Source organism: Ranitomeya imitator, chromosome 3, assembly GCF_032444005.1.
Source record: "Ranitomeya imitator isolate aRanImi1 chromosome 3, aRanImi1.pri, whole genome shotgun sequence".
In the NCBI taxonomy this organism is placed as follows: Eukaryota; Metazoa; Chordata; class Amphibia; order Anura; family Dendrobatidae; genus Ranitomeya; species Ranitomeya imitator.
This window is the reverse complement of record NC_091284.1, coordinates 364,533,432-364,677,610: the sequence shown is the minus strand read 5'-3', so window position 1 is coordinate 364,677,610 and position 144,179 is coordinate 364,533,432.

The following is a 144,179-nucleotide window of genomic DNA, read 5'->3' as shown; positions in this document are numbered from 1 at the left end:
CTTGTGTGCCAGTCCTAAGCGTGCCATCTCTCTCTCTCAGATAGTGGGCCATAGAAAGCCTATTTATTATTTTTTTTATTGGGTTTATAAATTTTCCCTGAAAAAAAAAAAAAAGTGGGAGATTAATATTGGCCTCTGGGCTTGTGTGCCAGTCCTGAGCGTGCCATCTCTCTCACAAATAGTGGGCCATAGAAAGCCTATTTATGTTTTTGGTTGATTTGGGTTCTAAATTCTACCTGAAAAAATCAATAAATCAATCAGTGGGAGATAAATATTGGCCTCTGGGCTTGTGTGCCACTCCTGACTCCTGTGTGCGTCATCTCTCACTCAGTGGGCCAGAGAAAGCCTATTTTTTGTTTTATTTGTTTTATAAATTCTCCCTGAAAAAATCATTTTTATTTTATTTGGTTTCTAAATTCTTCCTCAAAAAAATCTTTTTTTTTTTTATTATTTTTTTTTCCTAAAGTCTCCCTGAAAAAAAAAACAAAAACAAATCAGTGGGAGATAAATATTGCCCTTTCTGCTTGTGTGCCAGTCTTGACTCCTGGGTGTGCCATCTCTCTCTCTCTCTCCAATTGTGGGCCATAGAAAGCCTATTATTTTTTTTGCTTGATTTGGGTTCCAAAATCTACCTGAAAAAATCACTACATCAATCAGTGGGAGATAAATATTGGCCTCTGGGCTTGTGTGCCACTCCTGACTCCTGTGTGCGTCATCTCTCACTCAGTGGGCCATAGAAAGCCTTTTTTTGTTTTATTTGTTTTCTAAATTCTCCCTGAAAAAATCATTTTATTTTATTTGGTTTCTAAATTCTTCCTGAAAAAATCAGTTTATTCTATTATTTTTTTTTCCTAAAGTCTCCCTGAAAAAAAAAAAAAAATCAAATCAGTGGGAGATTAATATTTACATTTGTGCTTCAGTGACAGTCCTGCGTGTGTGGCATCTCTCTCATTTGTTGCCACCAACAACAGAGTGTGTAACATTGTGCCTGATTTTTGTTGTGGTCTCACTCACCTGTAAAGGGGTAGCTAAATCATACTGAAGTTATAGCTCACCGTGTAAGTTGTGTGACAGCAACAAATACCGTTAGTTTGTTTACGTTTTTAAAACATTGAGGAAGTCTGGTGGAAGAGGTCGTGGCCGGGGGCGTTCATTGTCAGCTGGTAATGAGGGTAGTGGTAGTGGTGGAGCATCAGCTGGTCGTGGGAAAAAAAATATTGCACCTAAGTCTGGAGCTGTGGAGCCAGGTTCGTCGTCTGGCTACACAAGGCCTCGAACGCTCCCTTTTCTGGGAGTAGGAAAACCGCTTTTAAAGCCGGAGCAGCAAGAGCAAATTTTGCCTTATCTTGCTGACTCAGCCTCTAGCTCTTTTGCCTCCTCTCGTGAAACTGGTAAATGTCAAAGCAGCGCGTCGTTAGTGGATGTTCACGGTCAGGGACAAGTCGCTTCCTTGTCCTCTTCAGCAAAAACAACAACAGAGAAGAATGCAGCAGGCGACACAACGGGTTACTCCATGGAGCTCTTTACACATACCGTCCCTGGCTTACAAAGTGAAGCAGTTAACAGTCCATGCCCATTACAAGTTGAATCTGACATGGAGTGCACTGATGCACAGCCACAGCCAGACTACTATGCTGGTCCTTTGACTCAGACCAAAACATTGCCCTCGCAGGGTAATGATCAAGAATCAGACCCTGATGAGACTATGTTGCCCCATCACGAACGCTATACCACCGACCGACACGGTGACACAGACGAAGTTGCACACGAGCTACAAGAAGAGGTAATAGATGACCCAGTTCTTGACCCCGATTGGCAGCCATTGGGGGAACAGGATGCAGGCGGCAGCAGTTCTGAAGCGGAGGAGGAGGGGCCGCAGCAGGCATCAACATCGCAACAGGTTCCATCTGCCGGGCCCGTATCTTGCCCAAAACGCGTGGCAAAGCCAAAACCTGTTGGAGGACAGCGTGGCCATCCGGTTAAAGCTCAGTCTGCAATGCCTGAAAAGGTATCCGATGCTAGAAAGAGTGCAGTCTGGCATTTTTTTAAACAACATCCAATTGATCAGCGCAAAGTCATCTGTCAAAAATGTTCAACTACCTTAAGCAGAGGACAGAATCTGAAAAGTCTCAATACAAGTTGCATGCATAGACATTTAACCACCATGCATTTGCAAGCCTGGACTAACTACCAAACGTCCCTTAAGGTTGTAGCACCCTCGGCCAATGAAGCTAGTCAGCAACGCAACATCCCTTCCGGCAGTGTAGGGCCACCATTTTCCGCACCACCTGCAGTATCTGTGCAGGTTTCTTTGCCAGGCCAAAGCTGTCAGGGTCAGGGAATCACCAGTTTCGTAGTAGGAAACACTGCATCTAGGGCACCGGCGGCAACAATACCATCTCCCACCGTCTCTCAGTCTGCCATGTCCACCGGCACCCCCGCTAGTTCCACGATCTCCAGCTCTCCAGTCCAGCTCACCCTACATGAGACTATGGTTAGAAAAAGGAAGTACTTAGCCTCGCATCCGCGTACACAGGGTTTGAACGCCCACATAGCTAGACTAATCTCGTTAGAGATGATGCCCTACCGGTTAGTTGAAAGCGAAGCTTTCAAAGCCCTGATGGACTACGCTGTACCACGCTACGAGCTACCCAGTCGACACTTTTTTTCCAGAAAAGCATACCAGCCCTCCACCAGCATGTTAAAGAGCGCATCGTCCATGCACTCAGGCAATCTGTGAGCACAAAGGTGCACCTGACAACAGATGCATGGACCAGTAGGCATGGCCAGGGACGTTAGGTGTCCATCACGGCACACTGGGTGAATGTTGTGGATGCAGGGTCCACAGGGGACAGCAAGTTTGGGACAGTTCTGCCTAGCCCACGGTCTAGGAAACAGTTGGCTGTAGCCGTTCGCACCCCCTCCTCCTCCTCTTTGTCCTCCTGCAGAAGCGAGAGCTCGTCCACAGACCGCAGTCGCACAACCACTCCATCCGCAGCTGCCACTGTTGCACACCAGGTCTCCCATTATGGGGCAGCTACTGGCAAACGTCAGCAGGCTGTATTGGCTATGAAGTGTTTGGGCGACAACAGACACACCGCGGAAGTTCTGTCCGAGTTCTTGCAGAAAGAAACGCAGTCGTGGCTGGGCACTGTAGATCTTGAGGCAGGCAAGGTAGTGAGTGATAACGGAAGGAATTTCATGGCTGCCATCTCCCTTTCCCAACTGAAACACATTCCTTGCCTGGCTCACACCTTAAACCTGGTGGTGCAGTGCTTCCTGAAAAGTTATCCGGGGTTATCCGACCTGCTCCTCAAAGTGCGTGGACTTTGCTCACATATCCGCCGTTCGCCCGTACACTCCAGCCGTATGCAGACCTATCAGCGTTCTTTGAACCTTCCCCAGCATCGCCTAATCATAGACGTTGCAACAAGGTGGAACTCAACACTGCACATGCTTCAGAGACTGTGCGAACAGAGGCGGGCTGTTATGTTTTTGTGGGAGGATACACATACACGGGCAGGCAGTAGGATGGCAGACATGGAGTTGTCAGGTGTGCAGTTGTCGAAGATTCAAGACATGTGTCAAGTCCTTCAGTGTTTTGAGGAATGCACACGGCTGGTTAGTGCAGACAACGCCATAATAAGCATGAGCATCCCCCTAATGCGTCTGCTGATGCAAAGTTTGACGCACATAAAGGATCAGGCGTCTGCAGCTGAGGAAGAGGAAAGCCTTGATGACAGTCAGCCATTGTCTGGCCAGGGCAGTGTACAGGACGAGTTAGCGGGCGAAGAGGAGGAGGAGGACGAGGAGGATGATGGGGATGATTATATTTTTAATGAGGAAGCTTTTCCGGGGCCACTGGAAATTGGTGGCGCGGCAAGGCCGGGTTCTGGTTTTTTGAGGGACACAAGTGACGTGGATTTGCCTGAAACTGCCCCTCAACCAAGCACAACCGCAGATTTGAGAACTGGAACTTTGGCCCACATGGCGGATTATGCCTTACGTATCCTCAAAAGGGACACACGCATAACTAAAATGATGAACGATGACGATTACTGGTTGGCCTGCCTCCTTGATCCTCGCTATAAAGGCAAATTGCAAAATATAATGCCACATGAGAACTTGGAACTAATATTAGCAGCCAAACAATCAACTCTTGTTGACTGTTTGCTTCTGGCATTCCCTGCACACAGCGCCCGTGATCGTTCTCACACGAGCTGCAGGGGCCAGCAGACCAGAGGAGTTAGAGGGGCAGAAATCAGAAGTGGCGTTGGCCAGAGGGGTTTTCTGACCAGGTTGTGGAGTGATTTTGCTATGACCGCAGACAGGACAGGTACTGCAGCATCAATTCAAAGTGACAGGAGACAACATTTGTCCAGTATGGTTACAAACTATTTTTCATCCCTTATCGATGTTCTCCCTCAACCGTCATTCCCATTTGATTACTGGGCATCAAAATTAGACACCTGGCCAGAATTGGCAGAATATGCATTGCAGGAGCTTGCTTGTCCGGCAGCTAGTGTCCTATCAGAAAGAGTATTCAGTGCTGCAGGTTCAATACTAACAGAAAAAAGGACTCGTCTGGCTACCCAAAATGTAGATGATCTAACCTTCATTAAAATGAACCACAACTGGATTTCGAAATCTTTTGCCCCACCTTGCCCGGCTGACACCTAGCTTTCCTATGAAAAGGTCTTGCCTGTGGACTATTCTGAATGCCTTTTCCAATCTCGTAATTTTCTGCACCTGATTGTCCAGCATACGACATGTTTACACCTCACTAAATGGCCAAACTCCCCACACGGGGCCGTGGTATCGACACTTGGCGACAGCACCCGTGAGAGTGCTGTTTGTCTGAAGAGGTGGGTGTGCCCGCTTTTGGTCGACGGCATTGTCACTGGGTCCCTCCTAGTACAATAAAGTGTCTCTGGCGGTGGTGGTGCGCACCCAACGTCAGACACACCGTTGTAATATGAGGGGCCCTGGGCCTGTACCGCCGGCCACAAGACAGTTCCCCCCCCCCAGCTCAAAAAGTGCTCTACCACTTGCAAAATTATCTCACAGCTCCACCAATGTTTAGTTTATGCGCTGACATCCTTCAATGCCTGCCACTGACAATACCATTGTATTGACATTTTTGTTATGTTAGGCCTTCGAAGCCTGTCTGCGGTCACTCCTTCCACTATGCCTCCACTGACCACACCACTGCTGCCCGTGTACCCCTGGAACCAATTTAAAATTGCCTACAGCCATGTGTTATTATTTTAGGCCTTCGATGCCTGTCTGCGGTCACTCCTTCCACTAGGACTCCACTGACCACACCACTGCTGCCCGTGTACCCCTGGAACCAATTTAAAATTGCCTACAGCCAGCCCAATTTTTTTATTTTAGGCCTTCGATGCCTGTCTGCGGTCAATCCTTCCACTAGGCCTCCACTGACCACACCACTGCTGCCCGTGTACCCCTGGAACCAATTTAAAATTGCCTACAGCCATGTGTTATTATTTTAGGCCTTCGATGCCTGTCTGCGGTCACTCCTTCCACTAGGCCTCCACTGACCACACCACTGCTGCCCGTGTACCCCTGGAACCAATTTAAAATTGCCTACAGCCATGTGTTATTATTTTAGGCCTTCGATGCCTGTCTGCAGTCACTCCTTCCACTAGGCCTCCACTGACCACACCACTGCTGCCCGTGTACCCCTGGAACCTATTTATAATTGCATAGAGCATCCTTTTTTTAATAGTAGGCGTACAAAGTCTGTCTGCGGTTCACTATTGAAATTGTCCTCTACTGCCCAGAGCACTGCAGCTTGTGTACCCCTGTAACTTTTTTCTGCTGCAGTGAGCCACATTTTTGGTTTGAGTCCTACTACCTGTGTCTGTCTGCGCCACTCAATTCAGCTGTGTTCCTTTGAAAAAAGCTGAGCGTCAATAGTCTTGTTTTCAGCCTCTAGGAATTTTAAAACTGCATTGGGTGTACAACTTTGGTAGGGCCTACTAACGGTGTCTGCCTCCCCAAGGTGTTCCCCAGGTTTCCTCTCCATTGCTTCAATCTTCATGCTCTCGTTTAGTAGTTGTTGGAAACTACGCTGCATTAGGCCTACAAATTGGGTATGGGGTGTAGAGAGATGGTGTGTTCCACTCCAAGGTGTTCTCCAGGTTGCCTTTCCTGAGCTTCAATCTTCATGCTCTCGTTTAGTAGTTGTTGGAAACTACGCTGCATTAGGCCTACAAATTGGGTATGGGGTGTAGAGAGATGGTGTGTTCCACTCCAAGGTGTTCCCCAGGTTTCATCGCCATTGCTTCGATCTTCATGCTCTCGTTTAGTAGTTGTTGGAAACTACGCTGCATTAGGCCTACAAATTGGGTATGGGGTGTAGAGAGATGGTGTGTTCCACTCCAAGGTGTTCCCCAGGTTTCATCGCCATTGCTTCGATCTTCATGCTCTCGTTTAGTAGTTGTTGGAAACTACGCTGCATTGGGCCTACAAATTGGGTATGGGGTGTAGAGAGATGGTGTGTTCCACTCCAAGGTGTTCCCCAGGTTTCCTCTCCATTGCTTCGATCTTCATGCTCTCGTTTAGTAGTTGTTGGAAACTACGCTGCATTAGGCCTACAAATTGGGTATGGGGTGTAGAGAGATGGTGTGTTCCACTCCAAGGTGTTCTCCAGGTTGCCTTTCCTGAGCTTCGATCTTCATGCTCTCGTTTAGTAGTTGTTGGAAACTACGCTGCATTAGGCCTACAAATTGGGTATGGGGTGTAGAGAGATGGTGTGTTCCACTCCAAGGTGTTCTCCAGGTTGCCTTTCCTGAGCTTCGATCTTCATGCTCTCGTTTAGTAGTTGTTGGAAACTACGCTGCATTAGGCCTACAAATTGGGTATGGGGTGTAGAGAGATGGTGTGTTCCACTCCAAGGTGTTCCCCAGGTTTCCTCGCCATTGCTTCGATCTTCATGCTCTCGTTTAGTAGTTGTTGGAAACTACGCTGCATTAGGCCTACAAATTGGGTATGGGGTGTAGAGAGATGGTGTGTTCCACTCCAAGGTGTTCTCCAGGTTGCCTTTCCTGAGCTTCAATCTTCATGCTCTCGTTTAGTAGTTGTTGGAAACTACGCTGCATTAGGCCTACAAATTGGGTATGGGGTGTAGAGAGATGGTGTGTTCCACTCCAAGGTGTTCCCCAGGTTTCGTCCACATTGCTTCGATCTTCCGACTCTCGTTTAGTAGTTGTAGAAAACTACACTGCATTAGGCCTACAGATTGGGAATGGGGTGTAGAGAGACAGTGTGTTACACTCCAAGGTGTTCCCCAGGTTTCGTCCACATTGCTTCGATCTTCCGACTCTCGTTTAGTAGTTGTTGAAAACTACACTGCATTAGGCCTACAAATTGGGTATGGGGTGTAGAGAGATGGTGTGTTCCACTCCAAGGTGTTCTCCAGGTTGCCTTTCCTGAGCTTCAATCTTCATGCTCTCGTTTAGTAGTTGTTGGAAACTACGCTGCATTAGGCCTACAAATTGGGTATGGGGTGTAGAGAGATGGTGTGTTCCACTCCAAGGTGTTCCCCAGGTTTCCTCGCCATTGCTTCGATCTTCATGCTCTCGTTTAGTAGTTGTTGGAAACTACGCTGCATTAGGCCTACAAATTGGGTATGGGGTGTAGAGAGATGGTGTGTTCCACTCCAAGGTGTTCCCCAGGTTTCCTCTCCATTGCTTCGATCTTCATGCTCTCGTTTAGTAGTTGTTGGAAACTACGCTGCATTAGGCCTACAAATTGGGTATGGGGTGTAGAGAGATGGTGTGTTCCACTCCAAGGTGTTCTCCAGGTTGCCTTTCCTGAGCTTCGATCTTCATGCTCTCGTTTAGTAGTTGTTGGAAACTACGCTGCATTGGGCCTACAAATTGGGTATGGGGTGTAGAGAGATGGTGTGTTCCACTCCAAGGTGTTCCCCAGGTTTCCTCGCCATTGCTTCGATCTTCATGCTCTCGTTTAGTAGTTGTTGGAAACTACGCTGCATTAGGCCTACAAATTGGGTATGGGGTGTAGAGAGATGGTGTGTTCCACTCCAAGGTGTTCTCCAGGTTGCCTTTCCTGAGCTTCGATCTTCATGCTCTCGTTTAGTAGTTGTTGGAAACTACGCTGCATTAGGCCTACAATTTGGGTATGGGGTGTAGAGAGATGGTGTGTTCCACTCCAAGGTGTTCCCCAGGTTTCCTCGCCATTGCTTCGATCTTCATGCTCTCGTTTAGTAGTTGTTGGAAACTACGCTGCATTAGGCCTACAAATTGGGTATGGGGTGTAGAGAGATGGTGTGTTCCACTCCAAGGTGTTCTCCAGGTTGCCTTTCCTGAGCTTCGATCTTCATGCTCTCGTTTAGTAGTTGTTGGAAACTACGCTGCATTAGGCCTACAAATTGGGTATGGGGTGTAGAGAGATGGTGTGTTCCACTCCAAGGTGTTCCCCAGGTTTCCTCGCCATTGCTTCGATCTTCATGCTCTCGTTTAGTAGTTGTTGGAAACTATGCTGCATTAGGCCTACAAATTGGGTATGGGGTGTAGAGAGATGGTGTGTTCCACTCCAAGGTGTTCTCCAGGTTGCCTTTCCTGAGCTTCGATCTTCATGCTCTCGTTTAGTAGTTGTTGGAAACTACGCTGCATTAGGCCTACAAATTGGGTATGGGGTGTAGAGAGATGGTGTGTTCCACTCCAAGGTGTTCCCCAGGTTTCCTCGCCATTGCTTCGATCTTCATGCTCTCGTTTAGTAGTTGTTGGAAACTACGCTGCATTAGGCCTACAAATTGGGTATGGGGTGTAGAGAGATGGTGTGTTCCACTCCAAGGTGTTCCCCAGGTTTCCTCGCCATTGCTTCGATCTTCATGCTCTCGTTTAGTAGTTGTTGGAAACTATGCTGCATTAGGCCTACAAATTGGGTATGGGGTGTAGAGAGATGGTGTGTTCCACTCCAAGGTGTTCTCCAGGTTGCCTTTCCTGAGCTTCGATCTTCATGCTCTCGTTTAGTAGTTGTTGGAAACTACGCTGCATTAGGCCTACAAATTGGGTATGGGGTGTAGAGAGATGGTGTGTTCCACTCCAAGGTGTTCCCCAGGTTTCCTCTCCATTGCTTCGATCTTCATGCTCTCGTTTAGTAGTTGTAGAAAACTACACTGCATTAGGCCTACAAATTGGGTATGGGGTGTAGAGAGATGGTGTGTTCCACTCCAAGGTGTTCCCCAGGTTTCGTCCACATTGCTTCGGTCTTCCGACTCTCGTTTAGTAGTTGTAGAAAACTACACTGCATTAGGCCTACAAATTGGGTATGGGGTGTAGAGAGACGGTGTGTTACACTCCAAGGTGTTCCCCAGGTTTCGTCCGCATTGCTTCGATCTTCCGACTCTGGTTTAGTAGTTGTTGAAAACTACACTGCATTAGGCCTACAAATTGGGTATGGGGTGTAGAGAGATGGTGTGTTACACTCCAAGGTGTTCTCCAGGTTGCCTTTCCTGAACTTCTATCTTCAGGCTCTCATTAAATTGTAGTTAAATGGAACAACTGCATTTGGCGTACTAGTTGGTTTGGGGCCTACTATCGGTGTCTGCCACTTCTTGCTGTTCTCCTGGTTTCCTGTCCTGAAATTCCATTTTCAGGCTCTTGTTAAGTAGTTGTTAATGTTAGACTGCATTTGGCCTACTAGTTGGGTTGGGGCCTACTATCGGTGTCTGCCACTCCTTGCTGTTCTCCTCAACTGAACAAAGCTGGGCCGCCTGTTTACTACGGTTGCCAATTTTGAACTGCATGTCGACTACTTACTGATTTGGGCCTACTCTCTGTGTCAGCCTCTCATTCCAATTGTCCTCCACTGCAATGCCCCCTGGTTAGTCCTGTGTTACCAATTTTGAACTGCATTTAGCCCACTTTATTCTTTGGGCCTATATCTGTGTTTCCTCCTCATCCTGCCCATTGCCCAGCCAGTGATAGATGAGTCTGCTGGTACATTGACCCATAACGCAAAATTCCCCGTGCACGCTACACAGCAAGATTGTGACCCTGCTGAAAGTCAGGTTCCTCTTCACGCATACCATACCACCTTACACGGGGACAAAGAGGAAGGTGCAGATGAAAGTGCAGGTTCCTTCATCAGGTGGGGGGAGGAATACTAGTTGGCGACGTCACTGGCACAGGGCCTCTCATAGTACGCAAAAGTGTTGCTGCCGGTGGGAGGCGCCCCCGCCGTGCAAACACACCGCTGTACTTTGAGGGGCCCTGTGCCAGTGCCAATGCCAACGAGTGGGCCCCCCCCTGCTTGCTCAGGATCACAGCACTTGCAAAGTTGAAATACTTACCTCTCCCTGCTCCACTGCCGTGACGTGGTCCAGATTTACTGGGCCCACTAATTACTTGAACCAGCCCTACCCCCCACAACTTTAGCCAAATGACCCCCAATTTCAAATGCCTTCCAATTATTATAAGGTAAATTACGATTGACAAGCTTCTTTAACAAGAATGGATGTTTTTGCCATTAAAATGGGCAGTGTAGGTGTTTTCCTGGCCTCCACTCACTGCCGACTATGCTCCCCCATTGACTTGCATTGGGTTTCGTGTTTCGGGCGATACCCGACTTTTCGCGATAATCGGCCGATTCCACTTGACTCGACTTCTAAGATAGTCGGGTTTCGCGAAACACGGCTCGACTCTAAAAAGGTCAAGGTCGCTCAACCCTAGTTATTACCATTCTCAAATCGCCAGTACCTAATACTCATACACTTTTGACAACAGTGGATTTTTATGTAAATTCGGTAACAATTTGATGAGAAATTTAAGATAAGGATATTTAAAACAAGGTTTTTCTAACCTGATTTGGTTGTATATACCTAACATTCCAAAAACATGTCAATCCAGCTGCTGCTGGTCCAATGGGTCATCAGACCGAGAAGATACAGATAAGGAGCATTTATGGATAATCTGCACTACAGGTACACTCCGCTAATACCTCCTGTCTGGACTTGGATCTGTTATAAGGGTATACCAGCAGCACAGATTATCCATGAATCCTCCTTATCTGGACTGCAAATGTTGGAATATTCTAAAATATACCTTTCCGATCCCAATATCATGGGCAAAGTGGCATGATAGTAGAGCAGAGGCATGTATTGCTGTAGTTTTTCCAGATGAAGACTGTCAGTGACAGGTTGTTATAGATACCTTTTGGACTCTGAATAATTAACTATTAATTGTATTATTTTAGACATGTACCACAGCATAACTTTCTATGGCTTATATGACCTCTCAGCTTTCTCACATGAATATTGTTTTAAATATGTAATCAGCTCCATGGAATTGTAGGTCACTTAGTTCTGATTTTACATGGGGGGAAAACATTTGCCAAACTTATACTGCCTTGTGCATTTCTGGGTCATGACAGAAGTTTCTATTGTTTTAAAAAAAAATTCAATATTTATGTGACACACAAGAGGCAGGACACATTTAATGCATTATTACTCTACTTTCTCTATGAAAAGCAAATAAATGCTTTCCTGGGACCTGGTTATTTGACTTCAGGTTCTTTGGAGTACAAAATAAAAATTCAGCATGAAATTAAAAGATTCCGAGTTGCAGTTGAAAGCAAAGTGAATTACATGCTTTGTTCTTACAACTGAACACAATTCATTATATGGCAATGTAGAATACCTTTATAAACATAAACTAGCCTACTGCGTGTTCTAAATTGATAAGAAAAGTAATATACATTGTATAACTTACTGAAATGTAAACATGTATTGTGTTCTACTCAATATTGATACACATTGAATTGCTTATGAGTAGAACCAGTTGAGTGCTATCTTGTAACAAAAATGTCCCAGGTATAACCAATTACATACATACATACATGGTTTACTGCATGGTCTGTTAGGCTACTTTCACACTAGCGTCGTACGACGCATGTCGCAATGCGTCGTTTTGCAGAAAAAACGCATCCTGCAAAGTTGTCTGCAGGATGCGTTTTTTCTCCATAGGCTTGTATTAGCAACACATTGCGATGCATTGCCACACGTCGCAACCGTCGTGCGACGGTTGTGTCGTGTTGCGTCCTACCATCGGCACAAAAACATTGCTTGTAACGTTTTTTGGTACAATGTGTCCGCCATTTCCGACCACGCATATGCGGCCGGAACTCCGCCCCCTCCTCCCCGCAACTCAATATGGGACAGCGGATGCGTTGTAATAATGCATCTGCTGCCTCCATTGTGCTGCGTTGTGACAGGATGCGTTGGAACGTCGGCCCGACGCACTGCGACGGGCCGACGCCGATGCTAGTGTGAAAGTAGCCTAACAAAAAGAGTGAGACAACAAAAGCAAAAGTTGCTTGTTAGGTATACATACAGTATGTTTAATTTATTATATTACTTCAAGTTATGTTAAAGTACTGCATCTCAGATCATTTTACATATTGCTGTTATGGTATTAAAATGATATTATATATTCTGGCCTGACCATGGTCTGAGATAGATCTAGTTACTTGAACTACACTCTCTTTCCTACAAGCAGGGCCGTATTTGCCACTAGGCACTTGAGGGCACGTGCCTAGGGCGGGGACAATGCAGGGGGCGGCACCTGAGCAAGTTTTTTTTTGTTTGTTTTAAGTCCGGGGGTTGCCCCGCCCACCCACCTCAGTCCCAGCTGCTGCGGGAGAAGGGGGTCTCGGGTGCAAGGCTGCCATCAGGGCATTGCTGCCCTGACTTCTGTATGGGGCAGAAATGGGTGCTGTACCTTTAAGCAGCAGCAGCCCAAGTTCATCATGGTCCTGCCTGACGCCGGTCATGTGACACGCTGCGTGCTCTTCTTAATGTAAGAGCACTGGAGCAGACTGCAGAGAAGCAGGTAATGTTTGTGGGAGAAGATACTGAAGTCGGCGGTGAGCAGGGAGAGGAGGCAGGCAGTGTGTGAGGACTCTGCAGAGAGGAGTGAGGTGAGAGAGGAGATGGGAGTCTGCTGATGTGAGTGAGTGAGGAGAGGGGAGGCTGCTAAGGGGAGGAGATGAGAGGCTGGTAAGGAGAGGAGAGGCTGGAAAGGAGAGGAGAGGCTGGAAAGGAGATGAGAGGCAGGAGAGGAGAGGCTGGAAAGGAGAGGAGAGGTTGGAAAGGAGATGAGAGGCAGGAGAGTAGAGGAGAGGCTGGAAAGGAGATGAGAGGCTGGAAAGGAGAGGAGATGAGAGGCTGGAAAGGAGAGGAGAGGCTGGAAAGGAGAGGAGAGGCAGGAGAGGAGAGGCTGGAAAGGAGAGGAGAGGTTGGAAAGGAGATGAGAGGCAGGAGAGTAGAGGAGAGGCTGGAAAGGAGATGAGAGGCTGGAAAGGAGAGGAGATGAGAGGCTGGAAAGGAGAGGAGAGGCTGCAAAGGAGAGGAGATGAGAGGCTGGTAAGGAGTGGAGATGAGAGGCTGGAAAGGAGAGGAGAAGCTGGAAAGGAGAGGAGATGAGAGGCTGGAAAGGAGAGGAGAGGCTGGAGAGGAGAGGCTGGAAAGGAGAGGAGATGAGAGGCTGGTAAGGAGAGGAGATGAGAGGCTGGAAAGGAGATGAGAGGCTGGAAAGGAGAGGAGATGAGAGGCTGGAGAGGAGAGGAGAGGCTGGAAAGGAGAGGAGAGGCTCGAGATGAGAGGCTGGAAAGGAGAGGAGATGAGAGGCTGGTAAGGAGAGGAGATGAGAGGCTGGTAAGGAGAGATGAGAGGCTGGAAAGGAGAGGAGAGGCTGGAGATGAGAGGCTGGAAAGGAGAGGAGATGATAGGCTGGAAAGGAGAGGAGAGGCTGGAACGTAGAGGAGATGAGAGGCTGGAAAGGAGAGGATATGAGAGTCTGGAAAGGAGAGGAGATGAGAGGCTGGAAAGGAGATGAGAGGCTGGAAAGGAGAGGCTGGAAAGGAGAGGAGAGGCTGGAAAGGAGAGGAGAGGCTGGAAAGGAGAGGAGAGGCTGGAAAGGAGAGGAGATGAGAGGCTGGAAAGGAGAGGAGATGAGAGGCTGGAAAGGAGAGGAGATGAGAGGCTGGAAAGGAGGGGAGATGAGAGGCTGGAAAGGAGAGGAAATGAGAGGCTGGTGAGGGGAGGCTGCTGAGGAGAGGAGAGGGGAGGCTGGTGAGGAGAGGGGAGGCTGATGAGGAGAGGAGATGAGAGGCTGGTCTCATGCTGTATATGGGGAGGCTGTGTGGGGCTCATGCTGTATATAAGGGGCTGTGGGGGGTTTAAAGATATATAGGGGGTGTCAGCATACTTAATTCTGCTCAATATTAAGTGATACAATTAATATTATTATTGAGTAGAATTATTTTCATGCTATTGGTTCGGCCTCCACAACAGTTATGGTCTTTCATCTGGCCCCTCGGGAAAATAAATTGCCCACCCCTGATCTAGAGACATGGAGTGAGAAGCCCACAGACGATAGCAACAGATTAGTCCGTTCTCTCACTAAATTACCCATCCAGCTCTTCAAACTATTCTCTCTGAAACGTCCCAGCATTGCAGAGATAAACTTCCCTGTTTGCAGTCTGAGTGATGCTGCCCGTGGTTTTGGTAGTATGAATCGACTAAGAGGTTCCCCTTAAAAACTTGTCAGCCAAACCTTGCAACCGTGGCAGAATCAACTGACCATGTACTGTGTATGAGATCCACCAGATTCTCACATAACAACTAATGGAAAGGTTTGCTAAGGCTACTTTCACATCAGCGATTTTCTCCATTCGCGGCAGATACTGCAGTTTTTCTGCATCTGTCGCGTTAGATATCACTTACAGGCCGGCAACTCTGCGTTCCGCCTCATTCATTCCCTATGGGACTTGTGGACATGTGCGGCACTTGAGGTGAGACAAAAAAAACACTGCTAGCAGCATTTTTTTTCCTGTTGCTGCAAGTACCGCATTTGCCGGATCGCAGCAAAACCGCAAGTCCCATACGGAATGAATGAGGCCGAACACAGTGTTGCCATAAGTGATCCGTTACGGATGCGGAAAAACTGCCGGATCTGCCGCAAAGGTCAAAAATCGCTGATGTGAAAGTAGCCTAAATCACTGCCGATAGTGTCTGCATTAGTCATACTCACCAGTGGGGGAGGCAGCACGAAAAGTGCCTAGGGAAGCATAAACTCTAAATACGGCCCTGCCTACCAGCAACATGCAAAGCCTACCTGACATGATCCTAACAAAATCCTACAGCACAGTGTCAAAATGCTTTGCAAACTTCTGTACTTCTTCCTGCAGCAGGCAATAAGGAGAAGCCTCACCTAGTATCTGGAATTAATCTCTAAGCTGCTCTTTTAATGATGAAAAAAGTCCCTCTTTACTTTAGGACTCTAAATGAGAAGGATCTCCCTTTCACTGACATTACATTAGATGTTCCTAAGCCTGTAACTAAGTATAAAAGATCATCTCCTCCGAACTCGGAGCAGAAACCACCAATTATTTCAGTACATCATTAAGCAGGATGATAGGCAGTACTGGTGCAGCTTCCCTATAGTCAAACCCAGAGTGGCAAAGGTCTAAGATTTATTAGGACACTGTCATTCAGTCATTAGTCAGTTATCTTTTGACAACAGGGGACTAGAGCTGAGTGAATCGATTCAATGCAAAACAATTTTGTACAAGTTGGTTGAACCCAGTGAATTTCAATTTGCAATAATGTCTGACACCTTTTTACTAGGAATGAATGAACATGCTTGGTGATAATCGGATATCACTCAAATATCTGGGTGCTCTGATATGCTCTGCACTCGCCAAGCATTGGCCCTTGCTTGAATTGAATGCTTGTATTCCCACCCCGCATATGTGGTGCCTGATACACAGCCAATAAAATTGCCTGCAAGACACTGTAATGACATAGCTATCTTTTTTAGTGGCATTACTGTGATTGGCTAGCTTCATTACCTCAACAGAAGATTCTAAGGACCGCCGCTGCCACGCTCAGCAAATTGAAGCCATTGCACAACTCAGGGAAAGTTCTGACTGGAGGGAGGGCCTGTGTGCACAATCTTTCTGGAATCAGAGTCCTCTAGTTTTGATACTGTTGCTGAACCACCATACAAAAAGTCCTTCCAAAGACTTCTGCTTTACTTTTTCTAGGTAATACATTCTGCATTTAGCCTAAAGACAGCTGCTGGAGCAGGGAGATTGGTTGAACACAGCCTCTAGGCACGTCTTAGGGCTTTGGAGTCCATTGCTAAATATGTTGCTGCTGTAAGTGACCACATTTTATCTAAATTGGCTGTATTGTCATCCATACAGTCTAACCTGCGTTGTGTTAAATTTCAGTAGTTTTAAACTAAAAAAAGTCTTCTAAAAAATGCACTGTATTGAATTTGTCATCCATACACTTCACTGTGCATTGTGTTAAGCTATGGCGGTATTAAGCTAAAAAATAAAAACCTTAAAAAAAAGTACTGTGTTGTCATCCAAACAAATTAACCTGCATTGTGTTAAATAAATTTTAAATAAATCTAGGAAACTTGGTTTCCAGAGCCCTAGCAATTAGATAATTTGTAAAGTGTGCAGAAGTGCTGATTATGGTGCACAAACCCACCCATCAATGACACCTGGTTTTCTGTCCCACTTTGCAGGGAGGTATGGGACACCACTTCTGAAGCCATATCAGTGCGTACAGGTGGTCGATTGATAGCAGATATTGCTTCCATCATGCTTGCCAGCACCACCCAGTTTTCCACACGGTCCAGTCTCACCAGCCAAGGGATAGGATTACTTAATCCTTGTTCTCATCCTCCTTACTCCCATCATGTTGATTCCATTGAGACCAGTGATCCCACACTAGGACACTTTGAAGAGCTCTTTACATCATATTTTTTTTATTGTGGCCTCTCACCCTACACGCTCTAAGGCTGCCGTCACACTAGCAGCATTTGGTCAGTATTTTACATCAGTATTTGTAGCCAAAACCAGGAGTGGGTGATAAATGCAGAAGTGATGTATATGTTTCTATTATACTTTTCCTCTAATTGTTCCACTCCTGGTTTTGGCTTACAAATACTGATGTAAAATACTGACCAAATACTGCTAGTGTGACGGCAGCCTAAGAGGGAGAAAAAGACATGCTATTTAGGGATGCACAAAATTTAAAGCAGCAATAGTCACAAGAAGATGACAATGGGAAATGGCAAATTTTGTCTAAGGAGGAAGATGATGATGAGACACAGTTGCCAATAATTAGAAAATAGCCGACAGCACATCTGATATAGGGATACCCGTCCTAGTTCCACTGCACACAAATGGGAAAGTACATACCACAGCAAATTGAAGAATAGCATCCAAACCAGGTGAAGTATAAAAAGTCCTTTATTGTGCCAAATGCAATGTTTGAACCGCATAGGTCTTTTTCAAGCGTACAATACAGACAAAATGGTGGTCTTATATAAGAAGTAGATTCACAACCTCCAATAAGCATCTCATGACCACCCACATAATTAACATACTAACAAACATGAAATATACCCACAAGTTTTAATTTGATAAACAAAAGTCTTCTTGAGTTGCAGTCACTTCTGGAAGGATGCAGTCAGATGCAAGTCAATCACTGAACCACACATTTTTCCAGTCGGTACACCCCTCCAACCTTCCAAATTCCCAATACTACTCCCGGTTTCATGTCCACCCATTCTATTTCTTTCTCCACCCCTAACCTGTTTTACCTACTGATCCTTCACCACCACCATCACATTCCTCTCTCCACACTCTCACTGTCGAAGTGTCCCAATCTAACAGCCCCTCCAGCAATATCACCACCCCAAACTATTTAAACTCTTGTAACTCTCTATTAATCGGCCTCCCTCTTACCAAACTCTCCCCGCTCCAATCTGTCCTGAATGCTGCAGCCAGGATCATATTCTTCACCAACCGTTACACTGATACCTCTACCTTATACCAGTCATTACACTGACTACCCATCCACTCCAGAATCCAGTACAAAACTACTACCCTCATCCAAAAAGCACTCCATGGCTCAGCACCACCCTACATCTCCTCTCTGGTCTCAGTCTACCACCTTAGCCGTGCCCTCCGCTCCACTAATGACCTCAGGTTAGCATCCTCAATAATCAGAACCTCCCACTCCCGTCTCCAAGACTTTACGGGTATGTGCACACGTTGCGGATTCTCTGCGGATCCGCAGAGTTTTTTGAGGTGCAGAAACGCTGCAGATCCACAATTGATTTACAGTACAATGTAAATCAATGAGAAAAAAAAATGCTGTGCACACTCTGCGAAAAATCCGCTGCAGAAATGCTGCGGTTTAAAAGAAGTAGCACGTCACTTCTTTTTTGTGAATCTGCAGCGTTTTTGTACCCATTCCATTATAAAAAACCGCAGGGGTAAAAAATGCAGCACATCCGCAAGAAAATTGCAGCAAAAACGCACAAAAAATGCTGCGGAACCGCACAAAAACCGCAACAAATCCGCAGGTGCGTTTTCTGCCAGGAGAGGCAGAATCCGCACCAGAAATTCCTAAGCCTAATCCGCAACGTGTGCACATAGTCTACACGTGCTGCACCGATTCTTTGGAATGCACTACCCAGGTTTATATGATTAACCCCCAATCCCCACAGTTTTAAGCATGCCCTAAAAACTCATTTGTTCAGATTGGCCTACCACCTCAACGCATTAACCTAACTATCCCTGTGTGGCCCATTCAAAAAAAAAAAAAAACTTAAACCATAATCAGGTTCCTCGCATCATGTTCTCATACACTTTATACAGTTAATAGACCTCTGTGTCTGTAGTGCTACATACTTAGGCAGTTAACTGGTTCATGCAGCTTAAGGCTACTTTCACACTAGCGTCGTACGATGCACCGACGCATGCTGTGAATGCGCAGCACAACGGGGGCAGCGGATGCAGTTTTACAATGCATCCGCTGCCCCATTGTGAGCTCCGGGGAGGAGGGGGTGGAGTTCCGGCCGCGCATGCGCGGTCAGAAATGGCGGACACAACGCATCAAAAAACATTACATGCAACATTTTTGGTGCCGACGGTCCGCCACAACACAACGCAACCGTTGCACTACGGTTGCGACGTGTGGCAATGCGTTGCAATGAGTCGCTAATACAAGCCTATGGAGAAAAAACGCATCCTGCAGACAACTTTGCAGGATGCGTTTTTTCTGAAAAACGACGCATTGCGACGTGCGTCGCACGACGCTAGTGTGAAAGTAGCCTAATGAACACCCGAGCCTTACACTATGGCTGGTCCGAATAACTAAAGCAATTGTTACCATCCACCTCTCGTGTCTCCCCCTTGTCCTCATAGTTTGTAAGCTTGCGATCAGGGCCCTCATTCCTCATGGTATCTATTTTGAACTGTGATTTCTGTTATGCTGTAATGTCTATTGTCTGTACAAGTCCCCTCTATAATTTGTAAAGCGCTGCGGAATATGTTGGCGCTATATAAATAAAATTATTATTATCATTATTATTATTATTATTAAAAATAATATCCAATATAAAATATACACATTACAATTACATTTAATAGCAACCCATAACACTTTTAATTTGTATAAGGAAAAACAAAAAATAAACCTCATTATCCCATATGTATAGATATAGCCACTCCAAGAGTAGAGCAAATATTGGTTCCCATGGTATTCGTTCACCAATCGGTGCATCTGTTTCTTGTACATGCACATCAGTAATCAATAAAACATCGTGTTCCACCCAGTTTACCCACATGACTAAAACCCACCAATACACCATCTGTCCATCACGACCAATCACCAACTCCCAGATATGTCATCAAATGCAATGGCCAATCACCCCACAGTTCTCATAGGGTGTTTAGTAAATACTCTTATCAGGCCCATAGATAAATTGCTGAATCTATGCGCCAAAATACCACATGTCTCACCACTAATAGCTGTATGACTAAGTAAAGGACTATCAGCAGATCTCATATATTGATCATCCGAACGTTCACATACATATTGGCGCAACTCCAAAAGGTAAACAAAACCACGTGGTCAGCCATGCCGGCAGCACTGCCTCCTCAGTGTGTAAGACCGTGCACGCATACTTCTACTTCCCCGATCGACGTTCGCAGGCGCGCCGAACTCACCTACCATAATAGTAAACAACACCACGGAATGGATAACCATGTGGTGACGTCACCAGAGCAGGGAGACCGCACACGCCCAACGCCACGCCCCCGACACCCGCATGCAGGCATGCTATCTTCCAGTCTTCACATAGGAGATGGGTTCATCTGTAAAAAGCGCCATATCAGTATACAGAGGATTCCCACTAACAAGCCCATCGTTTTAACCCTAACGATTAAAGATATCTAGCCATATCCATGGCAACTCCTGTCTGATAGTCATTGATCTATATTCAAAATAAATGGAGGGACATAGCTAGCGCTATATGGTCGCATATAACATCAGCACTCATGACGTCAGCATATCAACAAGAATATAACAACCAGTTATATTATCTATTTAACGGCATTTATAAGAAAAGGGAGAAAGCAAAATAACATAATACAGTGCATTATATTACAAAACCATATCAACAAATCCAATATGGGCACACAGGGGCAGGAGGGGCCAGGCCAACTCAAAAATAATTCAGGATACACAGTCCCCTTGTCCCTTGGTTGTCCATACATTAAAACCTACAATTAAAAAAGTTAATTAAAAACATGTTAAAAGCAATCCAACATGGTATATGATCCACACAGAAAAGCCCAATGAACATCAAGAAGCATATATCTGCAGATTATAATCCACTTGGGTTGAGCGAATTTTAGTTTTTCAGGGTCGAGTCGGGTTTCACGAAATGAAACGCCTCTCCATTATTAATATGGCTTAATGTCACCTTACAATAGCAAGGTGGCATTAACCCTTCATTACCCCATATCCCACCGCTACACGGGAATGGGAAGAGAGTGGCCAAGTGCCAGAATAGGCGCATCTTCCAGATGTGCCTCTTCTGGGGTGGCTGGGGGTAGATGTTTTTAGCCAGGGGGGCCAAAAACTGTGGACCCTCTCTAGGCTATTAATATCTGCCCTCAGTCACTGGCTTTACTACTCTGGTGGAGAAAATTGCGTGGGAGCCCACGCCAATGTTTTCAGCGATTTAACCCTTACTGAAGGTTATTAAATTTAAGGGTTAAAGGCAATTTAAGGGTTAAATCGCTGAAAAAATTGGCATGGGCTCCTGCGCAATTTTCTCCACCAGAGTAGTAAAGCCAGTGACGGAGGGCAGATATTAATAGCCTAGAGAGGGTCCACGGTTTTTGGCCCCCCCCTGGCTAATAACATCTGCCCCCAGCCATCCCAGAAAAGGCACATCTGGAAGATGCGCCTATTCTGGCACTTGGCCACTCTCTTCCCATTCCCGTGTAGTGGTGGGATATGGGGTAATGAAGGGTTAATGTCACCTTGCTATTGTAAGGTGACATTAAGCCAGATTAATAATGGAGAGGCGTCAATTCTGACACCTATCCATTATTAATCCATTTGCATTAAATGATTAAAAAAACACACACATTATTAAAAAATATTTTAATGAAATAAAAACACAGGTTGTTTTAATATTTTATTGTATGCTCAATCCACTCGCTGAAGACCCTCGCTCTGAAACAAATAAAAAATAATAAACCAACAATATCCATACCTTCCGTAGATCTGTAACGTCCCACGTTGTAAATCCATCTGAAGGGGTTAAAATATTTTACAGCCACAAGCTCTGCTAATGCAGCTGTGCTTGTGGCTGTAAACCCCAGCGAATGAAGGTAATGTAGGTCAATGAACTATAGTTACCTTCATTCGCGGTGATGCGCCCCATGCTGGATGTCCTCATATGACCTCGAGCCTGGGAACTTTTCCCATGCTCCAGGGACATCCAGCAGGGGGCGCATCACCGCGAATGAAGGTAACTACAGGTCATTGACCTACATTACCTTCATTCGCTGGGGTTTACAGCCACAAGCACAGCTGCATTAGCAGAGTAATCATCCATTATTATTCTTCGGACCCTCAGCATAAGGGAAAATAAGTCAATAAGTCATGTTGTTGAGTCACCAAGACAAGAGGACCAGGGTGCCGTGGTGGAAGACAAGGTGGTGGATGACAAGGTCAATGACCCAAACTGAGAAGCTGCCATGCAGAGTGAGGACAGTAGCACTGAGGGGGAGGGGTTAGAGAGACATAAACCAGATGCAGCAGAGGCAGGTGGACACTGCCAAAGTCCTTGGCCAATTTCATAACACCCTCTCAGTGACCAGGCCATGATAACTTGGTTTATTTGGACAAGCAGGGAAAAGTTTTTAAATATGGTCAAGCAATACCCAGCCGACATACCAGTATACCCTTTAATTCCTCTGTGACCTCTAACTATTGGATCTGAAAGCTGGACATCTGGAATGAGCTGTCCCTCTATGTCTTGGAGGTTTTGTGGTGCTCTGCCGTTAGTGTCTTGTCTGAGCGGGTTTTTAGTGCCTCCGGAGGGGTCATGACAGACAAGCGCTTTTGCCTGTCATTAGAAAATGCTGACAGGCTCTATCTGATAAAAATAAACAAAGCGTGGATTAGACTCAACTTTCCACACAACCAGATGACAGCAGCACATAAAGTGTTTCCTACAAGCAACATGCAAAGCCTATTTATCATGATCCTAACAAGATCATCCAGCACAGTGCCAAAGTTCATTGCAAACCTCTGTACTTCCTGCAGCAGGCAACATGGAGATGCCTCACCCAGTACTTGGAATTCATCTGTAAGGGTACCGTCACACAGTGGCACTTTGATCGCTAGGACGGCACGATCCGTGTCGTTCCAGTGATATCGTTACGATCTCGCTGTGTCTGACACGCTACTGCGATCAGGGACCCCGCTGAGAATCGTACGTCATAGCAGATCGTCTGAAACTTTATTTCGTCGCTGGATCTCCTGCTGACATCGCTGAATCGGCGTGTGTGACGCCAATTCAGCGATGTCTTCACTGGTAACCAGGGTAAACATCGGGTTACTAAGCACAGGGCAGCGCTTAGTAACCCGATGTTTACCCTGGTTACCAGCGTAAACGTAAAAAAAACAAACACTACATACTTACCTTCAGCTGTCTGTCCCCGGCGCTCTGCTTCTCTGCACTCCTCCTGCATCCTGTGTCAGCGCCTGCCAGCCAGAAAGCACAGCGGTGACGTCACCGCTCTGCTTTCCGGCTGACCGGCGCTGACAGTGCAGAGGAAAGCACAGCGCCGGAGGACAGACACGGAATGTAAGTATGTAGTGTTTGTTTTGTTTACGTTTACGCTGGTAACCAGGGTAAACATCGGGTTATTAAGCGCGGCCCTGGGGACTTCGGGATCGTTGGTCGCTGGAGAGCTGTCTGTGTGACAGCTCTCCAGCGACCAAACAGCGACGCTGCAGCGATCGATATCATTGTCGTATCGCTGCAGCGTCGTTTCAGTGTGACGGTACCCTAAGCTGCGCTTTTAATTATGAGAGAAGTCTCTCGTTACTTTAGGACTCTAAATGAGAAATATCTCTTCATTTCACTGCCATTAAATTAGATCTTCCTGAGCCTATAAACAAGTATAAAAGGTCTTCTCCTCTGAACTTGGCACAGAAACCACCAATTGTTCTGTTGACAGATATGCAACAGATACAGACTTATTTGTGTGCAGGAGGAGTTTACATTTTTCTGGCAGTAGATGGTGATGTTGTTACTGTTATATGCCTAGTAGTGATGAGCAAATATACTCGGTACTCGAGATTTCTCGAGCACGTTCGGGTGTCCTCTGAGTATTTGTAAGTACTGTACTCGGAGATTTCGTTTTCAGCACCGCAGCTGAATGATTTATATCTGTTAGCCAGCATAAGTACATGTGGGGGTTGCCTGGTTGCTACGGAGTCCCCACATGTAATCAAGTTGGCTAACAGATGTAAATCATTCAGCTGTTGCACTGAAAACTAAATCTCCGAGCACTTACAAATACACGAAGGACACCCGAACGTGCTCGGGAAATCTCGAGTACCGAGTATTTTCGCTCATCACTTAAGCTTAGTTGAATGTAATGCATATACTTACACTGTAACATAGTCATAGTTATCAAGGTTGAAGTAAGACTTTAAGTCCATTTAGTTCAACCCATAGCCTAACCTAACATGCCCTAACATGTTGATCCAGAGGAAGGCAAAAAAAAACCCATGTGGCAAAGAGTAAGCTCCACATTGGGGAAAAAAATTCCTTCCCGACTCCACTTACGGCAATCAGACTAGTTCACTAGATCAACGCCCTATCAAGGAATCTAATATATATAACCTGTAATATTATACTTTTCAAGAAAGGTATCCAGTCCCCTCTTAAATTTAAGTAATGAATCATTCACTACAACATCATACGGCAGAGAGTTCCATAGTCTCACTGCTCTTACAGTAAAGAATCCGCGTCTGTTACTATGCTTAAACCTTCTTTCCTCCAGACATAGTGGATGCCCCCTTGTCCCTGCCTCAGGTCTATGATTAAAAAGATCATCAGAAAGGTCTTTGTACTGTCCCCTCATATATTTATACATTAAAATAAGATAACCCCTTAGCCTTCGTTTTTCCAAACTAAATAGCCTCAAGTGTAATAACCTATCTTGGTATTGCAGACCCCCAATCCTCTAATAACCTTGGTCGCTCTTCTTTGCACCCGCTCTAGTTCAGCTTTGTCTTTCTTATACACCGGAGACCAGAACTGTACACAGTTATCTAAGTGTGGTCGAACTAGTGACTTGTATAGAGGTAAAATTATGTTCTCCTCATGTGCATCTATGCCTCTTTTAATGCATCCCATTATTTTATTTCCATTTGTAGCAGCTGCCTGACACTGGCCACTAAATGTGAGTTTGTCACCCACCTATACACCCAGGTCTTTTTCTTTGACGGTTTTGCCCAGAGTTTTAGAATTAAGCACATAGTTATACATCTTATTACTTCTACCCAAGTGCATGACCTTACATTTATCCCCATTAAAGCTCATTTGCCATTTATCAGCCTATACTTTGGTTTCACTTTCTCTGGTAAAAGGTCCTTCAGACTTCTTGTTATGCTGTATTAAGAAGCTGATGCATGTACCTCATGTTCTGTGAAGATAAAAGTTTAATTACCCCATATAATCTACTGTCACAAGTTTCTTCTGCGACCAACTTTGCAACAGGTTATAGGCCCAGCATAGAAGACAGAAAGGACTTGGTGAATGCAATAGAATACTTCAGAGCTATTCTCTCCAGGCAAGTAAGACAAATAAGTTAAAGATGAGCACCAGTTCAGAGCTGATACAGTTGTTAAGCTGAACAATGAGAACTATCAGTTATGGAAGATCAAAGTGGAGATGTTATTGTCTAAAGATGATTTATGGGAGGTAATCACTACAAATAGACCCAATGATAGTAATCAGACTTGGGTCTCTCCAGACTTCAGTGAATGTGTGTGGATTTGGCTGTGGCACATACAGATTCCACAGCCTCCGGTTTGCAAGCTGCATCCTACAGTCTCTCCACTAGTCTAGGGCCGGTCCCTCACTGCGACCAGGTCCCTCCACCCAACTACGGTCGGTGTGGATTCAGGCACTATGGGTGGATTCCTCACTTCCCTGGCCCCTAGGACCTCTTTTTCTCTCAGGAGCTCCTTTTTTCACGTCTGCTCCGACCAGCTCCTCCCAACAACTACTACTTTCCCTCAAACTGTCACACCACTTCCAGCAAGAGCTGGGGCCCCTGGACCGGGGCAGTGTTGTGTTGGATGCACATGTGCAAGTCCTTGGTAGAGCCCCCTCTTTACCGGAGAGCAGAGTATCACACCTCTGGCTGAGGTGCAGTACCTTTGTGGCAACTGGACACTCAAGGGAGCCACAGGAGAGTAAGCCACAAAAGGTCATTGCTAAAGAAGCTGGCTGTTCACAGAGTGTGGTATCCAAACATATTAATGGAAAGTTGAGTGGAAGGTAAAACTGTGGTAGAAAAAGGTACACAAGCAACTGGGATAACTGCAGCCTCGAAAGGATTGTTAAGAAAAGGCAATTAAAAAATTGGGAGGAGATTCACAAGGAGTGGAATTATTGCTTCAAGAGCTACCACACACAAATGTACTTAGGACATGGGATTCAAGTGTTGCATTCCTTGTGTTAAGCCACTCATGAAACAATAGGCACGCCTGAAGTGTCTGACCTGGCCCAAGCAGAAAAATAACTGAACTGTTGCTCAGTGGTCCAAGGTGTTCTTTGTAAATGAAAGTAAACTTTGCATTTCATTTGCAATTCAAGATGCCAGAGTCTGGAGGAAGAGTTGAGAGGCACACTATTCAAGATGCTTGATGTCTAGCATGAAGTTTCCACAATCAGTGATGCTTTGGGAGCCATGTCATCTGCTGGTGTAGGTCCACTGTGCTTTATTAAGACCAATGTCAGTGCAGCCATCTACCAGAACATTTTAGAGCATTTGATGCTTCCCTCTTCCGAGAAGCTTTTTGGAGATGGAAATTTACTTCTCCAGCAGGACTTGGCACCTGTCTACACTGCCAAAAGTACCAGTGCCTAGTTTAAAAGCAACAGCATCACTGTGCTTGATTGGCCAGCAAACTCACCTGACCTTATCCCCATGTAGAATCTATGGGGTATTGTCAAGAGGAAGATGAAAGACACCAGACCCACAATTCAGACGAGCTGAAATCTGAACTTCCAAAACACCTAAGCAGTGCCACTGGCTGATTGCCTCCATGCGAGGCCACATTGATGCTGTAATTTATGGAAAAGGAGTCCAGATCGTCAATCTCAAATTCGGCATGAACACTGCACATTCGGATTCATGTTTGCAATCCCGAGCATTTTCTTCATAATCTGCAAAATGTTGCCAAAGTTTGGTAAATGATCGAGTTTCCACTAATGCTTTTATGCTTCGGCCAGGATAGTAGTTCGGCTTGATGAGTGGGGGGGAGTGTTTGATGAGGATGGGGGTGGGGCGGGGTCAGAGGCAAACTGTTATTAATTTTTTTTATTAACTTAATGTGTGGAAATTCTGGCAGCCAATCAGGGCACAAAAACTATCCACAACATCCAGACACAAGGGGTTGTGATTTGATTTTGACTGCCAAAGTCACATGTCCCTCTGCATATAAAAAATAGACATATTATTTTTGCATCATTTTGTGACTGTAACAGCACAGAGAGGCCGCTCCTGCTGCTATTGTAAGTAGTCAGATAGTTAGCTAGGCGGTTTATTCTCAGCTAGTTCAGATAGATAGGATACTTTGTCAAATCAATCTTCCAGCATCTAAATCCTTTGGGCTAATTATGTGCTCCAGTCAACAGTCCACATTTCAGCATATAAATCTCTTCTGCTAATTCTGTGGTCTCACCAGCAGTCCACATTTCAGAATATACATTAACTCCTCTGTGCTAATTGTGTGCTCCAGCCCCCAGTCCACATTTCAGCATATAAATCTCTTCTGCTAATTATGTGGTCCCACCAGCAGTCCACTTTTCAGCATATAAATCTCTTCTGCTAATTGTGTGCTCCAGCGACCAGTCCAATTTTCAGCATATAAAACTTTTGTGCTAGTTCTTAGGTCCCGCCACCAGTCCACATTTCAGCATACAAATCCTTTGTGCTAAATGTGTGGTGCAGCCAACTGTCCACATTTCAACATTAATTCTGTAGTCCCACCAGTAGTCCACATTTCAGCATATACATCTTTTGTGCTAATTGTGTGATGTAACCACGAGACCATATTTCAGCATCTAAATCCTTTGTACTGACTGTGTGGTCCAGCCACCAGTCCATATTTCAGCATTTATAAATCTTTTGTGCTAATTCTATAGTCCTGCTGCCAGTCCACATTTTAGCATATAAATCTTTTGTTCTGATTGTGTGGTGCAGCCACCAGTCCACATTTCAGCATTTAAATTCTTTGTGCTAATTGTGCGGTCTAGCCACCAGTCCACATTTCAGCATATAAATCTTTTGTGCCAGTTCTGTGGGTCCCGCCATCAGTCCACATTTTGTCATCTAAATCCTTTGTAATATTTATGCGATCCAGCTACCAGTCCACATTTCAGCATATAAATCTTTTGTGCCAGTTCTGTGGTCCTGCCACCAGTCCACATTTCAGCATCTAAATCCTTTGTGCTATTTGTGTGGTCCAGCCACCAGTCCCCATTTCAGCATCTATATTTGTTGTACTAATTGTGTGGTCCCACCACCAGTCCACATTTCAGCATCTAAATCCTTTGTGCTAACATGACACCTCAGGAATCCGGTTGTCACAGTGGTATTGCCTGCCTCCCGAAAGGGTGATGCCATTTCTGGAAGCGAGAAGGAGTCCCCTTAGCAGGTAACAGTAGCATACAACACTGTCCTGACTTCAGGCCAGAAGGGAGAGCTCTAGACGCAGTTTCAAGGTCGCTTCCGTATAATTTCTGGTCTGGAGGAGAAGTTAGTGAGTCAGAGCTAATCTGAGGAAGAGGAAGCATGTGAGGAGAGGAGAACTGGGAGTGGAGCTGTGATTGAGCTCTCTCCCGGGATTGAGTGCAAGAAACCGGACACCATTGTCCGAGGTTGTGTGGGAACTGTATGCCCCACAACAGAAACCAGAAGGCAGAAGATTGCAGGTCTCCTGGTCACCACTGACACCCGAAGGCACAGCAGTAAATTAGAAATCGGAGTCAGCACGAGAGAGTTACACCTGTAAAAATGCTCGAGCTGCCTACCATGTGGGTAGTGTCCATCTAAAAGGACATATTGAGAGAGGACCTTGTGTGAAACTTCAGGCAGCAAGGGACAGAGAATTCAGCACAGAAAGGAATGCTTCCAACCCCACCTGGCTAGGGGGATTCCGAAACGCTTCCAGGCTGCCCGGATTCCAAAGACCACCTGTAATCTATGTACCTGAACTTCACCAGTAAAAGGTAAAGAGACTGCAACCCTGTGTCTTCCAATTCTTTCCTGCACCTCAATATCTACAACCCCTCTTAGACTGTCCCTGGGGCCTCCGATCTACCTGTGGGGAGCCAAACCAACTAAGCTGTAGTACCATCGGCCCCAGCGGATCCCTTTAAGCAGCGTCGGCCATCCCTGGCCGAGTATTACAGGTGGGGTCATGAACAATTCCACATAAACTTTATTCCCCTTTAATTTTCACCTATTATTTGGATGCCTAGGGCCACGGAGCAGGTCACTGCTGCCATGACATATCCCTTTAAGAATCGGCCCGGTACCAAATATCCCACGGCCCTTGGGGGCGCTCCACTAATTGTGCAGTCGAGTCGCCAGTCCACATTTAAGCATGTAAATCTTTTGTGCCAGTTCTGTGATCCCGCCGCCAGTCCACATTTCTGCATCTAAATCGTTTGTGCTATTTGTGTGGTCCAGCCACCGGTCCACATATCAGCACCTAAAATTTTTTGTGCCAGTTGTGTGGTCACACCACCATTCCACATTTCAGCATCTAAATCATTTGTGCTAATTGTGTAGTCCGGCCATACTATCTCAGCAAATAAATACTGATTGTTAACTAAGTGACAGATGACTGACATGTCTGGGGCTAGGGTTGTGAAACAGCTGGTTACAAGATGGAAGGTTACATCATGGTCATGATGGAAGGGAGAATAGGCTTGGTGTGCATGGGGTAGGTGGTATTGCTGCTAAAAGCTCTACTGAACAAACATCAGCTCATCTTTTTCAAAGACAAATGAAACCTTCTGTTACTGGAGCGGCTACTTGACTCCCTTTCTTTAGCAACTGCACAGTGGTACACCTTGTAGATAATTTTTTAAAATGTGGAGACTCCAATTTGGGTCTCCATCTGGTGGGTTGCCTGTAGTGGAAGGGGTATTAGAGCCCCAGGCCCACATCAGTCACTCATCCACCTCTTACTGATCAATTTGTCAGCTAGAAATGTTGGGCCAAACTGTTGTGAATTCTGTGGCAGAGTTCACTCCTGTGGTCACAAGTGGTACTTCGGCTGATTCTCTCTGGGATCTTCCGTTTGTGGAGGAAAGTGGTACTGCAGCTTCTGAGTTTTCTCCCTCAGGTGATCTGGTGAGCTCGTTAGCTTCTTCTCTACTTAACTCCACCTGATGCTTTGATCCATGCTTCCTGTTAATGTTCCAGTGTTGGACTGGTTTTTTCCCTGGTTCATTCCTGTGGCCTGCTGCTCTGCAAAGCTAAGTTTTGCTCTTGTTATTTTGTTGCTATTTTTCAGTCCAGCTTGCTTTATTGGTTTTTTCTCGCCTGCTGGAAGCTCTGAGACGCAGAGGGACGACCTCCGTACCGTTAGTCGGTGCGGAGGGTCTTTTTGTCCCCTCTGCGTGGTTATTTATAGGTTTTTGTGCTGACCGCAAAGTTATCTTCCCTATCCTCGTTCTATTCAGCTAGTCGGGCCTCACTTTGCTAAATCTGTTTCATCTCTATATTTGTGTTTTCATCTTACTGACAGTCATTATATGTGGGGGGCTGCCTTTTCCTTTGGGGAATTTCTCTGAGGCAAGGTAGGCTTATTTTTCTATCTTCAGGAATAGCTAGTTTCTCAGGCTGTGACGAGGCGCCTAGGTTCTGGTCAGGAGCGCTCCACGGCTACCTTTAGTGTGGTTCGATAGGATCAGGGATTGCGGTCTGCAGAGTTCCCACGTCTCAGAAGCTCGTTCTTTAATTTTGGGTGTTTGTCAGATCACTGTATGTGTTCTGACCGCTATGTCCATTGTGTTACTGAATTGGTTAACATAACAGTACAGGAAGCCATAAGTGCTAATGATTCTCAATAGAGGGAAAAAAGAAGTTCTGAGACCATTTTTTTTTCTTTGCACTGTGTTTTGTCTTTTTTTTTCCCCTAGACATTTGGGTGGTTCAGGACACAGGTGTGGACATGGAGATTCAGGGTCTGTGCTCTTCAATGGATAATCTCGTTATAAATGTGCAAAAGATTCAAGATTTGGTGGTTCAGAAGCCTATGTTAGAACCAAGAATTCCTATTCCTGATTTGTTTTATGGTGATAGAGTCAAGTTTGTGAATTTCAAAAGTAATTGCAAACTGTTTTTGGCCTTTAAACCTCACTCCTCTGGTGACCCAGCTCAACAAGTGAGAATTATTATTTCTTTTTTGCGTGGCGACCCTCAGGATTGGGCATTTTCTCTTGCGCCGGGAGATCCTGCATTAAGTAATATTGATGCGTTTTTCCTGGCGCTCGGATTGCTGTACGATGAGCCTAATTCAGTGGATCAGGCAGAGAAAAATTTGCTGGCTTTGTGTCAGGGTCAGGATGAGATAGAGGTATACTGTCAAAAATTTAGAAAGTGGTCTGTACTCACTCAATGGAATGAAGCTGCGCTCGCAGCGATTTTCAGAAAGGGTCTCTCTGAAGCCCTTAAAGATGTCATGGTGGGATTTCCTATGCCTGATGGTCTGAATGAATCTATGTCTTTGGCCATTCAGATCGGTCGACGCTTGCGTGAGCGTAAATCTGTGCACCATTTGGCGGTATTACCTGAGCTTAAACCTGAGCCTATAGCAATAGAGGACACGGCACTCAGGGCTTCTTGGTGGTGCACAAGTTAGGTATCCAACCCGTCAAATATAAGCAATAAATTACTTGGCACTCAGGAGATAGTTATGCAATTTGAGAAGTTCATTTATTCAGTGCATCCAGTTCAAAATTAAACGTTTTCGGTCTAATCACAAGACCTTCATCAGAAACAGTTTTGAATACTGGAAGCCACAAGAAATATAAATGTGTCAGCCCTCAAGGTGCTAACTGCAGATGGAGTCCGGGAGAAAAAGGCGCCTTTAGGAGTCTGGAGGTATAGGGGATTAGCGCTGCAGAGAGGCGAGATGCTCGCTAGGGTAGTGGCGCTGTAACCTCAGGGAGTGCTGGCGCGGTGCTGCAGAGATCGCGTGGCTCCCGGGACTGCTGAGCCTATGCAGTGCGATAGGACTTTGTCCAGAGTTGAACGGCATGAACACAGACGTCTGAATGGTCTGTGTTTCTACTGTGGTGATTCCACTCATGCCATCTCTGATTGTCCTAAGCGCTCTAAGCGGTTCGCTAGGTCTGCCACCATTGGTACGGTACAGTCAAAATTTCTTCTGTCCGTTACCTTGATCTGCTCTTTGTCATCGTATTCTGTCATGGCATTTGTGGATTCAGGCGCTGCCCTGAATTTGATGGACTTAGAGTATGCTAAGCGTTGTGGGTTTTTCTTGGAGCCCTTGCAGTGTCCTCTTCCATTGAGAGGAATTGATGCTACACCTTTGGCCAAGAATAAGCCTCAGTACTGGACCCAGCTGACCATGTGCATGGCTCCTGCACATCAGGAGGATATTCGCTTTCTGGTGTTGCATAATGTGCATGATGTGGTCGTTTTGGGGTTGCCATGGCTACAAGTCCATAATCCAGTATTAGATTGGAAATCCATGTCGGTTTCCAGCTGGGGTTGTCAGGGGGTACATGGTGATGTTCCATTTCTGTCAATTTCGTCATCCACCCCTTCTGAGGTCCCAGAGTTCTTGTCTGATTACCGGGATGTATTTGATGAGCCCAAGTACGATACCCTACCTCCGCATAGGGATTGTGATTGTGCTATCAATTTGATTCCTGGTAGTAAATTCCCAAAAGGTCGATTGTTTAATTTGTCCGTGCCTGAGCACACCGCTATGCGCAGTTATGTGAAGGAATCCCTGGAGAAGGGGCATATTCGCCCGTCATCGTCGCCATTAGGAGCAGGGTTCTTTTTTGTAGCCAAGAAGGATGGTTCGCTGAGACCTTGTATAGATTACCGCCTTCTAAATAAGATCACGGTTAAATTTCAGTACCCCTTGCCATTGTTATCTGATCTGTTTGCTCGGATTAAGGGGGCTAGTTGGTTCACAAAGATAGATCTTCGTGGTGCGTATAATCTGGTGCGAATTAAGCAGGGCGATGAATGGAAAACTGCATTTAATACGCCCGAGGGTCATGTTGAGTATCTCGTGATGCCGTTCGGACTTGCCAATGCTCCATCAGTGTTTCAGTCCTTTATGCATGACATCTTCCGAGAGTACCTGGATAAATTCCTGATTGTGTACTTGGATGACATTTTGATCTTCTCGGATGATTGGGAGTCTCATGTGAAGCAGGTCAGAACGGTTTTTCAGGTCCTGCGTGCTAATTCTTTGCTTGTGAAGGGATCAAAGAGTCTCTTTGGTGTGCAGAAGGTTTCATTTTTGGGGTTCATCTTTTCCCCTTCTACTATCGAGATGGATCCTGTTAAGGTCCAAGCCATCCATGATTGGACTCAGCCGACATCTCTGAAAAGTCTGCAAAAGTTCCTGGGCTTTGCTAATTTTTATCGTCGCTTCATCTGCAATTTTTCTAATATTGCTAAACCATTGACCGATTTGACCAAGAAGGGTGCTGATGTGGTCAATTGGTCTTCTGCTGCTGTGGAGGCTTTTCAAGAGTTGAAGCGTCGTTTTTCTTCTGCCCCTGTGTTGTGTCAACCAGATGTTTCTCTTCCGTTCCAGGTCGAGGTTGATGCTTCTGAGATTGGAGCAGGGGCTGTTTTGTCACAGAGAGGTTCAGGTTGCTCAGTGATGAAACCATGCGCTTTCTTTTCCAGGAAGTTTTCGCCTGCTGAGCGAAATTATGATGTGGGCAACCGAGAGTTGCTGGCCATGAAGTGGGCATTCGAGGAGTGGCGTCATTGGCTTGAAGGAGCTAAGCATCGCGTGGTGGTATTGACTGATCATAAGAACTTGACTTATCTCGAGTCTGCCAAGCGCTTGAATCCTAGACAAGCTCGTTGGTCGTTGTTTTTTGCCCGTTTTGACTTTGTGATTTCGTACCTTCCGGGCTCTAAAAATGTGAAGGCGGATGCTCTGTCTAGGAGTTTTGTACCCGACTCTTCGGGCTTATCTGAGCCGGCGGGTATCCTCAAGGAAGGAGTAATTGTGTCTGCCATCTCCCCTGATTTGCGGCGGGTGCTGCAAAAATTTCAGGCTAATAAACCTGATCGTTGACCAGCGGAGAGACTGTTTGTCCCTGATAGGTGGACGAATAGAGTTATCTCTGAACTTCATTGTTCGGTGTTGGCTGGTCATCCTGGAATCTTTGGTACCAGAGAGTTAGTGGCTAGATCCTTTTGGTGGCCCTCTCTGTCGCGGGATGTGCGTACTTTTGTGCAGTCCTGTGGGATTTGTGCTCGGGCTAAGCCCTGCTGTTCTCGTGCCAGTGGGTTGCTTTTGCCCTTGCCGGTCCCGAAGAGACCTTGGAAACATATCTGAGGTGCTTTGTTTCTGCTGATCAGGATGACTGGGTGTCCTTTTTTCCTTTGGCTGAGTTCGCCCTTAATAATCGGGCCAGCTCGGCTACCTTGGTTTCACCGTTTTTCTGCAATTCTGGGTTCCATCCTCGTTTCTCTTCTGGATAGGTTGAGTCTTCGGACTGTCCTGGTGTGGATACTGTGGTGGACAGGTTGCAGCAGATTTGGACTCAGGTAGTGGACAATTTGACCTTGTCCCAGGAGAAGGCTCAACGTTTCGCTAATCGCAGACGCCGTGTGGGTCCCCGACTTCGTGTTGGGGATCTGGATTGGTTATCTTCTCGTCATATTCCTATGAAGGTTTCCTCTCCTAAGTTTAAACCTCGTTTTATTGGTCCGTATAGGATTTCTGAGGTTCTTAATCCTGTGTCTTTTCGTCTGACCCTTCCAGATTCTTTTTCCATACATAACGTATTCCATAGGTCATTGTTGCGGAGATACGTGGCACCTATGGTTCCATCTGTTGAGCCTCCTGCCACGGTTTTGGTGGAGGGGGAATTGGAGTATATTGTGGAGAAGATTTTGGATTCTCGTGTTTCAAGACGGAAACTCCAGTATCTGGTTAAATGGAAGGGTTATGCTCAGGAAGATAATTCCTGGGTTTTTGCCTCTGATGTCCATGCTCCCGATCTTGTTCGTGCATTTCATGTGGCTCATCCTGGTCGGCCTGGGGGCTCTGGTGAGGGTTTGGTGACTCCTCCTCAAGGGGGGGGTACTGTTGTGAATTCTGTGGCAGAGTTCACTCCTGTGGTCACAAGTGGTACTTCGGCTGATTCTCTCTGGGATCTTCCGTTTGTGGAGGAAAGTGGTACTGCAGCTTCTGAGTTTTCTCCCTCAGGTGATCTGGTGAGCTCGTTAGCTTCTTCTCTACTTAACTCCACCTGATGCTATGATCCATGCTTCCTGTCAATGTTCCAGTGTTGGACTGTTTTTTTCCCTGGTTCATTCCTGTGGCCTGCTGCTCTGCAAAGCTAAGTTTTGCTCTTGTTATTTTGTTGCTATTTTTCAGTCCAGCTTGCTTTATTGGTTTTTTCTCGCCTGCTGGAAGCTCTGAGACGCAGAGGGACGACCTCCGTACCGTTAGTCGGTGCGGAGGGTCTTTTTGTCCCCTCTGCGTGGTTATTTATAGGTTTTTGTGCTGACCGCAAAGTTATCTTCCCTATCCTTGTTCTATTCAGCTAGTCGGGCCTCACTTTGCTAAATCTGTTTCATCTCTATGTTTGTGTTTTCATCTTACTCACAGTCATTATATGTGGGGGGCTGCCTTTTCCTTTGGGGAATTTCTCTGAGGCAAGGTAGGCTTATTTTTCTATCTTCAGGAATAGCTAGTTTCTCAGGCTGTGACGAGGCGCCTAGGTTCTGGTCAGGAGCGCTCCACGGCTACCTTTAGTGTGGTTTGATAGGATCAGGGATTGCGGTCTGCAGAGTTCCCACGTCTCAGAGCTCGTTCTTTAATTTTGGGTGTTTGTCAGATCACTGTATGTGTTCTGACCGCTATGTCCATTGTGTTACTGAATTGGTTAACATAACACCAAACCCTGTCCCATATATCCATGCTGTGCCATTATAAAATTTCTACTGTGGGTCAATGTATGTCACTTTTCCTGGTGTCTGACCCTAACTTAGAAATGTTTAGACTTCAAGTTTGGTCTCCTTCATGTTTATTGCCTGTAGCAGTAGGGCTCCAAGACCAGCAGGCCTGTACTTTCTTTCAGTCATCTACCTGTGTTACTTTCCTTAAATGTTTCTAACAATAGTAGTCTACGAAGCTGGTATTTGTGCCGCCTCAGTGGGACTGAGCAGAAAAGCAGTTTGAACTATTCCATGAGGTATCAGGGCTCCCAGCACAGTAGGCCTACACTGGTCCCTCACCTATCTCTTAATTTTAACTTATATTCAAAGCTGTAAATGCTGGCCCAGACCCTGTCTCATGCATGGCCCATGCCTGACTGCGTACCATTATAAAATTTCTACTGTGGGTAAATTGATGCCACTTTTCCTTGTGTCTGAACCTAACTTTTTGGAAATGTTTGGACCCCAAGTTGAGTTTGGGCCTCCTTGAGGGTGTTATCTATGCGTTTGGTTTTACCTCCCTTTAAATTCAATGTGATTCGAATACGTTCGGCAAACTGTTTGACAAACATCGGGAAGTTTGTCGATCCTGACGCGAACCCTAAAAGTTTTGCTCATCTCTACTTAACATAACAGTAATATTATCTTACTAGCAGACAGCCTAAGGAGAAGAACACTCAGACTGCCCACCATTGAGCATCCCATTGAGTAATCAAGAATTAAAGGTGTATTTCCATCTCCAAGATTCTATCCCATTATGTAGTAAGTGTTGTAATAATAATATTAGCAAAAAACCTGATTTAGAAATGTAGTATAGTTCTTCTGATTCGCTATTTCACTTACCTCATGTGCTTGGTATGGCAGTAGTTTAGGTATCCATGGTTATGACCACTCATAGAGTGATAGGTAGTTAGTCAGTTAGTTGTTATGGGCAGTAACCATGGATATGTAAGCTACGGCAATGCTCTGCACATGGGGTTAGTGACATAGCATATCTGAACTATACCACATTTTTAATTATTGGTATTTGATATTATTATTATTATTATTACACCTATTGTACTACATATTAGGATAAAATCTTGGATATGGGACTACTCCTTTAAGTAGCAGTCAGCAGTTGGCCGCTACAGAACACAAGCACTGCCCAGGCCACCCTATCCCTCCTTAACCCCTTCCCGACCCATGACGCCACGTAGGCGTCATGAAAGTTGGTGCCATTCCGACCCATGACGCCTATGCGGCGTCATGGAAAGATCGCGTCCCTGCAGATCGGGTGAAAGGGTTAACTCCCATTTCACCCGATCTGCAGGGACAGGGGGAGTGGTAGTTTAGCCCAGGGGGGGTGGCTTCACCCCGTCGTGGCTACGATCGCTCTGATTGGCTGTTGAAAGTGAAACTGCCAATCAGAGCGATTTGTAATATTTCACCCATTATAACGGGTGAAATATTACAATCCAGCCATGGCCGATGCTGAAATATCATCGGCCATGGCTGGAAATACTAATGTGCCCCCACCCCACCCCACGGATCGCCCCCCCAGCCCTCCGATCTGGCCGGTACACTGCTCCGGCTCCCCTCCGTCCAGTGCTCCGCTCCCCCCCGTGCTCTTGTCCGCTCCCCCCGTGCTCCAATCACCCCCCCGTGCTCCAATCACCCCCCCTGCACTCCGATCCACCCCCCCGGTGCTCCGTTCCACCCCCCCGTGCTCCATTCCAGCCCCCCCGTGCTCCGTTCCACGCCCCCCGTGCTCCGTTCCACGCCTGCCGCGCTCCGATTCCCCCCCCCGTGCTCCGATCCCCCCCCCGTGGTCCCCCCCACCCCATCATACTTACCGATCCAGCCGGGGTCCCGTCCGTCTTCTCCCTGGGCGCCGCCATCTTCCAAAATGGCGGGCGCATGCGTAGTGCGCCCGCCGAATCTGCCGGCCGGCAGATTCGTTCCAAAGTGCATTTTGATCACTGAGATAGATTATATCTCAGTGATCAAAATAAAAAAAATAATAAATGACCCCCCCTTTGTCACCCCCATAGGTAGGGACAATAAAAAAATAAAGAAATTTTTTTTTTCCACTAATGTTAGAATAGGGTTAGGGTTAGGGGTAGGGTTAGGGGTAGGGTTAGGGTTAGGGGTAGGGGTAGGGTTAGGGGTAGGGTTAGGGCTAGGGGTAGGGTTAGGGTTAGGGCTAGGGTTAGGGTTTCGGTATGTGCACACGTATTCTGGTCCTCTGCGGATTTTTCCGCTGCGGATTTGATAAATCCGCAGTGCTAAACCGCTGTGGATTTATGGCGGATTTACCGCGGTTTTTCTGCGCATTTCACTGCGGTTTTACAACTGCGATTTTCTATTTGAGCAGTTGTAAAACCACTGCGGAATCCGCACAAAGAAGTGACATGCTGCGGAATGTAAACCGCTGCGTTTCCGTGCAGTTTTTCCGCAGCATGTGTACAGCGATTTTTGTTTTCCATAGGTTTACATTGAACTGAAAACTCATGGGAAAATGCTGCGGATCCGCAGCGTTTTCCGCAGCGTGTGCACATACCTTTAGAATTAGGCTATGTGCACACAGTGCGGATTTGGCTGCAGATCCGCAGCAGAGTTCCATCAGGATTACAGTACCAAGTATACCTATGGAAAACCAAATCCGCTGTGCCCATGGTGAGGAAAATACCGTGCGGGAACGCTGCGTTGTATTTTCCGCAGCATGTCAATTCTTTGTGCGGATTCCGCAGCGTTTTACACCTGTTCCTCAATAGGAATCCGCAGGTGAAATCTGCACAAAATACACTGGAAATCCGCGGAAAATCCGCAGGTAAAACGCAGTGCCTTTTACCCGCGGATTTTTCAAAAATGGTGCGAAAATATCTCACACGAATCCGCAACGTGGGCACATAGCCTTAGGGTTAGGGTTGGAATTAGGGTTGTGGTTAGGGTTAGGGGTGTGTTGGGGTTAGGGTTGTGGTTAGGGGTGTGTTGCGGTTAGGGTTGTGTTTAGGGTTATGGCTACAGTTGGGATTAGGGTTAGGGGTGTGTTGGGGTTAGTGTTGGAGGTAGAATTGAGGGGTTACCACTGTTTAGGCACATCAGGGGTCTCCAAACGCAACATGGCGCCACCATTGATTCCAGCCAATCTCGTATTCAAAAAGTCAAATGGTGCTCCCTCACTTCCGAGCCCTGACGTGTGCCCAAACAGTGGTTTACCCCCACATATGGAGTACCAGCATACTCAGGACAAACTGCGCAACAATTACTGGGGTCCAATTTCTCCTGTTACCCTTGTGAATCAAAAAAAATGCTTGCTAAAACATAATTTTTGAGGAAAGAAAAATGATTTTTTATTTTCACGGCTCTGCGTTGTAAACGTCTGTGAAGCACTTGGGGGTTCAAAGTGCTCACCACATATCTAGATAAGTTCCTTGGGGGGTCTAATTTCTAAAATGGGGTCACTTGTGGGGGTTTCTACTGTTTAGGCACACCAGGGGCTCTGCAAACGCAACGTGACACCCGCAGACCATTCCATCAAAGTCTGCATTTCAAAAGTCACTACTTCCCTTCTGAGCCCCGACGTGTGCCCAAACAGTGGTTTACCCCCACTCATGGGGTATCAGCGTACTCAGGAGAAACTGGACAACAACTTTTGGGGTCCAATTTCTCCTGTAACCCTTGGGAAAATAAAAAATTCTGGGCTAAATAATTATTTTTGAGGAAAGAAAACGTATTTATTACTTTCACGGCTCTGCATTATAAACTTCTATGAAGCACTTGGGGGTTCAAAATGCTCACCACACATCTAGATAAGTTCCTTTCGGGGTCTAGTTTCCAAAATGGGGTCACTTGTGGGGGGTTTCTACTGTTTAGGCACATCAGGGGCTCTGCAAACGCAACGTGACGCCCGCAGAGCATTCCATCAAAGTCTGCATTTCAAAACGTCACTACTTCAATTCCAAGCCCCGGCATGTGCCCAAACAGTAGTTTACCCCCACATATGGGGTATCACCGTACTCAGGAGAAACTGGACAACAAATATTGGGGTCAAATTTCTCCTGTTACCCTTGGGAAAATTAAAAAATTCTGGGCTAAATAATTATTTTTGAGGAAAGAAAACGTATTTATTATTTTCACGGCTCTGCATTATAAACTTCTATGAAGCACTTGGGGGTTCAAAGTGCTCACCACACATCTAGATAAGTTCCTTTGGGGGTCTAGTTTCCAAAATGGGGTCACTTGTGGGGGGTTTCTACTGTTAAGCCACATCAGGGGCTCTGCAAACGCAACGTGACGCCCACAGAGCATTCCATCAAAGTCTGCATTTCAAAACGTCACTACTTCACTTCCGAGCCCCGGCATGTGCCCAAACAGTGATTTACCCCCACATATGGGGTATCGTCGTACTCAGGAGAAACTGGACAACAACTTTTGGGGTCAAATTTCTCCTGTTACCCTTGGGAAAATAAAAAATTGCAGGCTAAAATATCATTTTTGAGAAAATAATTTTTTTTTTTTCATGGCTCTGCGTTATAAACTTCTGTGAAGCACTTGGGGGTTCAAAGTCCTCACCACACATCTAGATTAGTTCCTTTGGGGGTCTAGTTTCCAAAATGGTGTCATTTCTGGGGGATCTCCAATGTTTAGGCACACAGGGGCTCTCCAAACGTAACATGGTGTCCGCTAATGATTGGAGCTAATTTTCCATTTAAAAAGCCAAATGGCGTGCCATCCCTTCCGAGCCCTGCCGTGCGCCCAAACAGTGGTTTACCCCCACATATTGGGTATCTGCGTACTCAGCACAAACAGGACAACAATATTTGGGGTCCAATTTCTCCTATTATCCTTGGCAAAATAGGAAATTCCAGGCTAAAAAATCATTTTTGAGGAAAGAAAAATTATTTTTTATTTTCATGGCTCTGCGTTATAAACTTCTGTGAATCACCTGGGGGTTTAAAGTGCTCAATATGCATCTAGATAAGTTCCTTGGGGGGTCTAGTTTCCAAAATGGGGTCACTTGTGGGGGAGCTCCAATGTTTAGGCACACAGGGGCTCTCCAAACGCGACATGGTGTCCGCTAACAATTGGAGCTAATTTTCCATTCAAAAAGTCAAATGGCGCGCCTTCCCTTCCGAGCCCTGCCGAGTGCCCAAACAGTGGTTTACCCCCACATATGAGGTATCGACGTACTCGGGAGAAATTGCCCAACAAATTTTATGATCCATTTTACCCTATTGCCCATGTGAAAATGAAAAAATTGAGGCGAAAAGAATTTTTTTGTGAAAAAAAAGTACTTTTTCATTTTTACAGATCAATTTGTGAAGCACCTGAGGGTTTAAAGTGCTCACTAGGCATCTAAATAAGTTCCTTGGGGGGTCTAGTTTCCAAAATGGGGTCACTTGTGGGGGAGCGCCAATGTTTAGGCACACAGGAGCTCTCCAAACGCGACATGGTGTCCGCTAACGATGGAAATAATTTTTCATTCAAAAAGTCAAATGGCGCTCCTTCCCTTCCGAGCCTTACCATGTGCCCAAACAGTGGTTTACCCCCACATGTGAGGTATTGGTGTACTCAGGAGAAATTGCCCAACACATTTTCGGATCCATTTTATCCTGTTGCCCATGTGAAAATGAAAAAATTGAGGCTAAAATAATTTTTTTGTGAAAAAAAAGTACTTTTTCATTTTTACGGATTAATTTGTGAAGCACCTGGGGGTTCAAAGTGCTCACTATGCATCTAGATAAGTTCCTTGGGGCGTCTAGTTTCCAAAATGGGGTCACTTGTGGGGGAGCTCCAATTTTTAGGCACACGGGGGCTCTCCAAACGTGACATGGTGTCCGCTAAAGAGTGGAGCCAATTTTTGATTCAAAAAGTCAAATGGCGCTCCTTCCCTTCCAAGCCCTGGCGTACGCCCAAACAGTGGTTTACCCCCACATATGAGGTATCAGCGTACTCAGGACAAATTGGACAACAACTTTCGTGGTTCAGTTTCTCCTTTTACCATTGGGAAAATAAAAAAATTGTTGTAAAAGATAATTTTTGTGACTAAAAAGTTAAATGTTCATTTTTTCCTTCCATGTTGCTTCTGCTGCTGTGAAGCACCTGAAGGGTTAATAAACTTCTTGAATGTGGTTTTGAGTACCTTGAGGGGTGCAGTTTTTAGAATGGTGTCACTTTTGGGTATTTTCAGCCATATAGACCCCTCAAACTGACTTCTAATGTGAGGTGGTCCCTAAAAAAAATGGTTTTGTAAATTTCGTTGTAAAAATGACAAATCGCTGGTCAAATTTTAACCCTTATAACTTCCTAACAAAAAAAAATTTTGTTTCCAAAATTGTGCTGATGTAAAGTAAACATGTGGGAAATGTTATTTATTAACTATTTTGTGTCACATATCTCTCTGGTTTAACAGAATAAAAATTCAAAATGTGAAAATTGCAAAATTTTCAAAATTTTCGCCAAATTTCCGTTTTTATCACAAATAAACGCAGAATTTATTGACCTAAATTTACCACTAACATGAAGCCCAATATGTCACGAAAAAACAATCTCAGAACCGCTAGGATCCGTTGAAGCGTTCCTGAGTTATTACCTCATAAAGGGACACTGGTCAGAATTGCAAAAAACGGCAAGGTCTTTAAGGTCAAAATAGGCTGGGTCATGAAGGGGTTAATTTGAGTTGTGTTGAATGGAGTCATAGGCAATTATGGAAATCGACTTTACCCTCACCCCAAAAGCACTGTGTATTACATTTTTTACTGGAGGGGCAAAGTAAACCCATTATCTACCAATGTCCTTTTTTTGGGACGCCTAATCTTTTGCTTCTAGCAACTAAGATTTTATAATTTTTATAATTAGGTCCCATTTTTTGTGTTGTGCTTGTAAAATGAATGTTTTCAAAATAGGAAATAATGTCATTGACATTTTTAATTGAATATTGGGACGCCCTTTTCTGAAAAATCAAAAAGGAAAATTTCTAATTTGGCAAGTAATGGGTTTTTAATTGTATAATTCATTTCACTGTACAAAATCATTAGTTCGGAGAGGTATATTGTATTGTACAATTATTGGGGGTTTGGGGGTTAGGCCATTCATTTTGTTTTTCCAACAAGGCCCAATTTTGCCTAATAATCAGGATAAAATGGTCTAACATGAATTATGGTGTTGGAATTGAATTTATTTTAGAGTGAACCTAGAGTTCTTCTAATGGCAGGCAGGAACACACTTGTAAAAGAGACCCCCATCTAAGCAAGGTGTAAAGGTCATGGCGTAATTTTATTACAAATATGGTCCTGCCGCCCTCTAGGAGCAATCTAAAATTTCTGGAGGGAAGCATAAGTTCCACAAAGTGTCATTCTAGCTTTCCAGCAGTTTGTGTTCCATAAATGTGAAACAGACCTCAAGCAATCCACAAATTAAAAAGTCATATTTTTAATTCACTTCATAGTAAGTGGACCTGTGTGCTCTCAAATGCCAAGGCTGGATTTAAGTCCCAGTCTGGCTCTGACTGTATTCCACCTCTTTCAAACTCTTTAACACAAGCACAGCCTTAACAATGTCAAAGTGACTGTATATTAAGGCATAGTAGTGTGTAAGAAATCCTCTAGCCTACCTATAATATCCAATTCAATGATTAAAAAAATGAAAAATATCATTGCTTTATTAAGTGGCAATATACAGTACAGACTAAAAGTTTGGACACACCTTCTCATTTAAAGATTTTTCTGTATTTTCATGACTATGAAAATTGTAAATTCACACTGAAGGCATCAAAACTATGAATTAACACATGTGGAATTATATACTTAACTAAAAAGTGTGAAACAACTGAAATTATGTGTTATATTCTAGGTTCTTCAAAGTAGCCACATTTTGCTTTGATGACTGCTTTACACACTCTTGGCATTCTCTTGATGAGCTTCAAGAGGTAGTCACCTGGACTAGTTTTCACCTTACAGGTGTGCCGTGTCAGGTTTAATAAGTGGGATTTCTTACCTTATAAATGGGGTTGGGACTAGAGTTGAGCGACCTTGACCTTTTTAGAGTCGAGCCGGGTTTTGCGAAACCCGACTATGTCCAAAGTCGGGTCGAGTGAAATCGGCCGATTATGACGTAAAGTCGGGATCGACCGAAACACGAAACCCAATGCAAGTCAATGGGGCAGCATAGTCGGCAGTGAGTGGGGGCCAGGAAAACACCTAGAGTGCCCATTTTAATGTCAAAACCATCCATTCTTCTTAATGAAGCTTGTCAAGCGTAATTTACCTTAAAATAATTGGAAGGCATTTGAAATTGGGGGTCATTTGGCTAAAGTTGTGGGGGGTAGGGCTGGTTCAAGTAATTAGTGGGCCCAGTAAATCTGGACCACGTCACGGCAGTGGAGCAGGGAGAGGTAAGTATTTCAACTTTGCAAGTGCTGTGATCCTGAGCAAGCAGGGGGGGCCCACTCGTTGGCATTGGCACTGGCACAGGGCCCCTCAAAGTACAGCGGTGTGTTTGCACGGCGGGGGCGCCTCCCACCGGCAGCAACACTTTTGCGTACTATGAGAGGCCCTGTGCCAGTGACGTCGCCAACTAGTATTCCTCCCCCCACCTGATGAAGGAACCTGCACTTTCATCTGCACCTTCCTCTTTGTCCCCGTGTAAGGTGGTATGGTATGCGGGAAGAGCAACCTGACTTTCAGCAGGGTCACAATGTTGTTGTGTAGCGTGCACGGGGAATGTTGCGTTATGGGTCAATGTACCAGCAGACTCATCTATCACTGGCTGGGCAATGGGCACGATGAAGTGGAAACACAGATATAGGCCCAAAGAAGAAAGTGGGCTAAATGCAGTTCAAAATTGGTAACACAGGAATAACCAGGGGGCATTGCAGTGGAGGACAACTGGAATGAGAGGCTGACACAGAGAGTAGGGCCAAATCAGTAAGTAGTCGAAATGCAGTTCAAAATTGGCAACCGTAGTAAACAGGCGGCACAGCTTTGTTCAGTGGAGGAGAACAGCAAGGAGTGGCAGACACCGATAGTAGGCCCCAACCCAACTAGTAGGCCAAATGCAGTCTAACATTAACAACTACTTAACGAGAGGCTGAAAATGGAATTTCAGGACAGGAAACCAGGAGAACAGCAAGGAGTGGCAGACACCGATAGTAGGCCCCAAACCAACTAGTACGCCAAATGCAGTTGTTCCATTTAACCACAATTTAATGAGAGCCTGAAGATAGAAGCTCAGGAAAGGCAACCTGGGGAACACCTTGGAGTGTAACACACCATCTCTCTCCACCCCATACCCATTTTGTAGGCCTAATGCTGTGTACTTTTCTACAACTACTAAACGAGAGTCGGAAGACCGAAGCAATGGCAAGGAAACCTGGGGAACACCTTGGAGTGTAACACACCATCTCTCTCCACCCGATACCCATTTTGTAGGCCTAATGCAGTGTAGTTTTCTACAACTACTAAACGAGAGTCGGAAGATCGAAGCAATGGCGAGGAAACCTGGAGAACACCTTGGAGTGTAACACACCATCTCTCTCCACCCCATTCCCCATTTTTTAGGCCTAATGCAGCCTACTTTCCGACACCTACTAAACGAGAGCATGAAGATCGAAGCTCAGGAAAGGCAACCTGGGGAACACCTTGGAGTGTAACAACAACCTCTCTCTACACCACGGAAGGGCTGATTCTTAGGAAGGAAGGCTGTTGTAAATAAGCATTGCGCGCCCGAGGGTGATTATATTCTTATTCGGTATCTACTCACCCTCGGACGCGCCATGCTTCTTGATTTGTAATTAATGTTTATTTGCAATGTGCTTTTGACTTACTCAATTATTTTTTTAATTATTGATTTTATTAAATTAATAGTTTAACATCTTATTGGAAATAATTTAAAGGAGACGCGACAGGACAACACTCGGTGGATGCCATATCTGTGTTAACAACTCCAAAAAAACCTTTCAGTTAACTTCTTGCAGGAGAAAGTAATTGTAGCTGGTGGACCTTTTAGTACAGTTCCAGATTTTTGTTGTGTGTTTGTTTTTAATGTTAAAATGTCTGCATTTGAGATCTCAACACGATCTTATTTTTTATAATCAAAATAATTATTTTTTTATTTTAAGATGTTGGTTCAAGGGGTACACGGGCAGCAGTAGACAGGTCAGTGGAGGCCTAGTGGAAGGAGGGACCGCAGATGCGCCACTGTTTCACCCATACACAATTTGTAGGCCTAATGCAGCGTAGTTTCCAACAGCTAGTAAACGAGAGCCGGAAGATCGAAGCTCAGGAAAGGCAACCTGGGGAACACCTTGGAGTGTAACAACAACCTCTCTCTACACCACGGAAGGGCTGATTCTTAGGAAGGAAGGCTGTTGTAAATAAGCATTGCGCGCCCGAGGGTGATTATATTCTTATTCGGTATCTACTCACCCTCGGACGCGCCATGCTTCTTGATTTGTAATTAATGTTTATTTGCAATGTGCTTTTGACTTACTCAATTATTTTTTTAATTATTGATTTTATTAAATTAATAGTTTAACATCTTATTGGAAATAATTTAAAGGAGACGCGACAGGACAACACTCGGTGGATGCCATATCTGTGTTAACAACTCCAAAAAAACCTTTCAGTTAACTTCTTGCAGGAGAAAGTAATTGTAGCTGGTGGACCTTTTTAGTACAGTTCCAGATTTTTGTTGTGTGTTTGTTTTTAATGTTAAAATGTCTGCATTTGAGATCTCAACACGATCTTATTTTTTATAATCAAAATAATTATTTTTTTATTTTAAGATGTTGGTTCAAGGGGTACACGGGCAGCAGTAGACAGGTCAGTGGAGGCCTAGTGGAAGGAGGGACCGCAGATGCGCCACTGTTTCACCCATACACAATTTGTAGGCCTAATGCAGCGTAGTTTCCAACAGCTAGTAAACGAGAGCCGGAAGATCGAAGCTCAGGAAAGGCAACCTGGGGAACACCTTGGAGTGTAACAACAACCTCTCTCTACACCACGGAAGGGCTGATTCTTAGGAAGGAAGGCTGTTGTAAATAAGCATTGCGCGCCCGAGGGTGATTATATTCTTATTCGGTATCTACTCACCCTCGGACGCGCCATGCTTCTTGATTTGTAATTAATGTTTATTTGCAATGTGCTTTTGACTTACTCAATTATTTTTTTAATTATTGATTTTATTAAATTAATAGTTTAACATCTTATTGGAAATAATTTAAAGGAGACGCGACAGGACAACACTCGGTGGATGCCATATCTGTGTTAACAACTCCAAAAAAACCTTTCAGTTAACTTCTTGCAGGAGAAAGTAATTGTAGCTGGTGGACCTTTTTAGTACAGTTCCAGATTTTTGTTGTGTGTTTGTTTTTAATGTTAAAATGTCTGCATTTGAGATCTCAACACGATCTTATTTTTTATAATCAAATTAATTTTTTAAATATTTTATTAGGTTGGTTCAAGGGGTACACGGGCCGCAGTAGACAGGTCAGTGGAGGCCTAGTGGAAGGAGTGACCGCAGACAGGCATCGAAGGCCTAAAATAATAACACATGGCTGTAGGCAATTTTAAATTGGTTCCAGGGTTACACGGGCAGCAGTGGTGTGGTCAGTGGAGGCCTAGTGGAAGGAGTGACCGCAGACAGGCATCGAAGGCCTAAAATATTAACACATGGCTGTAGGCAATTTTAAATTGGTTCCAGGGGTACTTGGGCAGCAGTGCCCTGGTCAGTGTAGTAGTAGTTGAAAGAATGTACCGCAGACAGGCATCGAAGGCCTAAAATAAAAAAATTGGGCTGGCTGTAGGCAATTTTAAATTGGTTCCAGGGTTACACGGGCAGCAGTGGTGTGGTCAGTGGAGGCCTAGTGGAAGGAGTGACCGCAGACAGGCATCGACGGCCTAAAATAATCACACATGGCTGTAGGCAATTTTAAATTGGTTCCAGGGGTACACGGGCAGCAGTGGTCTGGTCAGTGGAAGTCTAGTGGAAGGAGTGACCGCAGACAGGCTTCGAAGGCCTAACATAACAAAAATGTCAAAACAATGGTATTGTCAGTGCCAGTCATTGAAGGATGTCAGCGCCTAGACTACACATTGGTGAAGCTGTGAGAGATAATTTTGCTAGTGGTAGAGCACTGTTTGAGCTGGGGGGGGGGGGAACTGGCTTGTGGCCGGCGGTACAGGCACAGGGCCCCTCATATTACAACGGTGAGTCTGACGTTGGGTGCGCACCACCACCGCCAGAGACACTTTATTGTACTATGAGGGACCCAGTGGCAGTGCCGTCGACCAAAAGCGGGCTCACCCACCTCTTCAGACAAACAGCACTCTCAAGGGTCCAAGCGCAAAGTGGCGATAGCACGACCCCGTGTGGGGAGTTTGGCCATTTCGTGAGGTGGAAACATGTCGTATGCTGGACAATCAGGTGAAGAAAATTACGAGATTGGAAAAGTCATTCAGAATAGTCCACAGGCAAGACCTTTTCATAGGAAAGCTAGGTGTCAGCCGGGCAGGGTGGGGCAAAAGATTTTGAAATCCAGTTGTGGTTCATTTTAATGAAGGTTAGATCATCTACATTTTGGGTAGACAGACGAGTCCTTTTTTCTGTTAGTATTGAACCTGCAGCACTGAATACTCTTTCTGATAGGACACTAGCTGCCGGGCAAGCAAGCTCCTGCAATGCATATTCTGCCAATTCTGGCCAGGTGTCTAATTTGGATGCCCAGTAATCAAATGGGAATGACGGTTGAGGGAGAACGTCGATAAGGGATGAAAAATAGTTTGTAACCATACTGGACAAATGTTGTCTCCTGTCACTTTGAATTGATGCTGCAGTACCTGTCCTGTCTGCGGTCCTAGAAAAATCACTCCACAACCTGGTCAGAAAACCCCTCTGGCCAACGCCACTTCTGATTTCTGCCCCTCTAACACCTCTGGTCTGCTGGCCCCTGGAGCTCGTGTGAGAACGATCACGGGCGCTGTGTGCAGGGAATGCCAGAAGCAAACGGTCAACAAGAGTTGATTGTTTTGTTGCTAATATTAGTTCCAAGTTCTCATGTGGCATAATATTTTGCAATTTGCCTTTATAGCGAGGATCAAGGAGGCAGGCCAACCAGTAATCGTCATCGTTCATCATTTTTGTAATGCGTGTGTCCCTTTTGAGGATACGCAAGGCATAATCCGCCATGTGGGCCAAAGTTCCCGTTGTCAAATCTGCGGTTGTGCTTGGTTGAGGGGCAGTTGCAGGCAAATCTACGTCACTTGTGTCCCTCAAAAAACCAGAACCCGGCCTTGCCACGCCACCAATTTCCCGTGCCCCCGGGAAAGCTTCCTCATTAAAAATATACTCATCCCCATCATCCTCCTCATCCTCCACCTCCTCTTCGCCCGGTACCTCGTCATGTACACTGCCCTGACCAGACAATCGCTGACTGTCATCAAGGCTTTCCTCTTCCTCTGGTGCAGACGCCTGATCCTTTATGTGCGTCAAACTTTGCATCAGCAGACGCATTAGGGGGATGCTCATGCTTATTATGGCGTTGTCTGCACTAACCAGCCGTGTGCATTCCTCAAAACACTGAAGGACTTGACACATGTCTTGAATCTTCGACCACTGCACACCTGACAACTCCATGTCTGCCATCCTACTGCCTGCCCGTGTATGTGTATCCTCCCACAAAAACATAACAGCCCGCCTCTGTTCGCACAGTCTCTGAAGCATGTGCAGTGTTGAGTTCCACCTTGTTGCAACGTCTATGATTAGGCGATGCTGGGGAAGGTTCAAAGAACGCTGATAGGTCTGCATACGGCTGGAGTGTACAGGCGAACGGCGGATATGTGCGCAAAGTCCACGCACTTTGAGGAGCAGGTCGGATAACCCCGGATAACTTTTCAGGAAGCACTGCACCACCAGGTTTAAGGTGTGAGCCAGGCAAGGAATGTGTTTCAGTTGGGAAAGGGAGATGGCAGCCATGAAATTCCTTCCGTTATCACTCACTACCTTGCCTGCCTCAAGATCTACAGTGCCCAGCCACGACTGCGTTTCTTGCTGCAAGAACTCGGACAGAACTTCCGCGGTGTGTCTATTGTCGCCCAAACACTTCATAGCCAATACAGCCTGCTGACGTATGCCAGTAGCTGCCCCATAATGGGAGACCTGGTGTGCAACAGTGGCAGGTGCGGATGGAGTGTTTGTGCGACTGCGGTCTGTGGACGAGCTCTTGCTTCTGCAGGAGGACGAGGAGGAGGAGGAGGAGGAGGGGGTGCGAACGGCTACAGACAACTGTTTACTAGACCGTGGGCTAGGCAGAACTGTCCCAAACTTGCTGTCCCCTGTGGACCCTGAATCCACCACATTTACCCAGTGTGCCGTGATGGACACGTAACGTCCCTGGCCATGCCTACTGGTCCATGCATCTGTTGTCAGGTGCACCTTTGTGCTCACAGATTGCCTGAGTGCATGGACGATGCGCTCTTTAACATGCTGGTGGAGGGCTGGGATGGCTTTTCTGGAAAAAAAGTGTCGACTGGGTAGCTCGTAGCGTGGTACAGCGTAGTCCATCAGGTCTTTGAAAGCTTCGCTTTCAACTAACCGGTAGGGCATCATCTCTAACGAGATTAGTCTAGCTATGTGGGCGTTCAAACCCTGTGTACGCGGATGCGAGGCTAAGTACTTCCTTTTTCTAACCATAGTCTCATGTAGGGTGAGCTGGACTGGAGAGATGGAGATCGTGGAACTAGCGGGGGTGCCGGTGGACATGGCAGACTGAGAGACGGTGGGAGATGGTATTGTTGCCGCCGGTGCCCTAGATGCAGTGTTTCCTACTACGAAACTGGTGATTCCCTGACCCTGACTGCTTTGGCCTGGCAAAGATACCTGCACAGATACAGCAGGTGGTGCGCTAAATGGTGGTCCTACACTGCCGGAAGGGATGTTGCGTTGATGACTAGCTTCATTGGCCGAGGGTGCAACAACCTTAAGGGACGTTTGGTAGTTAGTCCAAGCTTTCAAATGCATGGTGGTTAAATGTCTATGCATGCAACTAGTATTGAGACTTTTCAGATTCTGACCTCTGCTTAAGGAAGTAGAACATTTTTGACAGATGACTTTGCGCTGATCAATTGGATGTTGTTTAAAAAAATGCCAGACTGCACTCTTTCTAGCATCGGATACCTTTTCAGGCATTGCAGACTGAGCTTTAACCGGATGGCCACGCTGTCCTCCACCAGGTTTTGGCTTTGCCACGCGTTTTGGGCAAGATACGGGCCCGGCAGATGGAACCTGTGGCGATGTTGATGCCTGCTGCGGCCCCTCCTCCTCCTCTGCTTCAGAACTGCTGCCGCCTGCACCCTGTTCCCCCAATGGCTGCCAATCGGGGTCAAGAACTGGGTCATCTAATAACTCTTCTTGTACCTCCTGCGCAACTTCGTCTGTGTCACCGTGTCGTTCGGTGGTATAGCGTTCGTGATGGGGCAACATAGTCTCATCAGGGTCTGATTCTTGATCAGCACCCTGCGAGGGCAATGTTGTGGTCTGAGTCAAAGGACCAGCATAGTAGTCTGGCTGTGGCTGTGCGTCACTGCACTCCATGTCAGATTCAATTTGTAATGGGCATGGACTGTTAACTGCTTCACTTTCTAAGCCAGGGACGGTATGTGTAAAGAGCTCCATGGAGTAACCCGTTGTGTCGCCTGCTGCATTCTTCTCTGTTGTTGTTTTTGCTGAAGAGGACAAGGAAGTGACTTGTCCCTGACCGTGAACATCCACTAACGACGCGCTGCTTTTACTTTTACCAGTTTCACGAGAGGAGGCAAAAGAGCTAGAGGCTGAGTCAGCAAGATAAGCCAAAACTTGCTCTTGCTGCTCCGGCTTTAAAAGCGGTTTTCCTAATCCCAGAAAAGGGAGCGTTCGAGGCCTTGTGTAGCCGGACGACGAACCTGGCTCCACAGCTCCAGACTTAGGTGCAATATTTTTTTCCCCACGACCACCTGATGCTCCACCACTACCACTACCCTCATTACCAGCTGACAATGAACGCCCCCGGCCACGACCTCTTCCACTAGACTTCCTCATTGTTTTAAAAACGTAACCAAACTAACGTTATTTGTTGCAGTCACACAACTTACACGGTGAGCTATAACTTCAGTATGATTTAGCTACCCCTTTACAGGTTGGTGAGACCACCGCGAAAATCAGGCACAATGTTACACACTCTTTTTTTGGTGGCTGCAAATTAGAGAGATGCCCCACACGCAGGACTGTCACTGAAGCACAAATGTTAATATTAATGTCACACTATTATTTGTTTTTTATTTTTATTTTTTTCAGGAACACTTTAGAAACCCCCCCAAAAAAAAAAGAAATTTGATTTTTGCAGGGAGAATTTAGAAAACAAATGTAACAAACTATATGCTTTCTATGGGCCACTGAGTGAGAGATGACGCACACAGGAATCAGGAGTGGCACACAAGCCCAGAGGCCAATATTTTTCTACCAATGATTGATGGAGTTATTTTCTCTGGTAGATTTTGGAACCCAAATCAAGGAAAAAAAATATAGGCTTTCTATGGACCACAATTGGAGAGAGAGAGAGAGAGAGAGAGAGAGAGAGAGAGAGAGAGAGATGGCACACCCAGGAGTCAAGACTGGCACACAAGCAGAAAGGCCAATATTAATCTCCCACTGTTTTTTTTGGTTGTTTTTTTTTTTTTTTTTCAGGGAGACTTTAGAAAAAAAAATAATAAAAAAAATATGATTTTATCAGGAAGAATTTAGAAACCAAATAAAATAAAATGATTTTTTCAGGGAGAATTTAGAAAACAAATAAAACCAAAAATAGGCGTTCTATGGCCCACTGACTGAGAGATGACGCACCCAGGAGTCAAGACTGGCACACAAGCAGAAAGGCCAATATTAATCTCCCACTGTTTTTTTTTTTTTTTTTTTTTTTTTCAGGGAGACTTTAGAAAAAAAAATAATAAAAAAAATATGATTTTATCAGGAAGAATTTAGAAACCAAATAAAATAAAATGATTTTTTGCAGGGAGAATTTAGAAAACAAATAAAACCAAAAATAGGCGTTCTATGGCCCACTGACTAAGAGAGAGAGAGAGAGATGGAACGCTTAGTACTGGCACACAAGCCCAAAGGGCAATATTAATCTCCCTTTTTTTTTCCAGGGAGAATTTCTAAAACCCCCCCCAAAAAAAAAATAGGCTTTCTATGGCCCACTATTTGTGAGAGAGATGGGACGCTCAGGACTGGCACAGATGGCACGCTCAGGACTGGCACAGAAGCCCAGAGGCCAATATTAATCTCCCTTTTTTTCTGGGAGAATTTATAAAACCAAAAAAAAAATTAAATAGGCTTTCTATGGCCCACTATTTGTGAGAGAGATGGCACGCTCAGGACTGGCACAGATGGCACGCTCACAACTGGCACACAAGCCCAGAGGCCAATATTAATCTCCCTTTTTTCAGGGAAAATTTATAAAACCAAAAAAAAAATTAAATAGGCTTTCTATGGCCCACTATTTGTGAGAGAGATGGGACGCTCAGGACTGGCACAGATGGCACGCTCAGGACTGGCACAGAAGCCCAGAGGCCAATATTAATCTCCCTTTTTTTCTGGGAGAATTTATAAAACCAAAAAAAAAATTAAATAGGCTTTCTATGGCCCACTATTTGTGAGAGAGATGGGACGCTCAGGACTGGCACAGATGGCACGCTCAGGACTGGCACAGAAGCCCAGAGGCCAATATTAATCTCCCTTTTTTTCTGGGAGAATTTATAAAACCAAAAAAATATTTAAATAGGCTTTCTATGGCCCACTATTTGTGAGAGAGATGGCACGCTCAGGACTGGCACAGATGGCACGCTCACAACTGGCACACAAGCCCAGAGGCCAATATTAATCTCCCTTTTTTCAGGGAGAATTTATAAAACCCCAAAAAAAATAAAATAGGCTTTCTATGGCCCACTATTTGTGAGAGAGATGGCACACTCAGGACTGGCACACAAGCCCAAAGGCCAATATTAATCTCCCACTGTATTTTTATCAGGGAGAATTTATACACCCCACAAAAAAAAATACAGAAAAATGAAAAGGCTTTCTATGGCCCACTATGTGAGAGAGATGGCACACACAGGGATGGCACTCTAGCAGAAATGCCAAATTGCCAATCTTAATCTCCCACCAAAAAAAAAAAAAAAAAAAAACAGGGAATGTCCTACAATTACTATCTCCCTGCCTGCAGTAATCTCAGCCAGGTATGGCAGGCAGCTACTATCTCCCTGCCTGCAGTAATCTCAGCCAGGTATGGCAGGCAGCAATAAGGAGTGGACTGATGCACAAATGAAATAAAAAGTGTGGACAAACAAAAAAGATAGCTGTGCAGAAAGGAAGGAACAAGAGGATTTGTGCTTTGAAAAAAGCAGTTGGTTTGCACAGCGGCGTACACACAGCAATGCAGCTATCAGGGAGCCTTCTAGGGCAGCCCAATGAGCTACAGCGCTGAGGGGAAAAAAAAAAACTTCCACTGTCCCTGCACACCGAGGGTGGTGTTGGACAGTGCAAATCGCTGCAGCACAAGCGGTTTTGTGGTTAATGGACCCTGCCTAACGCTATCCCTGCTTCTGACAAAGCGGCAGCAACCTCTCCCTAAGCTCAGATCAGCAGCAGTAAGATGGCGGTCGGCGGGAACGCCTCTTTATAGCCCCTGTGACGTCGCAGACAGCAAGCCAATCACTGCAATGCCCTTCTCTAAGATGGTGGGGACCAGGACCTATGTCATCACGCTGCCCACACTCTGCGTTTACCTTCATTGGCTGAGAAATGGCGCTTTTCGCGTCATTGAAACGCGACTTTGGCGCGAAAGTCGCGTACCGCATGGCCGACCACGCACAGGGGTCGGATCGGGTTTCATGAAACCCCGACTTAGCCAAAAGTCGGCGACTTTTGAAAATGTTCGACCCGTTTCGCTCAACCCTAGTTGGGACCATCAGTTGTGTTGTGCAGAAGTCTGGTGGATACACAGCTGATAGTCCTACTGAACAGACTGTTAGAATTTGTATTACGGCAAGAAAAAAGCAGCTAAGTAAAGAAACACGAGTGGCCATCATTACTTTAAGAAATGAAGGTCAGTCAGTCCGAAAAATTGGGAAAACTTTGAAAGTGTCCCCAAGTGTAGTGGCAAAAACTTCAAGCGCTACTAAGAAACTGGCTCACATGAGTACCACCCCAGGAAAGGAAGACCAAGAGTCACCTCTGCTTCTGAGGATAAGTTTATCAGACTCACCAGCCTCAGAAATCGCAGGTTAACAGCAGCTCATATTAAAGACCAGGTCAATGCCACACAGAGTTCTAGCAGCAGACATATCTCTAAAACAACTGTTAAGAGGAGACTTTGTGCAGCAGGCCTTCATGGTAAAATAGCTGCTAGGATACCACTGCTAAGGACAGGCAACAAGCAGAAGAGACTTGTTTTGGCTTAAGAACACAAGGAATGGACATTAGACCAGTGGAAATCTGTGCTTTGGTCTGATGAGTCCAAATTTGAGATCTTTTGTTCCAACAACCGTGTCTTTGTGCGACGCAGAAAACATGAACGGATGGACTCTACATGCCTGGTTCCCACCGTGAAGCATGGAGGAGGAGGTGTGATGGTGTGGGGGTGCTTTGCTGGTGACACTGTTGGGGATTTATTCAAAATTGAAGGCATACTGAACCAGCATGGCAACCACAGCATCTTGCAGCGGCATGCTATTCCATCCGGTTTGCATTTAGTTGGACCATCATTTATTTTTCAACAAGACAATGTCCCCAAACACACTTCCTGGCTGTGTAAGGGCTACTTGACCCAGGAGGAGAGTGATGGGGTGCTACGCCAGATGACCTGGCTTCCACAGTCACCAGACCTGAACCTAATCAAGATGTTTTGGGGTGAGCTGGACCGCAGAGTGAAAGCAAAAGGGCCAACAAGTGTTAAGCATCTCTGGGAACTCCTTCTAGATTGTTGGAAGACCATTCCTGGTGACTACTTCTCTAAGCTCATCAAGAGAATGCCAAGAGTGTGCAAAGCAGTCATCAAAGCAAAATAATAATAATCTTTATTTTTATATAGCGCTAACATATTACGCAGCGCTTTACAGTTTGCACACATTTTCATCGCTGTCCCCGTTGGGGCTCACAGTCTACATTCCCTATCAGTATGTCTTTGGAATGTGGGAGGAAACCGGAGTACTCAGAGGAAACCCACGCAAACACGGAGAGAACATACAAACTCTTTGCAGAGTTCGTGGGGCTTGAACCCAGGACTCCAGCGCTGCAAGGCTGCTGTGCTAACCACTGCGCCACCGTGCTGCCGTGGCTACTTTGAAGAACCTAGAATATAAGACATATTTTCAGTTGTTTCACACTCTTTTGCTAAATAAATAATTCCACATGTGTTAATTCATAGTTTTGATGCCTTCAGTGTGAATTTACAATTTTCATAGTCATGAAAATACAGAAAAATCTTTAAATGAGAAAGTGTCCAAACTTTTGGTCTGTACTGTACATTTAAAGCTAATTAAAAGTGTAACAAAGTGCAAAATCACCAAACAGATCTCTATGTTATAACATTTGTGGAGACCCAAACTTAGATTAAAAACCAAAATGAAGAGACTTTCTACGCTGAAATTACAATACCTCACTATCACTACCTTTAGTCAGAGTCGTAGCTATGGTTTTGGTTCGGGGGGGGGGGGGCGAAGCTTCTGAGTGGGCCGCTGACCAGGTAACCTAGATTACAACTGGGCGTCACACTCTGATAGTGGAGAAGAATCTCGGCAGGTGACCGTGCTGTTGCTGAAAATAATCTCTATACAAACACCAACATTTATATTACTGCCATATGGTCAGTGGTAAATGCCAGTCCTGCAGAACATTTAACAGATCAAAGTAAAGTTACAGATGGTGACTTACCACTGACGTTCTTTCTGATGGAGTTGTTCACTTTTCCGGTCTTTTCAATCTGGCCCAGACAAACACATCTTCCAGCCAGGACTCGTCTTCAGAGAATACAACAAAGACACATTTCACTTCTCATATTTTCAGCACGTCACCATCTATTCCCAACCTGCACAAACTCCTCATCCTGCTAATACCCCAATACTGAGCCGCTGCTGCCATATGTGTCCCTATTAGTGTTGAGCGATACCTTCCGATATCGGAAAGTATCGGTATCGGATAGGATCGGCCGATATTCAAAAAATATCGGATATCGCCGATACCCGATCCCAATGCAAGTCAATGGGACCAAAATATCGGAATTAAAATAAACCCTTTCTTGCCTTGTAGGTTCATTTTACATGAAGGAAAACAACTAAGAATAATGCCGGATGTATTTGGGGAGGTGGCGGAGACATTAAAGTCATAGAGGTTTATCCCAATCAAATAGAATAGCATGTTTTTTTTTTTTTTTAAGAAGTTCGGAGTGACAAAGATATTGACTATGTAAATTTTTTTTTTATTTTGTCAGATATTGATGTTTCACTATTCCACGCCCTTCCCCTTCTTTTTTTTCTTTTTTTTTTTTTCTTTTCCCACACTTTCATCTTCATCATCATCAGCATCTTTGACATCAACTTCTTCACCTTATTCATCTTCTTCTTCATCCTTTACCTTTTTTTTTTTTTTTTATTACATTCTTCATATTCATTTTATTCAACTATTATTATTCTTCCTATTCTACATATTCTTTTTATTCCACTGTTATTATTCTTCCTATTCTACTTCTTCATCATATTCTCATTTGTGACAGGCATTCCCGTGGTTGTTATCTATAAAAGTTGGAAGATTACACCTTCCGTTCTGCCAGTCACAAAAGTTACATTTGTCCGCGTTCAGTTTGGCCTGCAGCATCAGGCTTTATCCAGGGGCACCACGAGGAGGAACGGACTCACCCCCATACACTGCTTAGTCTTCTTCTGCATATAATTTAGATAATATCTTTTGCTCTGATATTAAGTCTTATGCTTAATGTTCTTCTGCTCTTTGTTCTGCAGCCTCTTGTTCTTCTGCTTCTCGGTCTTCCATGTCGTCGTCTCCAGGGTCGTCGTCTCCAGTGTCGTCATCTCCGCCGTCGTCGTCTCAGCCGTCGTCGTCTCCGCCGTCGTCGTCGTCGTCATCGGGGTGGTCTTCCGGGTCGTCGTCATCGGGGTGGTCTTCCGGGTCGTCGACTTTAGGGTCTTCAACTTGGAAATGTAGCAGAAGGTACAAGAAGGCTGAGAAAATGCCAAGAACCAGCTGATGGAACTGGAACTCGGATGGCTACCCGAAGGTTCAAGAGCCTATGGAACTACCGAGGACCAGCTGACGTTACTGGAACCCGGTTACTAAGCAGGAGGTACCCGTGCTAAAAAGCACTACCAAGGACCGCCTGACGTTGGCGGAACTCGGATACCCAGAAGGAGGCACCTAAGCCAAAGGCTCTGCCCGGAACCAGCTGACGGTACTGGAACCAGGATGGGGAGCAGAAGGTACAAGAGCAAAAGACACTGCCGAGAACCAGCTGACGGTACTGGAACCCGGATGGGTAGCCGAAGGTCCAAGAGCCAATGGAACTACCGAGGACCAGCTGACGTTACTGGAACCCGGTTACTAAGCAGGAGGTACCCGTGCCCGAAAGCACTACCAAGGACCACCTGACGTTGGTGGAACTTGGATACCCAGAAGGAGGCACCTAAGCCAAAGGCTCTGCCCGGAACCAGCTGACGGTACTGGAACCAGGATGGGGAGCAGAAGGTACAAGAGCAAAAGACACTGCCGAGAACCAGCTGACGGTGCTGGAACCAGGTGGTGGACCTGAAGGTCCACAGGAGGGGAGAGAACAGCTAGGCCGCGAGGCAGCCGCAGTTACCGAACCCCAACAGTCCTACAGGGGGAGCTGGGCCTACTGGCACTACAGAACCAGCCTTGACTACCAGTTCACGCAGCCCACATAGGAAGCTCCTAAACTGGAGGCACCCTGGAGTTGGCTAACCCGACCGCACCACGACGGGGCAAGCATAGGCATCTCAGTGAGCTTGACACAACCCGGAAACAGCTGACGGTGCTGAAACCAGGCTTGGCACGAGGGAGTACCTGTGTCAAGAACACTGCCGAGAACCAGCTGGCGGTGCTGGAACCCAGATGCGTTGCCCCAGTGTGCAAGAGCCAATGGCACGACCGAGGACCAGCTGGCGGTGCTGGAACCCGGTTACTAAGCTGTAGGTGCCCGCGCTTAAAAGCACTACCAAGGACCGCCTGACTTTGGCGGAACTCGGATACCCAGGAGGAGGCACCTAAGCCAAAGGCTCGGCCCGGAACCAGCTGACGGTGCTGGAACCAGGTGGTGGACCCGAAGGCCCACAGGAGAGGAGAGAACAGCTAGGCCGCGAGGCAGCCGCAGTTACCGAACCCCAACAGTCCTACAGGGGGAGCTGGGCCTACTGGCACTACAGAACCAGCCTTGACTGCCAGTTCACGCAGCCCACATAGGAAGCTCCTAAACTGGAGGCACCCTGGAGTTGGCTAACCCGACCGCACCACGACGGGGCAAGCATAGGCGTCTCAGTGAGCTTGACACAACCCGGAAACAGCTGGCGGTGCTGAAACCAGGCTTGGCACGAGGGAGTACCTGTGTCAAGAACACTGCCGAGAACCAGCTGGCGGTGCTGGAACCCAGATGCGTTGCCCCAGTGTGCAAGAGCCAATGGCACGACCGAGGACCAGCTGGCGGTGCTGGAACCCGGTTACTAAGCTGTAGGTGCCCGCGCTTAAAAGCACTACCAAGGACCGCCTGACGTTGGCGGAACTCGGATACCCAGGAGGAGGCACCTAAGCCAAAGGCTCGGCCCGGAACCAGCTGACGGTGCTGGAACCAGGTGGTGGACCCGAAGGACCACAGGAGAGGAGAGAACAGCTAGGCCGCGAGGCAGCAGCAGTTACCGAACCCCAACAGTCCTACAGGGGGAGCTGGGCCTACTGGCACTACAGAACCAGCCTTGACTGCCAGTTCACGCAGCCCACATAGGAAGCTCCTAAACTGGAGGCACCCTGGAGTTGGCTAACCCGACCGCACCACGACGGGGCAAGCATAGGCGTCTCAGTGAGCTTGACACAACCCGGAAACAGCTGGCGGTGCTGAAACCAGGCTTGGCACGAGGGAGTACCTGTGTCAAGAACACTGCCGAGAACCAGCTGGCGGTGCTGGAACCCAGATGCGTTGCCCCAGTGTGCAAGAGCCAATGGCACGACCGAGGACCAGCTGGCAGTGCTGGAACCCGGTTACTAAGCTGTAGGTGCCCGCGCTTAAAAGCACTACCAAGGACCGCCTGACGTTGGCGGAACTCGGATACCCAGGAGGAGGCACCTAAGCCAAAGGCTCGGCCCGGAACCAGCTGACGGTGCTGGAACAGGTGGTGGACCCGAAGGCCCACAGGAGAGGAGAGAACAGCTAGGCCGCGAGGCAGCCGCAGTTACCGAACCCCAACAGTCCTACAGGGGGAGCTGGGCCTACTGGCACTACAGAACCAGCCTTGACTGCCAGTTCACGCAGCCCACATAGGAAGCTCCTAAACTGGAGGCACCCTGGAGTTGGCTAACCCGACCGCACCACGACGGGGCAAGCATAGGCGTCTCAGTGAGCTTGACCCAACCCGGAAACAGCTGGCGGTGCTGAAACCAGGCTTGGCACGAGGGAGTACCTGTGTCAAGAACACTGCCGAGAACCAGCTGGCAGTGCTGGAACCCAGATGCGTTGCCCCAGTGTGCAAGAGCCAATGGCACGACCGAGGACCAGCTGGCGGTGCTGGAACCCGGTTACTAAGCTGTAGGTGCCCGCGCTTAAAAGCACTACCAAGGACCGCCTGACGTTGGCGGAACTCGGATACCCAGGAGGACGCATCTAAGCCAAAGGCTCGGCCCGGAACCAGCTGACGGTGCTGGAACCAGGTGGTGGACCCGAAGGCCCACAGGAGAGGAGAGAACAGCTAGGCCGCGAGGCAGCCACAGTTACCGAACCCCAACAGTCCTACAGGGGGAGCTGGGCCTACTGGCACTACAGAACCAGCCTTGACTGCCAGTTCACGCAGCCCACATAGGAAGCTCCTAAACTGGAGGCACCCTGGAGTTGGCTAACCCGACCGCACAACGACGGGGCAAGCATAGGCGTCTCAGTGAGCTTGACACAACCCGGAAACAGCTGGCGGTGCTGAAACCAGGCTTGGCACGAGGGAGTACCTGTGTCAAGAACACTGCCGAGAACCAGCTGGCGGTGCTGGAACCCAGATGCGTTGCCCCAGTGTGCAAGAGCCAATGGCACGACCGAGGACCAGCTGGCGGTGCTGGAACCCGGTTACTAAGCTGTAGGTGCCCGCGCTTAAAAGCACTACCAAGGACCGCCTGACGTTGGCGGAACTCGGATACCCAGGAGGAGGCACCTAAGCCAAAGGCTCGGCCCGGAACCAGCTGACGGTGCTGGAACCAGGTGGTGGACCCGAAGGCCCACAGGAGAGGAGAGAACAGCTAGGCCGCGAGGCAGCCGCAGTTACCGAACCCCAACAGTCCTACAGGGGGAGCTGGGCCTACTGGCACTACAGAACCAGCCTTGACTGCCAGTTCACGCAGCCCACATAGGAAGCTCCTAAACTGGAGGCACCCTGGAGTTGGCTAACCCGACCGCACCACGACGGGGCAAGCATAGGCGTCTCAGTGAGCTTGACACAACCCGGAAACACGACGGGGCAAGCATAGGCGTCTCAGCGAGTTTGACACAACCCGGAAACAGCTGACGGTGCTGAAACCAGGTTTGGCACGAGGGAGTACCTGTGACAAAAACACTGCCGAGAACCAGCTGGCGGTGCTGAAAACAGGCTTGGCACGAGGGAGTACCTGTGTCAAGAACACTGCCGAGAACCAGCTGGTGGTGCTGGAACCCAGATGCGTTGCCCCAGTGTGCAAGAGCCAATGGCACGACCGAGGACCAGCTGGCAGTGCTGGAACCCGGTTACTAAGCTGTAGGAAGCTCCTAAACTGGAGGCACCCTGGAGTTGGCTAACCCGACCGCAACACGACGGGGCAAGCATAGGCGTCTCAGCGAGTTTGACACAACCCGGAAACAGCTGACGGTGCTGAAACCAGGTTTGGCACGAGGGAGTACCTGTGACAAAAACACTGCCGAGAACCAGCTGGCGGTGCTGGAACCCAGATGCGTTGCCTATTAAAGATTGTCTTCCTAGAGCCCCAACTAGCGGTGCTGGAGCAAAGGGTAAGCAGGGGGAGCAGAGTGTAGGCCGAAGCCTGCACTGGAGGCAGCTTTGTGTCAGCGTTGCGTTTGCAGGACACTTTGCCGGCTACACAGTGTGGGAACAGCTGGCGTTGCTGAACCCCACTAACACAATGGCGGGTGTTTTTCTCTGTGCAGCTAGCACTTGCGGGCAAAAACTAGAGATGTTAGAGCCCGTGGTGAAGCAGGAGGAGGAGGAGAGGAACATAGTGTAGGCCGAAGCCTAGTTGAACCAATTTCAAAGGAAACCTTTAACCCCCCCTCAGGTGTTACAAAGTACAAGAGACACACCTTGTGCAGTATTAATGCTGCACAAGTGAAAGGTTGCTCTATTAATTTGTCTACTTGCACACGCTGAATGAAAGACGTACACAATTTAGCCCATTCTACAGTCAAACTGTAGTGGATGCGTGACTTGGCTTTTTAAGGAGACGCAGCACAGGTGTCCCAAATAACGCCTTGGTGCTTGGCGCAGCTTCCTGAGCGTTGTTATTTGCTGTACAGGAGTCTGCACTCTTGTGTTATCCCTTGGCAATGCCCTGTTAGAGCTGCCCGTCTTATGACCTCATTTCATGTTGGCCGGTGCGGTTAACGATGGCCATAAATCCCAGACCCACAGTGCCTTTTCATAAAGTCACACTGCGGTGCTGGGATTCGTGGCCTTGAGCAGTAAATATTTTGGCCGCTCACACACGTCCTTACACCTGCTTCAGACTGGGCGGCCTCTGCTGATCCCTTCTCGCATGCCGCGGCCATGAGGCTGCACAGTCTGAAGAAGGCGGAAGGAGATGAGTTAAGACAGGCGAAGATATGCACTGCTCGTGCCCATCAATCACACCCTTGCAGTCAAAATAAGTAAGACAATGAGGAGCATTGTTTCAGGCAGGGCGGACGCACAGGCGCAACAAGCCAACCAATGATGTCAGAAGACGGGAAGCGCTACCAAGGGGGGTGCTGCGTATCATTAGAAAGGAAAGTCACACCTCAGGGACAGTGGAATGGTCTCAATGAGACACATTTTGTACGTGTTGAGTTCCACGTGGGCAAGGAGAAAAAGTCAGCCACCTTGTACAAATGCAGCAGTACTGCTGTACAAGGTGGCTGTTATACATAGAAACACCTGGGGGGGTGGGGCCAGGTTCCCTTTAATTTCAGTTCATGTGCCTGCGTGGCGTTTGCAGGTCACGTTGCCGGCTACACAGCAGGGCAACAGCTGGCGGTGCTGAACCCCACTAACACATTGGCTGGTGTTTTTCTCTGTGCAGCTAGCACTTCCGGGCAGAAACTGGAGGTGTTTGAGCCCAGGGTCAGCAGGAGGAGGAGAGGAGCAGAGTGTAGGCCAAAGCCTGCACTGGTGGCAGCTTTTGGTCAGTTGTGCCAGCGTGGCTTGTGCTGGACACGATGCCGGCTACACAGCGGGGGAACAGCTGGCGGTGCTGAACCCCACTGACACAATGGTGGGTGTTTTTCTCTGTGCAGCTAGCATGTCCGGGCAGAAACTGGCGGTGTTTGAGCCCAGGGTCAGCAGGAGGAGGAGAGGAGCAGAGTGTAGGCCGAAGCCTGCACTGGTGGCAGCTTTTGGTCGGTTGTGCCAGCGTGGCTTGTGCTGGACACGATGCCGGCTACACAGCAGGGGAACAGCTGGCGGTGCTGAACCCCACTAACACATTGGCTGGTGTTTTTCTCTGTGCAGCTAGAACTTCCAGGCTACAACTAGCGGTGTTATAGCCCAGGGTCAGCAGGAGGAGGAGAGGAGCAGAGTGTAGGCCGAAGCCTAGTTGAACCAATTTCAAAGGTAACCTTTAACCCCCCTCAGGTGTTGCAAGGTACAAGAGCCACACCTTGAACAGCATTAATGATGCACAAGTCAAAGGTTGCTCTCTTAATTTTGCTCCTTGCACACACTGAATAAAACACGTACACTATTTAGCCCATTATACTGTCAAACAGTAGTGGAGGCGTGACTTGTCTTTTTAAGGAGACGCAGCACAGGTGTACAAATTTACACCTAGGTGCTGGGCGCAGATTCCTTACCGTTGTTATTTGCAGTACAGGAAACTGCGCTCTTGTGTTATCCCTTGGCAATACCCTGTTAGTGCAGGCCGTCTCATGACCTCATTTCATGTTGGCCGGTGCGGTTAACGATGGCCATAAATCCCAGACCCACAGTGCCTTTTCCTAAAGTCACACTGCGGTGCTGGGATTCGTGGCCTTGTGCAGTAAATATGTTCGCCGCTCACACATGTCCTTACACCTGCTTCAGACTGGGCGGCCTCAGCTGATCCCTTATCGCATGCCGCGGCCATGAGGCCGCACAGTCAGAAGAAGGCGGAAGGAGGGGAGTGAAGACAGGGGAACATATGCACTGCTCGTGCCCATCAATCACACCCTCACAGTCAAAATATATGAGACAACGAGGGGCGTTGTGTCGGGCAGGGCGGGCGCACAGGCACAGCCAGCCAACCAATGATGTCAGAAGAAGGGCAGCGCTAACAATGGGGGTGCTGCGTGTCATTAGAAAGGAAAGTCACACCTCAGGGACAGTGGAATGGTCTCTAATGAGACACATTTTGTACGTGTTGAGTTCCACGTGGGCAAGGAGAAAAAGTCAGCCACCTTGTACAAATGCAGCAGTACTGCTGTACAAGGTGGCTGTTATACATAGAAACACCTGGGGGTGGGGGGCAGGCTCCCTTCAATTTCAGTTCATGTGCCTGCGTGGCGTTTGCAGGACACGTTGCCGGCTACACAGCAGGGGAACAGCTGGCGGTGCTGAACCCCACTAACACATTGGCTGGTGTTTTTCTCTGTGCAGCTAGCACTTCCGGGCAGAAACTGGAGGTGTTTGAGCCCAGGGTCAGCAGGAGGAGGAGAGGAGCAGAGTGTAGGCCGAAGCCTGCACTGGTGGCAGCTTTTGGTCAGTTGTGCCAGCGTGGCTTGTGCTGGACACGATGCCGGCTACACAGCGGGGGAACAGCTGGCGGTGCTGAACCCCACTGACACAATGGTGGGTGTTTTTCTCTGTGCAGCTAGCATGTCCGGGCAGAAACTGGCGGTGTTTGAGCCCAGGGTCAGCAGGAGGAGGAGAGGAGCAGAGTGTAGGCCGAAGCCTGCACTGGTGGCAGCTTTTGGTCAGTTGTGCCAGCGTGGCTTGTGCTGGACACGATGCCGACTACACAGCAGGGGAACAGCTGGCGGTGCTGAACCCCACTAACACATTGACTGGTGTTTTTCTCTGTGCAGCTAGCAGTTCCGGGCAAATACTAGCGGTGTTTGAGCCCAGGGTCAGCAGGAGAGGAGCAGAGTGTAGGCCGAAGCCTAGCTGAACCAATTTCAAAGGTTACCTTTAACCCCCCCTCAGGTGTTGCAAGGTACAAGAGCCACACCTTGTGCAGCATTAATGCTGCACAAGTAAAAGGTTGCTCTATTTAATTTGCTCCTTGCACACGCTGAATAAAACACGTACACTATTTAGCCCACTATACTGTCAAACAGTAGTGGAGGCGTGACTTGTCTTTTTAAGGAGATGCAGCACAGGTATCAAAATTTACACCTAGCTGCTGGGCGCAGATTCCTGAGCGTTGTTATTTGCTGTACAGGAGTCTGCGCTATTGTGATCCCTTGGTCATGCGCTGTGAGCGCTTCCTGTCTTCTGACCTCATTTCATGTCGGCCGTTGCGGTTAGCGATGGACATGAATCCCAGACCCACAGTGTGTTTTCAAAAAATCACACTGCGTGGCTGGGATTCGTGGCCTTGTGCAGCAAATATGTTTGACACTCACACATGTCCTTACACCTGCTTCAGACTGGGCGGCCTCATCTGATCCCTTATCGCCTGCCGCGGCCATGAGGACACCCAGTCTGAAGAAGGCGGAAGGAGATGAGTGAACACAGGCAAACATATGCACTGCACATGCCCATCAATCACACCCTCGCTGTCCAAAAAAATAAGACACTGAGGGGCGTTGTTTCGAGCAGGGCAGACGCACAGGCGCAGCCAGCTAACCAATGATGTCAAAAGACGGGCAGCGCTAACAAGGGTGGTACTGCGTATCATTAGAATGGAAAGTCACACCTCAGGGACAGTGGAATGGTCTCTAATGAGACACATTTTGTACGTGTTGAGTTCCACGTGGGCAAGGAGAAAAAGTCAGCCACCTTGTACAAATGCAGCAGTACTGCTGTACAAGGTGGCTGTTATGCATAGAAACACCTGGGGGTGGGGGGCAGGCTCCCTTCAATTTCAGTTCATGTGCCTGCGTGGCGTTTGCAGGTCACGTTACAAGCTACACAGCAGGGGAACAGCTGGCGTTGCTGAACCCCACTGACACATTGACTGGTGTTTTTCTCTGTGCAGCTCGCATGTCCGGGCAAAAACTGGCGGTGTTAGAGCCCAGGGTCAGCAGGAGGAGGAGAGGAGCAATGTGTAGGCCGAAGCCTGCACTGGTGGCAGCTTTTGGTCGGTTGTGCCAGCGTGGCTTGTGCTGGACACGATGCAAGCTACACAGCAGGGGAACAGCTGGCGTTGTTGAACCCCACTGACACATTGACTGGTGTTTTTCTCTGTGCAGATCGCATGTCCGGGCAAAAACTGGCGGTGTTAGAGCCCAGGGTCAGCAGGAGGAGGAGAGGAGCAGAGTGTAGGCCGAAGCCTAGTTGAACCAATTTCAAAGGTTACCTTTAACCCCCCTCAGGTGTTGCAAGGTACAAGAGCCACACCTTGTGCAGCATTAATGCTGCACAAGTAAAAGGTTGCTCTATTTAGTTTGCTCCTTGCACACGCTGAATAAAACACGTACACTATTTAGCCCATTATACTGTCAAACAGTTGTGGAGGCGTGACTTGTCTTTTTAAGGAGACGCAGCACAGGTGTCAAAATTTGCACCTAGGTACTGGGCGCAGATTCCTGAGCGTTGTTATTTGCTGTACAGGAGTCTGCGCTATTGTGATCCCTTGGCCATGCGCTGTGAGCGCTTCCTGTCTTCTGACCTCATTTCATGTCGGCCGTTGCGGTTAGCGATGGACATGAATCCCAGACCCACAGTGTTTTCAAAAAATCGCACTGCGTGGCAGGGATTCGTGGCCTTGTGCAGTAAATAGGTTTGCCGCTCACACATGTCCTTACACCTGCTTCAGACTGGGCGGCCTCAGCTGATCCCTTATCGCCTACCACGGCCAGGAGGCCGCACAGTCTGAAGAAGGCGGAAGGAGATGAGTTAAGACAGGCGAACATATGCACTGCTCGTGCCCATAAACCACACCCTCGCTGACAAAATAAATATGACAACGAGGGGCGTTGTTTCTAGCAGGGCGGATGCACAGGCGCAGCCAGCTAACCATGATGACAAAAGACGGGAAACGCTACCAAGGGGGGTGCTGCGTATCATTAGAAAGGAAAGTCACACCTCAGGGACAGTGGAATGGTCTCAATGAGACACATTTTGTACGTGTTGAGTTCCACGTGGGCAAGGAGAAAAAGTCAGCCACCTTGTATAAATGCAGCAGTACTGCTGTACTAGGTGGCTGTTATACATAGAAACACCTGGGGGGGTGGGGCCAGGTTCCCTTTAATTTCAGTTCATGTGCCTGCGTGGCGTTTGCTGGTCACGTTGCCGGCTACACAGCAGGAGAACAGCTGGCGTTGCTGAACCCCACTAACACATTGGCTGGTGTTTTTCTCTGTGCAGCTAGCACTTCCGGGCAGAAACTGGAGGTGTTTGAGCCCAGGGTCAGCAGGAGGAGGAGAGGAGCAGAGTGTAGGCCGAAGCCTGCACTGGTGGCAGCTTTTGTTCTGTTGTGCCAGCGTGGCTTGTGCTGGACACATTGCCGACTACACAGCAGGGGAACAGCTGGCGGTGCTGAACCCCACTGACACATCACCTAGTGTTTTTTCTGTGTAGACAACACTTCCAGGTGGCAACTGACAGTGTTGAAACCCAGGGAATCAAAGAGGAGCAGAGTGTAGGCCGAAGCCTGCAGTGGAGCAAGTTGAAAGGGAACCTTTAACCCCCCCCAGGCATTTGTTGCTGAAAGAGCCATCTTGTACAGCAGTAATACTGCACATGAAAAATGGTGGCTCCGAAAATTATGCTCCTTGCAAACGCTGAAGTACACACTCATATAATGTGTCCCCTCACACCGTCAAACCATCCCGGAAGTGGGACTTTCCTTTGTAATGTGACACAGCACAGCCGTCATTCCAACCCCCTTGGTGCCGGGCGCCACCTCCTCAACGTTGTTTGGTTCTGTCACGGAGCCCGCGCTGTAATGTTATCCCTTGGCCATGCACAGTTAGCGGTGCCCGTCTTCTGACATCATGTAGGTGTCAGGCTGGCAGTGCCTGTGCGTCCAAGCTGCCCAAGATCCAACCTTGCAGTGTCATCTAATGTAGTCCCACTGCGGGCCAGGGATCCATGGGCATGCGCAGTGCATATCATCGCCTCTCACTCACCTCCTTCCTGCTTCTTCAGACTGTGTGGCGTCACGGCCGTGGCATGCTATTAGGGATCAGCTGACGCCGCCTAGTCTGAAGAAGCGTGAAGAAGGGGAGTGAGAGGCTAGTATATGCACTGCGCATGGCCATGGATACCAGGCCCACTGTGGGATCACATTAGACGACACTGCGAGGTGTGATTTCGGGCAGCGTGGACGCACAGGCGCAGCCAGGACGACAACAAATGATGTCAGAGGACGGGCAGCGCAAACTGTGCATGGCCAAGGGATAACATAACAGCGCAGGGTCCATGACGGAATCAAACAACGCTAAGGAGGCAGCGCATGGTGCCAAGGGGGTAGCAATGACGGCTGTGCTGCGTCACATTACAAAGGAAAGTCCCACCTCCGGGACGGTTGGACGGTGTGAGGGGACACATTACATGAGTGTGTAGTTCAGCGTTTGCAAGGAGCATGATTTCAAGAGCGACCTTTCCCTTGTGCAGTATTAGTGCTGCACATGGTGGCTCTTTCAGTAACAAACGCCTAGGGGGGGGGGGACAGGTCCCCTTACATTTTAGTTGTGCCAGCGTGGCGGTCGCATGACAGGTTGCCGGATACACAGCTGGGGATCAGCTGACGTTACTGAACCCCAATAACAGAGGAGCGACTGTTGACTGTGCACACAGCACTTCCAGGCACCAACTGGCGGTGTTAGAGCCCAGGGACAGCAGGAGGAGCAGATTGGAGGTATTGCCGCACACACAGCTGGGGATCAGCTGACGTTACTGAACCCCAATAACAGAGGAGCGACAGTTGACTGTGCACACAGCACTTCCAGGCACCAACTGGCGGTGTTAGAGCCCAGGGACAGCAGGAGGAGCAGATTGGAGGTATTGCCGCACACACAGCTGGGGATCAGCTGACGTTACTGAACCCCAATAACAGAGGAGCGACTGTTGACTGTGCACACAGCACTTCCAGGCACCAACTGGCGGTGTTAGAGCCCAGGGACAGCAGGAGGAGCAGATTGGAGGTATTGCCGCACACACAGCTGGGGATCAGCTGACGTTACTGCACCCCAATAACAGAGGAGCGACTGTTGACTGTGCACACAGCACTTCCAGGCACCAACTGGCGGTGTTAGAGCCCAGGGACAGCAGGAGGAGCAGAGGAACAGAGTGTAGGCCGAAGCCTGATTGGAGCAAGTTGAAAGGGAACCTTTAACCCCCCCCCCCCCAAGACGTTTGTAGCTGAAAGAGGCATCTTGTGCAGCACTAACGATGCAAAAGGAAAAGGTGGTTCTTTTAATTATGCTCCTTGCAAACACCGAAGTAAACACTAAAAATGTGTCCCCTCATACCGTTAAACCGTCCCGGAGGTGCGAATTTCCTTCGTAAAGGGACACAGCACAGCTGTCATTCCTATCCCCTTGGTGCCGTGCGCTGCCTCCTCAGCGTTGTTTTAAGCTGTCATGGAGCCTGCGCTGTTCTGTTAGTCCTTGGCCATGCCCAATTAGCGCTGCCTGTCTTCTGACATAATTTGGTGTCAGGCTGTCACTGCCTGTGCGTCCACGCTGCTCCAGATCCCACCTCGCAGTCTCGTCCAACGTAATCCCACTGCGGGCCTTGGAACCATGGACATGCACAGTGCATATCCTTGACTCTCACTCCCCTCCTTCCCTCTTCTTCAGACTGTGCGGTGTCACGGCCGTGGCATGCTATTAGGGATCAGCTGACGGCGCACAGTCTAAAGAAGGCGGAGGGAAATGAGCGAGAGCCCGAGGGGAAGATATGCACATAGGGCATGCCCAAGGGATAACAGAACAGCGCAGGCTCCGTGACAGCTTAAAACAATGCTGAGGAGGCAGCGCATGGCACCAAGGGGGTAGGAATGACGGCTGTGCTGCGTCACATTGCGAAGGAAAGTCCCAGCTCCGGGACAGTATAACGGTATCAGTGAACACATTTTATAAGTGTTAAGTTCTGCGTGTGCAAGGAGCTAAAAAAAAAGAGCTACCTTTTCCTTGTGCAGCATTACTGCTGCACAAGATGGCTCTTTCAGTAACAAACGACGGGGGGGGGGGGCGACAGGTTCCCTTACATTTAGGTTGTTGTGCCAGCGTGGCGGTCGCAGGACACATTGCCGGCTACACAGCTGACGTTACTGAAACCCAATAACACTGGGTCGTATGTTTTTACTGTGCAGCCTGCACTTCTGAGCCGCAACTGGCGGTGTTGGAGCCCAGGAATAGCAGTTCAGGTGGTAGAAAGATGAACACAGCAGGAGACCTGGATGACACCCAATTACTTAATCAGGCAGAGGAGTGGCAAATTCCTGCGAGATCCAGGCCCGGTTCATTTTCAGGAAAGTAAGCCGGTCAACGTTATCGGAGGATAGTCGCATGCGACGGTCTGTTAGTACACCACCTGCGGCACTAAAGACACGTTCCGATAAGACACTAGCCACAGGGCAAGCCAGCACCTCCAATGCATACTGGCTTAGCTCTGGCCATGTATCCAGCTTAGAGACCCAAAACTTGAACGGGGAAGAGCCGTCTGGGAGTACAGTAAGAGGGCAATCCATGTAGTCTGTCACCATCTGACGGAACCGTTGCCACCTGCTGACTGGAGCCGCGGGTGATGGTGTAGACATTTGGGGCGGGCACACAAAAGTGTGCCAGAGTTGTGCCATACTGGGCTTGCCTTGGGCAGAGGCACTGCTTCTGCTCCCTCTTTGGGCAGAGCCTCCCCCACTGCCTCGACGCACTGAGCTGCTTTGTAAAGCACTAGCAGCACTCCTCTCAGTTGGACAGGAGAAGATGATGGAATTCACCAGTGTGTCGTGGTACTCCCGCAATTTACGCTCCCGGGTCAACGCAGGGATGAGGTTTTGGACGTTGTCCCGGTAGCGAGGATCGAGGAGGGTGAACACCCAATAATCAGGCATGTTGAGAATGTGGTCGATGCGGCGGTCGTTTCTCAGGCACTGCAGCATGAAATCCACCATGTGCTGCAGACTGCCAACTGGCCCAGAAACGCTGTCCCCTGCTTGAGACATGATCTCTGCCCGCTCGTCATCACCCCACCCTCGCTGTACACACTGACCACTGGACAATTGTGTCGCTCCCTCCTCTGGACGGAGCTCTTCCTCCTCCATTGACTCCTCCTCATCCTCCTCACAAAGTGGCCCCTGCGTACCCCTTTGTGAGGAACCACGTGGCGCTGACTCTCCAGAAGCTGATGGAAAAGGTGACTCCTCATCCTCCACCTCTTCCACAACATCATCCCTTAACCCTTGCAAAGTTTGCTGAAGCAGGCAGATAAGGGGGACAGTCATGCTGACTAGTGCATCATCTGCACTTGCCATCCGCGTGGAATAATCAAAAGGACGCAAAACCTGGCAGACGTCCTTCATAGTGGCCCACTCTGTGGTTGTGAAGTCTGATCGGCGCTGACTGCGACTTCTTTGCGCCTGATGCAGCTGGTACTCCATAACTGCTTGCTGCTGCTCACACAACCGCTCCAACATATGTAACGTGGAATTCCACCGGGTAGGTAGGTCACATATGATGCGGTGTTCCGGAAGGTGGAATCGGCGCTGCAGAGCAGCAATGCGGGATCTGGCCAAGCTGGAACGCCGCAAGTGAGCACACTCTAGGCGGACCTTGTGCAGCAGGGCATCAAGATCCGGATAGTCCCTCAGAAAACTCTGCACAACCAAATTGAGCACATGTGCCAGACATGGGATGTGAGTGAGGTTGCCAAGGGCCAAAGCTGCCACCAGATTTCGGCCATTGTCACACACTACCATGCCTGGCTGGAGATTCGCTGGCAGTAACCACACATCGCTCTCCTGCTTGATGGCATTCCAGAGCTCCTGCGCTGTGTGGCTTCGATGCCCCAATGAAACTAGTTTCAAGACGGCCTGCTGACGTTTGGCCACGGCTGTGCTCATGTCGGTCATAGGTAAACGTTCACGGGTCCATGTGGAGGTGGACTGTGACGGATCCTGCAGAGAGGAATCTGAGGAACTGGTGTAAGAGGAGGAGTCGATGCATACAGACTGGATTCCTGCAATCCTTGGAGTGGGCAGGACACGTCCTGCGCCACTCGCACGATCTGTACCTGGCTCAACAACATTAACCCAATGGACAGTGAGGGAAACATATCGCCCCTGTCCATGCTGACTGGTCCACGCATCGGTGGTGAGGTGGACCTTGCTACTGACGGCGTTCAGTAGCGCATGTTTTATGTTTGCCTCAACATGCCTGTGCAGGGCAGGGACAGCCTGCCTGCTGAAGTAAAAGCGGCTGGGCACCTTGTACTGTGGGACTGCCAATGCCATCAAGTCACGGAAGCTGTCAGTCTCCACCAGCCTGAACGAGAGCATTTCCAGGGACAACAGTTTGGCAATGCCTGCATTCAGAGCCTGTGCTCGGGGGTGGTTGGCCGAGAATGCCCGCCTTTTCTCCCATGCCTGTACTACCGATGGCTGTAGAGTAGACTGGGAGAGTGAGAATGACTGAGAAGGTGGTGCTGTGGGTGGAATTACACCAGGTCTCTGGACAACAGTGGAGGAAGAGGCAACACGAGATGAAGAGGTGGTAGCTGCCGCTGTTGGTTGGCCTACGTCTTCACTGTGTTTCTGTAACTCCACCGCGTGCCTGGTCCGCACATGTTTCCACATATTTGTGGTATTGAGGTTGCTGACACTTTTACCTCTTTTTACTTTCTGATGACACAGCTTGCATTTGACAAAACAAATGTCATCTGCAACTGTGTCAAAAAAGGACCAGGCACTGCAAGTCTTGGGAGCGCCCTTTTTGGCTTTGGAAAGAGACAGGCTCCTAACGGGTGCAAAAGTGGAGGATACAGGCTCCGCAGTCTTCCCCCTCCCTCTCCCTCTTTGGCCCGTAATGGGAAGCTCTTCCTCAGAGCTGCTCCCACCACCTTCCTGTTCCTCACGCCACGATGGGTCAAGGACCTCATCATCTCCACTACCCTCTGCCACCAACTGCTCCTCCTGGGTAGTCTCGGCAGCACAGTACGCATCAGAAAGCGGCACCTGAGTTTCATCATCAGATGCGTACTGCGCTGTGGTCACCGGAGGCACTGGCCCACCTGCCTCTTCAGAGTCAGAGAGAAAAAGCTGTTGGGCATCACTGCACACTGCCTCTTCTTCCATTTCTCCAATGCTGCTTGGCTGGCCCCCTGTTTCCAAGCCAAGAGATTCAGAGAACAGAAGTAGAGACGGCTCCTGTCCTGGGCTCTCTGACTGCCTGGCCAATTTGGCAGGTGGTGAAGAGACAGATGGCTGCTCTCCAGTGCTCTGTGCCTGAGAGGATGTGGCACTAACTGAAGTCGATGCCGAGGCGTTAGTTGCCATCCGCCCGACAACGGCTTCAATTTGGTCTTCACGCAGCAGCGGTGCACGGCGCTCTCCGACAAAGCTGCGCATGAAGGACTGTTCCCTGCTGAAACTGAGTGACGACGAGTCACCGGCGCCCGCAGCAGGCACAGAATCACCACGTCCTCTCCCTGCTCCTCTCCCTGCTCCGCGCCCACGCCCACATGCCTTACTCCCTGCCCTCTTCATCTTGGTTGACAGATAAAGATAAGCAGAAAAGTACTAAGGCCTTAGCGTGCTTATTCCTGAAATGCTCCTCCTAACAGGTGTAAGAAACACTAATGTTGTAAAGTGTGGACTAAACTTTATTATTTTTCAAATGTGGCCTACACAAGTGTTAAGTTGTGTTTGGTGAACTTTACTTTTTTTTTTGTGCAGATCGGGCTACAGAGCTAGTTTAAATCACACGGAGACCGTGCAGACAGCCATAAACGGCGCTGCAAGGCCAAAAAACCCTCCTCTAGGTTATCCTATGTAGTGTTTTTCCACTATTTAGCTGGAGACGGGTGGAAAGACACTAATAGGAATTTTTTTTTTAAATTTTAAACAGGCTGCACTATTTGAAAGAAAGGAAATTGTTTTTCAAGGTATGAGGCAGTAACGCACCCTGAGCTGAATCCAACCGGCTATAGCTGCACACAGACTACAGGGCGAGCTGCGCTCACACAGAGACCGTGCAGACAGCCGTAAACGGCGCTGCAAGGCCAAAAAACCCTCCTCTAGGTTATCCTATGTAGTGTTTTTCCACTATTTAGCTGGAGACGGGTGGAAAGACACTAATAGGAATTTTTTTTTTTAAATTTTAAACAGGCTGCACTATTTGAAAAAAAGGAAATTGTTTTTCAAGGTATGAGGCAGTAACGCACCCTGAGCTGAATCCAACCGGCTATAGCTGCACACAGACTACAGGGCGAGCTGCGCTCACACAGAGACCGTGCAGACAGCCATAAACGGCGCTGCAAGGCCCAATAAACCCCCTCTAGGTTATCCTATGTAGTGTTTTTCCACTATTTAGCTGGAGACGGGTGGAAAAACACTAATAGGGAATTTTTTTTTAAATTTTTAAACAGGCTGCACTATTTGAAAAAAAGGAAAATTTTTCTCAAGGTATGAGCCAGTAACGAACCCTGAGCTGAATCCAACCGGCTATGGCTGCACACAGACTACAGGGCGAGCTGGGCTCACACGGAGACCGTGCAGACAGCCGTAAACGGCGCTGCAAGGCCCAAAAAACCCCCTCTAGGTTATCCTATGTAGTGTTTTTCCACAATTTAGCTGGAGACGGGTGGAAAAACACTAATAGGGAATTTTTTTAAAAATTTTTAAACAGGCTGCACTATTTTAAAGAAAGGAAAATTTTTCTCAAGGTATGAGCCAGTAACGAACCCTGAGCTGAATCCAACCGGCTATGGCTGCACACAGACTGCAGGGCGAGCTGGGCTCACACGGAGACCGTGCAGACAGCCGTAAACGGCGCTGCAAGGCCCAAAAACCCCCCTCTAGGTTATCTTATGTAGTGTTTTTCCACAATTTAGCTGGAGACGGGTGGAAAAACACTAATAGGAAATTTGAGAAAAAATGTGCAGCAGGCTGCACTATGAGCAAAAAAGGACAACTGTGTGAGGCAGTGTGAACCCCCCCTGAGCTGAATACAACCGGGTATATGGCTGCACACAGACTACAGAGTGAGCTGCACACACACACACACAGAGACCTTGCAGAACGCTGTTAAAACAGCGCTGCAAGGCAAGAGCAAGGTGAACAGTGAAGAACACACAGCGTTTTGCTAAATTAGCCTTTGGAAAGGAAAATAAAGCAATTAGCTAGCTCAACTGGCCCTCAGTTAGAACACAGCGTCCTGTCCCTAACTGAAATCACAGCAGAGTGAGCGCAAAATGGCGTCAGCGTTTTTTATAGTGCAGAGTGACATCATTTCAGCAGCCAATCACAGCCTTGCCAGTACTTACATGCCCACCATGCTAAACAGGATGTGCCCACACTTCCAATCATTCCTCATTGGCTGCTGCGTTCTGTTTGAGTTCTGGGAACTTCCGATTCCGGTATCCGATACGCGGGAAGTATCGGAATTCGGTATCGGAATTCCGATACCGCAAATATCGGCCGATACCCGATACTTGTGGTATCGGAATGCTCAACACTAGTCCCTATTACTGAACCTGCTGTGCGGTTCTCTGTGCCTTCTAAATTCTAAAGCAACCCTCTAGAATATAGTAATGCTGGGAGCAAGTGCCCTAGAAATATTGTCCACATTTTGCTCCCTAGAAAGTAATAATGCCCCTGTGTGCCCCTTTGATAGTCACAAAGTCAATAGTCACAGTAACCTGATTTCCCCTATAACAATAAGTGCTCACTTTACATAGAATAATATCTTGAGTCTCCCCCTGTACAGATCCCTTGTACACAATTAGATGCTCTCTATTACATAACATGATGTCTCCTCTCTGTAATGTACCCCCACACAGTATACTGACCCCTTAGTAGCCTCCAAACCGCTTGATAGCCCCAACACTGTGTGATGGTCCCTTCACTGTAATCCCCACTCTGTATGATGGCCCCTAGATATCCTCCATATAGTATAATGTGCCAGATAGTCCTCAATATAGTATAATGCCCTCCCCATAGGCCTCTATAGTATAATGCACTTCCCATAGGCCAGTATAGTATAATGCACCTGCAAAGGCAGCCTATATAGTATATTGCACACCCATAGGCAGCCTCAATAGTGTAATGCACCCCCGTAGGCAGCCTGTATAGTATAATGCATTCTCATAGGCAGCCTGTATAGTATAATGGCCATGCAGCAAAATGGGAGGAGGGAAGTGACGAGGTATGTACCTGACACAGGTGGAAATACCTCCCACCTTCCTCCCTCACATTATGAATGGTAAGTATGCCTGTTTTTGTAAAACCATTGCAAAGGCAAAACAATGCAGATAAAATGCAAATTCACAGTAGACAACATTGTAAATGACGCTATAATATATATGATGTGACATTGTAGAACTTTTTGTTACAAAGAAAGAAGAAAAATCTCCTTTTATTTTCCTTTTCTTTACAAAAAAATTGACATGTCAATTCTATCATTAAACCCCACCTGTCCCAACGCGCCAGTGCACATAATCCATCTTGCCTCCTTTTGTAATAGCAGCTTATGAAGGTCGCCACCTTGCTCAGGTAACACAACTTTTTCTAAACCTGCAAAAGGCAATGCCTTTGCATTCCCACCATGATATTCTCTCATGTGTTATATCAAACACAGGCCACCATTTCCTGTACGAACAGAATTGAAATGTTCCCTGAATCTGACGAACAGTGTCCGTGTTGTATTTTCAATATACTGTAAAAGTGTCTACATGGACAAAACAATATATACAATAAATAATTCATTCTGCATGTGATAAAATCACATACATGGTGTAAAATCGGGCCAGTCTGTAAATGATTACCTGTTATATGGAAACAGCAAAAAGAACAGTGTCCACATTTATAATTGCCTTTTGGAGCACCTGTTTTCAGCCAGTCTTGCTGGTTACTATTTATTCGATTCTGTACTAGAATATCCCTCAAACTGGTCAAACATCTGCAAGCCCTTTTTCAAGCATGTGCCAATTTTTCCTTATTACTGAGCGGATACTTTTATCCATGGGACCAAACTTGAAACTGAAAACAAATCTTTTTTCTTTCTCTTATTACTTTTTTGCTAATCATCACTAAGATTACCTTTCAAAGGGATCTGTGTGGTATTAACTGTTCTATCTAGGGCTGTGTCTAAAAACGGATACCTTCTATTTTTAAACCTCTGAAAAAGATCCAAATATTGTTTTTTAAAACCCTCTGAGCTACTGTTGATTCTTTTAAGTCTCATGAATTGACTATAGGGTAATGATTGTTTGGTATAGTGCAGATGGGCACTATTGAAATGTAAGAGGGCATTACTAGAAGGTGGTCTGCGGTATACCTCTGTAATAAGGGCTCCCTCCTGCACCCTAATGCTTACATCTAAAAATTCCAGCAAGGAACCCCCAAACTTGGATGTAAATTTCATGTTCATGCTGTTGGATCAGTTCAAGAGCTCCACAAGCTCTGTGAAAACATCCTCAGAACGGTCCCACACCATGAACACTTCATCAACAAATCTCAGATATAGTTTTATGTGTTTGAAATATTTATTTCTGAGAGAATACACGTACCACTCTTCGAAAACTACAAGGAAAAGGTTTGCAAAAGTACATGCCACCGGGGTCCCTATGGCGGTACCCATGCGCTTTATATACCATGTGTCACCAAATTTCAAGTCATTAAGCTCAAGAATGAATTACATACCCTCCTAAAACAAAATTTACAAAAATCTGCACCCTTATCAGTAGGGTTGAGCGACTTTTACTTTTATAGGATCGAGTGAAATCGGCCGATCCTATAAAAAAGTCGGGGTCGGGGTCGGCCGAAACACGAAATGGTTCCCAGGGTCTGAAGGAGAGGAAACTCTCCTTCAGGCCCTGGGATCCATATTTAAATGTAAAATAAAGAATTAAAATAAAAAATATTGCTATACTCACCCTCTGACGCGCCCTGGTACTAACCGGCAGCCTTCCTTCCTTAGAATCAGCGCGTGAAGGGCCTTAGATGATGTTGCGGCTTGTGATTGGTCGCGCGACCGCCCATGTGACCGCTCGCGCGACCAATCACAAGCCGCGACGTCACAGAAGGTCTTTAAAGCGCTGATTCTTAGGAAGGAAGGCTGCCAGAAAGAAGCAGGGCGCATCCGAGGGTGAGTATATTCCTATTAGGTATATACTCACCCTCAGACGCGCCCTGCTTCTTTCACGTCATCTAAGGCCCTTCACGCGCTGATTCTAAGGAAGGAAGGCTGCCGGTTAGTACCATGGCGCGTCAGAGGGTGAGTATAGCAATATTTTTTATTTTAATTCTTTATTTTACACTTAAATATGGATTCCGATACCGATTTCCGATATTGCAAACATATCGGAACTCGGTATCGGAATTCCGATGCCAGATTCAGAAGATCGCCGACCTCATGGCCAACCCAACACAGGGGTCGGGGCGGGTTTCATGAAACCCGACTTTGCCAAAAGTCGGCGACTTCTGAAAATGGCCGACCTGTTTCGCTCAACCCTACTTATCAGTGCTGATCAAAATCGATCTAATAGCCTCCACTCCATTTTATGGTATACGGGTGTATAGACTCTCCACGTTTATGGAGGTCAAAGAAAAATTGTCCTTCCTAACAAAATTACCTACACACTTTAAAAACTCATTAGTATCCTTTATATATGAAGGAATATACCATAACAAAAGGCATAACAGCCAGTCAATGTACTGTGATAGGGGTTCCATGATGGATCCTATCCCAGATACAATGGTGCGACCTGGTACAGACAACAGAGATTTGTATGTTTTAGGAATGTAAAACAAATGGGGTTTGCCCGGAAATTCTGGTAGACATTTTTCTGCTTTTTTTGGTTAAAACCCCCAGTTTTACTTCCTTCCTGTGTAATGCACCCCCATAGGCAGCCAGTATAGAATAATGCACCCCCAAAGGCAGCCAGTGTAGCATAATGCAACCCATAGGAAGACAGTATAGTGTAATGCACCCCCATAGGCAGCCAGTATAGTATAATGTACCCCATAGGTAGCCAGTACAGTATAATGCAACCCCATAGGCAGCCAGTAAAGAATAATAACCCCCATAGGCAGCCAGTCTAGAATAATGCACCCGCATAGGCAGCCTGTATAGTATAATGCACTCCCATTAGGCAGCCAGTACAGTATAGTGCACCCCCATGGGCAGCCTGCATAGTGTATTGCACCCCCATAGGCAGCCTGCATAGTATAATGCACCCCGATAAATCAAATAAATCCAATTCTCTCCTCTCCTCCTTGCTCCCATGGTGCTCTGAGTGTCCATACATCTCTAGACCATGGGCGCTGAGTACTGACGTCATTGCAACCCCCTTTCAGTGTTGGTGACGTCAGACGCTGACGGGGGATGATGAGAGAGGGAGTGTAATGCTCTTCTCATCAATGTAGTCAGCTGTATCGGCATCCAGCCGATACCGTTGACCCGGCGCCTCCTCAAGGGCCCCATAGCACCTGTGCTGCAGTGCAGGGAGATCAATTCTTGGTCTGCAGCGGAATGCAACTGTATCGGCGCAATGTGCTCACCAATACAGTTACATAGCATAGCATAGCTCCAGGTGGGCCCCCTCAGAGTGCGGGGCCTCAGGCCACCTCCCCCTCTGCCACCTGGTAGCTACTTAAGTGAATGTCAAAAAATCATTGTATTTTCAGCTATGCGGTTGCTTATGAGACCAAATCTTTTTAGCGTGAATGCAAGATTATATTCAAAATTCTAAATATGTTATGGGCATTATTCTGCTGAATATTGAGTTCTTGTAAAAAGAGCTGCATTCCATCAAGCCATTGCTATATACCATAGACGAGAAACTGAATGGACTACTGAAGACTTTGATCAATATAGAGCTAGATTCACCACCTTCCTTGTTAAGTTCAAAATTGAAGGACACAAAGAGAAAAAAAATGGCTCAGGGACACTAATGGTTATGAAAAAAGTCGAGTATACAATTGGTACAAGAGGAAAAATAAAACTCAAGGAAGGTTTTTACTTCAGATAACATGATGATATGAGGAGGCAAATAAAATTAGCTGAATACATCCAATAAGAACAGCCCTAAGGAAACAAGGAGTTGGGCAATAATTTCTACAATGGTGGACACTAGAGATGGGCCAATTTATTCAAGTGAAAATAGCTGTGTAGTAGGATTCAAACTGGGTAAAGTAGAGCCAAACACTGCTGCAATGGTGTGGCTGTGGAAGATCGTTTCATACCACAAGACGTACATAAGGACATGACTGAGAACAGCAACAAGATACAAGATAGGTATACTGCATCAGCAAGGTCAAATATTTCAATCCAGACTGGGGTTTCAAGATGTGCTATTCAACCTCTTTTGAAGAAGCACCAATGTATGTGCAAGGTTAAAGATCATAGAACTAGCGGTTAGCCAATGAAACTTAGTGCAGCAGATTAAATAGAAATTATGCTTGCTTCACTTCTAAATCAAAATATGTCCAGCAATGCCATCAGCGTGCCCAACGATATTCAGAGTGGCAGAACATTCCTTAGACAACCATTTGTAACCACATTGATAGCATGCCAATACATGTATTTGTTCACTCATATTCAACACTGAATAAATCAAGATATTTTGACATTTTCATTTCCCTTTTTTTTTCATCCTTGGCACAGCTTATTCTTCGTGTTTAAAATCTATTGTTGAGGAGCACAAGTACAGATAAAGCAAACTAAACATTAAACATTCCTTGGGATCACCAAATAGTGATGCACAAACATGATACAAAGTAAATGAACAGTTGCACAATGAAATCTGCATAGCCCCGCTACGATAATGACAAAGTGAATCATGCTTGTCAATAGCTATGGTTCTACAATACTCATTACATTATAATGTTTCTGCCAAAAAGTTACTTAAAATACAGTAGTACATAAATCATGTAAAAACTATGGAATAAATGCTTTTATGCCTACACTATATTTTATAAATTCAAACTAGTTATTAGGTTTTTATAGTGCTTGAGTTATATAGGACAGGTTTCACACTCGATTCCTTGCAGTGGTTAATGGCAAGGAGTCTGTGAACATTGTGTGCTTGCTTATGAAATGATGTGACGTTTTATAAACAGCAGCATATCAGGGATTGCACTTTTAATGCATTGTCGAAATCTGGAAGTGAATATAAACAGGAGTGACAGCAAGCCAATAGCTGGCAAGAGTCATGTAGTTTAAAATAGCTTTGCATCTTGCAATAGAAAAACTACTAGAATAATCATCAAAAATGTTAGTTGAAAGGCTGAACGTCAGTTTCCCCCAAGGCAGTGGAGACTCCAGCTTGGATGCATCTGTAGTGATGTTTTATTGATTAGTCTCTGGCCTTAAGGCACTTTAGCTAAAGCCCCTGGAAAACTTTGCTTTCCTTCATTGGAAGCGATTGATCGGTGACTGCAATAAGAGCTTGGCAGACTAACTTGTGATGTTTTCATGATGACAAGAAGAGTACCTAAGACTGGATAATGTAGGAAGGGAAATTACTTGTTATGGTTCCATAACCATGGTTGGCACTGCAGGTTTTGCCAAGATTCATGCAGTTCTACAAGCCAATACTGCAAAAAGAACATACAGGTGTTATACTGCAGGGCATTGGCATTCCCACGCCCTCATTGTATGTATGTATATGACATTCTACAACACAGCTAGTATCTCGAATCATGCTGATTATTACCGTAGACTAAAAAGAGCATTACAAAGTTATACAAAACTTTTCTCTTATTCAGTATAATTCATATCTGACCATATTCTCCTTATAAGTAAACAACATTTTACATTTGCTATTTGGATCAGATTTTAATCTAAAATTATAAAATATCTAGACTATGTTTGCTATGTACAGAAGTAATGTGTATAAAGCAACAGAGAGCCATCATGCATGAGTGAATAACACAAGTATCGATTTATGCATGGTACAGCAAACAGCATAGACACTTTGTTACACCTAGTACTTGCCTTGTAATACAAATCCAGGAGGACAGTACCATTCAGTAGAGTTGAATATTTGATTATAGAGATGAGCAGATCTTACAAATTAGAATTCTCCAAATCATGTAGATTATCCCAGGAAATATGATTTGCACTGAAGGTACTCTCCGCAAATTGAATGTCTCTTATTATGCTCTGGGTCTAGAGAGACCCCATAGCATAATAAGTGTAAGATGTTTAAAAAAAAAACCCATCCATCTGCTGCTTGTTGCCCAACTGTTCGGTTCTCAGAGCCAACCATTCTTATCTTCATTGCGTGTCTCATATCCTTCTCATGATTAAACCTAGGAGGTCATTGAATGTCTCATGTTGCGAAGACACAGATGTGCAATGTGCAGTGACCTCCGAAGCCTGAAAGTGGCCAGAAGTCCAATCTTAAAGCAAACAAGCCAAAGACATGATGGCAGAAAAAAAAGGCTCTGCAGAATGGATGGTCGGCAGTGAATAATGTTCTGTCCTCTTTGTTTCCGCTATCACATCTCCGACCTGTTTATGTGATTGGGAAAGATTAGGCTTCTCTGAGGACTGTATGGCGTACAGCAAGCAGATGAGGGGCTAGATAGCAGAGTGGTAAGGTAGGCACACTTTTTTTGTGTTTTTTTCCCCTCAGCCATCCACGGTTCAGCAAAATTACTAAACTTGGAATTTCAGCACTGGTGGTATTGTTAATCAGATGCATCGAGGACTGGATGGATAACGGTGAGGAGTGTATGGGCTGGATAGATGAGCGGTGAGATAAGATTTTTATTTTCTAACCTTTTGATGGCCATTTATGTGTTAGAAAAATGAAAAGCAGAAGTCGTCATTTTGTTGAATCTGAGCAAAATCTCATTACAAAAATCCGCATTTTGCTGAATGCTGATTTTTGTAACACTTGAATACAACTTAGTTCCATAGAATTCATCCATGAAAATCTGATCTTTTAAAATGTATGTAAAATTAATTAGCTCAATTGGTAAATGCTGTAAAAAAAGAATACTCAAAAATGATGGAATTACTTTGTTTGGGGAGCCGCAGCACAGCAAATCAATAAAATAAAAATAAAACAAGAAGCAAGCAAAACATTAAATGTACTATATAGAACATAGTATAAATAAAACAAGGCTGTGCCAAGCAAAAACCTAACCTCCACAAAACTCCATTGATTGAAAAATTAAAAAAGTCAGGGGCCTCAGAAAATTGGTAGAAAAGCCAATTATTTATTTTTATTTTTCATTAAGTCACTAAATTAGCAAAACAACAAAAACTATACATTTTTGGTATCTGGAGAATCATCTAGAGCAGGGTTCCCCAACCAGTATTTTGTGAGCCTCATATGGCTCACAGACCCCTGCTGTGTGGCTATCTGCTTCCTCAGTGTGTCAAAACAGTCAGCCAAGAGCTGATGAGTAGGAGGAGGATGAGACATGAAGAGGTTATGGCTGCCTCCTCCCACTTGCTGGTCACATCATCTGACTTCACCCCCTGATGAACACGCTGTACACTGCAGCACAGTGATGGGATGTCGGCAGTCACACAAGAGAGGAGAGAGCACAGGGCAGAACTTACAAGTGCTGACTTCATGGCTTAATCAGGTGAGTGCTGTAACCAACCATTGCAGACACTGAGAATGCTGCCAAGGGCAGTAGGCTGGTTCTTTCCATGACATTTAATGCTGCTGACGGCAGTCACTGCCTGTGCAGATCATTACTAGCTCAGATCTCTCCCAACCTCCTATCAGTTCAGAGAGACAATTGTATGTCCCTCATCCTACGTCTGGATAAGCAGCATAAATGGCCACTATACTATGATGAAAGGCCCCCAGTGCCATGACACTAACCCTTTACCAGTCTCTAACATAGGGATTTAACATGCGCTGGCAAGGAGCGCCTCTTTACACTCTCCCATCGACACACCCATGACTTGATTGCGGGGCACAGATGTGTTGTCATAACAGCAGGGCATCTGCTGATGACCCTCATGTCTGTCATTATGATTCTCCTGTGAATACCGGCCCGTGCTAGCAAATGCGATCGGATGCTCATAGCTTCAAGTCTCCTAAGGGGACTATTAAATACAGTGAAAAGTTAAAAATAAAAAGTTTTTAAAAAATATGAAAAAAACCCCCCATAAAATAACACATTTCAAATCACCCCCCAAATTTCCATTCAAAATAAAACAAATAAAAAAATACACATATTTGGTATTTGATATAACTGCATTCGTAAAAATCTGATCTATTTAAATATAGAATAAATTAATCTGATCAGTTAACGGCATAATGAAAATAAAAATCAAAACGGCAAAATTAGGGTTTTTCTGGCCACGACAACATTGTGTTAAAATACAGTAAGAGGTAATCAAAACATCGTATACACCCCAAAACGGTATCAATAAAAAAGTCAGCTCAGGCACAAAAAATAAGCATCCACACAACCCCAGATCCCAAAAAATAAAAATGTTATGGGTGTTCAAAAATGATGACATAAGATAATTTTTTATTTACAAGTTTATGAATACAGATTTTACCTCAGAATTGAAAATTTTGATAAGGACTGATCATTTTTGTCAGAGAAAGAAGCAAATTTCTTTTACAAGATAACAGTGATTCTCACAAAATTAGAATATCATCAAAAAGTTAATTTAATTCCAAAACAAAAAGTGAAACTCATATGTTATATAGAGCAATTACAAACAAAGTGATATATTTCAAGTGTTTATTTCTGTTAATGTTGATGATTATAGCTTACAGCCAATGAAAACCCAAAAGTCATTATCTCAGTAAATAGAATAATTAACAAAAAACATCTGCAAAGGCTTCCTAAGCATTTATAAAAATCCCTTAGTCTGTTTCAGTAGGCTCCACAATCATGGGGAAGACTGCTGACTTGACAGATGTCCAGAAGGCAGTCATTGACACACTCCACAAGAAGGGTAAGCCCCAAAAAGTAATTGGTAAAGAAGCTGGCTGTTCAAATAGCGCTGTATCCAAGCATAATAATGGAAAGTAGACTGGAAGGAAAAAGTGTGGTAGAAAAAGGTGCACAAGCAGCCAGAATAACCGCAGCATTGAAAGTGTTAAGAAAAGGCCATTCAAAAATTTAGGGGAGATTCATAAGGAGTGGACTGCTGCTTTAGTGATTGCTTCAAGAGCCACCACACACAGTCATATCCAGGACATGGGCTACAAGTGTCGCATTCTTTTTGTCAAGCCACTCATGAACAATAGACAACGCTAGAAGCGTCTTACTTGGGCCAAGGAGAAAAAGAACTGGACTGTTGCTCAGTGCTCATATGTTGCTCATATGTGTTATTTGCATATGAAAGTAAATTTTGAATTTCATTTGGAAATCAAGGTCCCAGAGTCTGGAGGAAGAGTGGAGAGACACAATAAAAGCTGCTTGAGATCTATTGTGAAGTTTCCATAATCAGTGATGGTTTGCAGAGCCATAAAAATAACAGCATCACTGTGCTTGATTGGCCAGCAAACTCACCTGACCATAATGCCATAGAAAATCTATGGGGTATTGTCAAGACGAAGATGAAAGTCACCAGACCAAACAATGTAGACGAGCTGCAGGCTGCTATCAAAGCAACCTGGGCTTCCATACCACCTCAGCAGTGCCACAGGCTGATCTCCTCCATGACACGTCACATTGATGCAGTAATTGATGCTAAAGGAGTCGTGACTAAGTAGTGAGTGCATTTATTGAACATATATTTCAGAAGGCCAACATTTTTATATTTTAGAATCATTTTTCAAGCTGGTGTTATAAAGTATTCTAATTTAATGAGATAATGACTTTTTGGGTTTTCATTGGCTGTAAGCCACAATCATTAAAATTAATAGAAATAAACACTTGAAATAGATCCCTCTGTTTGTAATAACTCTATATAATATGTGAGTTTCACTTTTTGTATTGAAGAACTGAAATAAATTAACTTTTTGATGATATTCTAATTTTGTGAGAAGCACCTGTTTATTACAAAGTTGCTTATTTTCATGTGTAGGCTTGATTTATGGAATAAAAAATAAAATGACGGTTATACTTTAAGCTACTTTCAAACTTATTTTTGGCCCACGTTCTATCAAATGTTAACCTTAGCGCTGGGCAAAAAATTGCAGAAAGCAGTAGTCTGGTTTGATCTACTGGCCAACCAATGCAAGGAAATAGCAGATTGTTACTGCGGCCGACCACTATGTGGACAATCAGATAGAGCTGCATACAGAACAAGTCAATTTCTAAATTTGTGGACATGACTGATCCAAGTTTTCCAACAGCTATAAGAATGTAGCATTGGAAAGAGTAGTAGATACACTAATCCACTAACTCAGGGGTGTCAAACTGCATTCCTCGAGGGCCGCAAACCATGCGGGCTTTCAAGATTTCCTTAGCATTGCACAAGGTGCTGTAATCATTATCTGTGTAGGTGATTAAATTATCAAGGAAGTCCTGAAAACATGACCTGTTTGCAGCCCTTGAGGAATGCAGTTTGACACCCCTGCACTAACTCACATTAGCCTGGAAATCCAAGAATGACCCTCTATGACTAGTGATAACATTTTAATGACTAGCTATCCATGATTGGTTGCATTATGATGTCTGTGATTTCTTCACACAGATTGTGTCTCGCTACCATCTCTCAAAGAGAAATGTGACTCTTAGGGTAAAAAAGGCTGGGGATCATTGATCTAGAGAATCATTTTGTCAAGGCATTTGTATTGCACAATTAATGTTAAAAAATATAACTAAAAAAACTATGGCTGAATTGCAGTTCTTTCACCAGTTCACTCCATTGGGTATTTTTGCCATCTTCTCTTACTCTATATGGTACAAAAAAAGTTGTTATTTAGAAATAAACTTGTCCTGCAAAAAAATGAGCCCTCATACATCTACTGTATATTTGTGTAGAAATAAAAAAAAATGGCTATTTGAAAAAGGACAGGAAAAAAATCACAAAATTGAAAATTGTCTGTATCATTAATAGGTTAAAGTGTGTAAACCCCAAGGGTGAGACATTCAATGAACCTTTGCCTCCGTTGTAACCATGGCATCCCACAATCAAGATTATCTTTTTATATTTAACTGCATTTGTACTGCAACATATCGAACTTGTGGACAATCAAAGTGTTAGGACTGGCGGAACGCACCCAGAAAGATGATTTAGATGCGTTCGCAGTCCGAGGTCCACCGTGCAGGTGAAAACCCGCTGCTAGTAAATTGCAGACTATCTGGCGGTACACTAAAGTAAACACACGTGGGTTCAACCTCACCCAGCGTGAAGGAAGCAATCCTGTTGCGTCACAGGACCGCAGTACCGCACCTAAAGTGCGAGCAAGCAGTCAGCGTACTTAACCCCAACAGGGATTGAAGTCCGATTAGACCCTTGCTGGCACTACACCACAACTGGGTGTGTAAGGAAACTAATTAGAAATATATAAATGCACAGGAGTGCGAGCAATGCCGCACTGACGGACGCCACCAACCACACAGGCTTGTGTATGGAAAGCGCAAGGCAAGCGCACGGCGCCGTACAGGCGAACACAGCAAGAGGACGCTGTAATGTGTGTATCGTGCAGATGGTTAGTCGGGCGCTAGATAGCTACCAACATCCGCGAGCAGACAACAACTCTAGGGAGGGATATTTAGGAGCTTTCATCCATCGACATACATCCATCTACACACACACATATATCATTATGAGACAATACTAGCGCATGGCCGTGCGGTCATGCGCAGTTTATATAGTTGCAGCACAGGAAGTGGCTACAGAACTTTTGCCCTTCCAAGACCTGCCAAGAGGACCAATGGAATGTGCCGCAGAGCCTGAGCACCTGACCCTCGATCTCCAACGGGAGATCTTGCCCTGGGCATGCTCAGTATGTGCAGACAAGGACTTAGTCCCAGAGAAGTCCGCTTGCTGCTGACCAGTACTGGCTTTAATGGCAGGAGCTGGAGAAGCAGCAGTAGCTCTTAGAACAGAGTGAGATTGAGCAAGACGCTGGGACCGACGTCTTTGCTGAGCAGACTCCACTGCGGCTGGAACAGAATGGGAGACCGCAGTGGAGATGGCTCGAGATTCCCCCTGTGCAGAAGCGGGAACTCGACCTCTAACACAAAGGTTCATATCCCATTAGAGCACTAAAAAAAAAAAAGATAAAAATTAGAAACATTTTCAAATCTCTCCTCTTATCCCCAATAGCAATAAAGACATTAACCCCTTCATGACCCAGCCTATTTTGACCTTAAAGACCTTGCCGTTTTTTGCAATTCTGACCAGTGTCCCTTTATGAGGTAATAACTCAGGAACGCTTCAACGGATCCTAGCGGTTCTGAGATTGTTTTTTCGTGACATATTGGGCTTCATGTTAGTGGTAAATTTAGGTCAATAAATTCTGCGTTTATTTGTGATAAAAACGGAAATTTGGCAAAAATTTTGAAAATTTCGCAATTTTCACATTTTGAATTTTTATTCTGTTAAACCAGAGAGATATGTGACACAAAATAGTTAATAAATAACATTTCCCACATGTTTACTTTACATAAGCACAATTTTGGAAACAAAATTTTTTTTTGTTAGGAAGTTATAAGGGTTAAAATTTGACCAGCGATTTGTCATTTTTACAACGAAATTTACAAAACCATTTTTTTTAGGGACCACCTCACATTTGAAGTCAGTTTGAGGGGTCTATATGGCTGAAAATACCCAAAAGTGACACCATTCTAAAAACTGCACCCCTCAAGGTACTCAAAACCACATTCAAGAAGTTTATTAACCCTTCAGGTGCTTCACAGCAGCAGAAGCAACATGGAAGGAAAAAATGAACATTTAACTTTTTAGTCACAAAAATTATCTTTTAGCAACAATTTTTTTATTTTCCCAATGGTAAAAGGAGAAACTGAACCACGAAAGTTGTTGTCCAATTTGTCCTGAGTACGCTGATACCTCATATGTGGGGGTAAACCACTGTTTGGGCGCACGGCAGGGTTTGGAAGGGAAGGAGCGCCATTTGACTTTTTGAATCAAAAATTGGCTCCACTCTTTAGCGGACACCATGTCACGTTTGGAGAGCCCCCGTGTGCCTAAAAATTGGAGCTCCCCCACAAGTGACCCCATTTTGGAAACTAGACGCCCCAAGGAACTTATCTAGATGCATAGTGAGCACTTTGAACCCCCAGGTGCTTCACAAATTGATCCGTAAAAATGAAAAAGTACTTTTTTTTCACAAAAAAATTATTTTAGCCTCAATTTTTTCATTTTCACATGGGCAACAGGATAAAATGGATCCTAAAATGTGTTGGGCAATTTCTCCTGAGTACGCCGATACCTCATATGTTGGGGTAAACCACTGTTTGGGCACATGGTAAGGCTCGGAAGGGAAGGAGCGCCATTTGACTTTTTGAATGAAAAATTATTTCCATCGTTAGCGGACACCATGTCGCGTTTGGAGAGCTCTTGTGTGCCTAAACATTGGCGCTCCCCCACAAGTGACCCCATTTTGGAAACTAGACCCCCCAAGGAACTTATTTAGATGCCTAGTGAGCACTTTAAACCCTCAGGTGCTTCATAAATTGATCTGTAAAAATGAAAAAGTACTTTTTTTTCACAAAACAATTATTTTCGCCTCAATTTTTTCATTTTCACATCGGCAGTAGGATAAAATGGATCATAAAATTTGTTGGGCAATTTCTCCCGAGTACGCCGATACCTCATATGTGGGGGTAAACCACTGTTTGGGCACACGGCAGGGCTCGGAAGGGAAGGCGCGCCATTTGACTTTTTGAATGGAAAATTAGCTCCAATTGTTAGCGGACACCATGTCGCGTTTGGAGAGCCCCTGTGTGCCTATGCATTGGAGCTCCCCCACAAGTGACCCCATTTTGGAAACTAGACCCCCCAAGGAACTTATCTAGATGCATATTGAGCACTTTAAACCCCCAGGTGCTTCACAGAAGTTTATAACGCAGAGCCATGAAAATAAAAAATAATTTTTCTTTCCTAAAAAATGATTTTTTAGCCTGGAATTTCCTATTTTGCCAAGGATAATAGGAGAAATTGGACCCCAAATATTGTTGTCCAGTTTGTCCTGAGTACGATGATACCCCATATGTGGGGGTAAACCACTGTTTGGGCGCACGGCAGGGCTCGGAAGGGATGGCACGCCTTTTGGCTTTTTAAATGGAAAATTAGCTCCAATCATTAGTGGACACCATGTCACGTTTGGAGAGCCCCTGTGTACCTAAACATTGGAGATCCCCCAGAAATGACCCCATTTTGGAAACTAGACCCCCAAAGGAACTAATCTAGATGTGTGGTGAGGACTTTGAACCCCCAAGTGCTTCACAGAAGTTTATAACGCAGAGCCATGAAAATAAAAAAAAAATTATTTTCTCAAAAATGATCTTTTAGCCTGCAATTTTTTATTTTACAAAGGGTAACAGGAGAAATTTGACCCCAAAAGTTGTTGTCCAGTTTCTCCTGAGTACGCTGATACCCCATATGTGGGGGTAAACCACTGTTTGGGCACATGCCGGGGCTCGGAAGTGAAGTAGTGACATTTTGAAATGCAGACTTTGATGGAATGCTCTGTGGGCGTCACGTTGCGTTTGCAGAGCCCCTGATGTGGCTTAACAGTAGAAACCCCCCACAAGTGACCCCATTTTGGAAACTAGACCCCGAAAGGAACTTATCTAGATGTGTGGTGAGCACTTTGAACCCCCAAGTGCTTCATAGAAGTTTATAATGCAGAGCCGTGAAAATAATAAATACGTTTTCTTTCCTCAAAAATAATTATTTAGCCCAGAATTTTTTCTTTTCCCAAGGGTTACAGGAGAAATTGGATCCCAAAAGTTGTTGTCCAGTTTCTCCTGAGTACGCTGATACCTCATATGTGGGGGTAAACCACTGTTTGGGCACATGCCGAGACTCGGAAGTGAAGTAGTGACGTTTTGAAATGCAGACTTTGATGGAATGCTCTGTGGGCGTCACGTTGCGTTTGCAGAGCCCCTGATGTGGCTTAACAGTAGAAACCCCCCACAAGTGACCCCATTTTGGAAACTAGACCCCGAAAGGAACTTATCTAGATGTGTGGTGAGCACTTTGAACCCCCAAGTGCTTCACAGAAGTTTATAATGCAGAGCCGTGAAAATAATAAATACGTTTTCTTTCCTCAAAAATAATTATTTAGCCAAGAATTTTTAAATTTTCCCAAGGGTAACAGGAGAAATTTGACCCCAATATTTGTTGTCCAGTTTCTCCTGAGTATGGTGATACCCCATATGTGGGGGTAAACTACTGTTTGGGCACATGCCGGGGCTCGGAATTGAAGTAGTGACGTTTTGAAATGCAGACTTTGATGGAATGCTCTGCGGGCGTCACGTTGCGTTTGCAGAGCCCCTGATGTGCCTAAACAATAGAAACCCCCCACAAGTGACCCCATTTTGGAAACTAGACCCCGAAAGGAACTTATCTAGATGTGTGGTGAGCACTTTGAACCCCCAAGTGCTTCATAGAAGTTTATAATGCAGAGCCGTGAAAATAATAAATACGTTTTCTTTCCTCAAAAATAATTATTTAGCCCAGAATTTTTTATTTTCCCAAGAGTTACAGGAGAAATTGGACCCCAAAAGTTGTTGTCCAGTTTCTCCTGAGTACGCTGATACCCCATGTGTGGGGGTAAACCACTGTTTGGGCACACGTCGGGGCTCAGAAGGGAAGTAGTGACTTTTGAAATGCAGACTTTGATGGAATGGTCTGCGGGCGTCACATTGCGTTTGCAGAGCCCCTGGTGTGCCTAAACAGTAGAAACCCCCCACAAGTGACCCCATTTTAGAAACTAGACCCCCCAAGGAACTTATCTAGATATGTGGTGAGCACTTTGAACCCCCAAGTGCTTCACAGACGTTTACAACGCAGAGCCGTGAAAATAAAAAATCATTTTTCTTTCCTCAAAAATGATGTTTTTGCAAGCATTTCTTTATTTTCACAAGGGTAACAGGAGAAATTGGACCCCAGTAATTGTTGCGCAGTTTGTCCTGAGTATGCTGGTACCCCATATGTGGGGGTAAAGCACTGTTTGGGTGCACGTCGGGGCTCAGAAGTGAGGGAGCACCATTTGACTTTTTGAATACAAGATTGGCTGGAATCAATGGTGGCGCCATGTTGCGTTTGGAAACCCCCTGATGTGCCTAAACAGTGGAAACCCCTCAATTCTAACTCCAACACACCCCTAACCCTTATCCCAACTGTAGCCGTAACCCTAATCACAACCCTAACCCCAACACACCCGTAACCCCAACACACCCCTAACCCTAACCACAACCCTAATTCCAACCCAACCCTAGCCCTAAGGCTATGTGCCAACGTTGCGGATTCGTATGAGATTTTTCAGCACCATTTTTGAAAAATCCGTGGGTAAAAGGCACTGCGTTTTACCTGCGGATTTACCGTGGATTTCCAGTGTTTTTTGTGCGGATTTCACCTGCGGATTCCTATTGAGGAACAGGTGTAAAACGCTGCGGAATCCGCACAAAGAATTGACATGCTGCGGAAAATACAACGCAGCGTTCCCGCGCGGTATTTTCCGCACCATGGGCACAGCGGATTTGTCTTTCCATATGTTTACATGGTACTGTAAACCTGATGGAACACTGCTGCGAATCCGCAGCGGCCAATCCGCTGCGGATCCGCAGCCAAATCCGCACCGTGTGCACATAGCCTAATTCTAAAGGTATGTGCACACGCTGCGGAAAACGCTGCGGATCCGCAGCAGTTTCCCATGAGTTTACAGTTCAATGCAAACCTATGGAAAACAAAAATCGCTGTACACATGCTGCAGAAAAACTGCACGGAAACGCAGCGGTTTACATTCCGCAGCATGTCACTTCTTTCTGCGGATTCTGCAGCGGTTTTACAACTGCTCAAATAGAAAATCGCTGTTGTAAAACCGCATTGAAATGCGCAGAAAAAACATGGTAAATCCGCATAAATCCGCAGCGGTTGAGCACTGCGGATTTATCAAATCCGCAGTGGAAAAATCCGCAGAGGACCAGAATACGTGTGCACATACCGAAACCCTAACCCTAACCCTACCCCTAACCCTAACCCTACCCCTAACCCTACCCCTAACCCTACCCCTAACCCTACCCCTAACCCTAACCCTACCCCTAACCCTAACCCTAACCCTAGTTCTTACCCCAACCTTAGTGGAAAAAAAAAATTATTTTCTTTATTGTCCCTACCTATGGGGGTGACAAAGGGGGGGGGGGTCATTTACTTTTTTTTTTTTTTGATCACTGAGATATAACCTATCTCAGTGATCAAAATTCACTCTGGAACGAATCTGCCGGCCGGCAGATTCGGCGGGCGCACTGCACATGCGCCCGCCATTTTGGAAGATGGTGGCGCCCAGGAAAGAAGACGGACGGTCCCCGGGAGGCCCGGTAAGTATAAGGGGGGGAGATCAGGGCACAGGGGGGGCGTCGGAGCACGAGGGGGTGGATCGGAACACAGGGGGGTGGATTGGAGCACGGAGTGGGGGATCGCTGTGCGGGCGGGTGGATCGGAGCACGGGGGGGGAATCGCTGTGCGGGGGGGGGGGATCGCTGTGCGGGGGGGATCGGAGTGCGGGGGGGTTTGATTGGAGCACGGGGGGTGTGATTGGAGCATGGGGGGAGCGGGCAGGAGGACGGGGGAGCGGAGCACAGGACCGAGGGGAGCAGACCACAGATCGGGGGGCTGGGGGGGGCGATCGGAGGGGTGGGGTGGGTGCACATTAGTGTGTCCAGCCATGGCCGATGATATTGCAGCATCGGCCATGGCTGGATTGTAATATTTCACCATTTTTTTAGGTGAAATATTACAAATCGCTCTGATTGGCAGTTTCACTTTCAACAGCCAATCAGAGCGATCGTAGCCACGAGGGGGTGAAGCCACCCCCCTGGGCTAAACTACCACTCCCCCTGTCCCTGCAGATCGGGTGAAATGGGAGTTAACCCTTTCACTCGATCTGCAGGGACGCGATCTTTCCATGACGCATATGCTGCGTCATGGGTCGGAATGGCACCGACTTTCATGACGCAGCGTATGCGTCAAAGGTCGGGAAGGGGTTAAAAAAAAAAAATATATACATATTTATTATTATTATTTATTGTTATAGCTCCATTTATTCTATGGCGCTTTACATGTGAGGAGGGGTATACATAATAAAAACAAGTACAATAATCTTAAAAATACAAGTCATAACTGGCACGGAAGGAGTGAGGACCCTGCCCGCGAAGGCTCACAATCTACAAGGGATGGGTGAGAATACAGTAGGTGAGGATAGAGCTGGTCATGCAGCGGTTTGGTCGATTGGTGTTACTGTTGGTTGTAGGCTTGTCAGAAGAGGTGGGTCTTCAGGTTCTTAGGTTTCGATGGTAGGCGAGAGTCTGATGTGTTGTGTTAGAGGAATCCAGAGTAGGGGTGATACACGAGAGAAATCTTGTATACAATTGTGGGAAGAGGAGATAAGATGGGAGTAGAGAAGGAGATCTTGTGAGGATCGGAGGCTGCGTGTAGGTAAGTACCGGGAGATGAGGTCACAGATGTATGGAGGAGACAGGTTGTGGATGGCTTTGTACATCTTGGTTAGGGTTTTGTAGTGGAGTCTCTGGGCAATGGGGAGCCAGTGAAGGGATTGACAGAGGGGAGAGGTCGGGGAATAGCGGGGGGACAGGTGGATTAGTTGGGCAGCAGAGTTTACAATAAAATGGAGGGGTGCGAGAGTGTTAGAGGGGAGGCCACAGAGCAGGAGGTTGCAGTAGTCAAAGCGAGAGAAGGCATCTCGAGGAGGTGCTCAGGCAAATTCACCAAGCAGGACTGACTATCAAGCCGGGAAAGTGCCAGATGGGCATGATGGAGGTCCACTACCTGGGGCACTGGGTAGGCGGAGGCACCCTAAAGCCAGAGCCTGAGAAAGTGGGCGCGATCGTGAACTGGCCCACTCCCGGGACCAAGAAACAGGTGATGTCATTCCTGGGCACTGCAGGATACTATAGGCGCTTCGTACAGCACTATAGTAGCCTGGCAAAACCCTTGACGGACCTCATCAGGAATAAGCTACCCCACATCATCAACTGGACCGACGGCTGTGAGGGGGCCTTCCAGGCTCTTGAAAACAGCACTGTGCAACGCCCCTGTGTTGCAAGTAGTCAAAAGCAGTCGACTGTTCTTGGTACAGACTGGTGCCAGCGAGTTTGGCCTCGGTGCTGCACTCAGCCAGGTTGACTCGGAGGACCAAGAGCACCCCGTGTTGTACCTGAGCCGGAAACTTTTGCAAAGGGAAGTGGCCTACTCCACCATCGAGAAGGAGTGCCTGGCCATAGTCTGGGCCCTGCAACGCTTGCAGCCCTACTTGTACGGTCGCACCTTCACCGTGGTGACCGACCACAACCCTCTGCGCTGGCTAAACGCCATGTGTGGAACCAACGGCAGGTTGCTACGCTGGTGCCTTGCCCTTCAGCAGTTTGATTTGGAGCATGGAAATGCAGATGGACTGTCCTGCCAGGGGGAACCTACTGAGGTGCGCATGGAGGCATACCGAGGGGTTCTGCCTCCGGAGAGCAGACCAAAAGGGGGATGTGTCACGATATTGTATGAAATATAATATGATTTGTAGCTTTGCCCTTCAGCCCATGCTGTGGGCTAAACCCCCCTTCTCTCTTTGGCTCTCTTTGCTTCTCTGTGTGCTTCAGAATGTATGGTAGAAGGGGGTTTTATTGCCCTGGCCATAAATTCCAGGCTCGAAGCAAGTTACTCGTCCCCCTCCCAACTGCACTAGCTGAAACTGGTATAGATGGCTCCAAAATCCATGAGAGTTTTTGTTCTAATATTATAAGATTCTGGGCCAACGACTTGGGCTAAGAGAATAATAAATACATATTGCTAACGTCCATCGGCACATCTATTCATCACTGTAAGCAGGAGTCTCCAAGTCCAACAGGGACAGAGTACGGATTACGCTGGAATGGAGTGTCCCTACTAGCCTGAGTTTAGTATCTATAGAGAGCAAATCCTAATACAAGATGAATGCTGGGTGTGTTATGATTCTGACATGTTCTGTAGCGGAGATACAGGCATTAGACAAACTTGTATGAAATTTACTAAGGCTGAAGAGGTAGGAGGGTCTAAGGAAGCCAGCCCTGTTAGTGATGCCATGGGCTGTGGTTTATAAGTTTCTGACAGACCCCAGCAGTGAGTTTTCTACCTGGGAAGCCCTGACTGCTAGCCTGATGCACTGGGACAGATGGAAACTTCACCAACTAGCCTGGTTGCCTGCAATGCTCTGAACACATGTAAGAGTTGATTTCTCATGTAATCCCTGTTTTTTTATAATTACCTTTGTACATATTTTCAATTGTCTCATATTGTAACATCTTTAAATAACTTTTTATAAACACTGCCTTATCTTTCGGAGTAAAAATATTTAAAGTACTAGTTCGTTCTTCCTGTTCTAAAAACGTACCCTAAGTCTTCTGAAGGGAATTACGCTACTGTTTTGGGTTAGCTTCAGACCCGTTTAATCGAAGCTGGTGGCAGCATACGTTTGTACTGGGTAGTTGGGAGTCGTTGTAGCGACTGCGGCGTTGATAATTATTGTTCCTGTCTGAGTGGGAGTAGTTAAATCGCCTCGCTGCAGCGTGCCCAATAGCCAGTACATAGCATATAAAAGGTACGGTATATTTTATTTTGCTTTTCAACCACACCGAGATTTTTTCCCCATATTCTTGGACATTATACGCTAAATTGTGTGTCATTCAAAACTTCAACTAATCATGCAAAAATGGTAATGGAAAAATAAGTAAGTTATGGTACTTGAAAGAGGAGGTGAAAAAATGGCCACATAGAAATAAAAATCACCTAGCTAGGAAGGGGTCAAAAAGCATAGTGCAAGCACATGAGGACTTTCATGACTGGCAAACTGGTAAATGGGTGTAAAACATGGGCCAGGAGTCAAGTTGTCATAGGAGCCATAGCATGCATGAGTAATAAAAAACATAGCAAGGGGGCACTCCTAGGATTACAACTGATGATCAAGAGGAATGTACAATAATCGGAGATCCACTCACCTGTCCAGGTTTTAAAACCTTGCATAACCACAGGAAAAGCCTGCGGTGAGTAGAGAGCTGGCCGTCAACCTATGGGTTGTGGAATCCAAGCTGACATGTGACTAGACCACATGATCACAGGTCCTGCAGATCTTCAGCTGCCGAAACGCGTTGTGTTTTCAGCATTTTGATAAAGGTTTGTATATTTTATTATTATTATTATTATTATTATTATTATTATTATTATTTATTTATATAGCACCATTGATTCCATGGTGCTGTACATGAGAAGGGGTTACATACAAGTTACAAATATCACATACAGTAAACAAACTAACAATGACGGACTGATACAGAGGGGCGAGGACCCTGCCCTTGCGGGCTTACATTCTACAGGATTATGGGGAAGGAGTCAGTAGGTTGAGGGTTGCAGGAGCTCCGGTGTTGGTGAGGCGGTAGCTCCGGTGTTGGTGAGGCGGTAGCTTCGTTGGTGATGAGGCAGCAGCGGTGTCAGTGCAGGCTGTAGGCTTTCCTGAAGAGATGAGTTTTCAGGTTCCGTCTGAAGGATCCGACTGTGGTTGATAGTCGGACGTGTTGGGGCAGAGAGTTCCAGAGGATGGGGGATATTCGGGAGAAGTCTTGGAGGCGATTGGATGAGGAGCGAATAAGTGTGGAGGAGAGAAGGAGGTCTTGGGAGGACCGGAGGTCACGTGAGGGAAGATATCGAGAGATTAGTTCAGAGATATATGGAGGAGACAGGTTGTGGATGGCTTTGTAGGTCAGTATTAGCAATTTGAACTGGATACGCTGAGGGAATGGGAGCCAGTGAAAAGATTTGCAGAGGGGGGAAGCGGAGGAGTAGCGAGGAGAGAGATGGATTAGTCGGGCAGCAGAGTTAAGGATGGACTGGAGAGGTGCAAAGGTGTTAGCAGGGAGGCCACAGAAAAGGATGTTGCAGTAGTCAAGGCGGGAAATGATGAGGGCGTGCACAAGCATTTTAGTAGATTGGGGGTTGAGGAAAGGACGGATCCTGGAGATATTTTTGAGCTGGAGGCGACAGGAGGTGGAAAGAGCTTGGATGTGTGGTTTGAAGGACAGGGCAGAGTCGAAGGTTACTCCGAGGCAGCGGACTTCGGGTACAGGGGAAAGCATGATGTCATTGACTGCGATAGATAGGTCAAGTAAGGAAGATTTGTGGGATGGAGGAAAGATGATGAGTTCAGATTTGTCCACATTGAGTTTGAGGAAGCGAGAGGAGAAGAAGGAGGATATGGCTGATAGGCACTCTGGGATTCTGGACAGCAGAGCGGTGACGTCTGGGCCAGAGAGGTAGATCTGAGTGTCGTCAGCATAGAGGTGGTACTGGAATCCATGGGACTTTATGAGTTGTCCCAAGCCAAGTGTATAGATTGAGAAGAGTAGGGGTCCTAGAACAGAGCCTTGGGGGACTCCAACAGAGAGAGGGTGGGATGAGGAGGTAGTATGGGAGTGGGAAACGCTGAATGTGCGGTTGGAATAACCTTCTGTCCTTATCCATATGCCCAGTGCTTTTTCTGACCGCAAATTCTTTCCTTCATAGCATGCATGAGGGCTTGTTCAGATGAGCATATAGATCAGTTGTCTGCTATCCAATTATAAATCTGATAGTACTTGGGTAGCTCACTGACCCTTGTTAGTGTATTAGGCTAGTCAAGTAACTAACAATTCTCATGGACTGTTTGAAAAAGCTTGCACGGTCCACTTTGGTTTAATTTTCAGACCAGAATAGTACATTTAAATGGCTGTCAGTGTCTGCACTCATCCAATGTTTGCACAAACACACGCAGCTGCACTTGGCACCAGTCATGGCCACAGTCTGCCATACCACTCTTGGTTGTCTCTCAACATGAGTTAGTGGCAACACAATCTACTGATACAGTTAATCAGTTAAACAGGGTCTTGTCACACTTAACAGACACATGTTCTACACTTCTGAGTGCTCCACTATTAGCTTTTTAAAAAAGAATGTATTTAGCATGCTGCACTCTGTAGAACCAAACCATGGACCTCAAATCTTTCAGAAAGGCTCCTCCAAGAACGAGGATCCAGTGACCACACTCTCCAGTAATAATAAAGTGTCTTCAATGTGTGCCGCTATCCACTTGACCACTTGAAGCCAAGATATTGCTGGAGACCAGGGCCAAAGATTGATCAAAGGACCAATCCAAAAACAATCTGAAGAGAATAGAGAACCAGCCGGAAACTCTGGTAGCAGTGAAAGTGAGTCTAGGACAGGTGAGCACAATATTTTATTATTTTTCTACCACTTCCCAGCTCTCTAGTTATCATACTTTGGGGTTGAAAAGACCTCAGAGCATATTTGATTCAAACCAAATTGATGCACTGATCTCTAACAGTATTCATGAACAACATATAAGTATGTAAGATTTTTGCATGACAAGGCAAAAGTTGCATTTTTTCAAAGGGAAGTGGGGATTATTTGACTTGCATAGTTAAGAGGTCTTCACTGGCTGACATTGTTACGTGATAGTTATTAATGCATTGTTTTAAGATGTATGTTGTTAGCACGTTACTACATGGGCATGTGAAGCAAGCACAATATCATAAACATTGTTTTTTTGGTATAGTGATATTAACAAATCTGTGAGATGTTTTCTGTGTGAATTCTGGAGACATTCATAAAGGTCAAGTTAAAAATTATTGCATAAATATGCTTAGTGGGACTTTCTTCATCAGCAGGATGACCAGTCACTTTATGACTTTCCCCAGTTTAGGCTACCAAAGTTACTATGTAAGTAATAGTTGCTTATCTAACACAAATATATATTGGTAACTGGCACTTCAAAGCTAGTGTGAACAGGTGCATACTAGGAACAGCCACCTCCATATACAATTTACAAAAGAAGTTGGACTCTGTCGTGCTAAAGCATGTAGACATGGAATATATGAAATGTGAATAGCTATACTGCTATGGATAATAAGAAAATGTTGAGATGCTTAGCATATAATTTCGTCAATTTATGCATGCCCAGCAACCAATGGCAAGATGGTCTCAAACTTCTGGGGCCCTACATGTCTACTGTGAATATCATCCTTAAGCTGGCGACTAAATTCCTGGTTAATATGGATACCTCTCTTTAAAGCATGTATTTATGGGTAGGTAGGATCCTGCTGTAATTAAAACTACCACATGCTGAAGGGCGGAGTGCTCGGTCAAAGAACTAACATACAAATAACAAAAAACAAAACTGTTTTGCACTTTCAAGCTAGTGTGAAGAGGTGCATACTAGGAGCAGCCACCTCCATATACAATATACAAAAGAAGTTGCACTCTGTCATGCTAAAGCATGTAGACATGGAATATATACAATGTGAATAGCAATACTGCTATGGATAATAAGAAAGAATTGAGACACTTAGCACATAATTATCCAGAGCAGTATTGCTATTCGCATTTTATATATTCCAAGTCTACATGCTTTAACATGACAGAGTGCAACTTATTTTGTATAACAAATATATGTTAGATTCAAGATTTTATATATGTTTTAATAAAAAATTTATAAAAATATAACATTGATTTCTGTTGAATACCTGAGCATGATAAAATTGCCTTGCCATTTTCATGAGAAACACTCAAATGGTTCATCTGAGGGATACTAATAAAACATTGATCCAGGCTAAAATAAAAGAGAGAGCAGCTAAAGTCTCCCATTTGCTTGAATGGATTGATCTCCTTGACAAACATCATAATGGATTTGCTTCCCTCCAGGTATAGGCAAACATGCTTATCGCTAGAAAAGAGCTAAGGTCTTTAACTGATGAAACTTGTACAAAATACCAAGATCACATGCAAAAGTACTAGTATGAATTTGCAGATAAATGTGGTTGATCATTGGCAAGGAGGTTACATCCATGCATGCAAAGGACATACGTATTCAAATTAAAAGGGACACCCAGGCCAGAAATGAAATTCATAACCCTACTGACATAGCTGAAGCATATCGTTACTATTAAGGCTTGTTATCTAATAATCAAGTACAATACCATGACATAACATCTAATATTCCTTCCATACAGACGCCTGAGCAGGAAATATTGAACAAGGCTTTCACTGAGCATGAGAAAGGAGACGTCATTAAGTACTTCCCTATTAGAAAGAGCCCTGAGCCAGATGGATTCAATAATAGATTTTATAAGATGTTTGCACCCGATATTATCATTTTTAGCAAAAGTGTTCAATAATATCTCAGAAGACTCTCCACTTGCTGTCCAATAATTGAGGCTCGCAAAATGTTTTTATCAAAGCATGCAAAATAACCAAATGACTGACCTAATTGTCGTTAAATATCTTTAATTAATATAGATGTTAAAATATTCTCTAAAATAATTGCAGCACAGATCTCCCACTACCTACCCTCAAGTGTTAGCAATGATCAGGTTGGCTTTGTTAAGGGTAGAGAAGCTCATGTTAATGCAAATAAAACATTGTTATTAATTTCACATGCAAAAAAACAAGGTGTTAGGGCTAGCGGAACGCACCAAATAATTAAATAGATATAATAAGGTGCGTTCGCAGCTCGGGGTCCACCGTGCAGAGATAGAACCTGCTGCTAAGACGGACTATATGGCGGTACAATGAGGATACACACATGGGTTAACTTCACCCTGTATGAAGAAAGCGATCCCTGTTAAGTCACACGGTCGCGGTACCGCACAGAGAGCGCAAGCAAGGAACCACAGAACTCTATCCCAGGACACAGGATTAGAGTTAGTGTAGACCTCTTGCGATTGACACGACAATTGGGGTATCAGAGGTAACTAATATGCACAGAAGTGCATGCTGTGCCACACTAGAGGACGCCACTAAACAGGCAGACTTGGGTAAGGTAAATGCTCTAAAAGCGCACATTCAGCCGGACGCTAGATTGCAGCCATACACCTTACGCGAACAGTCATACACAAGGGATGGTTTTTTTAAGGAACGACTTGCACTCATCAATACACACACGATAACAATTGTATACTAGCGCGTGGCCGTGCGGCCATGCAAACCATTTATAGCTGCAGCAAGCACAAGACCTTCCGAGAAGGACCAATGGGAGTCTGCCACAGAAGAACACCTTTAGGACCTTCCTAGAGGACCAAGGGGATTAGCTGCAGTATCTATCTGTGACCCCCGACCTCCAATGGGATGTCATCCCGTGGGCATGCTCAGAAAGGGAAAATCTGGACTTAGTCCCAGAAAGACCTGCTCGCTGCTGAACATTGCTGGCTACAAGAACAGAGCCTGGAAGGGCAGTAGTAACCAGTCGTCCAGTATTAGCCTGAGCTCCACTGAGCAGACTCCACTGTGGCTAGAGAAGAATGGGAGACTGCAGCGGAGATAGTTCGAGATTCCCTCTGTGCAGAGGTGGGAACTCGACACCTAACACAAGGGATCCCAATATGCCTTGTTTCTGTCGTTGCTGAAAAAAAACAGTTTTTTTTTAATTTTCACAAAGATGACGGGAGATAACCAACTGTGCAGTTTGTTGTTCAATTTCTCCTGAGTACACCAATACCTAATATGTAGTGGGAAGCTACTGTTTGGGCACACAGCAGGGTTGCTAAGGGAAGGAGCACAAATTGAATTTTGGAGTGCAAAATTGTATGAAATAAATAGCGGACAACATGTCACGTCTACAGAACCCCTGTTGTCTCTAAACAGTGTAAACCCAAACAGGGCCCTATTTTGAAAAACTATACCCCTCAAGGAATTCATTTAGAGGTATTGTGAGCATTTTGAACTCACAGATGCTTTGTGGAATTTTTAAATTCTGGACTGTGAAAATTAAAATTTTGTCCCCCAAAATTTGTTTTTGCCCCAATTTGTTCAGTTTCACAAAGGTAACAGGAGAAAATAGATGGCACAATATGTTGTGCAATTTCTCCTGAGTACAAGAATACCACATATGTGGTCACAAACTCTTGTTTGGACACAGAGCAGAGATTGGAAGGGAAAGAGCTCTATTTGATTTTTGGAGTGCTAAATTTTCTGGAATAGATAATGGTTGCTATGTCACATTTGGAGAGCCGCCAAGGTTCCAAAACAGCAAAAACCAACACAAGATGTTGGAGGATGTTACCTTTAGCAGCCACTCAAGACCATTTGTGTCAACTACTGTGCATGTAGTTAGGCCAAAATCACCAGGATATGTGAACTTTTGAGCAGGGTCATTTGGATGTTTTGGGTTGGCATCATGATTTAAAAAGAGAAAACACAGTAGAGTAGGTTGACAATAAATGGCTTCACTCAGCCACTAACCACGAGTGGAGAAAAAGTTTTGGTGTTATCATTCATATTCCCTGAAAAAAAGGACAAAAAAAGCAAAAATTATTCTGGAGTATGTAGAATTTTGAGCACAACTGCATCTGCCACCAGAGACATGTGAGGGCTTACTTTTTGTGGGATGAGTCAACATTTTTATTGGTACCATTTTTACACACATAACATTTTTTGATCTCTTTCTAGTCAGATTTTTAAGAGGCAGAATGAACAAAAGCCAGCAATTCATGATTTTTTTTAGGTTTTATATTTATGGCATTCAGTCAATTTTTTACTTCAAGTCCGTATCATTAAAACGATGCTGCATTTTTGTCCTTTTTTATAGTTTTGCCACTTCTACACATTGAAATCTATTTAATAGAATTAATAGAAAAACGATTGTTTTGTATTAATGTATTCTGAGAGCTATAGCTTTTTTATTTTTCCACTGATGAAGCTGTATGGCGGTTTATTTTTCTTTGCATTTATATTTTTGATCATGTTTTATTACATTTTCTTTCCAGAGGTATGATAAAAAAATCATAATTTTTTACAAAGTTTTTTTTCCACTGTGTTAATTGTAGGGGTTAACTATTTCACAGTTTTATAGATTGGGTCGTTCCTGACACAGTGATACCAATTTTGTGTACTTTTTTCTTTATTTTTGTTTTTACATATGTATGTGAATTTATTTAGGTAATATTTTTTGTTCTTAATTTTTAGCTTTTTTTAGCTTTAAAGACATTTTTCAATCTTCTTAAATTTTCTTTTCCTTTTTAACATAGTCCCTTTATGGGAATTTAACTTTTAGCACTTTGTTCACTGTTCTCAAGCATTGCAATGCACCTGCACTGCAATGCATGAGACCTGTCATATTACATAGGAAGATAGCTACTTTTGACCCAGCCTGCCTGCCTATGACTGGGTCTAACAAGCCACCATACTTAGCACACCAGGAGGTCATTGTTTCACAACTATCAGCTCCCCTTTATTTGGTTGCAAGGGTGCCGATGGGGGTGAGAGAGGGAGTCTACTCCCTCTCCCAACCTAAGAAAAGTCACATTCACTATTGATAGTGGCATCTGGAAGGTTAATCAGCCAGAAGTGGAGTGGGTACTGGCCCTGGCCGTTACTGTAGGGGCCCGACTATCAGCCGTATCGAGGTTCCGCCAATGATAGTGCTAGAAGTGCTGATATTTCAGCACTTCCTGGTGATCACATGCTGTGATCAGTCAGTCAGATTGACTGACCAATCACAGCAATCAGGGACTGCTGAAATTGGTAATTGACCGCTAGTTGGCAAAGAGCTGCCACTGTGTGTTTTCACACAGTGACAGTTTTAATCCATGACAGACATAGCACATCATGATGTGTGAACTCACACCTGCTAATGACATGCTATGTCTGTCATTGGAGTTTAAGGGGTTAAGTGGCAGACAAACGCAATTAAGTACGTGGGTACATAAATTTCAAGAAACTTGGATGATCTGTACTGTTTAAATTATATCCACATCCTTGAACAAACTCTTCAAAATCTGATGAATTATAACTTGTTTCAAATTTAAATAAAAAAAATGATTCACACAAATTCAATTTTATTTGCAATTTCCTTCAATTTGTTTCACTTTATGAAGTGCTTCAACCTTTATATCATGACATTGCTGGCAAGTGAGGCAATCATTTATTATTAAAACATTTTATTATTATTATTATTATTATTTATTGTTATAGCGCCATTTATTCCATGGCGCTTTACATGTGAGGAGGGGTATACATAATAAAAACAAGTACAATAATCTTAAACAATACAAGTCATAACTGGTACAGGAGGAATGAGGACCCTGTCCGCGAAGGCTCACAATCTACAAGTGATGGGTGAGAATACAGTAGGTGAGGGTAGAGCTGGTCATGCAGCGGTTTGGTCGATCGGTGGTTACTGCAGGTTGTAGGCTTGTCTGAAGAGGTGGGTCTTCAGGTTCTTTTTGAAGGTTTTGATGGTAGGCGAGAGTCTGATGTGTTGTGGTAGAGGGTTCCAGAGTAGGGGTGATACGCGAGAGAAATCTTGTATACGATTGTGAGAAGAGGAGATAAGAGGGGAGTAGAGAAGGAGATTTTGTGAGGATCGGAGGTTGCGGGTAGGTAAGTACCTGGAGACGAGGTCACAGATGTATGGAGGACACAGGTTGTGGATGGCTTTGTACGTCATGGTAAGGGTTTTTTAGTGGAGTCTCTGGGCAATGGGGAGCCAGTGAAGGGATTGACAGAGGGGAGAGGCCGGGGAATAGCGGGGGGACAGGTGGATTAGTCGGGCAGCAGAGTTTAGAATAGATTGGAGGGGTGCAAAAGTGTTAGAGGGGAGGCCACAGAGCAGGAGGTTGCAGTAGTCAAAGCGAGAGATGATGAGGGCATGGACTAGGGTTTTTGCAGATTCATGGTTGAGGGATGAACGGATTCGTGAAATATTTTTGAGTTGAAAGTGGCAGGAAGTGGAAAGGGCTTGGATATGTGGTTTGAAGGAGAGATCAGCGTCAAGGATTACCCCGAGGTAGCGAGCTTGTGGGACTGGGGAGAGTGGGCAGCCATTTACTGTAATGGATAGGTTCGTTGGGGGGGTCGCGTGAGATGGGGGAAAGATGATGAATTCCGTTTTGTCCATGTTAAGTTTTAGAAATCTAGTGGAGAAGAAGGATGAAATAGCAGACAGACATTGAGGGATTCTGGTTAGAAGGGAGGTGATATCTGGTCCAGAGATGTAGATCTGTGTGTCGTCAGCGTAAAGGTGATACTGAAAGCCATGAGATTCTATGAGCTGTCCCAGGCCAAAGGTGTAAATGGAGAAGAGCAAGGGCCCAAGAACTGAACCTTGTGGGACTCCGACAGATAAGGGGCGAGGTGAGGAGGTGGTGTGTGAGTGGGAGACGCTGAATGTCCTGTCTGTTAGGTATGATGAGATCCAGGATAGGGCCAAGTCTGCGATGCCAAGGGATGAGAGGGTTTGTAATAATAGGGAATGGTCCACTGTGTCAAAGGCAGCCGACAGGTCGAGGAGGAGGAGGATAGAGTAGTGTCGCTTGCTCTTGGCGGTTAAGAGGTCATTGGTGACTTTAGTTAGGGCAGTTTCGGTGGAATGGTGTGACCGGAAGCCAGATTCTAGGCGGTCAAAGAGGGAGCAAGAAGAGAGATGGGAGGACAGTTCAAGGTAAATGTGTTGTTCCAGTAGTTTGGAGGCATAGGGGAGAAGTGATATAGGGCGATAGCTAGATACAGAGGATGGGTCAAGAGAGGGCTTTTTGAGGATAGGTGTGATGGAGGCATGTTTAAAGCTTGAGGGGAAAACACCAGTTGTTAGTGATAGGTTGAAGAGATGGGTTAGGGTTGGGATGAAGACTGTGGTGAGGTTTGGGATGAGGTGGGATGGGAGTGGGTCAAGTGCACAGGTGGTGAGATGCGATCTTGAGAGTAGAGTGGAATGTCGATCTTCTGTAATGGTGGAGAAGTTGGTTTTGGAGGCGGAGGGCTGGGAAATTGGGAGGAAGGGCTCTGGGGGTTGTTGACCAAAACTGTCTCTAATGCTATCAATCTTCTGCTTGAAAAATGAGGCAAAGTCTTCAGCGGAGATAAGTGGGGAGGGAGGAGGTGCTGGGGGACGGAGGAGAGAATTGAAGGTGTTGAATAACTGTTTAGGGTTGTGAGAGAGAGAGGATATGAGAGATGAGAAGTACGTTTGTTTAGTTGTGGCGAGTGTGGTCCTGAAAGTAGTGAGGGATTGTTTGAATGCGATGAAGTGCTCATTGGAGTGGGATCTTTTCCATCTGCGCTCAGCAGCCCTGGAAGCTCGCCTCAGTTCTTTGGTCAGGCTGGTGTGCCAGGGCTGTCTGTTGATTTTGCGAGCTTTGGTATGTGTAAGTGGGGCAGCAGATTCCAAAGCTGCAGCTATTGTGGTGTTATATAGAGCAGCAGCGTCATCCGCATTGTGTAAGGAACTTATGCCTGTGAGGGGGAGGAGGGATTCAGAGAATGAATGCAGGTCAAGATGTTTAAGACTTCTGCGAGGGTGTGAAAGTTTGTGGGGTGGGGATTGTAGACATGGAGTGGAGAGAGATGAGAATGTGAGAAAGTTGTGGTCAGAGAGTGGAAGAGGTAAGTTAGAGAGGTTAGATAGAGAGCAGAGGCGGGTGAAGATGAGGTCCAGTGTGTGACCGTCTTTGTGAGTGGCTGCAGAGGACCATTGAGTGAGGCCGAAGGAGGAAGTGAGAGTTAGAAGTTTAGTGGCAGCTGAGAGGGAAGTGTCAATGGGGATGTTGAAGTCGCCCATGATGATAGTGGGAATGTCCGCAGAAAGGAAATGAAGTAGCCAGGTGGTGAAGTGGTCAAAGAAGGTGGTGGCTGGCCCTGGGGGGCGGTAAATGACAGCCAATTGGAGGTTGGTGGGGGAGTAGATGCGCATAGAGTGCACCTCAAAGGAAGGGAAGGTAACAGAGGGTGGCAGTGGGATTGGGGTGAAGGAGCAGTTATCTGACAGGAGAAAACCAACTCCTCCGCCATGCTTGCTGCTGGGGCGGGGTGTGTAGGAAAGGTGGAAGCCACCGTAAGAGAGTGCAGCAGGGGAGACTGTGTCAGAAGGGGTGAGCCAGGTTTCGGTGATGGCGAGGAAGGAAAGTTTGGTAGTAACAAAAAGATCATGGATGTAGGAGAGCTTGTTGCAGACAGAGCGAGCGTTCCACAGAGCTCCTGGTAGTGGGACTGGGGAGGCGGGGGCTGGGCGAATGGGTATAAGGTTAGAGACGTTACGGAAGTTTGTGATAAAGCGTGGATTGGAGGTAGAAATGATTGTGGGAATATGGTGAGGAGGACCAGGATTTGGAGAGATATCACCAGCAGTAAGAAGGAGCAGAGAAAGTGTTAGCAAGTGGGGGCAGGAGAGGGCATGAGGAGGCTGTCTGTGCTTGGAGACAGAAGATTGTATGTTAAGGAACAGTTCTGTGGAGGAGGTGAGGTGGATGGGGAGGATTGAAGAGGAGATGAACAGTTCCTTACTAAGAGTAGGGATTAGGGGAGGTAGCATAAAGTGAAGGATTATAGGGGTGAATGTGAAAACAAACAGAAACATTGTTTATAGTGACTGGCCAGTTACCTTCAGTTCCCTTCAGGTTCATTTCAGGTTTTAATTCTACTGTAATACACACTTTTAAGGACACACTTCTAAGGGATCACACTGCAGACTGAAGTCCTTGCAGACTTTTGCTATGCAATATATGTACAACTAAGTGCGTTCAGGTGTGAAGCAGAGAGGAGTGGTCTCTGCTCATCTTGGTCAGAGAATTAAGGGTGGACCAGATGCATACAATCAGGCCTGAGTAAACAAGGTCATAAATAACACTGGGGTAAGCTGGGGTTAGCTGAAAAGCATACCATGAGAATGCTAGGAGCAGAGGAAAGTCTGTGTGGAAAGTTGGGTGATGTATTATGTGCACTTCATAGACAGACAAAGCAGGGGAGCAGGCTGGATAAACATACCATGAGAATGCTAGGAGCAGAGGAAAGTCTTTGTGGAAAGTTGGGTGATGTATTATGTGCACTTCATAGACAGACAAAGCAGGGGAGCAGGCTGGATAAACATACCATGAGAATGCTAGGAGCAGAGGAAAGTCTTTGTGGAAAGTTGGGTGATGTATTATGTGCACTTCATAGACAGACAAAGCAGGGGAGCAGGCTGGATAAACATACCTGTTGGAAGAATAGAGATGCTTGTTAGAGTGCAATGGTGGCAGGTAGCAGGGCACAGTCTGTATACATCTTTCAGGTTTTAATTCTACTGTAATCCACACTTTTAAGGACACACTTTGAAGAGTTGGGGAAGAAAGTAAAGGAACTGGATGCACAGGTAGTTTTTTCTTCTATCCTTCCAGTAGATGGGCATGGCACCAGGAGATGGAACAGGATCCTTGATGCAAACAACTGGCTAAGACGATGGTGCAGACAACAAGGATTTGGATTCCTGGACCACGGTGTGAATTACTGGTATGATGGACTCCTCGCCAGAGACGGACTACACCTCAACAAACCTGGGAAACACACATTCGCCAGAAGACTCGCTACACTCATCAGGAGGGCGTTAAACTAGAAGAAGAGGGGGCGGGAAGAAAAACATTAGACTCGAACAAAGACGACCCAGGAAAACATACTCAGAAGGGAGGTAAGAACATTTCTAAAACAATCCACAGTGAGGAGATTGGAACAAAACAAAATCCTCTAAACTGCATGCTCGCAAACGCCAGAAGCCTGACAAACAAGATGGAAGAACTAGAAGCAGAAATATCTACAGGTAACTTTGACATAGTGGGAATAACCGAGACATGGTTAGATGAAAGCTATGACTGGGCAGTTAACTTACAGGGTTACAGTCTGTTTAGAAAGGATCGTAAAAATCGGAGAGGAGGAGGGGTTTGTCTCTATGTAAAGTCTTGTCTAAAGTCCACTTTAAGGGAGGATATTAGCGAAGGGAATGAGGATGTCGAGTCCATATGGGTTGAAATTCATGGAGGGAAAAATGGTAACAAAATTCTCATTGGGGTCTGTTACAAACCCCCAAATATAACAGAAAGCATGGAAAGTCTACTTCTAAAGCAGATAGATGAAGCTGCAACCCATAATGAGGTCCTGGTTATGGGGGACTTTAACTACCCGGATATTAACTGGGAAACAGAAACCTGTGAAACCCATAAAGGCAACAGGTTTCTGCTAATAACCAAGAAAAATTATCTTTCACAATTGGTGCAGAATCCAACCAGAGGAGCAGCACTTTTAGACCTAATACTATCTAATAGACCTGACAGAATAACAAATCTGCAGGTGGTTGGGCATTTAGGAAATAGCGACCACAATATTGTGCAGTTTCACCTGTCTTTCACTAGGGGGACTTGTCAGGGAGTCACAAAAACATTGAACTTTAGGAAGGCAAAGTTTGAACAGCTTAGAGATGCCCTTAATCTGGTAGACTGGGACAATATCCTCAGAAATGAGAATACAGATAATAAATGGGAAATGTTTAAGAACATCCTAAATAGGCAGTGTAAGCGGTTTATACCTTGTGGGAATAAAAGGACTAGAAATAGGAAAAACCCAATGTGGCTAAACAAAGAAGTAAGACAGGCAATTAACAGTAAAAAGAAAGCATTTGCACTACTAAAGCAGGATGGCACCATTGAAGCTCTAAAAAACTATAGGGAGAAAAATACTTTATCTAAAAAACTAATTAAAGCTGCCAAAAAGGAAACAGAGAAGCACATTGCTAAGGAGAGTAAAACTAATCCCAAACTGTTCTTCAACTATATCAATAGTAAAAGAATAAAAACTGAAAATGTAGGCCCCTTAAAAAATAGTGAGGAAAGAATGGTTGTAGATGACGAGGAAAAAGCTAACATATTAAACACCTTCTTCTCCACGGTATTCACGGTGGAAAATGAAATGCTAGGTGAAATCCCAAGAAACAATGAAAACCCTATATTAAGAGTCACCAATCTAACCCAAGAAGAGGTGCGAAACCGGCTAAATAAGATTAAAATAGATAAATCTCCGGGTCCGGATGGCATACACCCACGAGTACTAAGAGAACTAAGTAATGTAATAGATAAACCATTATTTCTTATTTTTAGTGACTCTATAGCGACAGGGTCTGTTCCGCAGGACTGGCGCATAGCAAATGTGGTGCCAATATTCAAAAAGGGCTCTAAAAGTGAACCTGGAAATTATAGGCCAGTAAGTCTAACCTCTATTGTTGGTAAAATATTTGAAGGGTTTCTGAGGGATGTTATTCTGGATTATCTCAATGAGAATAACTGTTTAACTCCATATCAGCATGGGTTTATGAGAAATCGCTCCTGTCAAACCAATCTAATCAGTTTTTATGAAGAGGTAAGCTATAGACTGGACCACGGTGAGTCATTGGACGTGGTATATCTCGATTTTTCCAAAGCGTTTGATACCGTGCCGCACAAGAGGTTGGTACACAAAATGAGAATGCTTGGTCTGGGGGAAAATGTGTGTAAATGGGTTAGTAACTGGCTTAGTGATAGAAAGCAGAGGGTGGTTATAAATGGTATAGTCTCTAACTGGGTCGCTGTGACCAGTGGGGTACCGCAGGGGTCAGTATTGGGACCTGTTCTCTTCAACATATTCATTAATGATCTGGTAGAAGGTTTACACAGTAAAATATCGATATTTGCAGATGATACAAAACTATGTAAAGCAGTTAATACAAGAGAAGATAGTATTCTGCTACAGATGGATCTGGATAAGTTGGAAACTTGGGCTGAAAGGTGGCAGATGAGGTTTAACAATGATAAATGTAAGGTTATACACATGGGAAGAGGGAATCAATATCACCATTACACACTGAACGGGAAACCACTGGGTAAATCTGACAGGGAGAAGGACTTGGGGATCCTAGTTAATGATAAACTTACCTGGAGCAGCCAGTGCCAGGCAGCAGCTGCCAAGGCAAACAGGATCATGGGGTGCATTAAAAGAGGTCTGGATACACATGATGAGAGCATTATACTGCCTCTGTACAAATCCCTAGTTAGACCGCACATGGAGTACTGTGTCCAGTTTTGGGCACCGGTGCTCAGGAAGGATATAATGGAACTAGAGAGAGTACAAAGGAGGGCAACAAAATTAATAAAGGGGATGGGAGAACTACAATACCCAGATAGATTAGCGAAATTAGGATTATTTAGTCTAGAAAAAAGACGACTGAGGGGCGATCTAATAACCATGTATAAGTATATAAGGGGACAATACAAATATCTCGCTGAGGATCTGTTTATACCAAGGAAGGTGACGGGTACAAGGGGGCATTCTTTGCGTCTGGAGGAGAGAAGGTTTTTCCACCAACATAGAAGAGGATTCTTTACTGTTAGGGCAGTGAGAATCTGGAATTGCTTGCCTGAGGAGGTGGTGATGGCGAACTCAGTCGAGGGGTTCAAGAGAGGCCTGGATGTCTTCCTGGAGCAGAACAATATTGTATCATACAATTATTAGGTTCTGTAGAAGGACGTAGATCTGGGGATTTATTATGATGGAATATAGGCTGAACTGGATGGACAAATGTCTTTTTTCGGCCTTACTAACTATGTTACTATGTTACTATGTTACTTCTAAGGGATCACACTGCAGTCAACACTTGGAGGCACAAAGATGGCGGGCACAAGAAGATACTGAAGATGATAGGTACCAGAAGATGCTAAAGATTGCCCAAGGAAGACTGAATCCAACAAGATGACCAAACAGAAGTGAGGCCGTGTAGCAAAGATTGGTGACTGTATATTTTTTTCTTTGGGAGAGATTCCAGACCATAACAACGTACATTAAATTTGTAGTCAAATACATTTGATGCAAATTAAGTTTACTGGACAAATACACGTAAATCTGAAAAACAACTTTTTTAGATTTGTAATTATGTTGTTTTCCTAAAAATAAAGCTGAGTTTTATATTTATTGTCGCTCAGAAAGATGGGTTAGGGCTTATTTTTGGGGGATGTGCTTTTTCTATGAACAACAATCCACATTTATAGACATTTATTCAATTATAATCATGTCAACACGCCCTCATACTGCACATACAAACATATATACTCACACAAACACTGTTCATATATATATGTATATACACACTGCACATGCATAAACATATATGTACACATTGCACATACAGTACAAAATAGCCTGACTCTTCTTCAATTACCATAGACTCCCACAGTTAAAGCACCTTTGGTGACATCATGGTCACATGAACAGGATGTCTTCAAAAGTTCTTAAGCAGTCTTAAACTCAGAATAGAAATCCTGGTTGCCCCTAAGATAGTGGGTCCCTGAGAAATTGCTCAGTCCCCCAATGTCAGACCTGACATCAAACAGTGTTTAAATTTAGGGCAAGGCTTATATTTTGAGGATACTAAAAAAATCCTGGAAAATCATTGCTGGGCTTATTTTTGGGGTAGGTCTTATTTTCGGGGAAACACGGTAGTTGTAGTTTATTTAAGATGTGCAGTAGTGATGAGCGAGTATAGTCATTGCTCGGGTTTTCCCGAGCCTGCTCCGGTGTCCGGAGATTTAGTTTTCATAGCTGCAGCTGCATTATTTGTGACTGCTAGACAGCCTGAATACATGTGGGGACTGCCTGTTTGTTAGGGAATTCCCACATGTATTTAGCCTGTCTAGCAGACACAAATAATGCAGCTGAGGCAACGAAAACTAAATCTCCGAGCACGCCAAAATACTCGGAGGACACCCGAGCGTGCTCGGGAAAACTCGAGCAACGAGTATACTCGCTCATCGCTAATGTGCACCCGTTAAGCAGGTTGTGCAAAATGTATCATAAGAACTGTGCTATTTTAATTCATTTGGGAAAATTTGAACTATTGTCTTCACCTTGTAAATGAATACATTTCCCCATTATATGTGGTTATGTATTGAACAGCATATAATCTATAACTAATACAAAGAAATGCTTGAAATGATTGCACAGCAAGAGTATTCTGCTATTTATTTCTTAACATTATTCTCATGCTACACATAGTAGTAACTTTATAATGTAATAGGCAAATTGTAGAAAAGTTATATGTAGTTCTGTGTCACCACATTATCTGCACAAATATATCGTGATTTTGTTTCAAACTAAAGCAGAGAAGAAAACGGCAGGACATTTTGCTGACCACTTGCATTCATTTTTCCCCTCCTGCCAGAATTAATCAGTGTCAAACACATTAATGGGGAGCACAGAAAGTGTTTAAAAGCTCCATTTACCAGTTGGCTGACTCCATTATAGACTTTAATATCCAGGTGTCATAGAAGAAACCCCCCTCTGTATGTGTCTGTCTTAATGAAACTCTGGAATTAGTTGGGTGCTTGTTTCAGTTCTCCTGTGTCTGTTTCAGACTGTTGAATAGATTATGATCTGCATTGTTCAATCACTGTTCTTTTTGTTCATCTAGTCTGTTCACAGTTCACTGCCAGGTTTGCCTGCAAATCAGGATTTCTCTGCATCTTGAATGAATTTCTATTTCCTGAAATCCTGTATCTCTTTGGTTTTTATCTCAATACAGTTCTTATACTGTACATACGTTTTCTATGTTAAGTTTAATTGCATTACAGAGAAATAATTACTCTGTTAACACTTGTCTGTTATACTCCTACATTAACAACTTTCCATCATAGCCAGTTTTCACCTTCTTGACTAAAGGTACCGTTACACTAAACGATTTACCAACGATCACAACAAGTGAGACGACCTGGCCGTGATCGTTGGTAAGTCGTTGTGTGGTATCTGGAGAGCTGTCACGCAGACAGCTCTCCAGCGACCAACGATGCCGCAGTCCCCGGGTAACCAGGGTAAACATTGGGTTACTAAGTGCAGGGCCGCGCTTAGTAACCCGATGTTTACCCTGGTTACCATTGTAAATGTAAAAAAAAAAACTACAACATACTCACATTCCGGTGTCTGTCACATCCCCCGCCGTCACCTTCCCGCACTGACTGTCAGCGCCGGCCGGCCGTAAAGCAGAGCACAGCGGTGATGTCATGACGTCACCGCTGTGCTCTGCTTTACGGCCGGCCGGCGCTGACACAGTCAGTGTGGGAAGCTGATGCCGGGAGACGTGACAGACAACGGAATGTGAGTATGTCCTTTTTTTTTTTTACTTTTACAATGGTAACCAGGGTAAATATCGGGTTACTAAGTGCGGTTCTGCGCTTAGTAACCCGATATTTACCATGGTTACCAGTGAACACATCGCTGGATCGGCGTCACACATGCCGATTCAGCGATGACAGCGGGTGATCAGCGACCAAAAAAAAGGTCCTGATCATTCCCAGCGACCAACGATCTTCCAGCAGGGGCCTGATCGTTGGTCGCTGTCACACATAACGATTTTGTTAACGATATCATTGCTACGTCACAAAAAGCAACGATATCGTTAAAGAAATCGTTATGTGTGACGGTACCTTAAGTGCCATCTTTCAAATCTGGTGTGTGTCCCTTTATGTAGAAATAACTTTGGACAGCCTTTACATATCTGTAGGTGATTCACATATTTTTTGTATTTGAGTTTTTTCGTAATGCATTATACTTTATGCTAACAGAAAACTTAAATCGATACAATCAGTTTATTTCTGAAAAAAATCAACATACAACTAAGTGGACAAATTAGCAATTTTCTAATTTTTTATTTTATGCCCTTTAAAACAGGTATTGATATTAATTTAAATGGTTAAAAATAATAATTACTATGCCTTAATTTCAAAATTTAATTATAATTTAATTTAACTTACATACTTTTTTCAGCATAAATTTTTCACATTTTTAAAATTTGATTTTTAGAATGTTAGAAGATTCAAAACTTTCTCATAATTTTGACATTTTCCAGGAAGTTTCCAAAACTTATTTTTCAGTGACCAATTCAATTTTGAAGTGTATTTGAGGGTCCAACATACCTTAAACATTCCATAATTACCTAATATTAAAAACAGCATCCCTCACAGGTTTTTAGCTTTTCTTCACATTTATCAGAGCAAAGTGGATGTGAAATTAAAATGAAACATTAAAAAGGGTTGTTTTAGCCCAAATTATTATATTTTCACAGTAGGTCACAATGGCATGTTACTTTTGTAATGTCTCTTAAGAACCCCACAGGAATAGTCTAATGGAGTCATAAATAGTATGATGACTCTATAGTGCTTCCAGCAAGGCATAATACCTACAGTATTCCTCCAACACAGTGTAATACTCCCACATCATGATGCCCCCACAATGTCCACATTTTTATTCTAGCCACAGAATTATGGCACTTACATAGTATGATGGTCCACACAGCTCCTCCCTTAGTATTATGTCCCCACTCAGACCCTCATTTATTATGATGACCCCACAGTCTTTTACTCAGAAAGATGGCAACAATAAAGTTCAGCGTCTGTACCGAACACTAAGTATTTTAGCACGGACTCCAAACAAGCCCTTCTCAAGGAAGTCCGCATTATTGTTTGGCTTCAGCACCCCAAACATCGGGTGCTTCCCACGCTGTCATCTGTATGACAGCGCGAGAAACACTGGTGACTCTGATCGGAAGTAATATCATTACTGCTGGTTCAGAGAGCTGTGGTTCCCACAGTCAGATGACAGCGCGAGCCAGAAGCTGTGACCCCCAGTAAAAAGTTTACCTCTGATCTCAGGCATCGGCTGATGATAGAGTATTACTCCCATCAGCCTATGCCTGCTGTACTGAAAACAGAGAGAGTAGGTGCCACCAATAGGAATATTCATTAGCCGGTTTCTGTGATGTAAATAAATACAGTAAATAAAAAAATTACTTGGGGTCTGTTCTATTTTTAATAACTAGCGCAGGCAAAACTGACAATCCTTTACTTAGTATTATGGTTTCTACAGTCCCTCAGAAAGATATTTAGGATTGTTGTCCTCAGTGATTGATACCTATTAATGGCTAGCTGAAAAGATGGTAACAAATTGCAAGCTTTCAAGACTCCTGAGGTCTCTTCATCAGGCTAGACTAATACAAAAATGAAGAATCACATATTTATAAACAACATAGCACAGAAATAATGCAATAGATAAGACAAGTGACTTGAAGCAAAACTATCATTATGGGAGAGGGATAAACTGTTGTGTCCATAAATATTGGAACAGTTCACTGCTAAGGAGTGTGAATGTTTTATTGTCCTCTGATTAGGGTCTGGCTCCGTGCTGTGATGCCCCCACAAGGTCTGAGGAGCAAATTCCTTAATTGACGCAAAAAGACATAAATGTATCAACCACTGAGGATTCTCAATCCTAAATATTTTTCTATCTACTGGCTAACACGGTACAAATATATGTATCTTTTTTGTATACATTCCATCATTAATTGTAATTGCCCCTCACGATTATAGGATGTTTAACCCCCTGCAGTTCACCCCCAGCAGCTCGCCCCAGCAGTTCGCCCCCAGCAGCGAACTGCTGGGGGCGAACTGCTGGGGGCGAAACATCCAAATCCCACCCCTCACAGTCTCTTAAGGTACCGTCACACTTAGCGACGCTGCAGCGATACCGACAACGATCCGGATCGCTGCAGCGTCGCTGTTTGGTCGCTGGAGAGCTGTCACACAGACAGCTCTCCAGCGACCAATGATGCCGGTAACCAGGGTAAACATCGGGTAACTAAGCGCAGGGCCGCGCTTAGTAACCCGATGTTTACCCTGGTTACCATCCTAAAAGTAAAAAAAAACAAACACTACATACTTACCTACCGCTGTCTGTCCTCCAGCGCTGTGCTCTGCACTCCTCCTGTACTGGCTGTGAGCACAGCGGCCGGAAAGCAGAGCGGTGACGTCACCGCTCTGCTTTCCGGCTGACCGACGCTCACAGCCAGTACAGGAGGAGTGCAGAGCACAGCGCTGGAGGACAGACGGCTGTAGGTAAGTATGTAGTGTTTGTTTTTTTTTACTTTTAGGATGGTAACCAGGGTAAACATCGGGTTACTAAGCGCGGCCCTGCGCTTAGTTACCCGATGTTTACCCTGGTTACCAGTGAAGACATCGCTGAATCGGTGTCACACACGCCGATTCAGCGATGTCTGCGGGGAGTCCAGCGACCAAATAAAGTTCTGGACTTTCTTCCCCGACCAGCGACAGCACAGCAGGGGCCTGATCGCTGCTGCCTGTCACACTGGATGATATCGCTAGCGAGGACGCTGCAACGTCACGGATCGCTAGCGATATTGTCTAGTGTGACGGTACCTTTACTTAGTATGATGCCCCCCCCCACAGTTCTCCACTCTGAATAATGGCCTTCAATTGTCTCTCCAGCATTTCCAAAATTTGATATGAGTAGAATCAATTTGCCACAAATCACAGGTACTCTGATTAACCTAAGTTAACCCAAGTGTGTATAACTCCTAAGAATGTATCCAACCCTTTTCAATAACTTTTACATAAACTTACCCTTAGCAATATCAAAGTGACCTTTACATAGAAATAGATGGTAACATGGAAGTTACCAACAGCCATTTAAATAATACACTTACAGACTTCATGATTTTTTCAATTAAAAAAGTTCAAAAAACCCTCTTAGTCAACTGATCAGACAGACTTTTCTGTGCAGAATATTGAGTCAAAAAGACAGTGTCACTGTTAGAGGTATGCAAATTGCCTCTTCTGTTAGAGGTAACATCATCCTGCTGTGTCTGAGATGAGTGATGTGTCATATATTCTATAATGAACTCTGCTTCTTTGCACTAATAAGCTTTCTGAAGACAAATGTGTCTAACTGTAGACTTCATTTGGTAGTACTACCACCTGGATAGCTAGTGGCAGCTAGTGGTTCGTATATTGTTTGCCATGGGATACCACGGGGGCTGGTATTCTCAGGCTTGTAAGGGGTCATGGCTATTTGCCCACCCAGATTAAAATAGAAGCCCAGAGCTGACCCCCGAAAGGCGCATTTATTAGATGCGCCAATTCGGGAGCTTTAACCTGCTCTTCCCACTCGCCCTGTGGCGGTGGAAAGTGGGGTAGTATTCATGGGGTTGATGTCACCACTGCATTGTCAGGTGACATTCAGCCCATGGGTTAGTAATGGAGAGGCATCTATAAGATGCCCCCATTACTAACCCTATATTAAGTTTGGAAATAACCACACAGCATAAATAAAATCCTTTATCCAATTTAAAAATCCACACCCTGTTTTGCAAATTTATTTAAAAATAACAAACAAAGTTATACTCACCTTACGCCCATTGTATTGAAGCCCTTGTCACCTGTAAAAACATAAAATAATTAAAAAATTATAAACAACCATGATGCTCACCTTACACAAAATTCATTGAAGCCCTTGTCCCCTGTAAAAAATGAAAAATAACAACCATGTCCCTCACCTGTACGAAGTGAAGATATCCCAAGCTGTAATCCATGTGTGCGATATGTGGTTTACAAGCTGGACAGTGACGTGATGCAACAGTTCAGGCTGAAAACCATGGGAGAATCAAGTGCTGCCAGCACAGCTTCAGTGACTTGCGGTGATGTCATTGAGGTTACCACAGGACACTGAGGCTACATTCCCACCAGCACATGAGATTACCGCGAGCACCATGAGCATTTTGTCATGCTGCTCACGGTGATCTCATTGAAGTTTATCTTCCCAGCTTACAATGAACTGTGCAAACACAGATTCAGTGACCTGCGGTAACCTCAATGACATCACTGCTAGTCACTGAGGCTCACGGCACTTCATTCGCCCATGGTTTTCAGCCTAGATGGTCGCCTCATGTCACAGACCAGGTTGTGAACCACATATCACAGAATTGGTCGTCATTCCGCAGGCACTGCAGCATGCATTGGCTCATGTGAGTCAGTCTGCCTAAAGACAATGACAAGCTGTCCTCAAAGGGAGGTTTTCATCTATCTACTCTGCATCCTCCCAGCCATGCCCAGTGATGCCCATAGGCTGATTTGAGCACCACTCTGCTGTGAAAACAGTTGTTCCTCCTCCTCTGCCTCCTCATTATCATGCTCCCAAATTGTCCCCTGCCTGTACAGTTGGGTACCTGACCAGTGTTGGGACAGTAACTCACCCTCCAAGCTATGTGTAGATGACATACCTGATAAGGACGTGAATTGCCGCTTCTCCTCTTCCTGCTCCCCTTTCTCTTGTGCCACTACCTCGTACATAATGAATTGAATTGCTTTTCCAACAGGCATATAAATGATATAATAACGCTGATGGCATCATCAGTACTGGCCATATTGGTGGAATATTCAAAGCTGCGCAACACAGCACATGTCTCGCATGGAGGCCCACATATTGATGAAGTGGCGTTGTTTTGCAGTGTGACTCATCTGTGCAAGCTGCAGCTGAAACTGCAACAATTGCCTGCTGCTGCTCACACAGTCTCTCCAGCATATGCAAGGTGGAATTCCAACTTGTTGGTACGTTGCATATCAGCCGGTGAGCAGGAAGGCAGAACTGACTCTGCTGTGCAGACAGGCAAGCAGCAGGGTGAGAACTCCGAAAGGACGCACATACTGCCCCCACTTTCAGCAGCAGCACTGACATGTGTGGGTAGTTTTTAAGGAAACTCTTCACCACTGCTCTACCATCTGATACATTCAATCTGGGATGATTAACCCCTTCCCGACCCATGACGCCACGTAGGCGTCATGAAAGTCGGTGCCAATCCGACCCATGACGCCTATGTGGAGTCATGGAAAGATCGCGTCCCTGCAGATCCGGTGAAAGGGTTAACTCCAATTTCACCCGATCTGCAGGGACAGGGGGAGTGGTAGTACAGCCCCCCATGGCTATGATCACTCTGATTGGCTGTTGAAAGTGAAACTGCCAATCAGAGCGATTTGTAATATTTTACCTATTAAAACTGGTGAAATATTATAATCCAGCCATGGCTGATGCTGCAATATCATCGGCCATGGCTGGATACACTGATGTGCCCCCACCCCACCCCACCGATCGCCCCCCAAGCCACCGATCTGTCCTGTACATAGAGTTCCGCTCCCCTCCGTCCTCCTGTCCGCTCCCCCCGTGCTCTTGTCCGCTCCCCCGGTGCTCCAATCCACCCCCGGTGCTCCAATCCACCCCCCCTTACTCCAATCCACCCCCCGTGCTCCGATCCAACCCCCCGTGCTCCGATCCACCCCCCCGCGCTCCAATCCACCCCCCATGCTCCGATCCACCCCATCATACTTACCGAGCCTCCCGGGGTCCGTCTGTCTTCTCCATGGGCGCCGCCATCTTCCAAAATGGCGGGCACATGCGCAGTGCACCCGCCGAATCTGCCGGCTGGCAGATTCGTTTCAAGTGCATTTGATCACTGTGATAAAACCTATCACAGTGATCAAAATAAAAAAAATACTAAATGACCCCCCCCCTTTTCACCCCCATAGGTAGGGACAATAATAAAATAAATAATTTTTTTTTCTTCCACTAAGGTTGGGGTAAGAACTAGGGTTAGGGTTAGGGTTAGGGTTTCGGTATGTGCACACGTATTCTGGTCCTCTGCGGATTTTTCCGCAGTGGATTTTATAAATTTATTGCGTATTTACCGCGGTTTTTCTGCGCATTTCGCTGCGGTTTTACAACTGCAGTTTACTATTGGAGCAGTTGTAAAACCGCTGCGGAATCCGCAGAAAGAAGTGACATGCTGCGGAATGTAAACCCTTGCGTTTACGTGCAGTTTTTCTGCAGCATGTGCACAGCGATTTTTGTTTCCCATAGGTTTACATTGAACTGTAAACTCATGGGAAACTGCTGCGGATCCGCAGCGTTTTCCGCAGTGTGTGCACATACCTTTAGAATTAGGCTATGTGCACGCTGTGCGTATTTGGCTGCGGATCTGCAGCGGATTGGCCACTGCGGATTCGCAGCAGTGTTCCATCAGGTTTACAGTACCAAGTAAACCTATGGAAAACCAAATCCGCTGTGCCCATGGTGCGGAAAATACCATGCGAAACGCTGCGTTGTATTTTTCGAAGCGTGTCAATTCTTTGTGCGGATTCCGCAGCGTTTTACACCTGTTCCTCAATAGGAATCCGCAGGTGAAATCCGCACAAAAAAACACTGGAAAACCGCGGTAAATCCACAGGTAAAACGCAGTGCCTTTTACCCACGGATTTTTCAAAAATGTTGCTGAAAAATCTCACACGAATCCGCAAAGTGGGCACATAGCCTTAGGGTTAGGGTTGGAATTAGGGTTGGGGTTAGGGTTGTGGTTAGGGGTGTGTTGGGGTTAGGGTTGTGATTAGGGTTATGGCTACAGTTGGGATTAGAGTTAGGGGTGTGTTGGGGTTAGTGTTGGAGGTAGAATTGAGGGGTTTCCACTGTTTAGGCACATCAGGGGTCTCCAAACGCAACATGGCGCCACCATTGATTCCAGCCAATCTTGTATTCAAAAAGTCAAATGGTGCTCCCTCACTTCCGAGCCCCAACGTGTGCCCAAACAGTGGTTTAACCCCACATATTGGGTACCAGCATACTCAGGACTAACTGCGCAACAATTATTGGGGTCCAATTTCTCCAGTTACCCTTGTGAAAATAAAAAATTGCTTGCTAAAACATCATTTTTGAGGAAAGAAAAATGATTTTTTTATTTTCACGGCTCTGCGTTGTAAACGTCTGTGAAGCACTTGGGGGTTCAAAGTGCTCACCACACATCTAGATAAGTTCCTTGGGGGGTCTAGTTTCCAAAATAGGGTCACTTGTGGGGAGTTTCTACTGTTTAGACATACCAGGGCCTCTGCAAACGCAACGTGACACCCGCAAACCATTCCATCAAAGTCTGCATTTCAAAAGTCACTACTTCCCTTCTGAGCCCCGACGTGTGCCCAAACAGTGATTTACCCCCACACATGGGGTATCGGCGTACTCAGGAGAATCTGGACAGCAACTTTAGCGGTCCAATTTCTCCTGTAACCCTTGGGAAAATAAAAAATTCTGGGCTAAAAAATTATTTTTGAGGAAAGAAAACGTATTTGTTATTTTCACGGCTCTGCATTATAAACTTCTGTGAAGCACTTGGGGGTTCAAAGTGCTCACCACACATCTAGATAAGTTCCTTTCGGGATCTAGTTTCTAAAATGGGGTCACTTGTGGGGGATTTCTACTGTTTAGCCACATCAGGGTCTCTGCAAACGCAACGTGACGCCCACAGAGCATTCCATCGAAGTCTGCATTTCAAAAGTCACTACTTCCCTTCTGAGCCCCGACGTGTGCCCAAACAGTGGTTTACCCCCACACATGGGGTATCGGCAAACTCAGGAGAAACTGGAAAACAACTTTTGCCATCCAATTTCTCCTGCAACCCTTGGGAAAATAAAAACTTCTGGGCTAAAAATTATTTTTGAGGAAAGAAAACGTATTTATTATTTTCACGGCTCTGTGTTATAAACTTCTGTGAAGCACTTTGGGGTTCAAAGTGCTCACCACACATCTAGATAAGTTCCTTTGGGAGTCTAGATTCCAAAATGGGGTCACTTGTGGGGAGTTTCTACTGTTTAGGCACATCAGGGGCTCTGCAAACGCGACGTGACGCCCGCAGAGCATTCCATCAAAGTGGTTTACCCCCACATATGGGGTATCAGCGTACTCAGGAAAAACTGGACAACAACTTTTGTGGTCAAATTTCTCCTGCTACTCTTGGGAAAATAAAAAATTGCCGGCTAAAAAAATCATTTTTGAGAAATGAAATTTCTTTTTTTTATTTTCATGGCTCTGAGTTATAAACTTCTGTGAAGTACTTGGGGGTTCAAAGTGCTCACCACATATCTAGATTAGTTCCTTTGGGGGTCTAGTTTCCAAAATGGGGTCATTTTTGGGGTATCTTCAATGTTTAGGCACACAGGGGCTCTCCAAACGCGACATGGTGTCCGCTAATGATTGGAGCTAATTTTCCATTTAAAAAGCCAAATGGCGTGCCTTCCCTTCAGAGCCCTGCCGTGCACCCAAACAGTGGTTTACCCCCACATATGGGGTATCAGCGTACTCAGGAGAAACTGTACAACAACACTTGGGGTCCAATTTCTCCTATTACCCTTGGAAAAATAGGAAATTCCAGGCTAAAATATAATTTTTGAGGAAAGAAAAATTATTTTTTATTTTCATGGCTCTGCGTTATAAACTTCTGTGAAGCACCTGGGGGTTTAAAGTGCTCACTATGCATCTAGATAAGTTCCTTGGGGCGTCTAGTTTCCAAAATGGGGTCACTTGTGGGGGAGATTCAATGTTTAGGCACACAGGGGCTCTCCAAACGCGACATGGTGTCCGCTAACGATGGAGATAATTTTTCATTCAAAAAGTCAAATGGCGCTCCTTCCCTTCCGAGCCTTACCATGTGCCCAAACAGTGGTTTACCCCCACATGTGAGGTGTCGGTGTACTCAGGAGAAATTGCCCAACAAATTTTAGGATCCATTTTATCCTGTTGCCTATGTAAAAATGAAAAAATTGAGGCTAAAATAATTTTTTTGTTAAAAAAAGTACTTTTTCATTTTTACGGATCAATTTGTGAAGCATATGAGGGTTTAAAGTGCTCACTATGCATCTAGATAAGTTCCTTTGGGTGTCTAGTTTCCAAAATGGGGTCACTTGTGGGGGAGCTCCAATTTTTAGGTTCACGGGGGCTCTCCAAACGCGACATGGTGTCCGCTAAAGAGTGGAGCCAATTTTTCATTCAAAAAGTCAAATGGCGCTCCTTCCCTTAAAAGCCCTGCCGTGCGCCAAAACAGTGGTTTACCCCTACATATGAGGTATCAGCGTACTCAGGACAAATTGGACAACAACTTACGTGGTTCAGTTTCTCATTTTACCATTGGGAAAATAAAAAAATTGTTGCTGAAAAATCATTTTTGTGACTAAAAACTTAAATGTTCATTTTATTCTTCCATGTTGCTTCTGCTGCTGTGAAGCACCTGAAGGGTTAATAAACTTCTTGAATGTGGTTTTGTGCACCTTGAGAGGTGCAGTTTTTAGAATGGTGTCACTTTTGAGTATTTTCAGCCATATAGGCCTCTCAAAATGACTTCAAATGTGAGGTGGTCCTTAAAAAAAATAGTTTTGTAAATGTCGTTGTAAAAATGAGAAATTGCTGGTCAAATTTTAACCCTTATAACTTCCTAGCAAAAAAAATTTTGTTTCCACAATTGTGCTGATGTAAAGTAGACATGTGGGAAATGTTATTTTTTAACTATTTTGTATCACATAACTCTCTGGTTTAACAGAATAAAAATTAAAAATGTGAAAATTGCGAAATTTTCAAAATTTTCGCCAAATTTCCGTTTTTATCACAAATAAACGCAGAATTTATTGACCTAAATTTACCACTAACATGAAGCCAAACATGTCACAAAAAACAATCTCAGAACTGCTAGGATCCGTTGATGCATTCCTGAGTTATTACCTCATAGGGACACTGGTCAGAATTGCAAAAAACGGCCAGGTCATTAAGGTCAAAATAGTCTGGGTCATGAAGGGGTTAATAATAATAATAATCTCTTTTTTTATATGGCGCCAACATATTTCACAGCACTTATCAGTTTGCACACGTTATCACTGCTGTCCCCTATGGGGTTCACAATCTAAATTCCCTATTAGTATGTCTTTTGGAATGTGGGAGGAAACCGAAGTTCCGGGAGGAAACCCACGCAAACACGTGAGAACATACAAACTCCTTTCAGATTTGGCCTTGGTGGGAGTTGCCAATTAGTTAAGCACTAAAATGAGTGGCAAAAGGCCTGCTGCTGGTGGAAAAGAGATTAGGTGTGCTGGAAAGGGAAAAAAGGTTGTGTCCATGGGGTACTTGGTAAAGCAACAGTAACATCTGCAGAAGAAAGACCATCTTCCAGCCAAAGTAAGATGTCTACTTCTACAAGCATTGCCAAAAATTCCAGATGAGGCACAAAAACAGCAGGTGCTTGAACGGATATCAAGTGCTCATTCAAGTGGGCTTTCCTCCATGTCAACTTCAACATCACAACTACTCCAGTCCTCAGAGTTGTCACCCCAATCGCACTTGCTTCCTCACAGCTCCCAAGTCTCCAGCTGCCCGTCTGAGCATGGGGTAACACACTTGGTTGATTCTGTAGAGCTGTTTACGCATACTATAGCCTAGGAATCGGAGGTCAGCTCCAGAGCTTCTGTGAATCCAGATGAGGAAATGATCTGCACTGATGCCCAGAATCTTTGTGAGACGAATCCAGGCCCAGATGAAGAAGGTTCTTAGCATAATGTATACCCTCGTTCCCAAACTGTAACTCCTGTTGGTGGAGACAATGAGGAAGATGATGATGAGACTGAGATACCTGATTGGAACGAAAACTTGACTTTTCGGTCAGGGCAGGAAGAGGTTGGCTCTGAGGATGACGGATGTGAGAACACACAGGATGATGATGATGAGGTTGTAGACCCCACTTACAGTCAACCCCAAGTCCGCCAGTCCATGAGGTCAGCAGAGGAGGTGGAGGAGGATGCTAGTAACGAGGTAACGGTGCGCTGTCCTGGACAGAGACGGAGTACTGGAAGCACATCAATACCTGCATCCTCAACCCCAACTGTGCCTCAGACCAGAAGTCGTGGTGGCTCTTCAGGTCGCACGGGCTCTAAGCCTTGCATAGCCTGGGCATTTTTTGACATCGCAAAGGATGACCCAACTCATGTTGTCTGTAAGATTTGTCAACAAAATCTCAGTAGAGGCCAAAAAATTACTAGCTTGAGTACTTCGTGCATGAACCGACACATGGATATGAGGCATAAGTTGCAGTGGGAAGCTCACTGTGCTACAATGCGGCCTAGTGGGCCTGGTCAACCACCGTCTGCCCCATCAAGTGCATCGGCGTCCTCTTCATCCTCTGTGACTGTGGGGACAGCAGTCGCACATGGTTTTGGATGCAGACCTTCCACCTCTTTACCCGCAACAGCCAGTGTGATTGGCAGGTCATCAGGACATTTGCTAATGGAAACACCTGCTTGTGTTGAGTGCTCTCCGACATCGACACCACATTTTGATCAAGGCAACATAACATCTCCACCTGCACCTTCCTCACAGACCAGCAGTTTGCCGGGGACACCACACTCAACTCCGTCTAAGCACGGCAGCCAGCCCTCAGTCCCTCAGATGTGGACAAGTAAAACCATTTCCTCCTAGCCATGACAAAGCTAAGAGGTTGAATTTCTCCATCAGCAAGCTGTTGGCTACAGAAATGCTGCCTTTCCGCCTGGTGGACACAGAGGATTTTCGAGACTTTATGTCCGTCGCAGTGCCCCAGTACCATATGCCCAGTCGCCACTACTTCTCAACGAAAGCTGTGCCTGCGCTAAACCAGCATGTCGCACACAACATCACCGCTTCCTTGAGAAACTCTGTGTGTGACTGGGTGCATTTCACCACAGACACTTGGACGAGTAGACATGGACAGGGGCGTTACATGTCGGTGACTGGGCACTGGGTAACTACGGCGACATCAGGAGAAGGGGCTGCTGTCCAAGTCTTGCCATCGCCACGAGTTGCTCGTCGATCTTCTGTATCTAGAAGTTCCTCCACTGCTTATGCCTCCTCAACCTCCTCTTGGTCCTCCACCTGCACCCAAAGCCTGTCTGGTAATGCCACCCGCGTTGTAACTGTGCAGAAGGAATCCTGCACACCTCCTCACTATGCTGTCACCAGGGCTCAACGGCATCAGGCAGTGTTTAAATTGAAATGTGTGGGAAATGTGAGTCACACAGCAGAGGAGTTGTGGTCAGCTCTGGAGACCGAGTTCCATCAATGGTTGTCTCCACTCAACCTGCAGCCAGGGAAGGCTGTGTGCGACAATGCTGCAAACCTGGGTGCGGCCCTTCACCGGGGCAATGTCACACAAGTGCCTTTTATGGCTCACGTTTTGAACTTGGTTGTCCAGCAATTTTTATCCCACTATCCCAGACTAGATGGGCTTCTGCAGAGGGCACGGTCGCTGTGTGCTCACTTCTGCTGTTCGCATCCCGCAGCTCGACGACTTGCATCTCTACAGAAGTCGTTGGGCCTGTCAGTTCACCGAAATGCGATGTGCCCACATGGTGGAATTCAACTCTGCACCAGTTGCAGCGACTGTGGCAGCACCGACGAGCTCTGGTGTTATATGTTATGATGTATAGCCTGGGCCAATGAGATCCAAAGTTGGGGCAAGTCACGCTGCAGTAGTGGTCTTAGATCAGGGACCTATGCACCCTTCTGCACAGTTTTGAAATAGCAACGAATATGTTTATTGCTGACGATGCCATTATCAGCATGACCATTCCGGTGATTTACATGCTGGAGCACACCTTACACAGTGTTCGGAGTCAGGTGGTGGAACAAGAGGAGGAGGAACAGGAGGAGTCGTATGCAGAAGGGATCATATCTCCATGGTCAAGAAGGTTGGCAGCACCAAGGCGGCTGGCATTGGAGGCTGGGGGAGAGGGGTTACCAAGGGCGCATAGTAGCAGCCAAACTGTTGGGGAAGTTGCAGGAGGCGAGGAAGAAGTGGAGGACGAACTGGTGGTGGGCATGGAAGACTCATCAGATGAGGGAGACCTTGATCAAATTTATGTTGTGCGAGGTTGGGGGGAGAGGGCAGACGAAGGAAGCATGATTCTCACCTTGCCACCTCCAAGTCAACAAGAACTTGATTCTCCTGGATGCGCAAGACACATGAGTGCCTTCTTGCTGCACTACCTGCAACATGACCCTCGGATTGTCAGAATCCGAAGTAATGCCAACTACTGGGTTGCCACACTCTTAGATCCCCAGTACAAAAGCAAATTTGGTGAAAAAATTCCTGCCATAGAAAGGGATTCACGCATGAAGGAGTATTAGCAGAGACTGTTACAAAATCTAACATCTGATTTTCCACAAAACACCAGTGGTGCACGTAGTCAATCTCTGAGTTCTAACTTGCCAACCGTGGGACTATCGAGTCATCATTCAAACCGTAACAGTAACATCGTATCTGGTGGTAACAGCAATTTTTTCGTTTCAAGATTTTTTTAGACCATCCTATGCAAGGCCACAGGAGACAAGAAATCTGACGCACAGCCAACGCCTAGAGAGGATGGTACAAGAGTATCTCCAAGTTAACATCGATGCCATGACTGTGGAACTGGACCCTTGCTCATTTTGGGCTTCCAATCATGAAAAATGGCCTGAGCTCGCCATTCACGCCTTGGAGATCTTGTCGTGCCCTGCAGCCAGCATTCTCTCTGAACGTGTGTTCAGCTCTGCTGGTGGTGTGCTGACAGATAAGCGCACGCGGCTGTCCAGTGACAATGTAGAAAGACTAACGTTCATTAAGATGAACAAATCCTGGATTCGCAAGGACTTTTCTACCCCTGTGTCATCTTGGGGAGACTAAAAGCTCGATGATTTTTGAAAATCCCCTCACCAACCGTTTTTAAAAACTGGCGAAATTGATGCCACTTGCGCCTAGTAGAATTTATTGATACTCAGCAGCGCACCCCACCCATGAAGCAAGCTACACCGCCTGTTTACCTAACTACTATTTTGTAACGGCATCTAGCAAAGGAAATGCATTTGGGTCTAGTAGAATTTAGTGATACTCAGCAGCGTACCCCACCCATGAAGCAAGCTACACCACCTGTTGATCTAATTACCAATTTTTAACTGCATCTAGCCCAGGAAATCGTTTTGTACCTAATAGCATTTTGTGCTACTCAGCAGAGTACCCCACCCATGAAGCAAGCTACACCGCCTGTTTACCTAACTACTATTTTGTAATGGCATGTAGCCCAGGAAATCCGTTTGGGTCTAGAAGAATTTAGTGATACTCAGCAGCGTACCCCACCCATGAAGCAAGCTACACCGCCTGTTGATCTAATTACTAGTGTTGAGCGATACCGTCCGATACTTGAAAGTATCGGTATCGGATAGTATCGGCTGATACCCAAAAAGTATCGGATATCGCCGATACCGATACCCGAAACCAATACAAGTCAATGGGACACCAAGTATCGGAAGGTATCCTGATGGTTCCCAGGGTCTGAAGGAGAGGAAACTCTCCTTCAGGCCCTGGGATCCATATTAATGTGTAAAATAAAGAATTAAAATAAAAAATATTGATATAATTACCTCTCCGGAGGCCCCTGGACATCACCGCTGGTAACCGGCAGCCTTCTTTGTTTAAAATGAGCGCGTTTAGGACCTGGGAATGACGTCACGGCTTCTGATTGGTCGCGTGCCGCTCATGTGACCGCCACGCGACCAATCAGAAGCCGCGACGTCATTCTCAGGTCCTAAATTCCTAGAATGAGGAGTTTAGGGCCTCAGAATGACGTTGCGGCTTCTGATTGGTCGCGTGCCGCTCATGTGACCGCCACGCGCCCAATCAGAAGCTGTGACGTCATTCGCAGGTCCTAAATTCCTAGAATGAGGAGTTTAGGGCCTGAGAATGACATCACGGCTTGTGATTGGTCGCGTGGCGGTCACATGAGCGGCACGCGACCAATCAGAAGCCGTGACATCATGGAAGTCCCTAAACGCGCTCATTTTAAACAAAGAAGGCTGCCGGTTACCAGCGGTGATGTCCAGGGGCCTCCGGAGAGGTAAGTATATCAATTTTTTTTTATTTTAATTCTTTATTTTACACATTAATATGGATCCGATACCGATTCCCGATATCACAAATATATCGGAACTCGGTATCGGAATTCCGATACCGCAAGTATCGGCCGATACCCGATACTTGCGGTATCGGAATGCTCAACACTACTAATTACTAATTTTTAACTGCATCTAGCCCAGGAAATTGTTTTGTACCTAATAGCATTTTGTGCTACTCAGCAGAGTACCCCACCCATGAAGCAAGCTATACCGCCTGTTTACCTAACTACTATTTTGTAATGGCATCTAGCCCAGGAAATCCATTTGGGCCTAGTAGAATTTAGTGGTACTCAGCAGCGTACCCCACCCATGAAGGAATCTACACTGCCTGTTTACCTGAGTACTATTTTTTTAATGGCATCTAACCCAGGAAATCCTTTTGGGCCTAGTAGCAATTTCTGCTACTCAGCAGAGTACCCCACCCATGAAGCAAGCTACACCACCTTCTTTCTTTCTCAATCTAACCCCTCAGCTCTGGGGTGTCCACTCTCCCTCCAGCTCTCTCCTTCTCACAGGTGGACTACCGCATGTTTTCACACTGTGGCAAATCTTTTGGGTGAGGTAATGGATAATATGTGCCGCCTTACAAACATCCATGACGACACATTCGATGAAGCAACTAAACGCCTCAAATAGTGAGCAGGATATGGAGCACCCCATGGGCAAACAGCAATCTATGTAGTATGCTCCTTCACAGAAACAGCCCAATGGGAGGACACTATTCGGAGGCACAGGTAGTAACCGGAACGCCCCCTTAATGTCTGTTTTGGCCATTAGGGTGCCCCTTACCAACTTCTTGACCCACCTTATTGCCTCATCAAAGGAGGTACAGTAATTAATTCTGCGTCGATGTTGTCGTTTAATGACCTGCCCCTTGGATATGACAAATGGTGGATTAGTCTGAATGTATTGGGTTCATTTTTTGGCACAACTCCCAATGGGGGTACCACTATGTCTTCTTAGTAAAGTGTTCTGAATGGCCCCGCCGCCATTCTACCTAAAGATATTTCTTTTTTATTTTTTTGTCAAGACATCTGGGTGTTGGTAGAGTGAGTTTAGATTTTTACTCCAGCCTTTCTTGATTTTAGAAGGGAATGACATGCCTATATCTGTGTCTCCTCCTCTTTTACTCCTCCACCGCTTTGCTTTTCGCATGACTATATGTAGTTGTGACTTTTACATGTTTGTTGTATCTTTTGAGCAGTTTGTCAGCTTTTGGACAACTTTTAAGGTGTTTTCTATCTGTTTTCCATGTGTTTGTATGTGTTTGTGTTTGCCTGCCTTTGGTTTCAATGGGGTTCGACGGTGTTTGTCGAACGTTCGACGAACACCTCCCTGATCGACGAACTGAAATGAACCCAAACACTAGGGAGGTGGCTCAACACTACTCAAGACTGCACCTGCACATCACTGGTTACCACAGACTTGGCTGGAGAGCCCGCTTTAACCAAACGTATACCACGAGCCTGAGCAAGACGCTGGGACCGACGTCTGCACTGAGCAGCGATCGCAGTGGCCGGACCTGAATGGGAGACCTCAGGACCAGATGAAGTTGGGATCTATCCTACGCAGTGGGAAATTCCCGATGCCTAACAGCTATACACATGAATACCTAAGCAGTGCACCACATGAAGCCCTCAACCACAGGCCCACCCTAAAGCACGAGCATATCATTAACTACAAACTGAAAATAAAGATTAAATAACAACCACAAGACAGATTTCATCAACCAAGGTATTACTTTAATCAGTATAATGGCGCCAACCTGAAACTGTCTGTAGATTACTGTGCACAATCCTGTGACAGTTTGCCTTTAACAGCTGGCACACGTGTTAGCTGCAGCCGTTGGCTCCTGCCTCCTGTAACCTGCTCTGCCACCACCAGCGCTTATCCCCCACAGCCACAGCCACAGCCACTTCCAGACCTATTAGGTACATCCGGACAATAAGACACCCCCCCCACTTCCCTCCAAAATTTTGGAGGGAAAAAAGTGTGTCTTAAAGTTATAAAAATGTGATATGTCTTTGGCTTAAAAATGGCACATAGGTTGTCAATTATTTATTTCCCAAACTCATAAAAACCACACACCAGCCCTGAAAATTATTTTGGGGGTCTAGAAATGGGAATGACATGTCTGATGTGATACATTGATTTGCAAAAGCTACTAGAAAACAGACACCAGGTCTGAAAAAGTATTTTTATGGCCAAGGAAAGGCAACGAGAGCAATATATTGATATATTTGCAAAACTACTAGAACATAGACACCAGACCTGTATTTTTGAAAGCATAGAAATGGCAATGACACGGCTGATGTGATTTATTGATTTGCCAAAGTACTATAAACACACATAAGGCCTGAAAAATTATTTTTGGGGTTTAGAAATGGCAACAATATGACAGATGCAACATATTGATTTGCAAAACTAATAGAATACATATACAAGGCCTGAAAAATTATTTTTAGAGTTTAGATATGGCAACAAGACGACAGATGCAACATATTCAGTTGCAAAACTATTAGAATACACACACAAGGCCTGAAAAATTATTTTTGGGGCCTACTTATAGCAATGAGACTACTGATGCAAAATTACTTATTTTCCAGACTAATAGAAAATACACAGCTGTTTCAAGAACAGTGCTCCCATAGGTGGGGTGTTGTGAATTCTGTGGCTGAGTTCACTTCTGTGGTCACAAGTGGTATTGCAGTCTCTGGGCTTCCTCCATCAGGTGTTTTGGTGAGCTCGTTGGCTGCCTTGCTATTTAGCTCCACCTGAGTCTGTCTTCCTTGCTCCTTGTCAATGTTCCAGTGTTGGATCTGAGCTACTGCATCTTTCCTTGGGCCTGCTGCTCTGCTAGATAAGTGCTTCTAGTTTGTTTTCTGTTTTTTCTGTCCAGCTTGCTATTAACTTTTGCTGGAAGCTCTGAGAAGCAAAGGGGTGCACCACCGTGCTGTTAGTTCGGCACGGTGGGTCTTTTTTGCCCCTTTGCGTGGTTTTCGTTTTAGGGTTTTTTGTAGACTGCATAGTTCTCTTTGCTATCCTCGCTCTGTCTAGAATATCGGGCCTCACTTTGCTGAATCTATTTCATTCCTACGTTTGTCTTTTCATCTTGCTAACAGTCATTATATGTGGGGGGCTGCCTATTCCTTTGGGGTATTTCTCTGAGGTAAGTCAGGCTTGTATTTCTATCTTCAGGCTAGTCAGCTCCTCAGGCAGTGCCGAGTTGCATAGGTAGTTGATAGGCGCAATCCACTGCTGCTTATAGTTGTGTGAGGATAGATCAGGTACTGCAGTCTACAGAGATTCCACGTCTCAGAGCTCGTCCTATTGTTTTTGGTTATTGCCAGATCTCTGTATGTGCGCTGATTACTGCACGCTGTGTTGCCTGATTGCCAGCCATAACAGTACAAGGAGCCCTCCAATGATTTCCAATAGAGGGAAAAAAGAAATCCTGACATCATTTTTTTTTCTTAGCTCTGTCTTCAGTCTTTTTTTTCCCCTAGACATTAGAGTGCTTCAGGACACAGCTGTGGACATGGATATTCAGGCTCTGTGCTCCTCAATGGATAATCTCGTTGTAAATGTACAAAAGATTCAAGATACTATTGATCAGAAATCGATGCTAGAACCAAGAATTCCGATTCCTGATTTGTTTTTTGGTGACAGAACTAAGTTCCTGAGCTTCAGAAATAATTGTAAGCTATTTTTGGCCTTGAAACCTCATTCTTCTGGTAATCCTATTCAACAGGTTTTGATTATTATTTCTTTTTTGCGCGGCGACCCACAGGACTGGGCGTTTTCTCTTGCACCAGGAGATTCTGCATTGAGTAATGTTGATGCATTTTTCCAGGCGCTGGGATTGCTTTACGATGAGCCTAATTCAGTGGATCAAGCTGAGAAAAATCTGCTGGCTTTATGCCAGGGTCAGGATGATGTAGAGGTATATTGTCAGAAATTTAGGAAATGGTCAGTACTCACTCTGTGGAATGAATCTGCACTAGCGGCTTTGTTCAGAAAGGGTCTCTCTGAAGCTCTTAAGGATGTAATGGTGGGATTTCCTATGCCTGCTGGTTTGAATGAGTCTATGTCCTTGGCCATTCAGATCGGTCGTCGCTTGCGCGAGCGTAAATCTGTGCACCATCTGGCGGTATTGTCTGAGAGTAAGCCTGAGCCTATGCAGTGCGACAGGACTATGACTAAAGTAGAACGGCACGAACACAGACGTCTGAACAGACTGTGTTTCTATTGTGGTGATTCTACTCATGCTATTTCTAATTGTCCTAAACGCACTAGGCGGTTCGATAGCTCTGCCGTTATTGGTACTGTACAGTCCAAATTCCTTTTGTCCATTACCTTAATGTGCTCTTTGTCATCATATTCTGTCATGGCGTTTGTGGATTCAGGCGCTGCCCTGAATCTGATGGATTTGGATTATGCTAAACGTTGTGGATTTTTCTTGGAGCCTTTGCGGTGTCCTATTCCGTTGAGAGGAATTGATGCTACACCTTTGGCCAAGAATAAGCCTCAGTACTGGGCCCAGCTGACCATGTGCATGGCTCCTGCACATCAGGAAGTTATTCGCTTTTTGGTACTGCATAATTTGCATGATGTGGTCGTGTTGGGGTTGCCATGGCTACAAACCCATAATCCAGTATTGGATTGGAACTCTATGTCGGTAACCAGCTGGGGTTGTCAGGGAGTACATGGTGATGTTCCATTTTTGTCTATTTCGTCATCCATTCCTTCTGACATCCCAGAGTTCTTGTCGGACTTTCAGGATGTATTTGAAGAGTCCAAGTCTGATGCCCTACCTCCGCATAGGAATTGTGATTGTGCTATCGATTTGATTCCTGGTAGTAAATTCCCTAAGGGTCGTTTATTTAATTTGTCCGTACCTGAACACACCGCTATGCGCAGTTATGTGAAGGAGTCCCTGGAGAAGGGACATATTCGCCCATCGTCGTCACCATTGGGAGCAGGGTTCTTTTTTGTAGCCAAGAAGGATGGTTCGCTAAGACCGTGTATTGATTACCGCCTTCTTAATAAGATCACTGTTAAGTTTCAGTAACCCTTGCCATTGATTTCTGACTTGTTTGCTCGGATTAAGGGGGCTAGTTGGTTTACTAAGATTGATCTTCGTGGTGCGTATAATCTGGTGAGAATCAGGCAGGGAGATGAATGGAAAACGGCATTTAATACGCCCGAGGGTCATTTTGAGTATCTGGTGATGCCGTTCGGACTTGCCAATGCTCCATCTGTTTTTCAGTCTTTTATGCATGACATTTTCCGTGAGTATCTGGATAAATTCTTGATTGTTTACTTGGATGACATTTTGATCTTCTCAGATGATTGGGAGTCTCATGTGAAGCAAGTCAGAATGGTTTTCCAGGTACTGCGTGCTAATTCCTTGTTCGTGAAGGGATCAAAGTGTCTCTTCGGTGTGCAGAAAGTTTCATTTTTGGGGTTCATCTTTTCCCCTTCTACTATCGAGATGGATCCGGTTAAGGTTCAGGCCATCCAGGATTGGACTCAGCCGACATCTCTAAAAAGTCTGCAGAAATTCCTGGGCTTTGCTAATTTTTATCGTCGCTTCATCTGTAATTTTTCTAGCATTGCCAGACCATTGACCGATTTGACCAAGAAGGGTGCTGATTTGGTTAATTGGTCTTCTGCTGCCGTGGAAGCTTTTCAGGAGTTGAAGCGTCGTTTTTGCTGTGCCCCTGTGTTGTGTCAACCTGATGTTTCTCTTCCGTTCCAGGTCGAGGTTGATGCTTCTGAGATTGGTGCAGGGGCGGTTTTGTCACAGAGAGGTTCTGGTTGCTCAGTGTTCAAACCATGTGCTTTCTTTTCCAGGAAATTTTCTGCTGCTGAGCGTAATTATGATGTGGGCAACCGAGAGTTGCTGGCCATGAAGTGGGCATTCGAGGAGTGGCGTCATTGGCTTGAGGGTGCTAAGCATCGCGTGGTGGTTTTGACTGATCATAAGAACCTTACTTATCTTGAGTCTGCCAAGCGCTTGAATCCTAGACAGGCCCGTTGGTCGTTATTTTTTGCTCGTTTTGATTTTGTGATTTCATACCTTCCGGGCTCTAAAAATGTGAAGGCGGATGCTCTGTCTAGGAGTTTTGTGCCCGACTCTCCGGGGTTATCTGAGCCGGCGAGTATCCTCAAGGAAGGAGTCATTGTGTCTGCCATCTCCCCTGATTTGCGGAGAGTGTTGCAGAAATTTCAGGCTAATAAACCTGATCGTTGTCCGGCCGAGAAACTGTTCGTCCCTGATAGGTGGACTAGTAAAGTTATCTCTGAACTTCATTGTTCGGTGCTGGCCGGTCATCCAGGAATCTTTGGTACCAGGGAGTTGGTTGCTAGATCCTTCTGGTGGCCATCTCTGTCACGGGATGTGCGTGCTTTTGTGCAGTCCTGTGGAATTTGTGCTAGGGCTAAGCCCTGCTGTTCACGTGCCAGTGGGTTGCTTTTGCCCTTGCCGGTCCCGAAGAGGCCTTGGACACATATTTCGATGGATTTCATTTCTGACCTTCCCGTTTCTCAAAAAATGTCGGTCATTTGGGTGGTCTGTGATCGCTTTTCTAAAATGGTCCATCTGGTGCCCTTGGTTAAATTGCCTTCCTCCTCTGATTTGGTGCCTTTGTTCTTCCAGCATGTGGTTCGTTTACATGGCATTCCTGAGAATATTGTTTCTGACAGAGGTTCCCAGTTTGTCTCGAGGTTCTGGCGAGCCTTTTGTGGTAGGATGGGCATTGACCTATCTTTTTCCTCGGCCTTCCATCCTCAGACTAATGGCCAGACCGAACGAACCAATCAGACCTTGGAAACATATCTGAGATGTTTTGTTTCCGCTGACCAGGATGATTGGGTGTCATTTTTGCCGTTGGCTGAGTTCGCCCTTAATAATCGGGCCAGCTCGGCTACCTTGGTCTCTCCATTTTTCTGCAATTCTGGGTTCCATCCTCGTTTCTCTTCAGGACAGGTTGAGTCTTCGGACTGTCCTGGTGTGGATTATGTGGTGGACAGGTTGCAGCAGATCTGGACTCAGGTAGTGGACAATTTGACCTTGTCCCAGGAGAAGGCTCAGCTTTTCGCTAATCGCAGACGCCGTGTGGGACCCCGACTTCGTGTTGGGGATCTGGTTTGGTTATCTTCTCGTCATATTCCTATGAAGGTTTCCTCTCCTAAATTTAAACCTCGTTTTATTGGTCCGTATAGGATTTCTGAGATTCTCAATCCGGTGTCTTTTCGTCTGACCCTCCCAGACTCCTTTTCCATACATAATGTATTCCATAGGTCGTTGTTGAGGAGATACGTGGCACCTATGGTTCCATCTGTGGAGCCTCCTGCCCCTGTTTTGGTGGAGGGGGAATTGGAGTATATTGTGGAGAAGATTTTGGATTCTCGTGTCTCTAGACGGAAACTCCAGTATCTGGTCAAATGGAAGGGTTATGCTCAGGAAGATAATTCCTGGGTTTTTGCCTCTGATGTCCATGCCCCAGATCTTGTTCGTGCCTTTCATGTGGCTCATCCTGGTCGGCCTGGGGGTTCTGGTGAGGGTTCGGTGACCCCTCCTCAAGGGGGGGGTACTGTTGTGAATTCTGTGGCTGAGTTCACTTCTGTGGTCACAAGTGGTATTGCAGTCTCTGGGCTTCCTCCCTCAGGTGTTTTGGTGAGCTCGTTGGCTGCCTTGCTATTTAGCTCCACCTGAGTCTGTCTTCCTTGCTCCTTGTCAATGTTCCAGTGTTGGATCTGAGCTACTGCATCTTTCCTTGGGCCTGCTGCTCTGCTAGATAAGTGCTTCTAGTTTGTTTTCTGTTTTTTCTGTCCAGCTTGCTATTAACTTTTGCTGGAAGCTCTGAGAAGCAAAGGGGTGCACCACCGTGCTGTTAGTTCGGCACGGTGGGTCTTTTTTGCCCCTTTGCGTGGTTTTCGTTTTAGGGTTTTTTGTAGACTGCATAGTTCTCTTTGCTATCCTCGCTCTGTCTAGAATATCGGGCCTCACTTTGCTGAATCTATTTCATTCCTACGTTTGTCTTTTCATCTTGCTAACAGTCATTATATGTGGGGGGCTGCCTATTCCTTTGGGGTATTTCTCTGAGGTAAGTCAGGCTTGTATTTCTATCTTCAGGCTAGTCAGCTCCTCAGGCAGTGCCGAGTTGCATAGGTAGTTGATAGGCGCAATCCACTGCTGCTTATAGTTGTGTGAGGATAGATCAGGTACTGCAGTCTACAGAGATTCCACGTCTCAGAGCTCGTCCTATTGTTTTTGGTTATTGCCAGATCTCTGTATGTGCGCTGATTACTGCACGCTGTGTTGCCTGATTGCCAGCCATAACAGTGGGGGTTTCAGAGTACACACGGCAGCTTCAAGAACAGTGCTCCCCCAGGCGGGGGGTGCAGATTACACACAGCCGCTTAAAGAACAGTACAACCACAGGCGTGGGAGAGACCGAGTATACACAGCAGCTTAAATTACAGTATTTCCACAGGTGAGGGTGCAGAGGATACATAGTGACTTCAAGGACATTACTCCCACAGGTGGCAGGTGCACAGGATACACAGCAGGTTCAAGGAAAGTACTCCCACTGGTAGGGGGTGCAGTATACACACAGCACCTTCAAGGACACTGTACTCCCACAGGCGGGGAGGTGGAGAGTACAGACAGCAGCTTAAAGGACACTACTCCCACAGACTTGGTGTCATGACACAGCATTTAATCTTAATTATCTAGACATCTATTTTCAGTAGACCAGGAGGCATCTTTATGCTGACTTCTGAATATATGTGTTTTTCTTTCATTGGTCAAGAAGCGCAGACTATTGCTTGTATGAGCTTGGATGTTGACTTTTATATTGATATTTGTTCTTTCTTACTGTCTGTTATCTCTGGATGAAAGGGGCACAGGGTAATTGAACAATAGATGTTTGGTAATATGTTGATTACACATTGTCCAAACCAGCTAATCTGTTGACCTGCATAACAGAGAAGGATGAACTTTGCAGATGTGAATATAAATATGAAAAACAAGTCAGCTCACCTTTCCAGGCCACTCCTCCTCTGATCCCGCACAGAAGGATGGAAGCCGAGCAACTGGTTAGAAATGCACACGTGGAGAAAATCCAGTGGGATATAGGTACTCATATAAAAAATAAAATGTATTTATCCATAATTTAAAAAAGTTCAATGGATGTAACATAAGGAATATATTGTGAACATCAACACATAGCAGCATATGACACTACAGCAACTTTAGCATACGCATTTTGACAAGATGTCTTATTCATGGCTAGTGTGGATATGTTCTGAAAAGTTCTTATAGATAACCAAGTGAGCAATCTCAGCTTGTGCCAATCAAGCTAATTGCTATGAGTAAGATCTCAATAATAGCTGCAAAAAAATAAAAAAGTACCATTGACAAATGTGTAGAATATTTAACATGTGCAGACAGAACAATGACAGACATAAATCCATATACAGTGTGCATAAATACTAAAATCAATTAGGATTACCAGTATAGGAAAAATATCATGGAACTATACAGCAATCACTATTGCAATTGGGATTTCTATCGTTCTGAAAGTAGAATCAAGAGACTTGAAAGAACAACAACCAGGACACCATGCCTCCATAAAGGAAAAGTCTATAAAGACAATATGGTTCCATTAAGATGGACACAGATTTGACATTCTACAGGATGTCAGATTAAGGGACCAGAGGCCCAGATGAAAAAATACAGATTTGTCATATTGACCATTTTGCAACCCATGGAAAAATTTGGAGAAGCCAGTAATTGGACCCACCGGTTACCTGAGTTCCATAAATACATTTGGGGAAGCCAGGAATGGGACCCACCAGTCAAATGGCTCCATGGAGATGTTTGGAAAAGCCAGGTTCTGACCCTCAGGAAACCTGAACAGGTACCTCAAAGGTCTGTCAGCTTCCTAAGCTTGTCCTGGACTCGCAGCTAGGTTTGAGCGAAACGGGTCGTTCATTTTCAAAAGTCGCCGACTTTTGGCAAAGTCGATCCGACCCCTGTGCGGGGTCGGCCATGCGGTACGCGACTTTCGCGCCAAAGTCGCGTTTCAATGACGCGAAAAGCGCCATTTCTCAGCCAATGAAGGTAAACGCAGAGTGTGGGCAGCATGATGACATAGGTCCTGGTCCCCACCATCTTAGAGAAGGGCATTGCAGTGACTGGCTTGCTGTCTGCGGCGTCACAGGGGCTATAAAGGAGAGTTCCCGCCGACCGCCATGTTACTGCTGCTGATCTGAGCTTAGGGAGAGGTTGCTGCCGCTTCGTCAGAAGCAGGGATAGCGTTAGGCAGGGTCCATTAACCACCAAACCGCTTGTGCTGTAGCGATTTCCACTGCCCAACACCACCTTCGGTGTGCAGGGACAGTGGAAGCTACATTTTTTTTTTCCCCCTCAGCGCTGTAGCTCATTGGGCTGCCCTAGAAGGCTCCCTGATAGCTGCATTGCTGTGTGTACGCCGCTGTGCAAACCAACTGCTTTTTTCAAAGCACAAATCCTCTTGTTCCTTCCTTTCTGCACAGCTATCTTTTTTGTTTGTACACACTTTTTATTTAATCTGTGCATCAGTCCACTCCTTATTGCTGCCTGCCATACCTGGCTGAGATTACTGCAGGGAGATAGTAATTGAAGGACACTCCCTGTTTTTTTGTTTTTTTTGTGGGAGATTAAGATTGACATTTCTGCTAGAGTGCCATCCCTGTCTGTGTCATCTCTCACTCAGTGGGCCATAGAAAGCTTATTTATTTTTTTGCTTGATTTGGGTTATAAAATCTACCTGAAAAAATCACTACATCAATCAGTGGGAGAAAAATATTGGCCTCAGGGCTTGTGTGCCACTCTTGACTCCTGTGTGTGCCATCTCTCAGTCAGTGGGCCATAGAAAGCCTATTTATTTTTTTGCTTGATTTTGGTTCTAAAATCTACCTGAAAAAATCACTACATCAATCAGTGGGAGAAAAATATTGGCCTCAGGGCTTGTGTGCCACTCCTGACTCCTGTGTGCATCATCACTCACTCAGTGGGCCATAGAAAGCCCATTTTTTTTTTTTTGCTTTATTTGGGTTCTAAATTCTACCTGAAAAAATCAATAAATCAATCAGTGGGAGATTAATATTGGCCTTTGGGCTTGTGTGCCAGTCCTAAGCGTGCCATCTCTCTCTCTCAGATAGTGGGCCATAGAAAGCCTATTTATTTTTTTTTTTTTTGGGTTTATAAATTTTCCCTGGAACCAAAAAAAAAAAAGTGGGAGATTAATATTGGCCTCTGGGCTTGTGTGCCAGTCCTGAGCGTGCCATCTCTCTCACAAATAGTGGGCCATAGAAAGCCTATTTATTTTTTTGCTTGATTTGGGTTCTAAAATGTACCTGAAAAAATCACTACATCAATCAGTGGGAGAAAAATATTGGCCTCAGGGCTTGTGTGCCACTCCTGACTCCTGTGTGCATCATCACTCACTCAGTGGGCCATAGAAAGCCCATTTTTTTTTTTTTGCTTTATTTGGGTTCTAAATTCTACCTGAAAAAATCAATAAATCAATCAGTGGGAGATTAATATTGGCCTTTGGGCTTGTGTGCCAGTCCTAAGCGTGCCATCTCTCTCTCTCAGATAGTGGGCCATAGAAAGCCTATTTATTTATTTTTTTTTGGTTTTATAAATTCTCCCTTAAAAAAAAAAGGGAGATTAATATTGGCCTTTGGGCTTGTGTGCCAGTCCTAAGCGTGCCATCTCTCTCTGTCTCTCAGATAGTGGGCCATAGAAAGCCTATTTATTATTTTTTTTATTGGGTTTATAAATTTTCCCTGGAACAAAAAAAAAAAAGTGGGAGATAAATATTGGCCTCTGGGCTTGTGTGCCACTCCTGACTCCTGTGTGCGTCATCTCTCACTCAGTGGGCCATAGAAAGCCTTTTTTTGTTTTATTTGTTTTCTAAATTCTCCCTGAAAAAATCATTTTATTTTATTTGGTTTCTAAATTCTTCCTGAAAAAATCATTTTATTCTATTATTTCTTTTTCCTAAAGTCTCCCTGAAAAAAAAACAAAAAAAAAAACAAATCAGTGGGAGATTAATATTGCCCTTTCTGCTTGTGTGCCAGTCTTGACTCCTGGGTGTGCCATCTCTCTCTCTCCAATTGTGGGCCATAGAAAGCCTATTATTTTTTTAGCTTGATTTGGGTTCCAAAATCTACCTGAAAAAATCACTACATCAATCAGTGGGAGATAAATATTGGCCTCTGGGCTTGTGTGCCACTCCTGACTCCTGTGTGCGTCATCTCTCACTCAGTGGGCCATAGAAAGCCTTTTTTTGTTTTATTTGTTTTCTAAATTCTCCCTGAAAAAATCATTTTATTTTATTTGGTTTCTAAATTCTTCCTGAAAAATAATTTTATTCTATTTTTTTTTTCCTAAAGTCTCCCTGAAAAAAAAACAAAAAAAACAAATCAGTGGGAGATTAATATTGCCCTTTCTGCTTGTGTGCCAGTCTTGACTCCTGGGTGTGCCATCTCTCTCTCTCTCTCCAATTGTGGGCCATAGAAAGCCTATTATTTTTTTAGCTTGATTTGGGTTCCAAAATCTACCTGAAAAAATCACTACATCAATCAGTGGGAGATAAATATTGGCCTCTGGGCTTGTGTGCCACTCCTGACTCCTGTGTGCGTCATCTCTCACTCAGTGGGCCATAGAAAGCCTTTTTTTGTTTTATTTGTTTTCTAAATTCTCCCTGAAAAAATCATTTTATTTTATTTGGTTTCTAAATTCTTCCTGAAAAAATCATTTTATTCTATTATTTTTTTTTCCTAAAGTCTCCCTGAAAAAAAAAAAAAATCAAATCAGTGGGAGATTAATATTTACATTTGTGCTTCAGTGACAGTCCTGCGTGTGTGGCATCTCTCTCAT